Source organism: Haliotis rufescens, unplaced genomic scaffold, assembly GCF_023055435.1.
Source record: "Haliotis rufescens isolate VD_foot unplaced genomic scaffold, xgHalRufe1.0.p SCAF_11, whole genome shotgun sequence".
Taxonomy (NCBI): Eukaryota; Metazoa; Mollusca; class Gastropoda; order Lepetellida; family Haliotidae; genus Haliotis; species Haliotis rufescens.
This window is the reverse complement of record NW_025963791.1, coordinates 7,983,354-8,125,784: the sequence shown is the minus strand read 5'-3', so window position 1 is coordinate 8,125,784 and position 142,431 is coordinate 7,983,354. Positions and strand designations below refer to the sequence as shown.

Here is a 142,431-nt window from a genome sequence, read left to right as displayed (position 1 = left end):
GAATATAATAAATAGAGGATATTTCATTTGTCGAGTGTTCAGTGAAGCTCCGGGGTAGAATAGGTCTTCATCAACCCATACTTGTTGTAAAAAGCAACTATGCTTGTCGTGAGAGGCGACTAACGGGATCGGTTGGTCAGACTCGCTGACTTGTTGATGGATGTTGTCGTATCCCAATTGTGTCGATCGATGCTCATGATGTCAATCACTGGATTATCTGGTCCAGACTCGATTATTTACAAACCGCCGTCATAGAGCTGGAATATTGCTGAATGGAGCCTTAAACAACAAACAATACAAACCAAAGAAATCATGTGTCGAGTGAAATATCGCGACAACCAAAAACAAAAGGGTTACAAGCAAACAAACCGACAAACAACACATGCCTTTAGTAAAAGGATAATTAGTGTACCACCAAACAATGACACGCAGTATGTCCAGATAATAACATCTAATCTATGATCATAATACCTCAGGGGGCAGCTGAGCAGAAAGTGTTCAGTTGAAGAGTTGCCCATTTGTGTGATTGAAGACTGGGTTTAGCAGGCCGTTACGCTCCTCCGGTGGGTTAGCGCAACAATGAACGGCTGTACAGTACACGGGACTGGATCAGTCGAATGCTTTCTAGAATTACTCCTTAACTCTGATAGGACTGGGATCCATTGTGTGAATACCGTGAGCGACGAGCCAAATACACTGGATCCGAGTATTGTGCGGGACCGGATTAACATCGCATTTTCAGTAATCATTCGCCGCAGTCCAAGATAGTGGGAGCGATTATACGTTTTCACTGATTCCGGGTCTATTTGATATAATGGCGACACGAGAAGGCAGAGACTCTCGGTGTGACCACCTTTGTATATAGTGCGGGCACCCCTATAGCACACAATGACTACTGTACTTGACCATTACCATTATTTGTACAACATGTTATTATGGACTTAACCACGCCTGATCTTATGGACTTAGTATTCAATTTGGACCTATAAACGTTTCGGATTTCTCCGAATTGGTGGTTCTTCTCGTTCATGCTGAGTTAATATTGTATTAAATATTGTGATGAAAATATTTCGGAAGTATGCGTTATTAATATTAGAACTTCCATTTTTTAGAAATAAATATAGAAGAATATTATAAATGTTGACCTGGTATTATTATTTGGTAATTCCATTTTTTAAAATTTATTTATTTATATATATATATATATATATATATATATATATATATATATATATATATATATATATATATACACACACACACACATATATACATATATATATATATATACAAAAATGAGGTAAATGTTCACTCGGTGTACATGTAATATATAATAAAATAATAAAGTCCACGTTAGTCCATCATCTTCTTTATATCAGTTTCATACATAGTACTTTCGCTGTCTCATGACAGCTCTTCAGTGTAAATATATATATTGGGGGATGGGGGGTGGGGATCTTGAGGACTCCATCAACACGAGAGAATTACTGTTACAATAACAATGATCCCCCGAGTCGATTATTTATTCATGACGTGTTTTGTGTAGTCATAAACCGCTGCACGTGCTTTTAACATTACCGTTACAACAAATATGTAACAACATCGAAATAAAATCTACAATTCGATGAATATTCTGCATGTTTTAAAAGGACAAACTGGTTAACCCCTTGTTTCATTGGCGTAACTTTGCTTAACATAACCTCTGAATTTGATATGTTGTTTACGCTGATTTTTATTGAACTGATTTTCTTGTACGATGCCATCATTTAGAATGAAATGGGCTTGGATAATTAATACAGTGACTGAGTGTTGTTTGAAGCCACCTTTGGCAATATTTCATATCACGAGATCGACGAGAAGCACTAATGGATAATTAATACAAATAACATTAGTATAGTGTGTGTAGGAGTGTTTCAAGTAGCATGCGGCAGTTCAATGTAAACGTTCACATGTTAACCAATGATTTGAATTTTTTAAAAATCAGCTTTGAAAAATTCAATTTGATAATGTTCAATAAACCGTTTTACGTTTTTTTAAGAATCGGTATTTTGTTACAACCATTTAGCCGCTGTCATGCGCAGACAGCAAGTGGACATAATGTTTGCTCGTCGCTATGACGTGTAGAGGATTTCGAGACGGGGGGGTTGTCATATCGATATTAACACTCGGCCAGGGTGCAGAGTCGACGGTAATATCCCCAAGTTAGATGGGAGAGCATGTAACGAAGCTCTACGCGTCAACGAAACGCCATTCTTCTAACACCAGCACATCACGATTGCAAGTCGTACGCGACGTGCGATGACTATTGCGCTTCATCGTTCAACGACGGCTGAACATTATCAATGTCAATTTTGAAATTTTCTCTGCTATCGGAATCAGAATTCTCGAATTAGCGGATTTATTTCTCGGTATCGGTGAAATATCCTCTTCGCGGACATTTTGTAAATGTTAGATTGATCGCAACTGCTTAGGCTTCGCATGCGCTCGCCGGGTCTTTTTCTTTGAATTAGAGAGTAAAATGCCCACGGGGAACGAAATTTTAATTTGCAGCAAGTCATGCATTGGCATTATCTTGAATATCCTCACGTCGGGCTCATAATAGGCAGGAAAAAATGGCGGGGGAAGAAAAACCCGCAGTGAAATCCTGACAGTCATCGCCATTCGCTGAAAAACAATCTTATGGATAGTTCCATTTTATACTAGCAAAATTCTTCAACTTGTTAAAGCGGAACTCTCAGCTTTAGCTCCGATTGATTAGCGCCCTTCGTCTCCTGGTCAGCATTGTGTTCGGACAAACTCGGAAATATTCTCCGATGTCGCTCCGAATGCTATAAAACCTCGGAAGACGATAATGATTCGAATGAATCTACTTTGTTCCCGGGATAGTATTGGTGGCGAGCGCGTTACCCTATAGGCAGGGGTTGCAGTGTGAAGAAATGGTACGCAAGTGAAAGCTATGGAAATTTAGACACATTTATGAGTTTCTATTTAGCACTTCTTACGGGTTCTAAATTAACTCAAGTTTTTCATATAATTAATCGGGAAATTCGTTGGGGGCATTAATATCACGTATGTTTTTGTAACAAAATAAGCTATGGCTTGATCAACCATGAGAACAATATTTTTTCCTCTTCTGATTTCAACAAAGGGGTTTTCTGTGCTTTCTCTGCATCTCTGCAATCTTTGAAAACATGGAATTATAACCAATGTTATGTAGTATTGCTCGTGTCTGAACGTTTTACTGAAAATAATTCCGTGCGCTCGTTGAATGATATTCCGTCATTGCTTAACAGTTAAAGTTGAAATATTGAGGATCACAATAATATTCATTTTACGATTTCTGGTATATATTCGTACAAATTACAATAAAATAATACAGAAACGGGTAAGACTGTGAAATAAAATGTTTAATTGTCTAATAATTAAGACTTTTGTAAGTAGTTGTATGACATCCGTATAAACGGATGTAGTGAAAGATTAAGAGTTCTCTATCAATGAATTAACTTAATACGGATACGTATGTGTACACATGTCTGACAAACGGAGATATACATACGTCTAAAGCACCGTGACCTAAATCCTTTGTTAGCGCAAACGAATATACCCAGAACTTGAATATGCAGATATGGTTGTACCAAATTAATCGGGGTAGCACATTGACATTGACATAATTTCTTAACCAAATTTCGTGCAAAAAATCTATTAAAATCTGAATTTAGGCTATCGCTTCAAAAGATACGGAATTAATGATCAATGATTTGAAAATGATGGAGACCAGTCCGCAGCCATCTTTCAATAATAATGAAGGGGTGACTGGTAATTCCAGGGCGGGAACGACAGCGCTCGCGGGTAATAGGCGGACAAAGCGGCTCCGACCTCGGAACCCGGAGTAAGCGACCGGACCAGACCAGTCGGGAGGCGACCATGTTCAATCATACTCCACTTAAATTTATTTAAACGGCTGTATTGATTTCGCTTACTTCTTACGAGATGAAAATCAACTCAAAACTCACTTTGGCAAATTGTGCATGCGTGTCTTCTCGAAATTATATTTCATGCATGTGCTCGCAATGAGACAGAAAGTGGTGCTGCTTTAATTTATTGAGTAAAAAGAGCGATATGATGGCAGAATTGCTCATTAATGACGCAGTAGATGCATGTGAAAAAACGGCGCCACTAGTGACAAAAACAATATTATTGTTTATTTAGAATGTCCTTACACTTTCACCACTATACTTTTTTCATGGAGCCCAACGTTGAGCGATATAATGTGATGGCGAGACTCGCGCCTGTCATACTGGATGAACACCTCACGAATATGCTGTGTTTTTAATTATAAAAGACAAATTACTATACTTATTTTATCTTCAGAGGCGGAAACACACGATTTACAAAGACTATTAATTTGTGTTGCCCTTCACATTGTATGGTATCTATAACACAGAATGGAGCGTCTGTACAAGACAATAACTTAGTCTTGTATAACGATGCACGGCCGTAGCCTGTGTGTCAGTATCGACCAACTGCCTGCTGGAGGCGACTATGAATGACAGGCTCGAATTATTCCCGCCGTCAATGTACGAAGCTACACCATTATCGTAGAGTTGTAGAGCTTTCGATATTCTAGATTTGTTTCTAATTACTTATTTCATATATGTATTGGAACCTTACCATATATATACTTAGCCCCAACCCAACCCCGAATGTAATCGCCTTGATCGTCTTGAAAGATTACATTGAATCAGCTGACACGATATACATGGTTTAAGATTGAAATGATGAGGTTTTAAGTTTTCCTCAAAGACTGTAACCATATTACCACAAGGACATAGTACGTAGCTCAATAATCAAATACCTTGGTTCAGAGTGGTTAGCCAACTTCACCCCAAGACTGAAACACGGACCACCACCCCTGCCTGGCCAACAATACCCTATCCATATTCATAAGTAATATCTGCCAAAAGCAGAGTCTATTGTACAATTCCGACCATATCATGTGCCCGCACCCACGAATAAGCATCAAATAGTGATGATACCGGGTGTTCGTGAAAATGTGAACGCATCCTGCCCAACCGGCGGCACCCGTCACAAACACATGCAAAAACAAGTCAACTGTTCCCCTGAAAAAATACTGAAACATTTGGTTCAAGTTAAAATAGGGAATTGCATCGGACATCATGTTGGTCACTGGTGCGTCTAGTTTGGAAATGCCATTGAAAACCATTAAAACTAGCACATAGCCTAAAACCATGATACTTCCAAGACGAGAACAACGGAACCAAACGGTTTCCACCCAACACTTGCAGCCGTGGAACAATGGCATATATCTCCATTTACAGTAAACTACGGTTATAACGAACTCAAATTGACCACTAATTTTAGTTCGTTATAACCGTAGTTCGTTATAAGCATATATACAACATCTATACAGCAAATGTCAAGGACCAAAAATTAAGTTCGTAATATCCGTCAGTTCGTTATAAGCGTGTTCGTTATAAACGTATTTTACCTTCCAAGGTCGGAAGCTTTTGATCTGACTTCATGTCATGATCATCAACCCAATGTCACCGTAACATATATATGCTGCTACACTACCACGTGATCTATTTATCGGTCATGGCGACATTGATGATGAAGTAATAATTTCCGCTTGATGTTCTGAGCGCACTGCAAAGAAACCAACCGTAAACCTGAATTCTGTCAAACTTAATAGCCGATCAATCAAACGCTTATATTTATTGTGATAAGAAAAAATATGTATTAATTTCTGCGTGCTTTGACAGCTAGTCATAATGAGAATCGTCTATACCTTTGTCTTGTTTGTGGGCCCGCCTTTAGTAGGAAAACAGGTACATGTCTGTTCCATCCTTTTACTGGACACCCCACACACATATCAAACAATACAAACGCAAATTCAGTACAAGCTTTCTGTATATAATATTATTGCAGGAACCACAAAATATGTTTATATGTGTAGAAATCACGCCATCGGGTACGTTTGATAAATTGCACTTCAATGGCTTCAGATTAATTCCAGCTTACATCTGTATTTATTGGTTCCGACCCAGAACAGGTGCTCTGGCTGGGTGGGGAATTCTCGTCCCGAGGGTGCGGCGTGCGAACACATCTCGACTTATCTGAGAGTAGCCCGGGGCGTGTAGTTCATACTCATAGCCGTCGTTTGATGTTGCCAGACAGTTTTTCAACATTTGATTCTTTTCTTAAAAGTGTTTGATGTTCGGAATGCGCTGCCTGTAAACTTTTGGATTTAGGAGATAAATGGGTTATGACAATCATAACATACTTTATTGGTGATTTATCAAGCATTGGCTGATTTACATGAAGGATCAAAGTTGTTACGTCAATCCACGTTCTACGTTAATTACGCACAATAAGAATTGATATCTTGATGGGCCTCGGTTCGCAAGCAGCAGCCATTTTGTGCCGTGCCGCTTGGGTAAATGCACATGCGTGTTAATTGCAGCGAGAAATATTTTGTACGGTGACTGCCAAAGGGGACTATTATGTGAAGTTATTATGTAGGCATGTATGAAGTAGTACAATATAAATATTTTCCAGAAATAGCACTTAACAAGCTTCCAGTCTGTTACGCATTGTTAATTATACCCTCGGTGTCTGTCAGGGTTGGGACCGACGTTTGTCGAATGAACGATCGTCGCTTGGCGTGTTTTAATCGCTAGAAGAAATCCGTCACTAAATTAAATTTTGAAATAATTAAACAGAGATGTTGTAAAAATCAATAATTTTACCATGTTATTGCTTTGGTTTCAGGACCATGAACTAATTCAGTTAAGAAAATCGGTAATTATGTTTTTTAGCTCACAATGAATTCGTACTTCAGTATATTCACATCATTTACCTCGCCAAAATATGCCATATGGCTACATTAGTTGATGAGAAATTATGTTCGATTTCATACGGTACTTATAATATTCATTAACTAGATTTAACAATGAACATTTCATGGACTTGGGTAGTTGTAGAATTGATCACATTTCTAGGGCTCAACTCTACCGCGACTTTCACTTTATTACGACAGGTTTCAGGAACACCTGGTGTCTTTGTAAAATTCCAATTATTCGTGAGTGTAATATTTTTTTGTGAACTTGTCGCTTCCAGTTTGATTTGTTTAGACAAAAAGTAGTAATGTGTACTCACAAGTAACACGTTCAAAGTTAGCGAAGATGGGAGCTTTCAGGAAAACAGATGACTGGGGATTAGATGTTGGAGTACAAACGCACAGAAACACACCTGGGCCCGCTTGCACAAAGCGATCTTAGTGCCAAGATGATATTAACTCCCATACTTTAACATAGGCTTACAATAGTCTTAGCGCTAAGATTGGTGTCTGAGGCTACGATCCATATCGCAATACACATGAACATTTTGTTATGTGTGTATCTCTTCCTCCTTGTCCACTCTGAGCGCGCGAGCACGCACGCACGCACGCAAACACGCACGCACGCACTCACAATATAGTCAATTTACAAATTGCTTGATTCGCACGACCACAATAGAAATTGTCCAGAACAGTCATTTAATTATTTGACATATTGACTGATGCTGCTAGTAAGAAAAACCCCACCTGAATGTGATTAAACAGTTTTTCATCGCCTCAGTTGACACAAACGTCACGTAAATAAATTACATAAGACAAGTAGAATACATGGTAACACCAGACAGTAGAATGCATGCTAACACTAGCCAGTAGCACACTGTATGATATCCTGCTTCGTGATCGCGTTTACAACCAGTAGAATCAGTCATTATGTCAAATATATAAAATAACACATCAGGAAAATGAGCTGCACGGCTCTTTCTGTGTCACACGAAACTCTCGGGTAGTTTTTACAATACACATTCACTTATTCAACAAAATAAAGACAGTGTGATGTTTTATGTCACACGAAACTCTCGGGTAGTTTTTACAATACACATTCACCTAATTCAACAAAATACAGACAGTGTGATGTTTTATGTCACACGAAACTCTCGGGTAGTTTTTACAATACACATTCACCTAATTCAACAAAATACAGACAGTGTGATGTTTTATGTCATACGAAACTCTCGGGTAGTTTTTACAATACACATTCACCTAATTCAACAAAATAAGGACAGTTTGATGGTTTATGTCACACGAAACTCTCGGGTAGTGTTTACAATACACATTCACCTAATTCAACAAAATAAGGACAGTGTGATGTTTTATGTCACACGAAACTCTCGGGTAGTTTTTACAATACACATTCACCTAATTCAACAAAATACAGACAGTGTGATGTTTTATGTCACTCGAAACTCTCGGGTAGTTTTTACAATACAAATTCACCTAATTCAACAAAATAAGGACAGTGTGATGTTTTATGTCACACGAAACTCTCGGGTAGTTTTTACAATACACATTCACCTAATTCAACGAAATAAGGACAGTGTGTTCTTTTATGCATCAGGACATATGTGAAACGCAGTGCATTAGGACATATGCGAACGCGATGCATCAGGACATATGTGAAACTCAATGCATTAGGACATATGCGAAACTCAATGCATTAGGACATATGCGTAAAGCGATGCATCAGGACATGTGCGAAAAGCGATGCATCAGGACATATGCGAAAACGATGCATCATGACATATGCGCAACGCAATGCATTAGGACATATTTAAAAAAACGTTGCATCAGGACGAAATTCGGACGCTTTCTATGTGTTTTTTTAGTGTTAATGGGGATATGGAGGTGTGTGTGTGTGTGTGTGGGGGGGGGGGGGGGGGGGGGGGGGGCGTCTTTAAAAGAATTACATTACGGGAATGATGTGCTTGAATATAATCTGCCAAAACCATACTTCAGTACTATCAACTTTTAACTTGACGCTTAAACATGAAGACATATCCCTTTTGTATTGGATTCCTAAGCTCCATAAAATAAGGGCAAATATACCAGCAAATCCATGTCTCAAAGATTACAGGACATTAATACATTCAAGAAAGGTCTTTCTCTTATTCTCAGAATGTATTTGATACAGGCGGAATTAGTACCATATGGATTCTCAAAAGCTCAAAGGATTTGTTTGACTTTTTGTAGTCTCAGAAAAGAACCAAGTGCAATTCGGGCAAAACATTTGATTTCTTAACTTTGTACACCACTATCCCACATGACAAACTTAAGTGAAAACATCATTCCTTGATCCATGTTTTTTTGTGTATTTGGTTACAAAACGTATTGACCATAGATATCTATCTTCAGAGGTTCAGGATAATTTGTAAAAATGAATGCAAATGCCATCTGAAGTTACCTGAGACAACAATATGTGAAATGCTAAATTACATGTTAAAATCATTGATAACATAACATGTAAAATTAGGGGGTAAAGCATTTTGGCAAGCAGTGGGCGTCACAATGGGCACCAATTTTGCTTCCTTTCTGTTTCTTTATGCATATGAATCGGAATTTCTGCCCGGACAGGCAAAGTCAAAAGAAGATTATTTGGTCAAGAAGTTTAACTTAAGCTTCAGGTATATCGGTGATCTGGTATCTTTTAATAACCATCAAATAGTCAATTCCCTTCTACTGATTTACCAACCTGAGCTCGAAATTTAGGAGACCAGTGAGACCGCTTCATAATGTTTCATATTTTGATCTATACATAAAGACAGTATGACAATGGGAATGACTTCTACTTTCCAAAAGCCAAGTTTCGCTTTATGTCGAGCATTATTCCAGCCGCTCCAGCCTTTGGTGTTTACATTTCACAACTTTTGAGGCACAATCGAGCATACTCCTTCTACAAAGATTTCAAAGAGCGTCATACGGCTCAGAAGTTGTTTGATCAAGGTCACAACATTCAGGGCCATAGTAAAGCTTTCAAAAAGTTTTATGGTAGACATATGGAGGACTTTCCACATTTGACGTGTCAGTGACAGAGATGATGTCCGATGCAATTCCTCATTTTGACTTGTACGATATCTTTCCGCGTTTTTCAGGTGAACAATTGACTTGCCTTTTCATGTATTTGTGATGGGTGCCGCCGGTGGACAGGATACGCTCACCTTTTCGCGAACATCTGGCATCGTCACTATGGTGATTCATAAAGACATGCACGTGAGTCGGAATCGTACAATCAACTCCACTTTTAGCACAGATTTCTTATGAATATCGAAAGGCTTTGTCGCTTTTACTTTGGTGATGTTTGGGCTGTGGGACGATAGCTCAGAACACACCAAGTGTGTATTCCGTGAAGGATTTAAACACGTTGTTAAACTTGTTTAGATCTAAACATCTTTTTTATGTGTTCACATTCTGAACACATTTTTACAGTGTAGAAAACCGAAAGCTACCTTTAGACACAAGATGTACACGACGCATTAAGAAACGGAACATCACCGTTCATTAGACAACGGAAACAGGAAATATGAGAAACATTATGCCTTTGGAAACAGAAACACATTGTCTCGGGAAATAAGAGAATCATTATGCCTTGGAAACAGAAAAATATTGTCTCGGGGTATAAGAGAAACATTATGCCTCCGGAAACAGAAGAATTGTGCCTCGGGACACAAGAGAAACACGGCGATGAGGCAATACAGTGCACCGAGTCCTCACTACCAGGCACTGGTCGTACCGACACCATGCTGGCATACGGTGGGCATTAGACAACAATAAAACTACAACGAATCAGACAGCGAAATAAATACTGTGCATTCATTTTCAATTAGTGAAAGACAACTCATCGGACAGCAGAATGGTCAAACTGTATATGTAACAAGAGGAAAGACTTTAATAGGGAATCTCAAAAAAGATAAACACGACACACTCTGGCAAATGGGAAACACAATGCTTTGGAGATGCGAGAAACATTATACAATTGGAAAAAAGAGAAGCGTTTTGCGTTTGGAAACAGAAACATATTGTCTCGGGATATAAGAGAATCATTATGCCTTTGGAAACAGAAACATATTGCCTCGGGATATAAGAGAAACATTATGCCTCCGAAAACAGAAACACGTTGTCTCGGGAAATAAGAGAATCATTATGCCTTGGAAACAGAAAAATATTGTCTCGGGGTATAAGAGAAACATTATGCCTCCGGAAACAGAAGAATTGTGCCTCGGGACACAAGAGAAACACGGCGATGAGGCAATACAGTGCACCGAGTCCTCACTACCAGGCACTGGTCGTACCGACACCATGCTGGCATACGGTGGGCATTAGACAACAATAAAACTACAACGAATCAGACAGCGAAATAAATACTGTGCATTCATTTTCAATTAGTGAAAGACAACTCATCGGACAGCAGAATGGTCAAACTGTATATGTAACAAGAGGAAAGACTTTAATAGGGAATCTCAAAAAAGATAAACACGACACACTCTGGCAAATGGGAAACACAATGCTTTGGAGATGCGAGAAACATTATACAATTGGAAAAAAGAGAAGCGTTTTGCGTTTGGAAACAGAAACATATTGTCTCGGGATATAAGAGAATCATTATGCCTTTGGAATCAGAAACATATTGTCTCGGGATATAAGAGAAACATTATGCCTTGGAAACAGAAACACATTGTCTCGGGAAATAAGAGAAACATTATGCCTCCGGAAACAGAAGCATTGTGCCTCGGGACACAAGAGAAACACGGCGATGAGGCAAAACAGTGCACCGAGTCCTCACTACCAGGCACTGGTCGTACCGACACCATGCTCGTACACGGTGGTCAAGGGCCTGTTGAACTGTTCAAGGCAACACGCTGTGGCCATTCACCATTGTCCGAAAATAGTATATAAACACAATTACGTACATCAAGCCGTGTAATCGCTCTCTATTGTTACGTACATTCACTGTGTTATTACACTCGGAAGACATCCTCATGAACGACCAACACGCCACCACTGTGAAGTCGTTACGACATAAAGTTTAAGCGGCTCCAGATTGAAGGATGTGTCGACCGCTAATCTCTCCCTCTATTTTCCATCTCCACTTCTCGACAAAATTCTTGGCCGAAGTATGACAGAAATTCACACGCGGTAATTTAAATATTTATCACGAGTCTCTCATTTCATTAGATCGCGCGTGTTTGCCGTGCAATAAATTACTCGTTTGAAGTGTCGGTCTTCAAAGAGCGATTTATCAACAATATTGGGACCAGACTGAAACGGGTGTCCCGTGGCTTTGAAGTTCCTTCCTAATAGTGCTATGATCAAAGCTTACACTCAACACCATAAATTTTACTTTCTAATATTTATTTATGCTTTTCACCGAATGACGTTTGACTAACCTTGTAATATAATCTAATTTATCCACTAAACGATCGTTTAGTTTTTTGCCACACAGAGTTGCATAATTTAAGTGAAATCCCTTCAGGGCTACGAAGGTTTGACTAATGAGATTTCCTAGACATTCCGACGACTTATTTGTTTGTGATCATAATATATTTTATAGTAAATGGAAAGAATACATTCCTATCAATGTCAGATATGTATAAAGCAAGCCCCCATGACATGCATGGCTATCACTAAAGAACAAAGCCTTTGAAATGGAAAAAAATCGAAAGGATCACTTATTTCATGTTTTACCCGTCGGCGTTTAATAAACGTATTGATGTTATTTATTCTATTTATGTAATCGTTACTTGAACAACTTTAGGATTAGGATTCAAAAATAATTCAATGCGTGATACAGTTATTTCCCTTTTGGTTGATGATGTCTATCAGACAGTATAAACCAGTGTTGTTCTGGTTCCGCTTTCCTGACGTCCTCTGTTGGAGTTCTTGTAGAATGGGTATGTCCGTTAGGTTTTAGCTTTACAACTTCCGAAACAGGACAGCAAACCATTCTTTTGTTTGTTTGTTTGTTTTTATTTGTTGTTTAACGCCGTATACTCCAGCTATATGACGGAGGCCTGTGAATAACCAGGGCTGGATAAGACAACCCAGTGATTGACATTATTATTAACGTGCCACGCCGTCGAGGTACGATGACACCAATCAACCAAGTCACCGAGCCTGATCCATTTAGTCGCCTCTTCAAGCATAGGTTATTGGGAACAATCCTAACCCGGAATCCCAACATTTGAATTATTTTTTATTTTTTTATAAAATTTTAATATTTAATAAAACCAAAAGACCTCGAGGATCAGAAGCTTTGAAGACAATGACATTTTCATATGACGACTGACAGTCAAAAACTCTATATGGATGACTGTCTACCAATTTAAAGCCTATATGTAAAACTTATATCACATTTGAAATTGTTTTACTTCTTACAATGGAATCCTATAAAAGACAAATGCGACCGATGTAAATAAATATCAGCAGGTTATGTCTATGTTTGTAGATGTCAAACAATCAGGAGTCTGTAAAGTCGAAAGGTGTAAGTTTACAAGCATCAAATTTAAATATTCACTTTAGACACACAATGTAATAACAACTATAAAACCTGGAGAGAAAAACTATTACTAAAAAAGATAATGACCATTAGCAAGTAACATTTTCATCTTCTCTGATCTACTACTGATCAATATTCAACAAGCCTTTACCATCAAAATGGAGTTCGTCCTTTAATGGGGTCCAGATGGTGCATGTCGAAACGTCAGTCTTATCTTATAGTTCAAAAAAATAAAATGAAATATTTACCTTTGACTTTAGTATATTCAATTTATGTCATTTTTCTATCCCGTCTGTACAATATTTAAGTTTTAATCAATACAAGCTACAACCTATAAAGAATGGATCAGATCTAACATTTGTTTATTGTGAAGTTAATGTTCGCTTCATCTGGCGCAACATTTTCCATTTGGCTCCGTATAATGGCTTTGCTTATTATATATATCACATTTACATATATTATGTAAAATCGATATTCTTATCTTTTGCAAGTAACCCAAATTATCCCATTTCTCTTTAAATGCAATAAACGTGACAGGGTGGCTCGTGTATTCTCTGTCTCTTTAGAGTAAAATAAAATACATATGATTTCAGGTTCTTGTTAGAAACAAAACATTATTTATTTTTTAATTATAGATGACTTACATAATACAGTTTGTGAAAATACCGTTTCCTAGTCTGCCTCACAGTCCCTAGAGTATATTATATTCCCTTCCACCCAGCCCTTTCTGTAATGCAAAAGCCCCAAATGAAGCAAGTCTAGATTTTCCTTAGGTTCTGCCATCTCAGTTATTTGTTTCTGTCAAAATTATGTTTTCAGAGACTATACATTAGTCTACCTGTTTTCCTTACATCCGTCAATATCCTGTGCTCTTCTTATGTTATTTTTCTTATATGTTTCACACACCGTATATTCAACATAATAAATAAGGGTTTATTGCTCACTGTAAGATTAATGTTGCGTTTATGATTGTCATAAAATAAAATATGCACTTTATGATATGGCATATTTGATGCATTAAATGCATGTACTTGGGCGCCAGCACGTGCCGTGTTTATAACCAAATATCAAGTATTCATGTTATGATAATTTACTATTGACATTTGACGACACTCATTTACGACACATGTTGAATGAAACGTAATGTTGTCGTCTCCATCGACGAAAACCGTTTCACCGCATCACAGTACCATCCCCTTCAACGACAATCTTACTTCCGCATCACAGTACCATCCCCTTCAACGACAACATTACTACCGCATCACAGTACCATCCGCTTCGACGACAACCTCACTACCGCATCACAGTACCATCCCCTTCAACGACAACCTTACTACCGCATCACAGTACCATCCCCTTCAACGACAACCTTACTACCGCATCACAGTACCATCCGCTTCAACGACAACCTTACCATCACATCACAGTACCACCCGCTTCAACGACAACCTTACCATCGCAACACAGTACCATCCCCTTCAACGACAACCTTACTACCGCATCACAGTACCATCCCCTTCAACGACAACCTTACCATCGCAACACAGTACCATCCCCTTCAACGACAACCTTACTACCGCATCACAGTACCATCCCCTTCAACGACAACCTTACTACCGCATCACAGTACCATCCTCTTCAACGAAAACCTTACTATCGCATCACAGTACCAACCGCTTCAACGACAACCTTACCATCGCAACACAGTACCATCCCCTTCAACGACAACTTAGCTACCGCATCACCTGTTTCACGGAGACGACGACGTTTCTATCGTATCGCTGTACCATCTTCTTCAACGACAACAGTACAACCACATCACCGTCCCATCCGCCTTAATGCCTACCTTACTACCGCATCGCCATACCACCCGCTTCAAGGACAGCCTTACTACCGCATTGCCATACCACTCGCTTCAAGGACAGCCTTACTACCGCATCGCCATACCACCCGCTTCACGGACAGCCTTACTACCGCATCGCCATACCACCCGCTTCACGGGCAGCCCTACTCCCGCATCGCCATACCACCCGCTTCAAGGACAGCCTTACTACCGCATCGCCATACCACCCGCTTCAAGGACAGCCTTATTACCGCATCGCCATACCACCCGCTTCACGGACAGCCTTACTACCGCATCGCCATACCACCCGCTTCAAGGACAGCCTTACTACCGCATCGCCATACCACCCGCTTCAAGGTCAGCCGTTTCACCCATCACCGCCCCATCCGCTTCATCGACAACCTAACTACCGCATCGCCATACCACAGCTTCAACAACAACCGACCCACCCCATCACCATCCCATCCGCTTCACGGACAACCTTACTACCCAACGCGATACCGCAACAAATCTGGGCTTTCTCTTAATTTAGATAAATCCCAGATTGTAGTATTTCGGAACGGAGGATACCTACGCAACTACGAAAAGTGGTTTTACAAAGGAACACAGGTTAAAGTTGTGCCATTCTATAAGTACCTGGGACTCGTCTTCACGCCTAAGGCAGAATGGACTCGAGCAACAACGACATTAGCACAGCAAGCCGAAAACGCATGCCAGCTTATCTATAAAATCCATTTTAAGTGTGGTGGACTGCCAATAAATGTTGCTGCAAACCTATTTGACAGAATGATATTACCAATCCTTACCTACGGCGCTGTAATTTGGGGGTTTCAACGGATTCAATGTATCGAAACAGTTCAGCTAAAATATTTCAAGAAGAGTATCTATGTTCCGCAATGCTGCTGTTCCTGGTGATTGTGGAAGAAAGACAGTCTTCGTGACGCAAGTAATGCAATTGATATCTTTTTAGACTAAACTTATCTCAATGGACAACAATCGACTTCCAAAGCAAACGTACATAATGTTACATGGACTGGGCAGTGTAAACCGTACATCGTTGGTGTCATATGTTAAAGGAACTTTATTTCATGCAGGACTCTGGAAATAAATCAGTATTCTTATCAGAAATAAAACAACGTATCATCGACGTAGATATTCAACAATGGCAAGCAGACATTACAGGCAACTCTAAACTATCATCCTACTCTACTTATAAATCTGTTTTAAATGTCGAACTTTATCTTACACATATCAATTTACGGACTTACAGACAAGCACTATCAAGATTTAGATGCGAATGCCACAATTTAATGATTAAACTTGGACGAAGAATGGGATTGGATGAAGAAATCAGATTATGTTCATACTGTAGCCGTTATGGAATAGATGTAATTGAAAACGAATATCATTTTTTACTTGTCTGCAAAGCCTTCTCTCAACTCCGGGAATCTTATATTCAACCTATTTATTATAAACATCCTTCTGTTACACCATTTGTAAAGCTAATTAATTCCAAATACCCTCAAACACTGTTAAATTTAAGTAAATACATATTCTTCGCTTTTAAACTGTATCCTACACTTCTTCAATAATTGCTTGTTGTTATGTATATATATTGTTTTAATCCTCTCGTGTATATTGTAAATATCTATTTTGTTTTAATATTGACAATGTATGTCCTGTGGGCCAGTGGCCTTTTTGACTTGAATAAACACACGTTGATACCGCAACTTCAACAACAACCGGCCCACCCCATCACCATCCCATCCGCTTCATCGACAACCTTACTACCCAACGCCATACCGCAACTTCAACAACAACCGGCCCACCCCATCACCATCCCATCCGCTTCATCGACAACCTTACTACCCAACGCCATACCGCAACTTCAACAACAACCGGCCCACCCCATCACCATCCCATCCGCTTCATCGACAACCTTACTACCCAACGCCATACCGCAACTTCAACAACAACCGGCCCACCCCATCACCATCCCATCCGCTTCATCGACAACCTTACAACCACATCGCCGTACCACTTGCTTGAACGACTCGGTGTCCTCATTGTATTTTTCCATTTAATTGATGATGTTAACAAATTTCAAACAGTGTTTGCTCTGTTTTATCAGCCAGTAACTGAATAGGATAGGATGAAAAGAAAACACAAGTCAGTGCATATTGTATTCATTTTTGGCTTCTAATCCCAGCTTTATTAGTCTATTGTGATTTCTTAGGCCTTCTTAATAACTTAAGTCAATCTGAAAAATAATTGTAAAATGATATAAATATTTAGTTGTATTATACATTGCCAAAGTGAAAACTATACACATTACTGATTTTACACATTGACTGTATATATATAAGCAGATGACAATAAAACCGATCGCCCAAACGCATCACGGCAACGGCCATGGTAACCAGATGAACGTGAGTTCAGTGCAAATTGAAATGCACATGCGTTCCCCCATTTTTGCCCTATAGAAATCCACCCAGATCGGATAACATTCATTCGTTATTGAATTGCTACCACATGCCAAGATTGACAAGAAATCAGCAACACCAAGCCCTTGGACGATTGCAAGCTGGACAAACCACCCGGCAAGTAGCCTATGCATTTCAAGTCCACGTAAGGACCATATACAGGCTCCAGCAACGGTACCAGACCACCAAGACAACAGGTGACCGACCATGTAGTGGAAGACCAAGGGTCACCACCCGACGTTAGGATCGTCAGATTGTGCGACAGCATCTTCAAGATTGCTTTGTTACTGCTGCGGAAACTGCTCGACAGACCATGGGGACACACCAGCGGCACATTAGTGCGGACACCGTGCGTCGACGATTGACGAGCAGACACCTCCACTGTCACAGGCCACACCGAGGACTCATTCTGCCACCACGTCATCGCCGGGACCGTCTTCAGTGGGCCACACAGCACCAGCATTGGCGCCACCAGCAGTGGAGAAGAGACCTCTTCTCAGACGAGAGACGTTACTGTATCTCAACGGCAGAGAGAGAGTCTGGCGACGTCGTGGGGAATGTTATTTGGATGCTTGTGTTGTTGAGAGAGATTCGTGAGGTGGTCATGCACAGAGGGTCGGCCCTGTGGTCGCCGCAACCACGAGTTTCAGCATGATAACGCCCGTGTCCACACTGCGAGAGCAACAAGAGACTTTCTCCAGCAGACTGGCATCAGAACCATGCAGTGGCCTGTCCTCAGTCCCAATTTAAATCCCATTGAGCTCCTGTGGGACGAGATTCAAAGATGGCCGAATGACGTCCGACCAAGGCCGACAACCGCAGCAGAGTGTGGGCTCGAGTGCCTATGGCCTTCATCAACCGCCTCATCCATTCAATGTTTCGACGTTGCACGGCAATCATCAATGCACATGGCGGACACACGAGATACTGACTTGTGATGCCATTTTCTCAGAGACTAGTGTTGTGTTTCACTTTAAGAACATTTGACACTTTAATTTCAACCTTGATGATCAGTTTTACCAAATTTCATCTTTTTATTATGCCTCAAAGTATGTTTACAGTGTTTGGACAAATAAGGCTTCTCATATATCTATCCATGGTGACGTTTCTTTTGCGGTTCAGTATATATGTGTTATCTAGGATTAAGGGACAGATAAGATTGTGACCCAAGAAACTGTTACCTAAACTGCATGTGCTTTAAGGGATTTAAAGAATGGAACGTATCTTTATAAGACAGCTTCACAACAAACAAAATTGTTTCATCCACGTGTTCAATTTAACAACCATATCTGCATCATCGCCTGTTTCGTGCCAAGTTCGAATTAGCTTTTGTAAAATATCATCCATTTGCATAATGTATGTCAAATCAATAACGTATATTCATCTCTTTAAGGGATAATCAAGATGGCTGAATTTCTCGACTTTTCAGACAGGTAAGTGGTATAGGTTGAGTCAATAGATGCTAATTCACAAGCTCTTTTTAGATTTCAAATGTTTCATATATGCAATATGCTTACGATAGGTTAAATAACGACCCTACTTCCACAACTCTTCACTTTCGATTTTCGTTGTCATTAAATTATATTAAAACTAGACACAACAAAAAAATCAAATATACTGAACAACAAAAGTTCCTGTGACATCGAATTAGATTTAATGCAAAGTGATGGTTTTGTTTACCAAATCTGAAACAATTTCGGTTTGCAACTGATAAAAGACTCCTCTAAGTGTTCAAATGGTTTAATTCGCCATACTGACTCCAGAAAATGCGTGATTTCATAAAAAAAACATGAACATGCAAAAATGTCAATTTACAAATCAATAGCGTGTGTGTCCACCTCTGGTTGCGATGCAAGCAACACATCTTCGTCTCATGGAATGGACCAGGCGTCGCACAAAGTCCTGTGGGATATCTGTCCATATCTACTGAAGCATGTTTCGAAGTTCCTGGAGTGTCTGTGGAACACGTGGTTGACGTCGAAGGCGCCGATCCATCTCATCCCACTTGTGCTCGATTGGTGAGAGATCAGGGGAGCGAGCCGGCCAGGGGATGACATTCACGTTGTTTTGTTGAAGAGAATCCTGAACAAGTCGAGCAGTACGAGGCCAGGCGTTGTCATGTTGAAAGGTAATGCCTGGGGCATGACGACGCATACGGTAGAACAACAGGGCCGATGATCTCGTCGCGGTAGCGCTGTCCATTGAGATTTCCCTCTACCACTATCAAACGGGTCCTCTGTCTTGCTGTAATCCCACCCCACACTATAACGCTGCCGTCCCCGAACCGAACTTCTTCCACGACACAATGAGTGACGTAACGTTCGCCTCGACGTCGGTACACTGTGGCTGTGTCCATCGCTGTGGCTGGGGTGAAAATGAGAATCGTCAGTGAATAGAACTTTTCCCACTGCATGGCCGTCCAGCGTAGACGCTGTCTACACCACTGTAGACGTGCTTGACGGTGGTTTCCTGTCAAAATGGGACGTCTGGCTGGTCTTCTGGAGACCATCCCTGCACATCTGAGGCGACGACGTACGGTTTGTGAAAATATTCTTCGAAGGCCTGGGATGCTTCTTGCAGTCACTGTTGCTGGCTGGAATCGATTTCGTAGGTGTGTTGTTCGAATCCAGTTGTCTTGTCGATTATTGGTTACGCGTGGCCTGCCACTCCGAGGATAGTCTCTGACTGCATTCGTCTGTTGCCAACGCTGCCATAAACACCAAATAGTGTTTCTGTGGACGTTAAATTGTCTTGCAACATCACGTTGACTCGATCCTGCTCCAAGCATACCAATGGCTCGCAGACGCTCATTTACGGACAGGCGTGGCATTTCGTAATGTTGAATAATTGCGTAATTTTGTTGTTTTTCTGAGTGGTTGTTGTCAGCACGAAGCTAAACAATGCATATGGAATCCCGTTAACGCACATGTTTTTATACCCTTCTTGGGTAGTGAAATGCATGGGGCATGCATAAAAGTCAACTTTAGCATGGAATGCATGCTTTTCTGTAGCAGTTGCGTTTTTGTGACTTGATTCCATACATGTACTACAATATTGAAAACCAAACTTTACTTGTTTAAAAAATACACTAAAATATTGGTGTCACAGGAACTTTTGATGTTGAGTATAATATATAATGTTTTCGTATTTTAAAAACAATAAAAAAGAGCGACAAAACCATAATCCATAATCATAAGAAATACCTTGGCTTCACGCACTGTATTCACCTTGAAGTAGAAACCGGCCCTCTCTAAAATCGGGCCAGTATTCCAGCCTTGACGGCGGCCTCTCTAAGATCGGGCCAGTATTCCACCCTTGACGGCGGCCTCTCTAAAGCCCCCATTACACAGGGCTGCGACCTTTGTGCCACCTTCGAGCGATCAAAAACTGGCCAGGACGTTCAATGGTCACCTAAATGTTCAACGTCTGCAACCACAATGAAACACTGCAGGTACAAGCCCTATATTTATAAGCAGGCTGAGGAGGCAGTACAGGTAGCTCAAAGGAGGCAGAAAAGAGGCAGAAAAGAGGCAGAAGCATTGCCATGGTGTTTCAAGTGTTGCCGTGGTCGCCGAATGGAGGCACGGCGGTCGCCATACTCATCGTTCAATGCACGCTGTTGGTCGCCCAAAGAAGGCACAAGGGAGGCAGAAGCATCGCCAAGATTTACGGGACAGTATTCAACAGAACGCATCCATTACCTGGCGACCATTGGGCGACCACTGTGCCTTCATTCTGCAACAGTGGCAATGCTTGTGCCTCCCTTCTGCCTCCTTTGAGACACCTTTGAGCAACCAACCTCCTCGGCGACCTTTGTGCGACTGTTTTGAACATGTTCAAAAATTCACGGCGACAATGGCGTCCATGGCGATGTCTGAACCTCCTGTGTACCACCTTGGAACGACCTAGGCAACCCTCTCTAAAATCGGGCCAGTATTCCAGCCTTGACGGCGGCCTCTCTACTATCGGGCCCGTATGCCAGCCTTGACGGCGGTCTCTCTACAATCAGGCAAAAAAATAATTTTATGTTCCAGTTTTGTCGTTAAGGAAACATGATGTTTCTATTTAACTTTTTGTGTTATTACAACAAAAGCAGCTGAAATATATTATGAACTGTATTACATGAAAATGAGGGCCCATTGGCGCCTGTTTGAAGACTTCTATCGGAGAATCCCGAACATTGCTTTTGAACTTTTCAACTGTTTAGACTATCAATACATTGCTGGTGTGATTCATTATGTCGGCAGTGGGTTTGCACTGCTTGATGTATGAAACGTGCATACATTATGTCAAATCAATAATCTTCTTGTTTGGTTGCAAGTCAGCCTAACTCTTTCTCTTTAAAGTAAGATGAAATGAACTTGGTATTTACAGAACATCTTGCCAGATCATCGACCTCGCTGCCAGCTAGGTTGGAAAAGCAAAACACATTTTCTTCCTGTATTAATAACACTTACATAGTATTCCATGGTTAACGAATATCGTTTGAAAATATAATTTTCCTCTGTAAAACACATCTAATCATAGGAACAGTTGATATGATTATATTATTATATTGGACGTTAACCGCTAAAGTATCAGGGAATAGATTTAAAATGTGTTCTCTACTCCTCAACAAAATGAATCGTATTGAGACGAATCCATGGCCCGCGGGATCTGGCAGCAAAGGGACGTAACTCTGCGTAATGGAGAAATGGAGTTGTGTTCCCTTAGATCATTTGGTTACCTGAGTCCCCGCCTTCACTTTTAGAAAAATAACAAATAAATGTGTTTAAATTATATAAAAATTTGCATTATCTAACGCATTGTGTTTTTCTGATTTTCCATTCCATGCCAAATGTTGGGTCTGTGGGGTAGCCTTGTGGTTAACGCATTCTCTCAAGGCGCCCTCGGTCCAGGTTCAAGTCCCCCCATGATTACTTTGTGTATAGCTCATTTCTGGTTTCTCCGCCGTGATATTGCTTGGGTATTACTAAAAGCTGCGCAAATGAATACTCGCCCATGCCAAATTGTGAATGGCATATATTTCATTTTCAATCTCAAATTACGTTGCATCAATGATGTTCCTATTTGGTCGGGATTTAGCTTATCTGCTAGATCCTAAAAGCACAATGAAATAGACAAGCTATGTGTTTGGTTGATACACTGATGACCTTTCTCTTATAGTATAGATGTAGTAGAGAAGTCAAGGATTATCGACTTGTCATTCGGGAAATAAGTTTTAATCCATCTATTTTACTTTTAAGTTCAGCATACTCTTTGTGGGTTTATTTTGTTTGCTATCTAAAGTATGCATATCGATAATATTCTTAGTACTTTGCAAGTTTCCATTAAAGTAAGATAAAATAGACACTATCTGTCAGAACAACATGTTGGTTTATCGACAGCCTGCAGGGTCGGTTGGGTGAGTCATATGGCCTTTCATCGACTTCTAAGTATATTTTATATTGTTCATTGAACAGGCTGAATTGAATTATCAGAAACGTGTGTATCATTTGCACATGCATGATAACTTAAAGGCTCAAGTTATGTTCCTGAATTTAAATTATGCATAGATGATGATGAAAATGTTGATTAGGAAGGTGTTAATAATGTTGATGATGATGATGATGATGGTGGTGATTATGATGATGATGATGATGATGATGATGATGGTGGTGGTGATGGTGATGATAATGTTAATGACTTTGGTGTTGGCGGTGATGATAATGATTGTTGAATGAAATTTTGCCATAATAATCGGATTTCATTAACAAAATGTAATATTTTTATACAATCTGATATATTTCAGATGACACTAAAGGCCATTTATATCGAGGTCAAACCGGAAAGTGTATAACACCTATTGTCTTTCTGTTTTAGAAAGCTCACAAAAAAGGATATATTGTATTAGTGTACGAATACTTTGACACCCTTGTCACATAACGGGACAATTTATCATAAAACAATGTCCGTATTTGACTACATGACATTTTTTATGGATAACAACTTCTTTTATTCTTTGTTGTTATCAATGAAAGTGTCATGTATTCATGTTCTTCCAACTTCTAAATGGCTATCAAAGACTTCAGTGTCCACAGTGCTCTGGCGTCTCATTCTTAGTATTACGTACCCAAGACGTACCTGAAATATATGGCACACACTGATACAATATTCAAATAGAATTTTATATGATGGTTTATTTCACATAGGGAAGAACAGAGAAAAACAGTGAAAACTCTTTAGTCCGATCCCCGTTTATCCGGACACCAGGCATTCCGGTCGAGTAATACTGTAACATGTACACAAAGTGACACTGCACCGTAGCCATTATTCATTAATCCGGACATTCTTTAATCCGGACAATATCACATGGCACGTTACCTTCCGGATTACAGGTTTCGTTACACGGGACTTAATGCTTTATTTAATCGTTATACTGACACTACAGAGGCTGTGTGAATGGTGGGAATCGTTGTATTATGTAGTGCCACCATCGTCCTCCAAGAGACTACAGTAAACTACGGTTATAACGAGCTCAAATAGACCACTAATTTTAGTTCGTTATAACCGGAGTTCGTTATAAGCATTTATACAACATCTATACGGCAAATGTCAAGGACCAAAAATTAAGCTCGTAATATCCGTCAGTTCGTTATAAGCGTGTTCGTTATAAACGTATTTTACTACATTATACTTTTTACTTCATGTAACGCGATGAAAATGCTTAAGCTGCCACGCTGTAAGCTGCTGGTGTGTTTTTACTGCGTCTATTGTGATTTTTTCTTTTTTTTAACTATGCAACATTTGCATACCTTATTCAAATCAATCATCTTCTCGTTTGCGTACAATCCGGCTTATCTTCTGTCTCTTCAAATTACAATAAAATAGACACGATATATCGACCCTCAGTGAAGGGGGGACGTCTCGCCGGCCTCGGGCCATCTGCCGTGTTCTGACATTTGTACTCAACACCTGAGTAAAACCAATACACTGTCTCGGTTTAATGTCGGTAACCATCTCTTGCAAAATACGTAATATATGTCGAACTAACAGGCCGACAAAATGGTGTTTGAGTGAATCTAAATCGCTGTGGCTGCCAGTCTCCCTTTAAGTAGGAAAGATAAAAGTGACAAAATCCTTTTCGTAATCATAAGTCCGACTATAGCATATATCAAATAGTCATAATACCAGGTTTTCGCGAAAAGGGGAGTGCATCCGGCCCCACTGGTGGCACCCTCACAAACACATGAAAAGCCAAGTCAAGTCTAGTGTTCGCATGAACTCGGGAACATAAGGTAAACGTCAGAAATACAGTAAAATACGTTTATAACGAACACGCTTATAACGAACCAGTCAAGGGCGCTGCATTTCGCCGTGCGTCCCTCAGTCGTGCCAGAAACTCATGATCGTTGGTTCTAACCCAGGTTCGCCTTGATCATGTTTCTAGGCTTGCCAGCACCACATCCGAGCTCGAGGTTTTCACCAAAATGGTTAACGTCGAAGACCTGCATCACTTAGGGCTATCCTCCACATCAAGCTGACACGCAAAATCCGATTCATAGCGGCATCAAACCAAACTCCTTTCATGCCAGAAAACTAATACATCTCAGTCGTCCGAGGCGCCGCTATGAAGAGTTGCGTCCCTTAGGCGTCCCAAAGACCTTTGATCGTGGGTTCGAATCCTAGATTCGCCGTAATATCCACCAGTTTTTGTTTGTCAACATCCCACCTGTTAGATAATTGAACCAGGTTTACCCAAGATCCACCACGTTATGAATCATAGTGTGAAGATCCGGGGTAGAATTGGTCTTCAGGAACCCATGCTTTTCTGACGAAAAGAGGCGACTAACGGGATCGGGTGATCAGGCTCGTTGATTCGGTTGATGCATGTCATTACTCTGCCTAACTCTGAGCGTGTTGGTTCGAATCCCGGCTCGGACATCTCCCCCCAATAGAACTAGAATTTGTACTTCACGAAGAAACTGTAATCCCAAATATAAAATGTGTTACATCTTATCCAGTTGCGTAGGTCGATGTTCATAATGTCTATCACTGGATTGTCTGGATCAGATTCGATTATATATAGGCTGCCGTCATATAGCTGGAATTCTGCTAAGTGCGGCGTTAATCAACAAACATACAAACAAATAATGATTCAATGCAACAACCAACTCCCCCTTATAGATCAAAGTGATTTAGCCACAATCATGTTAAAGCGAGCGATTACAAGGCTACCCCCACCCTTCACCCCCAACCACCACCACCACACCCACCCATACCCAACACACACGCCTACACCCCACCCCACCCGCCCCTTATAAATCATACTGGTTTATCATTAATCCTGTCAAAGCGAACGCTTATGTTTGAAAGCAAAGGTTCTGATGAATAAAGTTCTGATTAACCTAAGTCCAGATTATCTGTTTATTAAGTCAAATTGTTGTTTGGACCATCACAACACGCACGCGCACACGCACGCACGCGCACACGCACACTCACAACCGTTACTGCCACGCGAGCTGACGCTTTTAAAAAACAGTTCATCAAGAGCAGTCATATCTTTGAAGTATCTGTGAAGGTCTCTTTCCTTCCTTTGAAACCGTCTGACACCTGACATTTGAAAAAACAACACTGAGCGAACTGAGCGGCGGAAATGACCGTCACGTGTTTACGGTGCTATAACCACGATTGATTGTTTGGGGGGTCTTTGTTTACCCAGCGATAATCTGTATAACGACTTGCCCAATAGTGGTAACACAATCACTCAGACAATTTTAAATCGATTATATCATTTCATACCCCCGGCAGAATGTCCTCGTTTCCTCGATAGATAATACCCATGTTAAACGTCAAAGTCATCGTGGAAGGTTGCATCGAACATCTGGCATATGGAAATTAAGAGTACAACAATAAAAACGATGATAATGATAACAATGATATTACTACTACTGCTTTAAATAATAATAATAATAATAATAATAATAATAATAATAATAATAATAATGATGATGATGATGACACTGGTAGGGATGATAATATTGATGCTGGTGGTGACGGTGATAATGTTAATGATGGTGGTGATGATGTTGCTGCTGCTGCTGCTGATGATGATGATGATGACACTGGTAGTGATGATAATGTTGATGCTGGTGGTGACGGTGATGATGTAAATGATGGTGGTGATAATGTTGATGATGGTAATGATGATGATGATGTTGATGATGATGATAATGGTGGTGATGATGATGATGATCTGGTGGTCACAATGGTCACGTTTATGACTTGTATCTTAAAACAAACATACACTTAACCATTATTTCAGAATTTTGATCCAATTTCGTTTCAGATCCTTAGCATCCTAATCTATTTTTGTCCGGGAAAAAAATTCTAATTCCTCGTAAAAAACTAAATTAATCACAAGCTCTGTGGACAATGTTTTGCCCTGTGGATTATTGAGAAATACGAAGCGCGTTTCAATAGTAACTTTAATGAACGCACCTTAATTTAATTACTTTGGGTAATAACATTCTCGTCATAAATATATTACAGTGCATGTACACTCCTTCATTATACACAGTTTCAAAGTGTATAGAAAAACAAACAAATAAAACAGAAACGAGTTTAGGGGTGTTCAACCAAAAGTGCTACTAAACACTCTGAAACATAATTAGAATGCTAATTTGAATAAGGACACGACTGTCGGTGTCCTTACCGAGCTGTTTTCGTCACTGCTTCAAAACACAATTGTTTTCACATCAAGCTTATCCGGTAACAGTTTAGTTGTATACTCTGAGGCAAAAGTATTTTTGAATATTTCCTGGAAGTAATTATTTCAAAAATAATCCGAGGCACTACCCGCCAGAATATCAAATGGTCGGTGCAGTAGGCGAGTGGTTAATGCTTCCGCTTGTCACGCCTAACACCCTAAATCGACTCCCCACATGGGTGGAATGTTTTAAACTCATACGTGGTGTTCATTTTTGTGGGGTAAAACCTCACTCACTCACTCACTCACTCACGTACTTACGTTTGATTGCCATGCCATTTACACGAAGGATCTGTAAAGATACACGCAACTACATCGACACACCTCTGTGGAGGTAATCGCGCCTCGGAAACTTGAATATGATATAACAGATTTACAGAAACATCAATTTTGACTTATTTTGAACAAAACCTTTCCCAAGCTGGGGCCGATCCTGAAGTATCTGCAGAGTTTAATTATAACATCAATACTATTTGAGAAAGGTTTATCACTAACATTGAAGTGAGACTTTTCTATTTCGTGGCCTTGACAAGCTCATGTCATGTGCAAAAACAATTCCCAAGGTCGATGAGGAAGGAATAAGTTCATTGTAAGATTCTCAAGTCAATAACCTCTGCCCGACATACAAGAGAAAGTATGCTACAACATTTCACAATTACCTCAAAGGTAACTTGAATGCAATTGAAATGTGATGTGGTGAGATTTGTTACGAAACACATCAGCATGCCTCAGAAAGTAAAAACGATTTAACCATGTTTTACCAAAACCTAAATGCTCACCTTGACCTTTGACTAATCTTAAACCCAAACCTTTTCCAAACATGGCCCCGTCCTAGGGAAGATGCACCAAAGCCTTTTCCTGTAACCACAACGGTTTTTGTGAGTTTTCCATCTCGTAACCTTGACCTTTGACCTTTACATGATCAATGCCAATATTTCCCCAGGTCCAAGAAAAATCTCTGTCAAATTCCAACAAAAACGTTAAGAAGTTGTGTTTCACGGGAGTACTAATGAACCTAAGAAGGGTAGCTTTACGTATCAGTTACAACAAGTTACTTTGGCGTAAACCCAACTTTCGAGTCGGGGAATGGTCTAATGGTTAAAGCGTTCGTCCGTTCGACAATTGGTACGATTCCTCATATGGGTATGCATGAGTCATGGCCCCGATTTTTCGTATCCATCGTCTTGACATTGCGGACATATTCCAAAAGGTGACGCAAAAGCATACATCCTAAACAAAACTGCGGTTGTGACCTTCACCCCACACAGCTGGTGTGTGGGATCCATTCATTACCTCACAGAGTGCCGTAGGGCGACACCTTTTTTTCTCTCTTACTCCCAACGATGGTTGAGTGAATGAAAGCGCAAGTGCCTAAGGGGAATTCATATTCGTGTCACAAGTAAACAAACAAACTGCAAGCCGTAATTCAAAATTATAAGTTTAAGTTTTGACACATGGTGTTCGAAAAAAGTGAATGTGCCATATCCTGCCGCCAGCACCCTCGTGCGTGAAGGTCAAGGTCAGCTGACACTTAAAGAGCCGTCACGAATACCATTAGGAAATGATTATTATTCAGTTTATTTTTTTTATTACGATTTTCTTCGATGTGAGACATATCCCATCTTCATAACGGTCAGATGAAACCTTGGGCCATCACTTTGTCCTTAAATAGATGTTTGGAAACTACATTGGTTTACTTCTGCATGTCTAGTGGCATTCGTGACCAACTCGTGTTATTCCGGGACAAGCCGAATAGCGACTCGTGCCCCTCTCATGGCCATTTTTGCGACCGTGTTCCGTCTTAGCGCAAACGGGCATACCTAAAACAATTGTCAACTCGTTGCGTAATGGTGCACATATTATATATATATTTCAGATGCAATTTAAAGCACATCGGGACATGCGGAATTATACAGTATGATTGAACACATTTAACTGTGTCTTGGTAATATTTTTAGATTCAAGACATATGTTAAATCCAAAATTATTTGTGAGGGATTCTTTGACGAAGAACTTGAAATCATGCGCGCATTCTGATTGGTTTGTCGTATTTTCGCACATAACATTCATCGACAGGGGGACGAGTCTTCTTGCAGGTTACGGAAAGGGGCGAGTGATGACGAATGGTCTAGTGGATAAAACAACTGCCCGGAGAACGGAAGTTCGACATCTTCCCGATGCAAGGGAGTTGACTGTAAAAGTCGAGTTTCTACCCTTGAATTTCTGGGGTCGATCATAGCGCCACCAGTGGATATTGCGACTTAGGTCCTTTCTATGACCCTCCTATTGACCAATGAGATTCCACCTCTAACATCACTTGCATCTGCTTCAAACAAAATGGCAGCGCCCAGTCAAGACGATCTGATAGATGATCAAGATCTTTATTGTAATAAAACGGGTCTTACTTCGCGAAGTGCATCAAATCACGTGACCACCTTGGTTAAAGCCATGAAAAGAATGAGAAAACATCTGGCGACGCCCAGTTGACGATCCACACCCTTTGCAAATCCTGCAGTTGACCGAAATCTGCACGTTTAAATCCATGTTGTTTATGAACCGGATGTCGATTTCGTTTAGCGATTTTGATTGGACAATGCCCAGACTCGTTAGTCCAGCAAAAACTCCATTGTACAAGCCTAATACGGCAAGGGTGGAAAATGGACATTTATAGCCAGTTAATTCCCATGTCTCGGGAAGATGCTTTGAACAGTTTTCCAGTCATATCATGCACGGCGTGTCAGCTTAATGTGGAAGGAAAGCCCGAAGTGATGCAGGTTTCTGACATTTACCACTTTGGTGAAAGCCACGTGCACGTGTATGGTGCTGACACGGGTGGCCCAGTCGTCTAAGGCGCCGCCATTCGCTGTGCAGAGTTGCGTCCCGCGGGCCCGCCAGAAACCTATGATTGTTGGTTCGAACCCCGGTTCGCTCCGATTATGTTTCTAGGTTTATATACCATACCCGTGCTCGTGGGTTTCACCGAAGTGGTAAACGTCTGAGACCTGCATCACTTCGGGCTTTCCTCCCACATTAAGCTGACACGCCGTGATATAACTGGAATACTGTTAAAAGCGGCGTTAAACCCAACCCACTCACTCACTCATACCAAAAGGAGTTAACAGTTGGTACCTGTTGTTACCCTATCTGACGCTCAGCAATAAGGGGCTAAAACAAGAACTGGTCGGCTCGAGTCAGTATACCGTTTCTGAAACGGGTATCCATGTTAAACTGCGGAATGGTATCTCCTAGGGCTAGCCCTATAAAACTGGCAATAATTCAAACTAGTACAAGCAGACACACACACATACACGCTTTGTAAGTGAAATAATCTTTAAAGCGACGATAATCCCATTCAACATCACTTCACCTATACACATTAAACATACTTCTTCATAAATAACCATATGCGTGTTGTGGTAAAGGGAACGCTACTGTAAAACATGTACTTCCCATTCCCTCTGGGGCACGTCAATATGTCTGCAATATTGCTGATGCGACGTTCCACATTGACTCACTCACTCTGGGGTACTGGGGACAACTCTTTGTGCAGGGTCATGTTTCTTAGCCACACGAGGATCCCCTGGTCGCACCTCCTACTTTCCCTCTGCATATGAACCTTAATTCATGATTGTAGCTTTCACCAAAAGGGAACCGTTTATCATCGACATCAGGTTGATCCCCGAATAGGCCGGAGGATGGACTGACCCTGACATCTGGTCACATGACATCAACTAGATGTCTTTGTTTTATGAGATTTCCAGAAAGCTGCCAAATAAATTTTGACAATATAACCACATTAATAGGTTCTTTGAAAATCTGTTGTCCGTTAAGAATCTGACACGTCGGAATGTGTACAATTGCTGTGCAAAAACACCGCCACTTTAAGCTGGTGCTAATTCTTCCCAGCCAACCCCACCATAACAAGGTGTCAGATAATCTCATCAGCATTCGATGGCTTGCATTTCACTATCGAATCTCACACCAGTCACATAAGTCTACAAGTCAAGACTCCAATTTCAAACCTGGTTTAACAAGATAAAAAAATTCAACTGTTTATTTAACATTATTGACGGTGAAAATTAAACGATAAAACTGGAAGCCGTTGCCACGTCTTAAACTAGTCCTCGTCGTCTACAAGTGCGGCATCAATCTCAGTAACTGCCACACCGGTGAGGCCGGGTCGCGTACATTATTGCAGCTCAATGGCAAACCTCATTAGGCTTTTATGCCTACATAAAAGTGTCAGAGGCATATGCGCCATATCTGTTGGCTGCTGTCGGCGGTTTACAACGCCTTGTAACCTTCAATAGTCGGACTAACAATAGACTAACTGACATTCATGGTTGCGATGTCACTACAAATTTATCATCCATATGAAGAAAGTGTATTCTTTTGAGATAAAAATTATATCGTTGAGTTTTATTTGTATTTCATCAACTGGCTTCAGACATTCAATATTACTACATTCTTGTGCTAGTTTCTGTCACGCGTAAGGGACTGAACTCTGCACGGCGAATTGTGACGCCTGGGACATCCATGCTCCCGGGTGCTTACTAGACGCTGGTAAATTAACCGTAAATTATTCACATTTAGAAACAATAATGAATTATCCCTAATTCACGGTAAATAGATAGAGATCGCATCTCCCCAAAACTGTCAAAATAATGTCCTGAGAAATAAACGAAGGCAGCGTGTATTGGAAAAACTACGGTATAATCTAATCTTAAGTGGGTTTTGAAAAAGTACGTACCATATGTTTGTGACTTTATACCACAACACACCTGTGAGATCATTTCCTCTGAATACAATGGAAGCATGTCCTCGCGATAGTATTCAATTATCGTGATATGGAGTATCGTGATTAATCGTTCTACAAGGAAACATCCTCTCGCATTGAAAAAAAAATCACGGCAAAAAATCAGAAACAGAGTCTGTATGACTAATTTGTTGTCGTGTTACATAAGTTTCATAAATTTCTGTTCTTTTGCGCATCAGGGACCTGTAGTAAAGTTAAGATTTCGTATATCTCAACCAGCGGAGGCCATGGAGTGAGTGAGTGAGTTGGGTTTAACACCGCTTTGAACACATCTTCCCGAGGTGAAGGAATTAAGTGACTGTAAAAGTCCAGTTGCCGAACTAGGCTGCAGTTTCGTGGTTCCATAGTAGCGCCAGCGGTGGCGATTACGGGTTATGTCCCTTTTATGTCCCTCCTATTGACCAATGAGATTCCAATTCTCATATTACTTGCATTTGATTCAAACAAAATGGCGGCGCCCAGTGAAGACAATCTGACCGATAATCAAGATCTTTTTGTGTAATAAAATGGGTCTTACCTCGCGAAATCACTTGAGCACCTAGATTAAAAACATGAAATGGAAATCATCTGTCGACGCGCGGGTGACGGTACACATGCACTGCAAATCCTGCAGTCGCTTGTGTTATCAGTCCGATAACTTGGTATCACGACCCGATAAATATGCAAATGAGGTCGCTTAGCTGGAGCTACTTTCAAGATCCATAATTCAGTACCATGTCTTCTTTCTCAATAACGGATTGACTAACATTTTCAAAATGATAAAGGTTTCCCAAAGTGTCGCCGAAACGTGGCTGCAAGTCATTTGGTACTATATAATAAATTGGGCGGTTCACTCAAAATTTAATTCATACGCGGTTTCTAAAGCTACATGTACTTCATTAAGCGAAATAACATCTTACACATTCCATAATTTAAGAATGACATTATATGACAAAGACATTATTACCCTTGTGTGTTTCCGTATTGTAAATATCGTATATAGGGAATAAAAACTATGTACCCTAATGTTTGATATTTACGGTACGGGAACAATCGAGGGTAATAATCTGTACTTTTCAAAACACATTGTTTTCAGGACATTCAGTATTTCCAGCAAACAAATATTATTTGGTGTGAAAACAAAATTATACTCTTCCAAGTATTTTCTTGAAAAAATAATTAAAAAGAAAATTCAAGTGAACACGAAACCTGGTTCTTCGTGTTTTCGGTCGCGTTCGTTTGTTTTTTAACGCCACACTCTCCGATACTCCAGCTACATGACGGCGGTCTGTAAATAATCAAGTCTGGACCAGGCAAGCCAGTGATTGATATCATGAACAACATCCCATGTGGTCGGGGTACCACGACACGCAATCAACCAAATCACCGAGCCTGAGCACCCCATTATTTTAGTCGCCTCATTCTCATTCAAACTACCCTTGGGGCTAAAGAGGTTTCGGGGTGGTTTATGGTGCCCCTAGTCGTGGAAAGATCTGTTGGTTGCAGGATCGGATTCCAGATTCAACCCAGATCATCGGATCACCTCAAGCTTCTTCTGATGACCCAGACTGTCTCTGTGGTCTAGTGGATACAGAGTTAGTCCGGGAAGTTAATGGTCGGTAGTTCCAGTATGGTACTTCCTCTGCCTGAAGTTAGCATAAGGGGGTAAAACAAGAACTGACCGACATGGAGTCAGTATAATGTGTCTGAGTGTGGTATCCATGTTAAATTGTGGCATGGTATCAGAGTGGGTTAGCACTATAAAACCGCCATAAACCATACACACATGTGTATGCACATCGCCTTACTGCAATAATCATGAACGCTAGGCGACGTTAAGCTCCATTTCACCTCCTCTCAAAACCAAACGTAAACATTTCTGTATCTCGCGACTTCTATATACGACAAATGTGGTTTGGGAACAATTTTAATCGCAAGCGCCAACGGAAACTAACCCATGCAATAAGAGTATGATATTTTAACCCTCCTGTCGTCATCGAACTCGACTCGTGCTTGTTGTTTAACGCATAACAGAGCAATATTCCACTTATGTGAAGGCGGTCTCTAAATACTCGAGTCTGGGCAAAACCAGTGAATGATATTATGAGCAACGTCCCACGTCGTCGGGACCTGTGAAGATCCGGATTAGAATTTGTCTTCAGCAACCCATGCTTGCCGCAAAAGGCGACTATGCTTGTCGTAGGAGGCGACTAACGGGATCGGGTGGTCTTGCTCGCTGACTTGGTTGATGCATGTCATCGGTCCCAATTGCGTGGATCGATGGTCATGAAGTCAATCACTGGATTGTCTGGTCCAGACTCGATTATTTAGACCGCCGTCATATAGCTGGAATATTGCTGAGTGCGGCTTTAAACAACAAACCAACCAACCAATCAACAACGTCGTCGGGGTAGGTCGATATGCAAACAACCGATTCATTTAGTCGCCTAAATGTATAGGTTAATGGAGACCTCTACCAATTCGGAATAACCAACTGAAGGAAAGGGACATTATGTCTCCGGGGTTACTCAAAGAAAACTGACCAGGTCTATTTTCTCAAACATTTCGAGCGATCCCATGTTTTTCTTAGCAGCTTCTAGAGATATATTTGTGACCCTGAGAATCGACCCACGCATTTGGGGTACGTTGACATGCATCGACTTCAAGAGGTACTACGCAGAACTATCTTCATGCATTACAGTCTGTATGTTCTTGTACTCCACAGTAAACACTGCTACAATAAACACTTCGGCAGGAGTTATAAAAATGGATATAAACCTGAGAACACCGGAATCTCGAAAACACATACTTATTTTCAAATATGTCTGTTTTTTCACAGCAAATTTAGTAGGGTGTTCTCGGCAGCACAGACGCATTTAAACCGAGAACCGTACATAAAAATGGTTGACGCTCTTAGGTTTGTCCGTTCTCTTCAATCATCCCCAAACATACATTAATAAACGCCATTTGGTATCATCTTCCGGTTTCTTTGTTCATAGATTTCTCATGTTTATTTATTTAAGTCATGTAATTTGTCGTAATCATATCGGAATCTTTTCATGGCATATGAACATAACACTTGTATATCAATACACCCTATGGCGCATCTGTTGTTTTTTCCTGACTCCACGGCTCAAGGCACGTTAATATCCGTTATATGGTAAATGATATTCTAATATGACATAGGAAGCTAATCACGGAAAACAGCACACACAAGACTTGTCTCACGTACTTTCCCAGCTGCGTCTCTGCACTGACAACAAAAGAAATGATGTTTCAACTGGATGTTTATTACAGAAATGACGTGATAACATATAAATACACGAATGGATAATAAAATGAGTGATGATTGTGAGATGAATACACCTGGAGCCAGTGTTTACAGTCACACACGAGGGTCAACAGTGAGGAGGAGGATATGCACCATCCCTGTAAGCATCATCAGTACAGAAACATCCATTCTGGGGGGGGTTAGAAGCAGTGTGCTCCTACCGCCAAGGTAGGGACTGCTGTCGGTATCAGGGGCTGGGACATGCTATACTGGAGACCCCTGGGAACTAATACAGGGACATACTCTGATCAGATAGAATACTACAACCTACAGGTAAATGCCAAAACCTTCAGGTCATGCCAAAACTTCCAGGACATGCCAGAATCTTCAGGACATGCCCAAACTTCCAGGACATGCCAGAACCTTCAGGTCATGCCAAAAATTCCAGGACATGCCAGAACCTTCAGGTCATGACAAAACTTCCAGGACATGTCAGAACCTTCAGGTCATGCCCAAACTTCCAGGACATGCCAGAACTTTCAGGTCATGCCCAAACGTCCGGACATGCCAGAATCTTCAGGCCATGTCAAAACTACCAGGACATGCCAGAATCTTCAGGTCATGCCTAAACTTCAAGGACATGCCAGAACAATCAGATTATGCTTGAACCCTCAGGACCTGTCAGTATGTTCAGGACACACATCCTTCAGGACATGCCATATCATATCATATCATCTTTGAACTAACCGTAAATTAGGAAATACCATAGAAGTTCTGACTAGTATCAAGATCTTAAACTTCTCTATATTAGGCTTTCACAGTACCATTGGTGTAGGATTGGTAAGCTCAAAGTGTATGCCATCTTGAAACAGGCTGATCTGTTGCCAACTTCCCTGGGAAAGTGCTATTAAAAACTGGATATCCCTGACCTGTACTAACTGAGGTCATGTCATCGGACAGAACCAATAACAGCTCTCTTCCAAATGAATGCCTCATTAGAAATGTGTAAAAAGTTTGAATTTCACATACTAGTGGAGATGAAATAATGCAATAACAAGCTAATAACAATCGACTAAAACAAGAATGTTTAATAAAATAATAATAATAATACCGATGGTAAAATCCTGTGTGTTAAGTTTGTTATTTGAAATTAGTTTTGACAACTCAGTTATTTCCAGGTGTTCAATAGCACTATCCCGGGACACCAAGGAAACACACACCTCTGGTTCTAGTATCCACACAGATTAGAATATCAATCTGCATGGTCTCTGGAACGGCAATGTGTTTATCAGATATAATATGGTCATAGTAGAAGTTGACCTAACAGTTCAAGAAGTGTGTCCCAAAAAAATGACCATGTCTGTATGTAGCATTTACAATTAGTACCTTGAGTAGACTCCAGTAAAGTATGGCAGGTCAAATTAGGCCATGGGGATCAAGTGTGGCACACCATTGGGCCAGAAATGAGATTCAAGTAGGGTAAGACAGACCAAGGTGTTACAGGCAACTGATGCCATGAATCCAAGACAAAATGGCAGAGTTTAATAAAGTATTTCAGACCTTTAGGCCCATAAGATTTCAGTAAAGTATAGCAGACTATCAGGGCCATGAGACTCCAGTAAAGTATGGCAGTACATTTTGTTCATGTGACAGGATTAAGACAATTACATTTACTGGGGAATTGAGAACTTACCGAAGCGTTTACACATCATACTTTTATCTCTGCTACTGAGTCAGTGCAGGTAACAAACATAATCTAACAAACAAAAGCATTTTAAAGTATTTGTACTACTTTAAAACTACCATTATTTAAATCATGATTTGGAATAAATGTCATAATAATCTCTTTCTGGGTAAGAAAAAAATGCTCGTAATAACATGTCAGTCCATTACCACTTGGTGGCCAAATTGTGTATAAAATCTTCAGACAATAGCAAAAGGTCCATGCCTTGTAAGCACAAAACATGACAAACAATTTGTAAACTGTAGTCCATCTATGCTCAAAGTAAACCTTGGTCAACTGAGGCGTGTCACTATACAGCCTAGAGTAACAAGTAGACAGTAGAATATAGTTCATACAGTACAAACAGAACAGATCACCAATGACTAAAATATTTCATTGCTCCTTCTCTGTGATAAAGTCTGAAGAGATGACATTAATCCTTCTTTAAAAGCTAATCATTTCATGAATAGGTGACGGATTACATCCAAATCAGTTTAGAACCTTTTTACCCAATGTAATTTGCAGTGAAACGTGTATGTCTGAACACAATAGGACGCTTTCAATAAAGTTTAAAATGGCACCTAAAAATTGAATAACATTTTCGATCACAACACAAGTCTTTTTTGTAATACCACTCAGAATAAGGCACAGAAATATTCTAATGCAGCACACAAATATGCCAATGTTGCTAGAAAAAATAAAATGCCGGTATAGTTCTACACCATATGTTCATATATTTCACATAGTATAAGGGTCAACGTTTTGATAGTGTACAATTGTGTTATTCTGCCTTCTGATGTGGTACATTTCACCTATTTTAACTCACTTAAAACATTTGTTTAGTGTCAGCAAGGACAATCGAAATATCAAAACTATATTCTTATCAGGTCTGCAAGCATCATGGCACATAAGAGTTACTGAATGACTGCAGAGAAGGACCAGTCGAGCGTGTACACTCTGACAACAGTAACAGCAGACACTCCACCACACAGTCGTGATTCCTACCACAGGACTGGCTTCAGGGACATGATAGTAATGGTAGAGACATTTTGGCCGTTTCTTCGTAAACCTTTGGCATTATACGAAATCTACAAATCGGTAAAATCTAAAACAACCGACTAGGAACATTCTAAAAATCATAACACAATTGGTCAAATGTTCAATAAAACTGTGATAGACGAAGAGACAAAAGTGATGAGATAGCTAGGTCTCTAGGAGTGTGCGCGAGACCCGACCTGGTCTCATGAGGACAACAACAGATAGACAGACAACTGCTGTAAACAATGGCTCACTCTCTGTGACACAGGGCACATGCTGGAATTACGTTCTTCCTGAAGAATGGGAAATGTTTGAATGTTGTGTATACATACATACACCTATGATACACATATATGGTATCTACAGTTGAACAGATCAACATTGTCAAAGACTGCAGGAGAAGAGATCCCTGTCACTGTACATGCAAACTGCCCTCCCTCCCTCCCTCCCCCCCACTCCCAATACCGGCCACACCAAAGAGTGTGTTGGTCCAGTATCCCATATCAAACAACCATCTATGAGGTAACTGTAAACTAATGGTTTTCACATGTTTTGGAATTAATTCAAGTTAATCTTGTGACTCAAAATACAAAAATAAATACCTGCAAATTTGCAGGTACCGCGGGCACACACTGCTGTGCATGATGTTGTTGCAACACACTGCAACACTAACCAGAGACTTGCACACACGGTCACACACTCTTGTGACAGCAAGGCCAGAAAACACAATTTCGATGGCTGATTTTGATACATGACAACTTTTAGCATATTATGCAAATGTTATGCAAATCTAGACCAAGACAGTCTGTATACACTTGCTGGCAGAGACGACATCTGTATATACTAGATGGCAGATATGAAATCTGTAGACACTGGCTGTCATATCTGCAAGCTGTATACACTGGCTGGAAGATATGATCAGTATACACATCCGGCAGATATGACAGCAGTAGACACAGCTGGCAGATATGACAACAGTATACACACCTGGCAGATATGACAACAGTATACACAGCTGGCAGATATGACAACAATATACACAGCTGGCAGATATGACAACAGTATACACAACTAGCAGATATGACAACAGTATACACAGCTGGCAGATATGACAACAGTGTACACAGCTGGCAGATATGACAACAGTATACACAGCTGGCAGATATGACAACAGTGTACACAGCTGGCAGATATGACAACAGTATACACAGCTGGCAGATATGTCAACAGTGTACACAGCTGGCAGATATGTCAACAGTGTACACAGCTGGCAGATATGAGAGCTGTATCCAACATGGCAGTGTGTCATTTCAAAGTTCAATTTCATTTTCTATGTACCAGTGTGCTACCCAAAAAAGGACAATCTTGTGACAAGGTTACTATGCATAAGGCTGAGGTCAGTAGTTGAAAAGTGAAGGTAGGGGTTAAATGAGACCACTTGCAGAGACCATTGTTGACATGTTGTTGGCAACACTAGTGGAGACTTGTGGTTGAGGCCAGTGGGGACCGATAGGAGACTTGTGCAGGGGAAGGCAGGTAACTGATGATACTTGTAGCAAGGGCCAGCGGGACCAATGGAAGAGACTTGTGGTAGGGGTCCGTGGGGGCAGGTACTAGCCCTTATCATAAGGGTTAGTGGGGACCACTTGAGGAGACACATATTAGTTTTCAGTAATAACAAAATTTGAATGAATCACATTGGGCAGCTACGAGTCAGCAAGTGACCCTGACCTTCACTCTCCACACTACCGCCAACCAGCCTCAGCACACGATAAACAAAGACCTACTTCGTGCAACGGCAGCGCATGCCCCTCCCTCCACGTGGTACAAATGGACACTTAGAGTGTACTTGAAGTTACTATTTGTCAATACCTAGAAACAGAGATCACATAGAACATACGAGATACACAAGTCTGGTCAAACCAGTGGTGCTACCACCAATCTAGGTCCAGGCACATGGTGGCTGTCGCCTGCAGTAGGCCGCCCCGAGGGGAGCCAGCGACACTCGTAGTGGTACACATGTATTATGTAGTAATGCTAAGATGGTGTGAGCCTCTTGCTGCAGTCTCTCAGCACACACAACTCTGGCACATACAGATTGAGTGTCCATTTCACTCTCTTCTTCGTTCACAATGACTTGATCGATACTCAGATGAAGATGTTTGTTCTGGATCAAGTGCTCGGTCAGTGCCAGTAATGTCACAATCTGGTCTCAGTGATGTCCACGCTATACAAAAATAATCACTTTCCGAGCATCACAAGTAGCAGCTACTGTCTCTGCTGGACTCAGCCTTCACACAGCCAGTCTAAATAGCACGGTCACCCAGTCAGGTGCAGACAGTCACACATCAGGCAACGAGTCAGTCAATCAGGTGCATTCTTGCAAGGTCCACAAGCTCACGGAGACTGTATTATGCTACACACACCCAGTTGCTGCTGCTGCTGCTGCTGCCCTGTTGTGGTGGGATCAAGGAAACACCTGTCCCGCTTCCAGGTGGGCCCGTCCATCCCTTCATCTGTCCGTCAGTCCAGGCGTCAGGATGTGGGCACAGAGGGTGGTGTCTGTGGGAGATCCATACACAGCTTGGACTCCGCGTGAAAGTCAAGAGCTTTCTCGGCTTCCTCCAGGTCTACATCCAGGGCATCACCACTACCTGGGCCAAAGGGTGAGGACAGGTGCCGAGAGTTATGGCATTTCTCCGAGGGTTTCAAATGAAAGCTGTCACTTTGTGGGCCTGGCAGTGGACTTTCCACATTACAGTCACTGTCCACGCCAGATCTCCCCGACTCAGCATAACTGTCATTGCACAAGTCGTCATCCAATTCTTCATCCGAGGTTCCCCCGTCTTCCCCCTCCCCACGCAGGAAACGAACACATCTCTTCTTCCTCCTGAAATAAACACATCAATGTTAAGTCACCAATGTTGACATAAAAATAGGAGAAACATCCACTGACGTCAATTACGGAATCTTTTTAAATGAAAAAAATTACTGTTACAAATTGTCCACTTATAGTTTTATGAAGATGGATATTGAAGCTGTTATGGCTCTACCAATGTTATGAAAAGCAGTAACAAGCAAGATGTGTATTATAGTTACCACAGGATTACTATACAGAACACTATATACTAACTAGTACATTATATCAAAGAAGCTCTACAACCTCAAACCTCACACAAACATCTACGAACTCATACCTCACAGACAATTTAAAAATTTCCTATTGTGAGAATTCCAATAAATTACAATATTTAAAAAAAGGAAATCTTTCCAATAGTCAAGTCTCAAGAGGCTTGGTACAGTAAAGCCAAAACATTGTTGCAACATGCTGAGAAGGACCAAGCAAAAGACACATGCCTAGACGAAGGACGATGGTTGAGACAGTCCGACAACCAAAGAAAATGCCAACCACAGAATATGAAAAAATATGTATCGGTAATGGACTTCTGCAGCACATGCTTGTCTCGAAGTGCAATGAATTTAATCTCAGTGCATGCTCCGCAACCCCATCCCCCAAAAACGTTTGGTACACAAGACACAGATACATCGACATGATATACAAATATATATATTGTAATATGGGCAAGACAGCAAGCAATATATGTGGTTAATGGTTACTGCAAGCAAGCATAGTGTCAGTCACGCCACAGGCCGTTCATCCTGCAAGAGAAGAAACCTGATTGGTCAGGCAGATCAGTAGGTGGTCATGCAGGGGCACCATGCATTGGTTGGACTGTGGGGGTCATGGCTGCTACCCATAGTGCACTGTAATAAGCTTAGGAAGGTAGCAGAACGTAGCCATTTTTTAATTCATTTTTTAGCAATTACAGAAAGTCATTTGGTAGCCACGTTTGTCAAGAATTTGGAAATTGTGTTTGTAGAATTGCCTGTGCCAAAAAATGAAGGCCTACCATTTCCTGCTCTATCCTTGACAAATCATAGGGAGAAGTGAAAGAATATAAGAAGGAGCTAAGGTGCTCAAGACACATTTACAGCAAGATTGTAAAGAATCGATCGTAAATTCAATGTGAAGGACTACAACGAAGAAAGGGACAAGAAAAGAAACATGGTTGACAGGTGGAAGTGTTTGAAAGGGGGCATCGGTGCCCCCACTGACAGGGCGCACACAAACCAGGTTACTGGGATTACATGAGTAGCAGCAGCTACAACAGATGGTACAGAAGTGAGACAAGCTCAAGCAACAAAAGTGAGTATGTATATATATATACACTCCATACAAGCAAGTGGTCAGTGTAGTGGTCAGTCCGTCCCTCGGTCTGTCCGCGGTCCAGTCAGGACAGGCCTGCCCTTCACCAAACAGCCTCATGCAAAGCTACTGCAAGCTGCTCACAACACTCAACAAGCAGCCACTGAGCATGCTCCATCGAGATTTTCAAGAATACCTTACTATTATACGTCGGTGGACTTTTTCGTTTCTAATTCAGAGGAACTGTCATGTTCACACTTTGTGTCATGCATCGATCTGAAACGAGACAACATGGCCATTGCAGAAAAGTTCAGCAGAAAAGTTAACAAAAAAAATAATAGAAACAAAAAAAAATCCTGAAAATATGGTTATTTTTGCTGACAGTTTGAATGAACCAACTTCTGCTGAATCTTCCTGTATAGGTCTACACAACCATCCTCATGGAACACACTCATCGAAGACAGAAGAGTGTCTCGTCCAGTAGAGACAGCTCGGGGCATCCTTGACAAGATCACTTGGGCATGAACAGTCTGACCAAACGTTACTCTTCCGAATCAAGTGTCTGCTGTAGTTTCACCTCCTACAAGCCTACAGCCTGTCCGCCGGGAGAAAGTTAGGTGGCTAACAACGGCAGTCGCAGCCTGCCTGTGAGGTTGAGGCAACAACTGATGGTGGCGATGGGCGGCTAACTACAACTTTTCTGCATTAGCCACTAGTGCCTGAGGAAGCTAGGCAGATGCACTCACCTGCAGGGCTTGCACCACTGAGTCTGCTGCTCCATCCCAAACCGTGCGCGGCACTTCTTTGCGTGTGTACATTCTGAAACATAAACTGCAGTGCCTCAGATAACATGTCAATTCAAACAGTGGCCGAACCTGCCCTTTGCAACTTTTTCTCAAATAGATAATGACTTGAAATCATCTAATTGCCTTTTTTCGTCGTTCATCTTGTTATTATCATTTCACTAAATTACGTTAAACCTACACAATCCACTTCCCAGGTGTCACCGTGGCAAAAGCGACGACCAAATAATCAGATAGGCAGAAGAGACCACACAGCACTGAGCACAGCTCTTGCTAACTAGTTCTCACTGCTTCAAACCAGGGGACATGTTCAAATATTGATTTCCAACTTTTTTCCCAAATTAACAGAAAAAAAAAGAGTAGCCAGAGAGAGAGATCTAAGTTTGAAGACACCTTCTCTGAGAGCCAAGACACGCATGAGATTGTACGAGGGGAACAGTGGACAGGATAGGTGAGCCAGGACGAGAGAAGTACTTGTGCCAAGGGCAGATTTAGGGTTTCATCATGCACATAACCCACCTAAACACACTACCCCATCACACATGCAGTTTCCACCAAATTATCAGTCTCAGTCCAGAATCCAGCAATTTCACAAGTTAGGGTAATGATTTCCCATACTGGAAACTGTGAGAGTGTAATTGTATTTTTTCGGTATTTTAATCCGCATTAACCCCCATGCTAATCAATATCAGCAGCAAGTTGGACTTCCACTGGTGTTTCCACACGCTCAGCCCTCTCGCTGCAGGAGTACAGCAGCCCCCACTCACATCACTGCCACTATTGTTCATCAGCACGACTTACGGAACAAATCTATAGCAGGGTTTCCATTACTCTCTTTAATTTAACTTTCTACATGATGAAACATAGCCAATAACTTGACTTGCCAATCGTAAGAAATCCACTAACATGTTCATTTGCTCAAAAATATAGAACACTCACTGGGCCATGGGAGTTCATTTCTCTCACTGCCCAAATGGCCATTTTCCTGCCCTCACTCTACCACCTCTGACTGCCCGACCAGTAAGCATACACCCTAACACATGGTACACCCACTCCTTGTCAGAATTATATAACATTGAACTAGCAGGACAGAACAAGCCCTATTACACCTGGGTATGTCCATCTAGGTAATGCTAGTTTTCAGGGGTGGGTATTGGATGTTTAAAGTGTATCACAATATTTTACTATGCACAAGGCCGTATTGCGACACATATCACAATATATTGAAAAATTCGCGAACTTGCATTTTGGAATTACGGAAACATTACGAAATGACATGTATTTTGCAAGTGTATAACACTAAATACATGATAAAAATCGCTATTTGAAATCACCCGATATAGCGAGTATTAAAACACGATATTCTGATATGTACATGATGTATCATGGAAAGAATGAACCTAAATTTACTGATATACCGGTAATACCTCGCTGCCTTACCAGTTCTACAAGGACGTTGGGTTCTAGGTCACCTAGGCCTATGTTTCACATACTCCCATTATTTCAAGTGGCAAAATTTTAAACCTTAACATCGCACCCGGGCAATTTCGAGACGAAGTTTCAAACATTCAGAGTTCAAAACAAAATCAGCTTATATAGTGCACAACTATTGAAAATACAACATTGTCTTCAGAAACAAATTTGTTATGATTACAACACAAATATTCAGGAAGAAGTATTACCTTTGTATTACAGTCAAATAATAGGCTCTACATGCAATTAGAAACTGCACACTACATACTGGAAAGAGTTAAAAACAACTTCACCAAGAGCATCATTCAAGCATGGGCAATTGGAGTGTGAGTGAGTTGGGTTCTACACAGCTTTCAGCAATATTCCAGCAATCTCATTACAGTAACACCAGAGACAGGCTTAACACATGGCACCCATGTGGGGAATCTAATCCAGGCCTGTAGTACTGAGCCACTGCCTTAACCACTGGGCTATCCCAACACCCAGAATCTGACTAGAACAACTGGATGCAGGTAACTGCAAGGTTACAAGCAATCAACATCAATCCGAGTGAGTTTTACCTTTATTTTCACCAGGGCCATCTTTTTTCCGTTTCTTTTTCTTTGCATGTGACGCGTAGTTATCTCGGGCTGACCAGCCAGGGTACAGCTGTAGGTGGAGCTCCTTCTCTTTCCGTGCCATGTCGTAATATTTGGACTGTTCACCCCGGTCTAACGCATGCCACTGGAAAACACCATGGTTCACATTCAAATACCCATCGATGTAAAGCACAACTTTAAACTAAACATGTTTAGGTATTCCTTAACTCCAATCTCATTACCTCATAAGACTCTTGACAATACACTTTGACAGCTACAGGTATCAAATGCATCTCATCAATCACAATTAGAAAGATTACTAACAGTCAAAAAAATGTCTTGAACATGATCGGTTCTGAATGTCAGATGTGTGTTTTACTGAATATATGAATATACAGATTTTAGTGTTAAAGGACAAAATGGATCGATAATTCTTGAATGTCAAATTCAATAAAACAAGCTCTTTCAACGAATTGCATGAATGTTAAAAAAACAACATGAACTGATGTTAGTATCAAAGATGTTTAAACATATATATATCAATATGCACTATGAATTGCCAAACTGAACACACTGGATAAGCCTCCTTAAGCCTGAGAGGTATTCTACCAAAGGCCGATTCGTCAAAGCAGGAGAGAGAGAGAGAAACACTATGTCTTGTCTGGTATACAGGTCTGAAGAAGTCAGCTCAGAGCTCAACTCACCTTCTTCCCTAATATCTGATTAATAGCTGCCGATTCTTTCAGCGTACAGTCTGCGATAACCTTTGCTCGCATTTCTTTCATAAACAACATGAACGCATTTAGAGGTTTCTTAACATAGGGCTTTTTCTTCTGGGTATTTTCCCCACTTCGGCTATTACTGGCAGAACTCTCTTCACCAGGGTTCGAACTTAACTCGGGCCTGAAAAATGACAAGAAAACCATGGACTTAACACTCGGATCCCTGGTGGCAGGTCTGAATCAGTAAAGAGTTAGTTACATGTGGCTTATCTAGTCAGGCTGGGAGTCAAGGCTTTCATGTTCAATTTGCCAAAACATAGCAGTGATGGGAACCAACATGGACCTACCCTTCGGCCTAATATCTGGTTAATAGCTGCCGATTCTCTAAGTGTGCACTCAGCTATAACTTTGGGTCTCATTTCTTTCATAAATAACATAAATGCATTTAATGGTTTCTTTATATGTGGCTTTTTCTTCTCTGGTTCCGGATTGGGGTTGTTCTGGCAACTATTGGCCGAATCTGGAATATTGCCATGCCTGAAAAGAGACGCAAGCTACATGTAAAACTCTCACAGGTGCCCAGGACCGAGCTCCCCTAACACCTTGACATCGGTTACAGGGTGGGTGCGTGGAACAGCGGTCAGCAGGATCAGCTATGTTGCGGCAGTCTGCTTAGGTTCTGATCCTGGTGCAGACAAACCAGTTGAAGATTGCAAGCATCACTCATGGGTGCGGTGAAACAATAAGACATTCGCAGCTGTTGTTGGACATCCAAACCCCAATTAGAATTTGTGACAACAAGCACTGCTTATTGTGGATGTCTTTGGACCTTTGGTACTGGCACTGGCACTTGACACAATGTCAACAGCGATGTAATACTCACCAGAAACTGGCTCGGCTAAAACTAAAGAAATTAAACCCAATTTTATAAATCTCATATTTAAGCATCTGTCATTTAACAATACCAATCTGTTTGAAATTTGTAACAAATATGGACAACCCACTTCATAAATTTCAGATTCTTTACATTTCCTTAAAGCATAAAACTGTCATGAATGTTTTGATGTTTATAAACAATTTAATATTGCCCCCCCCCCCCCCCCCTCCCCCATCACAATCTTATCAAGAAGACAATCTGAGGAATGTGTGGCAGTCAGCTCAGTTGGTTCTGTTCGGTGGTAAGCTGAGAGTTTGTCGGTCTGGGGAAAGCATTAACGATGATGATGCAATAAAGAATGTTTAACGAGGTGTTAAACGCAGCACTTAATACAGTACTTGCTGCTCCCTACAGATGTATCAGATACTCTCGCTTCAGATGCTGCTCTCATATTTCTGCATCTTCTTGAATTATTATTGAATCTTAGTTACTGAATGTTTCTTACAAAAATGTTTTTTAAATCATGAGACACAGATTTGGTGCATTCTAATCCCAATTTTAAAGATGTTTTCCCCTTATCTTCTTTGGAACTGTTACTGATACCATGAGGGTTCACTTGCACAAAGCAATGTTAGCTTTATGACTACAGTAACAATCGCTTAACATACACTACACTAGTCATAGAATTAGTCACTTTTTGCCAGTGGGCCTTGGTGAAAATGCATCTACTTTACATAAAACTAGGCACAAACAAAATATATTTCTTCCCCCAGATGCTTCGACAGAATATACGATAGCAACTAAATTTGCTTGTTATTTTACATAAATTGATTTATTTTAAAAACAATACCATTTCTTCATTTGAAAATAATAATAAAGATAATAGATTTTTTTCTTCTTCAAATATTCAAATAATCCCAAATTCATTTTGCTTCATTTCCCCCACCAACCTGTGATTGTCGACGCCCATTGTTTGCGCCCCCATCATCTCTTGTTTTGGTCCCGGACTCATGATAGGGTGGGGTGGCATGCCGGGGTGAGGCAGACCAGGGTGCGGCAGGATCCCTGGGGGGCCCAGCCGTGATATTGAGTTGATTAATGGTGGATAGGAGCCTGAGAATCCGCCTGAAGAGATTGGGTACCCTGCTGGCCGATGCCTGAATAATAAAAGCAATATTGTTAGTTTGAATAATTTCTAGTTCTTAACAAAGCCCGAAGAGATTTGATATCCTGCTGGCTCCTGCCAAAATGATGGAGGAAGCATTGTCAGCTTGCTCGTAATGTCGCCTGAAGAATACCTTGCTTGTCACAGAATATTGGAAAAATTGTTAGTTTGAATAATTTTGCGTTCTTAACATTGCAATGGACAATAATCACCTTATGCCAAAAATAATGTTGCAGATTTGTTTCATTAGAAATCAGACGACTGTAAGACAACAGAAGCCTCCTCCACAGTCAAAAGGGCTATCTCATGACAAGATTTAAAAAAAAATTAATCCTCCTAGACAGGGTTTATGAAATACAAAGCCTCTTATATTGCCTAAATCCACTGGCATATGTTTCCAATTAATTCAATCTTTCAAATTTTGAGAAACAAATTTCAACATCTGATTCACGAAGGTGTTGCAGGGGAACACAGTGGTTTGAATATCACAAGTTTTGTAGGAACCAGTTGTAGCATAGGACACATCTCACGGCAAACTGATGCACCCTTACATATAATGATCCACATGAGATGCATCAAATTTTCATAAAACAATATACAGCCAAAAATAGTTCAACGCAGTAATCCACTGCAAGAATATCTATCTAGTGTGCGAACAATGAATGTGATATATTTTTACTCGGTCATCCAGACACAATCAAAATTTATTTTAATCATAATAAAAAAAATACACATGAACTCATCATTCAGATAGTTGTAACCAGTTGATTAAATAAACCAATAAAATGTTTTATGAAACGATGCAGTAACAAAACTCAATACAATTTATAGTTTTGGGGGAATGACAAGCAGAGAAAAAAGAGTCCTTCAACAAAATCCAAAAGCAAGGACAGTGATTCTGTTTCACGATACCATTAATCACTACTGCCACATTGTCTAATTTCAAATTAATTCAGCTGTTATTTGACAATGGATAAAAGAAAACAACAATGATTCCCTTTTAATAATAAGCTTCGATTCATTTCATTTAATCACAGCATAAAACCAGTAAGTTGTTCAGAGTGCAATTTCTCATTAATAATAGCCGTATGGCAATACACCTCTAGGACATTCCAGACCTTTACAGTACGATGCAACACATGGGTGTGTAACCAAATTCACAGAAAACAACACTACAACATTTAAACCAAGCTTAATAAATATTTTAGCATCTTGGTCTCTACCTCCAATACAGTTAAAACAAGAACATCGGGAAACACCATATTCATTTCTCAGATATTAACAAATGTTCTCTCTCACACAACTTAAACATGAGCTATGCCACAATAAAACTGTCAAATAAACTTCGTAGAAATGAAAACACTAGCATGTCTGACTGCGTGGCCTGGCTTGCTTGACTATGAGTCAACGGGCTGGATTCACGAGAGACCTCTTAAGATTCACATGACACGGGCTTTCTGTCGATGTAAATATTCTACTTTAACCCCCACTCTTAACACATAACGACAAACTATTTTATGCCATTTGATTTTTTCCGTCTCTCACAAAATGTTGACATACAAATTAGACAAAACTTCAATTCCCTGTACATTATTATAAAAGGACAGATTTAAGACGAAACATCAATAAATTGACATGTGAATAATCTCAACAGGACTCAGATGTAATGAATCTGGTTAAATATAATACAATGCTATCTGATTAACTGATTGAGAATAAAGCAGTTATTTTCATATTAAATAATCCCTAATTAACAAGTTTTCACAATCAGATTTTCTAGGTTTAATGTTTAAGAAATTAGATATTCTGTGTTAGTTTTTTATACTTTTTTTTTCATTTGAAGAAAGCTCTTTTCTGTAAGGGAGATAATTTTGTAGCTGTTAACACCATGTAGTACCTTCCCCTTACCACAAATCTCCCGCCACCCCTAAAAGAATTACTGAAAAAAAACCAGATACCACCACACAAATATATAATTAAAGGCTTCTAATTCTAATCATATTCATATTCTAATAAATTTCCACTTTCTATTACCTGTTGGACAACATCACAGATAAAATGGAATTATATTTTCATCAAAACCAAACATCTAGCATGACAAGTGAAATATTTTTGTTCAAGAAAACCAAAAACTGGGCGACACCAAAACTTGCCAGGCTGATCAATAACCACAGTTTCATAAAACCCTTACCTAACACATGATATTTGTTAGTATTCATAACGGATTAATTTCTTTACAGTGTAATGTGTTGGAGAGATAATATCAAGGGCTGTTGAGGATGTTCCTCTAACACTGATACGAGGGTGACACTGACTGACAGAAAGCATGATAAGCAAGATGTCCCTGGTCCTGTACACAAGTCCTCACATCACATCCCTTAACATGACACCATGGCAATCCGCATTCCCATGTTACAGCATGTGGGCATTACACCCCTTGCTTGTTCACACTATCATGTACAGATCATACTTGTCAAAAGCCCTGGTCACAATCAACTTAACATTGTAAAGAAAACCCCGAAGGGCATGCTCTAGCATTATCATTGGATGAAGTATGTCAGGTGTTGCCAAACAGTTTTTTTAAAGGCAGGGATGAAGCCATTTGGCGTGTGTTTATGTGTACCAGACTCGGAGGGCCAACACCGTTACCAGCCCGCCGCCCCGGACAGTGGGCTCCGACTCAACAGATGACACAAGTCCCACAATTTTACATTCTATTTATCTTTTCATTTGCTGCGATCCATGCCGGGGTTGTATGGGTACGCAAAGCCATGACCCGCACTTACGCTAACTTCATAATTGACACTGAATGGAGCCCATATGTTGGACATACTATTCTTATTGCAAAATGGTTGTCCCTGCCATTAATGCTGACCGGCCAGCCATGCTTTTTCCTTTGGCAGCTTGATAAGACAGCAAAAAGCACACTTCCAATTTGGAATGCGACAAAACCAAATGGGTACCAATTTGTCTGAGAGCTGTCTGCGATTTACAATAAGCCTTAAATTGAAAATAATAAGCAACTTCTAGTTGTCAATCCCAATTTTATTCAAGCAATGTGGCAGAAAAGAACACAAGACAATAAAACGTGGCAAATCTTTGACAATCTGTACAGCAGGCGGAGCAGTTTTCGGGCTACATCTAGAATTACCAGACGAAAGCTCTCTTTTAATAGCTCTGCTTAACAACACTTCATTCTCGCATTTCGCCTTATTATGTCCATATTTAAATGCTCAGAATAAAAACAGGTGGAGGCTGTTAATTTTGTTACTAATAAATTGTAGCTTCCCCTGCGATTAGCGTCAGTGCCGACCGAGGCGGCCAATGTTGTGAGTCGGGCTACAGCAAGGGTGACACAAAGATAGGTGGCTGTCACCTCGCGTCACTGTACACGGCGTACTTCCATACCAGTAATAGCCCCGGCTCAGTGACGACCTGACTCGGACCTTTCCCAAACGCTGTCGGGGTGTCACCACTATCGTATCAATGTTGCCCGATAATTTCATAACAACATCAAATTTGTGAGGCCCAATTTGCCTTTCAGTTTGGCGTGACACTTATACGACAGTGAAAATTGTACAATAAATGTGATCAAGTGCTGTGTGTTATGTCTGTGTGTGCCACAGTCTCTGGGCCCGACCAGTTTATGGTCACTTTCCGTGACATTAATGTTCCTCCCCACCTGTCCGCCTATCCTACAATCCTGTTTCTGTCAATATTATCATCCAACAATTATTACAAGTAGGATGTTCAATGGTGCTTCAGTTGCTATATAACTTGCTTCACTGGATCTCAATACATTTTTTGTTTAAAAATTTAACTAAGTCATCCTGCTATATGAACGGATCAAGCGGATTCTGCTAAAAGATCAGAAATCTTAAAAAAACACTAAACTGTTTTACAAAACATTCTATTTCCCCATTATTAGAAATTGACTCGTTTATAGATACTTAATTCATATATCATTCTTAGGTTCCTAATACAGACAATCTCAGGAAAAGTATGTTAGCAAATCGACCCAAGATTCACAGTATATATGTTCCCGGGGAATGTAGTTAATGGTTCTATAATTCACAGCAATACAATGTTCTAATGATAACAGAACTAGACTCCTTCATCTGTACAAGAACATTCCTCACGGAAAAATTCTTTTAAAGCCAGTAACATTTACACCTATATATATCAAATCCTATTTCAATAGTTGTCACTACTGCCTAAAACTGATGACAGCAACAACATATCTGCTGACTCATAATCAGCTGGTAGAACTTAATGACAACCCGGCCATGCCAAAAGCAAATCCCCAAATACAATTCTTCTTGAAGAACATAAAGAAAATCTCAAGGATCACTGATGAAGGAGCAGTAAGAAGCCCTGAAACGTGACTAACGAATAGATATTGTATTTTGCATCTCTATGGCCTACCAATATGCCTATTACAGCGTTAGAAATTGGCACTAGTCCTATAGCCCTTACCAAACTGTCCAATAGTAAAGGTATCCTAAGGACTAGTAGAAATTGGTCAATTTTAAAGGTTTTGCTATATGTTATCATTATAAGGACTAGTGGACAAAAACTGTTAGTTTCTAACCCTGTATTAAAGACATTAACCCTACTTGTAAATCTGTACTTACAGAGATCCGATAATACTAAGTTACACCCATCACGCAAAGAAACTTGTGTAAAGATACGTCTATCGTACATGAACATATCTTAAAAATGAACAGATATATAAAAACGCTATCAGTTTGTGAAGCTGTAGGTAAAATCTGCAGTTTAAAAATATTTTATGTTAATCACGCAGTCAACTTACCATTGCACTTGCGAGAACTCCGGGTAGAGGTGATGGGGAAACTGCCCCGGAGGTGCGGGATATGTCGCATACATTGGTGGTCTTGGCAACCCTGAAAGGTGAAGAGGAACCTAATGACGAGATATGTTTTCAACAGAATGATATAAATTTCAACAATGCCCTTGGGTATTGAAAGATGGTGCTTTTCTATCCCAGATAAAACCCTTGATATATGCCCCCAGGACGACTGTCAGAAAGACGGCCAGGAAGGGTATCAGCCAATCACATTGTAGATCACGGACTTCAGGTACATCACTATTGGTCGATAAGAGCATACTACAACATAGTCTTTGAAGACGAATCAAATTTAATCACAAAGCTAAGTTAAATATCCATAGAACTTTCATTTCCAGCAAACCAGCATCAAATAACATCACATGAAAGTTTGAAAGATAATTATCTCACAACAGGAGAATGATGAAAATACGTTAATTCATTTGAAGACTCCTGCAAAACAAATTACCTAACCTCTATGAACAACAATGTCTACAAATATTTCCACAGAGGGGAAAAAAAATGCATATTCCTACTGTGATGTGATGGTACGAGGACTTAGAGGTTACCTGTTTTGGGATCCGTGTGGACAGGCGGTATGCCCATGTGTGCGGGTGGTGGCGAGCCGAAGTCATTGTACATGACCAGCCCTGGGTACGGCGGCTGCACCATCCCCAGTTTGCTACTGCCCTGCAAAATACAACATCAACACCACAAATTAGCCAACATCAAACGCAAAACTTAAATACCATCGTGATGAATACAATGTACATGAAAGCCTTTTTGTGCACACTAAATGGCCTAAGTTGAAATAATACTGTCTAATTAATTTGTAGAAGAGAGCAATTTTTCTTTCATTTGGAAGCTGTCTGCATGCAAACTATATGGGTAATTTGTGTATGACATCACAGAGACATTGCACGGCTATCTCAAGCGAGATCAAAAGCAGAAGCCAGAAAGAGGGAAGCTAGCATTGAATCGTGCTCTTTTCCGTTAGGGTTATAATCCCTAATTGACGTTGTAACTTGATTACGAGATGACTCTACAAAATTACCGTTCCAATTAAGGCGAACTAGGGTTATGGCTTGAAATCAAAAGGTTACCTGATCACCTGGGCCTCGGCCTACATCAAAGGCATCACCCAGCTAGTGGGTCTCCGAGCATTTAATAATCTCATTTCAAACAAAATACACATCAAGCAATCCTTCTACCACTAGCAACACGGACAGGAACCAACAATGGTATGCTGGTGGCTGTCCGTGGCCTATCCTGTTGGCTGACCAACAGATTGGTGAGGGCGCTTTCACCTTATACAATTAATTTCTCAATAAATAGGGGTAGAATTAATATAATCCAAATAGTAATAACATAAGAAAACATCAAAATAATTAGCTTTCAAACAATTTTCCATATCAGACAAACTGGCTTGGGCAGTTCTGACTCCCAGAACTGATTAAGTGTTAATATTATTCCAAAGTCAAGACGAAATATAAGACCTAAACTTGACAAAATAATGTCTATTAATTATCAGTTCTGAAGAGTGTATCTAAGTTATGGAAAGAAAACACTACTTCCTCATGAACTAGACTGACAAGCATATCATACGATTTTCGAATAATAGGTTCTTTGAAAAACAGACATCAAAGTTCAATGAATTATTTCATGTTATTGACTTCCGACACTCTAATTGGGTTTACATAGCAATAAATTTCTCTACCCTTATTTCTTGATCAATCAGCCCCAGTAGTTTCAATGACATTCTTTCCCAATAATCGTAAATATTTTGTTCCAACATTTGTAATGTATGAAATTGTCGTATCTGCTTCCAATTATACAAATCCTAAATAGGGACATAATTCTATTGGGTCTATACTATTTACATCATTTGGATAAATAAAATCCTAGATGTAAATTCCAGTCGATAACAGTATCAGTCCACCTGCCCCACTGTGAAGTGGAAGAGGATAGATACTCAACATGTACTCTACGCTGCAACCTGTGGCATTAGATGAGGTTTACACAGTTCAAACCAGAGATAAGAAGCTTCCAGACTGGTCCAGAACATCCATTAATAAATCATGACTTTAAAAATCTGCAAAACATTTGTCAGACTGATATCAATTTCAAATCTGTTATCCCATAATGTTTTTTTATTTATTATTTACATAGTTTGGGTCTTTTTTTGCCGAACGGCTCACTCTGCAATAATCCAGCTATATGACCATGGCCTGTAATTAATTGTTCCTGGACGACACACCAGTGGTTGATATAATGAACAAAAACCCATGTTGGGGTACAATGACACGCTCAACCAAAATTCACCTAGCCTGACTACCTTTGTATGACAAGCATAGGTTGCTGAGAACCTATTCTAACCCAGAAACCTCATGGGAGAATCTAGGGGTGTGACAGGAGGGCAAACATCAGCAATATAATGGACCTCTTCAAGGTACGTTATTCTAACTGTTTGGCAATTCGTAAAGTCCAGTGTTTCTCCAAGTTCAATTATCACTGGGCTTGCTGAGTCAACATGCAGCTGAGCACTCCACTGGTAACAAATAAAACCTGTGCCCCTAATGACAGCTAACTTATCATGAACTTATGTGTACGTCACTGAATGTAGCCAATAATACCAAGGTCAGTGAATAATTTCCAGAACAAACACTGGTCCAGTGACCATTGGCTCCACAGCAAACATTCATCGAACTGGGAGGCACATATTGGCACATTCGACTCCGACTCCGTGCTGTGTGCATCAAGCAGGCTGGCTCAATGTGTAGAAGCACAAGCAGAATGATCATTTTAAGGCCTGTGTTGTTCACAACACAAGGGGAGTTCACCTTGGAATGTGTCACACACCATTGACTCCTATACAAGTGTAATTATGGCAAACATATTGCCCATCTACAGCATCTAAATGTGATTTGTGATGTAAGTCAAGCATGAGCTCTGAAGAGATGTGCAGAGAAATCAATGGCTGGCTCGATGCTAGGCTTACTTCTACCAGAGATTATGCCACACTCACAACTCGTACTGTAATAACAGTTCTAAATGCTCCCCTGTCGACATGCCAAAAAACTTGGGATGATGCAAATTGGTGTCGGGCCCGCCTTGGTCACATAGATGTGTATAGACTCTGGAGCATGTGCATTACCATGCTGACATGAACAAAGAATGAGAATAATATTCTTGCTACTTAAAGCTGGTGGGGCCTCTTCCCCCGACAAAAACCCTACCCCTTGGGACAGATCATGAAATCTGTTTTAGTGGAGAGAGCTAATATTTACAAAGCCAGCCTCCCAGGAGATATGAAAAGAGTCTTCCTAATCAATTGTATTTACACATTGCAGTCAGTGGGATTCAACTGCTCCTCTGAAACAGCCCACAGCTCTGACGCAATCCCACCCCTCCACCATGGGAGATTTAGAATCAGACCCCGGGCAGCCTCACAATAAAACACCAAGCAAAATTGAGCCTTCCAACAACCAGTTTGTGCATACTGTGGGATACACCGTGGCCAAGCTTGTGGGGTATTTGTGTAGAAAACACTGGTATTGAATGGTAGCTAAATCCGTGCAAGAGCATCAGTATTTAATAATAGCTGTGGGTCTATTCCACAAACATGCTGATGATGTTGGTTTCATTGGACACCTCCTCCAGCAGCAGTGTGCGACAGACAGACCGGTCCACGTGAAAGGAACTGGGACCAACGGTGCCACACACACATCTACTGTCAATACAAACGTGCCAGTCAGTCTGTCACCGTCTTAACACATAATGGTGTCAATCAACAAAGATCTGCCTTGTTCTCCCGATACCACATGGATCGTACAAGGACCATCGTCATCAGTTACCTTGCTCATCAGCAAAGCCCCAACCACATGGATTCAGTTCCAACACATCCAATATCTCGATCAGTCTGATAGTGGACACATAGCCTACACTGATACAGTTCCAGAACATTGTCCAATGCCTTGTTGATCTACTGACGAACCCCTATCAAACTTGGATTTTGTTCCTATTATAAGTTTGTCAGCTGAATCTATTGGACATAAGATTTGGTTCCAACCATTCTCTGGTATCATGCTGAAAAGGCCAAACCCCAGGACTTCCAACCATTACGTTTCCTGTCAAAATGGAAGCCTACACACCTGGACATAGCACAATCCTTACCTTGCCAGTAGGTTGATAGTGACACCCATGTTTGAGGTGTCTCACCAGGTGAACCAGCTGGGAGGATCTCTATGAGATACAGCATGTTTGAGGTATGTCTCACCAGGTGAACTACCTTGGAGGATCCCTATCAGATACAGCATGTTTAAGGTGTCTCACCTGGTGAACTACCTTGGAGGATCCCTATGAGATACAGCATGTTTGAGGTATGTCTCACCAGGTGAACTACCTTGGAGGATCCCTATGAGATACAGCATGTTTGAGGTATGTCTCACCAGGTGAACTACCTTGGAGGATCCCTATGAGATACAGCATGTTTAAGGTGTCTCACCGGGTGAACTACCTTGGAGGATCCCTATGAGATACAGCATGTTTGAGGTATGTCTCACCAGGTGAACTACCTTGGAGGATCCCTATGAGATACAGCATGTGTAAGGTGTCTCACCTGGTGAACCACCTCGGAGGATCTCTATGAGATACAGCATGTTTGAGGTATGTCTCACCAGGTGAACTACCTTGGAGGATCCCTATGAGATACAGCATGTTTAAGGTGTCTCACCAGGTGAACTACCTTGGAGGATCCCTATGAGATACAGCATGTTTGAGGTATGTCTCACCAGGTGAACTACCTTGGAGGATCCCTATGAGATACAGCATGTTTAAGGTGTCTCACCGGGTGAACTACCTTGGAGGATCCCTATGAGATACAGCATGTTTGAGGTATGTCTCACCAGGTGAACTACCTTGGAGGATCCCTATGAGATACAGCATGTGTGAGGTATGTCTCACCAGGTGAACTACCTCGGAGGATCCCTATGAGATACAACATGTTTGAGGTATGTCTCGCCAGGTGAACTCCTTCGGAGGATCCCTATGAGATACAGCATGTGTGAGGTATGTCTCACCAGGTGAACTACCTTGGAGGATCCCTATGAGATACAGCATGTTTGAGGTATGTCTCGCCAGGTGAACTCCTTCGGAGGATCCCTATGAGATACAGCATGTGTGAGGTATGTCTCACCAGGTGAACTACCTTGGAGGATCCCTATGAGATACAACATGTTTGAGGTATGTCTCGCCAGGTGAACTCCTTCGGAGGATCCCTATGAGATACAGCATGTGTGAGGTATGTCTCACCTGGTGAACTCCTCGGAGGATCCCTATGAGATACAGCATGTGTGAGGTGTGTCTCGCCAGGTGAACTCCCTCGGAGGATCCCTATGAGATACAGCATGTTTGAGGTATGTCTCACCAGGTGAACTACCTTGGAGGATCCCTATGAGATACAGCATGTTTGAGGTATGTCTCACCAGGTGAACTACCTTGGAGGATCCCTATGAGATACAGCATGTGTAAGGTGTCTCACCTGGTGAACCACCTCGGAGGATCTCTATGAGATACAGCATGTTTGAGGTATGTCTCACCAGGTGAACTACCTTGGAGGATCCCTATGAGATACAGCATGTTTAAGGTGTCTCACCAGGTGAACTACCTTGGAGGATCCCTATGAGATACAGCATGTTTGAGGTATGTCTCACCAGGTGAACTACCTTGGAGGATCCCTATGAGATACAGCATGTTTAAGGTGTCTCACCGGGTGAACTACCTTGGAGGATCCCTATGAGATACAGCATGTTTGAGGTATGTCTCACCAGGTGAACTACCTTGGAGGATCCCTATGAGATACAGCATGTGTGAGGTATGTCTCACCAGGTGAACTACCTCGGAGGATCCCTATGAGATACAACATGTTTGAGGTATGTCTCGCCAGGTGAACTCCTTCGGAGGATCCCTATGAGATACAGCATGTGTGAGGTATGTCTCACCAGGTGAACTACCTTGGAGGATCCCTATGAGATACAGCATGTTTGAGGTATGTCTCGCCAGGTGAACTCCTTCGGAGGATCCCTATGAGATACAGCATGTGTGAGGTATGTCTCACCAGGTGAACTACCTTGGAGGATCCCTATGAGATACAACATGTTTGAGGTATGTCTCGCCAGGTGAACTCCCTCGGAGGATCCCTATGAGATACAGCATGTGTGAGGTATGTCTCACCAGGTGAACTCCCTCGGAGGATCCCTATGAGATACAGCATGTGTGAGGTATGTCTCACCAGGTGAACTCCCTCGGAGGATCCCTATGAGATACAGCATGTGAGAGGTATGTCTCACCAGGTGAACTACCTCGGAGGATCCCTATGAGATACAGCATGTGTGAGGTATGTCTCACCAGGTGAACTACCTCGGAGGATCCCTATGAGATACAGCATGTGTGAGGTATGTCTCACCAGGTGAACTACCTCGGAGGGCCTGTCAGCTGAGAAGATATTACTCCCTAGCTACCAACCTACAGCACAATTTGTGTTTCTTATCCAGAAATGAATTGATACTGACTCTACACTGGAAAGAGAGGATGCAAAAAAAAGAAAGCAGTTGATGAAAAATTGCCCCAATGGATTTTAGGAAAAGGAATTAAGTGAAAATATATGTTTCCCAACATGAAGAGTAAAACTGATGGTGTAACATTCAACTGATGGATTTTTCGCTCTGTGGTCCTTTAGTTGAAAATGAAAGAATAGAAATTTCCAATGACAAGATTATTTGTTGGAATCTCTTTTCACATCACCAAAACAGTGTCTCAAAATTTTTTTATTTTTTCAAACAGATGCTAAAGTGAAAAAGGGTTCATCATCATTCTGATTTCTTACTTTCATTTTAATGTCAAGATTACAAATTTCACTTCAAATTAAAAATAACAGCAAACATATTTTTTAACATTGATGTGCCGAACAATAAGAGATTCCTCATTAAAACCAATGTCCTCATATCCTTAATATTCCCAACAGTTGTTTACACTGTTTGAAATTCAGACAGCATTCACAAGTTAAACCTTCACACGACAATGGAGTGTGATCATTGTGATTTGGTCGTTGACTTTTTCATCTGATTGATTAGAACAGGTCGTTCCATATTATTTTTTACTATTTTCATATTATGAAGATGTACAGATTATGAAATTATTTGAATCATACCAACCTACCACAATAACTAATTCTTTCCTTCCACTGAATCCATTTTACTTGAACATGCAGCACACTACACCCCAAACCCCTTGGAAACATCACACAGACATAGAAATCCTTTTATCTTCAAACTGATTATTCATCGGCTAAACTATTTTAAATACTGCAGGATGCCTAACTGAAATTATATCAATAGTTGGCAGAACATTAGCAACAGAAATACAGTGTGGAAGTTTTCACTTTGCAGCCTTGTGCTCTTTCTTCATTAATAATTTCACTAAGTTTTGCATCCCTACTAACATCTGTGAGACAGACTCCACTTCAAAACTACATCAATCAAAAGAATAGAATTCCCCCTCGCTGCCAGACTAAGATCGAAGACGAAGAAAAACTTCAAAATATTTTTAAGACAACAGACCTAAAACTGGAATAACATTTTTGAACGTTTGAAGCAAGTGAGTGACTAAGGTCCACTTTGAAACACATTCTGTGCATGATACTTGGCGGTTTTCATACTATCAGGTATTTAGTACCATTCAAATGAATTCAAACTACAATGGGGTTATGGAGGTGCTGGCTCCTCAAGCTATCATGCACTCTTTTTTCTGTACGCCTAATTGGAAGTTGTTAGGGGAGTGTGCATTTATTTAGGAGGCTGTTAATACCTCTAAATTTCAATGTGAACTATGCTTAAGTATCATTCGCCTGATGAAGGAATAAGCATATACTCCGAAACGTTGTACTCCTCATGATTAAGACGTTGACATCCATAAATTCTCTTCCTTATGTTTATCACTTCCAAATGCCTTTCAAAGACTTCATTCCTAAGTAATCATAATTGTGTGGAAAAGATAACATGTCAGAAGGAGCATCTATGTCACAATTTTTAACAATTTCAACAACTGTTACCATGAATAGATAACATTTAACCACTGTCATGAAAAACTGCTATGCTGCAAAACAGATCTCAGATTGCAATATAAAATCCATCCAAACAATCTGCAACAAGGTTCTTATATCTGAACATAAAATAACCACCATCCACAAATGATATCATCTCAGAAATGTTTTCTATACGGTAATGTTTCAATGATTATTAAGTGGATGTTTCAAATTGCAATGAATTAATGAAATAATCTGGATATATACATAATTAAAACAAAACTCACAAAGCATATCAATTTGGTAACTGAATAAATAATTCAAATTCACTTGAATAGATTTCAAATTTTTTAAGCAGAAAAATTAACATGAGGTATGTAAGGAATTTTATTATATGCTGAACACCCTATTCACATAGGTTCGACTGCAATGCCTTCCCAAGCATTTTATAAGGCTTTTGATTTTCTGTATATCAATGTTGAAAAAACATCTACAACTTTATGGAAGATAAGGTGATATTTCTCATGAACTTCATAAAAAACAAGCATCAATTTTTGATTGTAAAATTTATCTCATAATTTCACTCAAAAAGTTATCATGAATAACTTATCACAAAACAGGATAGCATCAAATTGTTGTCATAAATGGATTCATATCTCACTAAATGTAAAAGTTTCAACTCAACAAAACAGTCGGTATCATTTCAGCTACAATTTTGAAATAATTCAAATTTTGAATTACAATGTCAATTAAGTAAATTTTGAAGAAACATAAGGCATTTAATTGCACAAGGAAGAGCTTTTATTTGATTTACTATTTGTTCTAACCCCACCAATCTAAACAGTCATGATTTATGTACACTGTTCCAACTTTGCCCAGTAGGAAGCACCTGACAATGTTTGTGGTCTTGATATAAGATATAAGCATATACCACTTACACATGGCATACATGGACCTAGAGGCACCTGTTCCAAGTTTAGGTGAAACAGCTAGATTACTGTAACTTTCAGATTTATCAACTTTCTCTAATGATTAAAAACATCTATTAGAATTTGTACTTAAGAAAGTGTAATCCCAAATATACATAATAGTTATTGCATATTCCAAAAAGACTATTTAAACTGTTTTCACAATTTCAAGACATTCTATTTGAATTTTGTTTTAATTCTAACATTTATATACACTATTCCTGAAGTTTTAAGTTTCAAGAATTCCAGCATCCTAACTGCATACTGACATCTTTTACTGAATGAGACTGATTAAATTATAGTCATTTTTACAAAGAATTCCAAATATTTTTTAATGCTCTTTCAAATAAGTTCATTGAAGATTTGTTTTATCTAACAGCCACAACCGTGCCGTTCTGCTGCTTCTGACAAAAACTGCTTGACTTCTTGCCCTTACACACTGCATTATACGTTTTCACACATGATCTGTATTCCAACAAACAGTTTCAATTTTGTTTATTTGAAGAAAATATGTTTCCCCACACTTCTGTTTGAGGAACATTACAGATGTTTTGCAGGGATATTTGAGAATGCAGGCGGTCTCCGAGGCAGGATCTGCCTGAATCACCACTTTCAAGTATCTTTAACCGTGGTACGTATAACAAATAAACTTTCAACATCTACTACAAGCGATGATTATTTAGGTGTCAGTGTTATGGTGGTGTGTGGGGCCATCCCTCAATCGGCTGCTCCCTCTCTCCCTATGTCCAGGTGCCACAAGCACATACTATCACCCCACTCCCGCCAATTTATACTTGCCTACAATGGCCATTTGACTGCCACGAATTAATATCACAAAGATTTACTGAAAACAGCCGCCTCAAATTGTAGAGTTTTTGTTTGGTTACACGATCATTAATCACTCCCGCAATGGATATTGATGTTTCGTGTCAAGTTTACAGAGCATGACAAAAATGAAAATTTCGCTGGCACTTGGGTCAGCCTGGAGTGGGGAGAGCAGGCTCCATTCCTCAGCTTGGCTCGGCCTTCAGAGTAATTATCTTACGCCGACAATCATGCCAAACAATAACTAGGCTCTTGTTTTATCATCCCCAAGTGGTATTAGTGTTCAGGAATGTTACTTGTTCTGTTAAACATTCACAGGAAGCAAGGAAGGAATGCCAACCTCCCCTTCAAAACAGCCCAACTTGGACTGGTCCATTGTGACACACGTCCATCAAAGCAAATGACTGCAGGGGTACATCAGGGATGTGTCTCTAAATATGAACTGCACTTGAATTTGGGGGGCCAAATCTGTGTGTTTTAGTCAAATTGGACTGTGGAATATGCAATATTATGTATGGCAACTGTGATGAGAGGCTTAAGAGTCCTTCAGAGACACAAAGAGGAGAATAATATCAAGAAAATAACCCAACAGTGCCCCAGCCTACATGTAACCATGGGTGGCCTCAATGCTAATTCACTTCCTGAGGCCCTGTTAGGGAGAAGCAGTTTCTTAAATTGGAATTTCTCATTAGAAAACTCATTAAGTAGTAATCAGTCAATAAATTAAACTTCGAAGTTGTCATTTAATGAACACTAAATAGGAACTTGACATCCAAAATTAAAATTTACGAGGTACCTTCACTCCCACCCCTCTTCACCCTCACCTGTCACCTCTGTATCTTGCTATCTACATCTCACTCTCATGTGGAAAAATTCCGATACTAAATTTTCCTATTTTTAAAAAACCTTGCAAACCTTTTTCGCCTTAACTAACAGAAAATATTCCAGTCAAAAGAAGTATTTTTTCAATAATATTTCATAGAAGAAACATCATGCAACAAACACACGAAACATGTGACCAATATTTGTATGAATGTTTGCCACCAGGAATATTATTCATCTAACACAAAGGGTTCCTTAACAGGCAATATTAAAAAGCATTATTATCAAAATGAAATTGATCCTGAACTCTCTGTATCTCATATTGAGTATAAATCCCCAATAATGTGATGAGATTTCCAATTAGCTTATTCCACACGAACATGGCCAAGTGGGTAGAATGAGGTGAATTAGGGGTGGCTATACTTCATGACATTAACCATTACAAAATCTCAACGTTCAGTAAAACACATCCAAGACAACTGACAAGTCACAGGCATGTTAACATCCGTGGTCACAGTGTCAAGGTAGGTAACAATTTTTTACCACTCATTTTCGTAAAATATATCTTCAACATTCACTGTCATTCAACAATAAATTTTTAAAAACAACATTATCGCACTGACGATTCATTCATCCAAACGACAACCGGCCATTTTCCTCGGAAACACGAAGATGTACACCAACAAGATACGAATTCATTGATGTACATCCAGAAATTATGAAAAATCAACATTGTTTAAACTTCTTACCAGGTCGAGAATACATCCGAGGGTACAAGTTTCCGGTAAGAGACAACATACGGGTGGCATCTTGTCCGCAAAAGGCATGAGGGATGCCGCGGTGGCGGCGGCAGTGGCGGCGGCTGCTGCTGCACTACAGGTAGAACACATGCTTTGATTGAAGTCGGCTCCCACATCCCTCTCCGTCACTCCATTAGTGTTTTGACTGCCAGTGTCTAGTGGAGGAGAGCCGAGTGGGCCCCCTGACCCCGACCCCCAGTGACGGTGGAGGTAATATATCATGTCAGTTGCTAGGCTATGACACTTGACAGATTGCCAGCCCGCTCAGAGAGAGAGAGGGGAGTAGAGAACAGTGTAGCAGAGTGAAGGAGAGAGAGGTGGAGGAGGAGGTGGCACAGGTCCTCCTAGCTGGCCAGATAGACAGATAGAGGAGGGATGAATGAGCTGCTGTCCGCGGACTGGTGTACTGTTACTCAGCACTGGGGGTGAAGACGGAGACTGGAGGGGCTACCTCTTCCTTACAACAACGGTGGACAGACAGCAAGCTGCTCGGGGTTACATACACAGATGATGAGCTCTCTCTCTCTCTCTCTCACCCTTGTATAAGCTACTGGTATTGGTGTTAGCAGGCAACTTCACCAAATCAATGGCCTACGTTTTCCCCCAATTGTTGGCCGTTGTGTTACCTTGAGGTGTTTCACATGGTAGGGCATGCAGGTAACGTGGGCTGAGAGAGAGCGGCTCAGAGTGAGTGGAGAGGGTTTAGCTGCACCTCAGCTGCCCACTTGAACACTGTGGGACTGCGCGATGAGCTGCCAAGGAAAGCCTGTCACCCCTGACAGTAATACTGGTCCTCCAATACTCACTACTACTACTACCACAGGCCATTCAACTATTTCGGCATCAAACTGTCACTGAAGGCACGGCTATAAAATCACACTAAAGGTCTTTTTTCGCTTGAATCAATTCACTAAATGATAGAAATATCCTGACTGACAAAAAAGACTTTTAACTAGTCCTTAACACATCAGCAATAGAGAGCATCAGCGATTCACGTCAAACATTATTTGTTTCTTGTCATTTATCAGCACATACACATACACAACACACATATATATTTGCTGAGCAAAACAAATATGATTAGATTGAACAATTATGCCAAAGCTTCAGGTTGAACATCAAATAGCTTTCTTCCCTGATTAAATATGTAAATATTTAGTCAATTCCAGTTCTGTTTGAATGCCTGTTTCAGTAATGATTAGTGCAAATTCCTTTTTACAACTGTTGTCTGTTATGTTTATTTTTCTTTCTTCCTGCAGAAGCTCACAATTGTTTCCAAAACCATTAGCATTTATTTCTTTATATCCCTTAGTATTAAAAGAAAATTTCATAAGAAGATTACGCTAATGTATGGTAACTTAATAGTCCAATCTTGTCCAGTGTCAGATAATGTCAGACAGGCTGAAGTACTGCCTAATCTATAATCCGCAATCAGCATTCACAGGCTCACAAGTGTAACAGATAAACCATATTACAAGCTCTTAAAACAACTGTTGCCACCAAATAAACTGTACAAAATAACTTGGTTCATTTCCATGGTTACTTACTTTTTTTTATAGAGAAAATAGATAGGCAATGTTAATTGTTTTAAAGTCTTGAATTACATTTTCTGTAACAATTTTCTTTTTCTGTGGACGTGAACAGCTATGGGCTACCATGGGTTAAAGTGTGGAGAAACAGGGTCAGTCAAGTCAAGAATGTTTTATTTATGTGACACAATGAAATGGGTAGGGACTTGAGCAAAAACTAGGTAGGGTCAGGTGGCCGGAACTAAACAGTTATTTCTCGGGGCTCCTAGGCACGTGATAACAATCAGATGAATATTGTTCCCTTAGATTATTCATTTCCCCCCCTCCTGAAATATCAAATTTTACAGTTATATGTACTTGAACAGGTATTCCAACCTGAATAATAGGTCCCCTCTTAGATTTGAAAAGAAACTTGCTATTTTCTATAGAAATCTGCTTGAAATATTGACAGAATGAATAAATCAAGGCAATAAGTCTCCCTGTTCTTGTCAAGTCAAAATTCTAATTTTTCTCTCCACTTTTTGAAATCTCAAACTTCACAGATGAAACGAACCTATTATAACTGCAAGGTGAAACATCATTTTTGAAGCTTATAATTTTCTTTCACGCAAATTCTTCAAGAGTGTCTATAAAAGGTGTTTCATCTTCAGTTTGCAGAGATAGGAAAGTTGAGACAGGCCAATTCCACGAGGCAGAACAAATTCCGATCATCGGCAGTCACAAGGTGTTAGTATACACAACCTTTATTACACTGTAATTCACCTACAGGGAACAGTAGACGCTAGTTTTTGTTGAGAGTCTACTGACTGAAATTCAATAACGTCTGACATGTGGTGATGGTGACACGTGGAGACGAAAACTTGCTCCGACGTCTAAGTACGCTTGGGACTTGTGATCGAGGGTCACACTCGATCCATAATCAAATCTTACAAAATACAATATTTAATATTTTGCTCATATAATTCCATCTAAAAAAGACTATTTCTGTGTAAAAAGTGACATATGCTAGACACGTCAAGGTTGGTTTCGCAAATTTGCATCTTTGAGCAATTTCTTAGGGTGTTACATTCTTCTCAGACTTGATTCACATGGCAAATAATAACAATCAAAGAGAAAAAATGAAAACGTCTCACATTGATCAACCTTCAGATTTAAACTTCACAGATAGAAATCAGACTTTCTGACTATTAAAACTTTCTGAACCCCAGAAAATTGAGGATTGAGATGACGCCATGACCGTATCTCTAATCCAATATAGAACTTCTAGGAACCCCTCCAAGATTTCACCACATTTAAATGTCATTAGGTTTACGAAACGAAGACAGATGATCAGGAGGATTGTAAGACAGACAGTGTTGTGGTGAAAGTTGCACTGCTTGTCATAGCATCCTGATCAACTGCCTTTGGTACCTGTCTTCTTATCAACTCCTGATAGTGTTAACCTGGAAAAGGATATCGGAAACTTATGCTTACTGCTTTGAGGTATTTCTTCCAGATAATTTAAAGATATTCGGCCCTAAAAACTTACAGAAGCCCCCCAAAATGATGAAATTATGTCATTCCTCAGGGTGAGAAGTTAAAAACAAGGGATTGGCTAAAAGGTTAAACCAGATAATCTCACCAGCTCAAGGTACAATATCTAAGTAAGTTGGCAAATAGACTTTTATGCAGGTCATCAGTTATACAGCAGTATCAAGGTAGATTGGTATGTTACAAGGCCTTGAGTGGGCAAGATAGTGTTAAGATCATTCCACATCATTGGGGTATGATGATGAAAGGCCATTAGTCTAGTCCTGGCACTCCGTTCTATGGCCTTAACGATCATCACATTCCCATGCAGTCAGTCCATGCGGATATTAATGCTTAGGCAAGTATTCATTTTTTTAAATGAGTTTTTGGTAAACTGAAGTGCCCTTGCTAATTTGTGGCCCAAATGTTTTTATCACTGCTGGAAAAGGTCGTCAAGGAGATTCAGTGAGATTTGTATTTGGGCCCGTGATCAGAGGATCCTGTTATTGCTAAGGGATGTAACTCTGCACTAAATAGTGAGGAAGTAGCAATGTACTTTCACATCATGATGGGCTTTTATTTTGAAAGGATAAGACAGTATATTGCTGATGTAACTGTGAATACAATGGGTTATGCCAAGTAGAGTCAGTGGTGGAACAATCATGGTTTCAGTGTCATTTTTTGAAACATCCGACACATATTTAGGATCATTACTAAACAGGTAAGTCCTGATAGTGTACCATACACTTGGCATCAACCCAATAATCAAGGTATTACATTTACAATGAATCAAGGAAAAAATGTTTCTTATAACAGTTGCTTTATTCATGCATCACTTGCAGAGTGATTTCAATACCAAAACACACCATTAGCACAAACTCACACCATTAGCACAAAGTCACACCATTAGCACAAAGTCACACATAACGAATCATCTGTTTAGAAGTGATGAGAGAATGTATCTAACCACCTAACAGTGAGTCTTGTACTGCAGGAAACTTGTGCTCTAACCACCTAACAGTGAGTCTTGTACTGCAGGAAACTTGTGCTCTAACCACCTAACAGTGAGTCTTGTACTGCAGGAAACTTGTGCTCTAACCACCTAACAGTGAGTCTTGTACTGCAGGAAACTTGTGCTCTAACCACCTAACAGTGAGTCTTGTACTACTGGAAACTTACGTAACTGCCTAGATTTGAGGCTTCTACTACTGGAAACTTACGTAACTGCCTAGATTTGAGGCTTCTACTACTGGAAACTTCAACTCGAGCCTCCTAACAGCAAGCCTTATAGTACTGGAAAATGTAACCATTTAAACTGAATTAAGTCCACAGAGATAGCAGGATAATTTATTTTTTTAAATGGTAAAAAAAAACGCAAGTAGGATCTCAACATCTTGACTTTTCCTCACAAAAAATGTTAATCCCCAAATAGCTTTAGAAGACCTATAATTTCTGTCAAATCCATTTTTTTGCATGTAGCCCATAGGCAGAGCGAGTGTCCTGGTGTTGTAGTGTATGAAGATAGGGAGCTGGGGAGAGGCAGGGAAGACCCACATCCACAGTGAGCATTGTCACACAGCGAAGGACAGGTTCAACACACTGGAATTAGCTAAGGAAACCTAACCAACCTTTGTCATCTCTACACTGTCATTAACTTGTTTTCCTATTTCACACCCCAAAAAAAATCAAGCCATATTTCTCTTAGAAGACCTTCTCTCCTCATTTGCCAAAGATTTATTGTTTGTTTTTATTCCCCTGCCGAAAGTACAAGGCAGAAAAAAATGACCCAGATTTTTATGCTTATTCAATCTGCTATACTTTTATTACTCTATCCTTGTCCATAACATGCAAAAACAGCTCTGACATTGCATTAAACAGGAGCACAAGTACTGCTCGTCATATAACAACATGTTCAAGAATATTAATCCCAGCTTCACAACTTCTCGGGATATCATCCAACGAATAATCGTCAGAGTCAATAATAGTATACCAAAACAACAGGCCCACTAGGATACAAACAATTTAATTTTAGACTGCAAGTGTGTTAACTGCCCATACAGCCCAATAACTGGCTTACGTGTTAATACCTCGGCGAAGATTGTATGGTCATCACCAGTATTGAAGGCAGTTGGAAGGAAGGTTCAATGAACGTGCACCAGAAGAACAAACAAAGCATGCCCAGTGAATGACTCCGGCTATTGAGCTTGTCCGGATCAATAGCCAATAGGCTGACCAGGTCCACGGACTAGACTGGGACCCTGATTCCAGATGTCAGGCCTACAATAAACACAAACACTAAATAGCTGCACTTGCAGTGTCGCTGTGTGTGTCAGCCCCTACGCGGGATTTAACCTTACAGTTTTATTGAATGATGGGTGTCAGGTTCCTGATATCAATCATCTGCTTCAGACAATATTGGATTTGTGTCAATAGAAACAATCAAATATATTTAATGAATTTGTTATGCATCATTGTTTAAAAAGATTTCGTAATTGTGCTGTGTTCTATGTGGCTGCAAGTGCTTGCACAAAATAACTCTCTATGAAATACATCACTTTTAAGATATTCTGGAGAGCACACACACATCTAATGGCATAAATGTGCCTGGAGTATCAGCTGGCAAAAATGATCACATTATCATTTTGAAAAACAATGTTTTTAGAGAAAGTGTTCTGTTTTGTAACGACCACCTGAGCTGGACAGCAGTTACCTCCCCTTATACAGCTTTCCAAGTTGAGTGAAACCAAGGAAGAAGACAAGTTAAAAAAGTCCCAGTACTCGTAGCTGTAATCTTCCAGAAAACCACATTTGATTTAAAAAATAAGAACACTGAAATCAGTAAAATTGCCATAATTCTCCACACACAAAATCATATTAAGGAATCCAAATGCTGTTATCATAAAATCATGTTGCAAGTGAAATATGGCACCAGATATCAGAACAGGGAATGGATTGGGTTTTCTGATGGCAATATAATGATAATGATGTCCCCTTGGATGGATGGATGGGTGGGGGATGGAATGATGCCCTATGATTTGGTAGGGGATGGAAAGATGTCCCTTGGATGGTTAGGGGATGGAAAGATGTCCCTTAGATGGGTGGAGGGTGGAATGATGTCCCTGAGATGGGTGGGGGGTGGAATGATGTCCCTGGGATGGGTGGGGGATGGAATGATGCCCTATGATTTGGTAGGGGATGGAAAGAAATCCTTGGGATGGGTGGGGTGTGGAATGATGTCCCTGGGATGGGTGGGGGGTGGAATGATGTCCCTGGGATGGGTGGAGGGTGAAATGATGTCCCTGGGATGGGTGGGGGGTGGAATGATGTCCCTGGGATGGGTGGGGGTGGAATGATGTCCTTGGGATGGGTGGGGTGTGGAATGATGTCCCTGGGATGGGTGGGGGGTGGAATGATGTCCCTGGGATGGGTGGAGGGTGGAATGATGTCCCTGGGATGGGTGGGGGGTGGAATGATGTCCCTGGGATGGGTGGGGGGGGGTGGAATGATGTCCCTGGGATGGGTGGAGGGTGGAATGATGTCCCTGGGATGGGTGGGGGTGGTGGAATGATGCCTGTGGGATGGGTGGGGGGTGGAATGATGTCCCTGGGATGGGTGGGGGTGGAATGATGTCCTTGGGATGGGTGGGGGTGGTGGAATGATGCCTGTGGGATGGGTGGGGGGTGGAATGATGTCCCTGGGATGGGTGGAGGGTGGAATGATGTCCCTGGGATGGGTGGGGGGGTGGAATGATGTCCCTGGGATGGGTGGACGGTGGAATGATGTCCTTGGGATGGGTGGGGTATGGAATGATGCCCCTAGGATGGGTGGGGGGGTGGAATGATGTCCCTGGGATGGGTGCGGGATGGAATGATGCCCCTGGGATGGGTGGGGGGTTGGAATAATATCCCTGGGATGGGTGCGGGATGGAATGATGCCCCAAGGATAAGTGGGGGGTGGAATGATGCCCCTGGGATAAGTTGGGGGTGGAATGATGTCCCTGGGATGGGTGGAGGGTGGAAAGATGTCCTTGGGATGGATGGGGGGTGGAATGATGTCCTTGGGATGGGTGGAGGGTGGAATGATGCCCCTGGGATGGGTGGGGGGTGGAATGATGTCCCTGGGATGGGTTGGGGGTGGAATGATGTCCTTGGGATGGGTGGGGGGTGGAATGATGTCCCTGGGATGGGTGGGATGGAATGTTGCCCCAAGGATAAGTGGGGGGTGGAATGATGTCCCTGGGATGGGTGGGGGGTGGAATGATGTCCCAAGGATAAGTGGGGGGTTGAATGATGTCCCTGGGATGGGTGGGGGGTGGAATGATGCCCCTGGGATGGGTGGGGGGTGGAATGATGCCCCAAGGATAAGTGGGGGGTGGAATGATGTCCCTGGGACGGGTGCAGGATTGAATGATGCCCCAAGGATTGGTGGGGGGTGGAATGATGCCCCTGGGATAAGTGTGGGGTGGAATGATGTCCCTGGGATGGGTTGAGGGTGGAATGGTGTCCCTGGGATGGGTGGAGGGTGGAATGGTGTCCCTGGGATGGGTGGAGGGTGGAATGATGTCCCTGGGATAAGTGTGGGGTGGAATGATGTCCCTGGGATGGGTGGGGGGTGGAATGATGTCCCTGGGATGGGTGGGGTGTGGATAGATGTCCCTGGGATGGGTGGAGGGTGGAATGATGTCCCTGGGATGGGTGCAGGGTGGAATGATGTCCCTGGGATGGGTGCAGGATGGAATGATGCCTCAAGGATTGGTGGGGGGTGGAATGATGCCCCTGGGATAAGTGTGGGGTGGAATGATGTCCCTGGGATGGGTGGGGGGTGGAATGATGTCCCTGGGATGGGTGGGGTGTGGATAGATGTCCCTGGGATGGGTGGAGGGTGGAATGATGTCCCTGGGATGGGTGCAGGGTGGAATGATGTCCCTGGGATGGGTGCAGGATGGAATGATGCCTCAAGGATTGGTGGGGGGTGGAATGATGCCCCTGGGATAAGTGTGGGGTGGAATGATGTCCCTGGGATGGGTGGGGGGTGGAATGATGTCCCTGGGATGGGTGGGGTGTGGATAGATGTCCCTGGGATGGGTGGAGGGTGGAATGATGTCCCTGGGATGGGTGCAGGGTGGAATGATGCCCCTGGGATAAGTGGGGGTTGGAAGGCATCCTTCAGGTAAGTAGGAATCTCCAAGTTTTGAAAGTTTGCCCATGTTATTATTTGGGCTATTGCTTAAATAAACCCATTTATTTTCCTGTATTTATACTTATCTGTTAATTTTGAATCTAATAACAATTTTGTACCTCCTAGACTACAACACCTACAAGTGCCTCTCTCCTAGGCAAGCATTGGTGACAGACTAAACACTGCATAAAGGAACATGGCGCCACAGTGCCTCCACATCTTTGCCTCCTAGCTACTTGCAGCATTTGGCACTGGACATATTCACAATATTTGTGGGTGGGTAGAGTTGGCCTCAGGGGAGACACAAGAACATGGACAAGAATACTCCACGAGGAAAACACGCCATGAGGCTGGACAAGTACTGTGTGATCACGGTGTTGGGGGTCGTGATAAATCTGATGGTGTCAGGGTGGTGTACGACTGTACCCCACAAAACAATACATCCCCCGTCATGCAGGGCTACTGATAACATGACCAGTTGCCTTGGTATAATGCCATGGCGCGAGGGTGACCTACAATGCAATGGTGTCAGGGTGGTGTATGACTGTACCCATAAGACAATACATCCACAGTCATGCAGGACTACTGATAACATGGAGGAACGGCCAGTTGTCTTCCTCTTCTTCAGATCTTGTCCCTCAAAACACTAGCCGAGTGATATTGATTTCTGTTCTCAAGACTTCAGGCCACTTGCACAAAAGATGTGGTTTTCTTCAAATGATTAACCAAGTCTCCATTTGGGTCAGCATTTCTTTCCTAAATTTTAGTTATTGATTATTTTCAGTGAGATGAGAGCCTCTTTTGCCCATTGTTGGAGAGCTCTTAAGCCATGGGACATGCTGTGTAACATTACTGGAGCTGCTAGCATGTGAAAAATACACGCATGCTCCACGACACATAGTTTCTAGAATTTCATACAGCGCGAAACTCAATAAACTCAAGTGGGTACAATTGTCCCGTGTCACTTAAAACTCTGAAAGTCTATATCAATTTTAGCGGGAAAGATTTAGCTGGGTATCCACGCTAAAAACGTTTACCTGATATCTTCTTATCAGAACAGATTCCCATGGTATAAAGGGTAGCTTGGAAGGATTAGTTGTCGGAACAGTGGTATTTTCTCTAATTCTTAACAAAACATAGAAAGCACTGATGATCTGTGTACGGTCTTCATTAACATCTAAACATCACTTACCGTAAACAATGCAGCTCCTAAAGGTGTCATGACAACTGATAATGCATCATATGCTGCACAGAGCCAAGTCACATACAACACGTTCACATGAATTCTTCACGCTTACAAGAATCATTAATTCTACTTACTACACATCTCTTTTCCAGCACTAGATGACTAATTGATGTTATGTTGTAAGTTCAGCAAGAATTTAATGCCATACAGAAAGTTGCGTAAAATTTTAATGTCATATAGAATGTTGAGTAACACTTTACTGGTTCCTGTGACATTTTAAACCTTTTTTTTTCAGCAATGGTATGTGAAAAACATACATAATCACATCAGATACAGCAGTGGAATTTCTTACAGTCCCCAAAAATAAAGTGTTCTAAAATGTGATTTTATTTGAAAAAATATGGTACGAGTTAGAAATGAATTTTGTTGTATGTGACATGAATCTATGGAGAAAGGCAAATATTTGGTAAACTTACCATTGAAGCACCGTTGGCATAGTAGGGAGGCATAATGAACCCAAGGGAACCCTGCCCTTGACCTGGGGGCTGTGCAGCTGACTTATCTGAAACAGCAAACAAGAACAATTAAAGATCCCTGAATCTCAGCAAGGCACAAATTGTGTTTTTATGAATTAGAAAATCAGAAACCACATGTGGTCTGGGGGCATTCAAAATGATTTCACAATATCATTTCATCATATGAAAATAATTAATCACGACAAATTCGGGAGAAAAACTATTAAAGTATTTGGATACACAAATGGTAGCACTGTTCCACGACTCTAATATGGGTTATTATACCACCGTAGTGCAGACTCGCCACCTGGTGATCACTTAACCAACTCGAGTTTTCGGCACCACACGTCTGCGACATGGTTGCTGGTCTACGCATTCCGACAATGTTTTATGACAATGTTTTATGACAATGTTTTATTTCTCATGTGCGACTACTGGCTGGTTGAACTTGAGTCTACTCTTCAAACATTGGATCAATCTAGAAATCTACCTCCGTTAAAACTCATTACCCCAGCATTACATGGAAAATAGGAGATGAAACGAAAAAACAAACATGACAAAAGCAATTAGATTTTTTGTGACTGAATGAAAACAGATAATTACAGTGTAGCATATTAGCAGTGAACGAGCAGTAGGTAATCATTTGCTTTGTACTGCAACTGCAGCCAGTATCTTCTATATCTTTCAAGTTGAAACAAGCGTGTTTGAATTTCATTTAAAAACTGCTTGCCATAAGATCATATTTCTGCTGAAATGAAGCAATAGGAAGCAGGACGGAATCCAATAAATGATGCTTATTAAAAGATACTCGAGTCTAACGTATCAATTTTGGTATTAGCCTTTGAAAGATGGACTCCTGAGAACATGAAAGCTTCGCCCCAAGGCCACAACATTGTCAGTCTTTTGTGCCTCCTACTTTCATCAAGTTTCTCTTCAAAAAAGCTTTAACCAGGTAAAAATAATAGAACTACTATAATGCCATGGCATTCTGTCAGAGACACTGACTGAAACAGTGGTAGGTCACAGGGGTCCAGAAACATGCCCTTTCCTAACCGTGCGACAAACAGTTGCCTTGTTCAGCCAGGAGGAATAAGGGAAGTAACTCTGCCTTTCCCAGTTGCCACACAACTCACTGCCTGATCATAATCGGGCCGTCTGCTCACATCACCTAATGGGGTAATCATATTGCTTTATTGTATTTGCTCAAGGAGATCAACTTGAACAAATATTAAATAAACCTTTCATTTTCTTTCGCCCCAGCATCTTTCGAGATCCATGTTTATTTATGAATGCGTATACTGCTTCACCACTGTGCTAATTGTGTCTGCTATGTTAACATATATATCATTGCATTTTCGTGCCCATTACGTTGCAGGTAATTGCAATACACTGCATACCCTTTATTATTGCGCCTTGCCTGCCGATAATAGACCTATCAATAGCCAATGAGGTCACAAGACCATTATTACAGACAATTATCCCCCACATGCACTTTGAACCGCCATCGCAGTGACACAGTCAGCGCCCTCGCAATGAGAGATGGGTGATGGCAACATGTGTGTCAAACAACAGAACTGTCACTGGGCACAATGGCTGCAGTCGGGGGAATACCAAAGGTGATTTTGTTTTTTGTACGACAAGGTCACCAAACAAACAGTATTCCGAAGTCATCGGGAGAAAAAGGACGAGGAGAGAATGGCGAGAGGGGAAGGGGAAGGAGCCAGCGATGGCCGCAAGCATGTCAGGGTGATAGAGTTACACAACACACTCGATGTACAGCTCACATGCACGATCAATATTACCGATCAGTTGGCCGAGAAGAGCCGGCGAGCGAGTGAGCGGGCGGCATTGGGCAAGCCACCAGGCAGTGGTGTAACCAGTCGTCGGTATCAAGATGACCAATTACGCCATAGCCGACTCTCACCCAAGTGCTTCTCACACACAGCCTCTACCGCCAATTATCAGCACATCAATTTTTTAATGCAAAACTAAAAGCAGATCCTCCATATTTTATTCTCATAACCAAGACCTTTGTTAAATAATTCAACCCAAAAAATAATCTCATTTCTTTATTAAACTATGAAACAAAACATGACTCAACCTTTCTTTCAGCAATTGTATAATAAGCCCTATGTTAAGTGTGGCAAAATATTTGCTTTCTACAGCATTACGAAAAAATTGGTACAAAATGTCGCCATTAATAGGATATTTTTTACGTTAATGTCCTGATTAGTCGCAGTTTCTCTAGACTCCCTGGACCCATGTTGTCCCTACCAAGCTCAACTGAGCCTCAATTAAACAACAGTAATTATGCCAGGGGCTGTCGGCCTGCCTGATTGTTATGCAGAAGGGTGTCCAGCAAATGTTACCCGTGCACTAAACCGCCATTACTGACCATCCCAGCCTGGCTGGTAATCCCTACGGTGGCCCCACCCAGCCCCAGTCCTACTGTCAGTGTACGAGGGGACATGATCAATCATCTACCGCTCTCGTTACAGTAACAGCTGTGTCATACACTCAACCAGGTCCGAGATTATTTTTAACTTCATGTTTGATTTTGTTTTTATTGGAGTTTGGGTTTTTCTAAATCTTGGATTTCCTTAAATTGTTGCCCTTTCTATGTCCTGATCACGTTAATTTATCTATAAAAAAAACTGCCATAAACTAGATTGTCGAAACTCTACATTAAAAACATTTACAATATGTCCCAATGTAATTAATGTTCCATAAACGCTAAACTGAATTATTTTGGAACTATATTTTTACCTTTACATTATTTTTACAGAAACCAAGCCATATCATAAATAATTGGAGTTATACAAGTCATATTATTGTCATATTTCTGATAATAACAATTTCATTCTTACAATAGGTACCACATATATGTTAGTTAGGGCAATGGGCTCATATGCACAAAGCACTCCTAGGGCAGGGACCATTGTAACTCCCATCCCTTAACACAGACTTACAATAGTCATTTAGTCCTGCACAATGACTTTGGATCATATGCATTTTATGAACACAAACCAATCTAGATTTACATTAAAACAAGTCTAGACAGCTCCATTCCACACGAAATCAGCATCAGTGAAATCTAATAGTCGTAGTGCTAAGGTTGCATTGTGAAACTGGGCCCACTATATTTCTTTCAAAAAACAACTTTATTTCTTCTAAGAAACCGGCCATCAACAAAACCACGTTTCCACCAGAGATATTTACTTTCACTTGTAAATTACAACTCCATGTGTTTACTTCTCAAATACAGACAACTATTTTTATCCATGAACACACCAATCTATATTCATCTTGAGGATCATACATATTTAGGCCTCAGGAAATTATTTATTTGTTTGTTTTTAAATCATATTTATTTATCTTTTATTGATGTTGCATAGATGTAATCCACATGAAGCACGAAGAATGTGTATTTTAACCGTCAAACACAAAAATTCAATTATTATTCAACTATGTATAGGGTTGTTTATATTTTTGCTTTTATTTATTTATTTGTTTGTTTGTTTAGGGGTGAGGAGATTGCACTTTATAAATTATGTAAACATTAATAGCCAGACATTATGCAATAGTTACAACTTCATTATGCTACTGCTTACATATACCAGGAAAAGCGACAGTCATGTTCGTGCATTTAACAATTTCATGATACGCTGTGAAGACATTTCTGACACTGATAAACCTAATCTGATGTACTTTACAAAAACACCCAAAAGTAAATGATACTAAAACAGATGGCCTAGCGGCCTGCTGGACCCAAGATATTAGCTCTCTTAATGGAAGTTGCAGTCAAGTTTTATCCAATGGGAAATAGTGGGAAATGTTTATCATTTCCCTCAGGAAGGACCATGTAATCGGACCTTGACTCCCAAGCTGATAGGCCGCACAAGGAAATATCAATTGAGTTTCATTAAAACAGGAGCAGTACAAGATCAACAGAGTGCAAGGTTGTTTTCCAAGATGGCAAATGACTCTTTGAAGTTGGTGACCCAAATTCTTAAGTGCTCAATTGAGTTTCACTTGAATCGAGACGAAGATGTGGCCGCTTTAGGTATGGTTTTGGAAGATGGATGTCCACCGAATGAGTAAAGTAACCAGGAGAAAAGTTGGAAATGCTGACCATTAAAATACGATAGGATACATTCTTCTTAGGTGAAGAAATAGCCCTGTTTCAGGGATGCAAATACGTTCATCATCCATAAATGGATATAATGAACAGAGTAAACTTGTACTAAACTGCTTCTAAATGGAATGTATTTTTATCAAATTCTTAACTGTTAATACTCATCTTACTTGAAAAATTATTTCTTTTCAAAACATATTCCATGTCTGCCTGTTCACTACTTATTCCACGTCTTCATGTTCACTTATTCCATATCTGCATATTCACTTATTCCACATCTACAGGTTCACTTATTCCATGTCTGCCTGTTCACTACTTATTCCATGCCTACATGCTCTTTTATTCCATATCTGCATGTTCACTTATTCCAGATCTACACGTTCACTTATTCCATGTCTGCCTGTTCACTACTTATTCCGTGTCTACATGCTCACTTATTCCACATCTACACGTTCACTTATTCCATGTCTGCCTGTTCACTACTTATTCTACATCTGCATGTTCACTTATTCCACATCTACACGTTCACTTATACCATGTCCACATGTCCACATATTCACTTAATCTACATAATCCCTACATGTTCACTTATTCAAACGCAACATGTTCATGTATTCCATCTTAACAATAACATGTTCAGTTATTCATCCCATATTTGCATTTGGTCAAATTGTTCATCTACTGTGCAGAGTTAGATCCCTTAGCAAAGCCAGGATCTGCTGGTCATGGATTCGGATGCCAGATGTGTGCTAATGGCCCTAGGCCTGTCAGCATGCAAATTACCCATACTTTTAGCTACTTGTTTTCCCTTGGAGCTTTCTTCCAATAGGCTGAAATACTGCTGTTCGAAATACTGTAAGAACTCACTCAATATGTTCCTTCAGTGTGTTCTATCATATTCCCTTAAACCACATCTACATATTTCCTTATTGCATGACACCTTACACTTATTCCACATCTACATATTCCAGTTGCAGATCCTGCATTTTTAATAGGAGGGAATTCAAAACTTCAAGTATCTGGAAGGTGGTGTGAAGGGAGGTGAAATGTACATGTTTTGTTTGTTTGTTGTTTAACACGCACTCAGCAATATTCCAGCTTTATGACGGCTCTCTGTAAAATAATCGAGTCTCGAACAGACTATCCAGTGATTGACATCATGAGCATCAATCCACAGGGTCGAGGCCATGTATCAACCAAATCAGCAAGCCTGACCACCTGATCCCATTAGTCGCCTTTTATGACAAGCATAGTCGCCATTTACGGCAAGTATTGTCCTCTGCCCCCCTCCAAGTGCCCTGTCCCCTTGGTAGCACTGACACTAATCTGTGTGGTGCAGTTATCTGGGGGGACATCCTGCCATCCTGTTGGTGATCAGATCATCTGTCACCGTGCGACTACAACGACTTGAGCAATCACTCCGTCTCGTGATAATGCTGCCAAATACAGACCTTCAACTGTTATTGGCCCTATTCTCCTGCTTGTCATTCAGCCCAATCACTCTATTATCACCTCTCAAGGAACAAAACATGGCTGAGCTCTGGGACATCCTTTCAAATATTGATATTACCCATTACAAATAACGTAAAAACATTACACACTGAAACTGACAGCCCAGAATGAGAGTGAGTGAGTGAGTGAGGGATTTTACCATAAAACTACCTCACTGACATCCTTAAATATTGAAACAATTCCCTTGCGGCTAACTTTTAAAACACTTTATTGCAAATAATGTTGAAACACACAAAGAACAAACAATATGTTTTTTACATCATGCTTTTTTCATACGTAATCTGAAAAAACATACATCCAAATCCTCATTTGCTGGAAGTAATATCAAATTTCAATAATAATATGCTAGCCATCTTTCACCTACAACTAAATAAACTACTGAAAGCATGGTATAAATACCACAGGGTAAAAAACATGTTATATCAAACGCATGCAACATTAAGGCACATTTTGTTGTTGTGATAAAATCATTTTCTTCATCCTGGTATTTCAAAGCGTGCGCAATATGATGGTGAATATCAGATTTTGCCTTTATGACAGATCACCAAGTACAAGTAGTAGTAAGTCTTATCAAACCATTAGATGGGTCATCATCTTCCGCCTGAATGATGCGATACTGCCAATGTTATCTATCCTGATAGTTGCACTGACAAATTTTGATATTAAATGTCACCCGGCTGATACGAAGCTGTCAACAACAGGAGCCAGACGGGGCACAGAGGGTCAGATTCGTTCTGACGTCTGCTGCTGCGTCTACCACTGCCCCCCACAGCAAGTGGAAGTTTCTTGGCCACAGATACACCTATACATACACGTTCAGCAACATACTCACAAACATGCTTGCACACATTCAGATACACTCTCGAAATACCATCTCGAGTGACAGTCGGATCAATCTTGACGAACATCAACACACATAAAACTGTTTACTGCACCCAGCACCGATTCATTTCACTCCTGATAAATTTGCACTCAAATCAAATGAATGAACAATTCTTAAACAGATTCTTTCCACAAGATTTGATATTTTTGCAATCCATTTGATACAATCTCTACCTCATTCAATCTGTTTTGTCACTGAAGTGTGCAGCGCAGCCAGGATTCATCATGTTCATGTGCGGAGGCAATATGTGAGCCAGAAAGCAGCTCCTAGACATGACGGGAGCCGGCCCTGGTCAGGGGAAAGGAGACCCTAGGGGCCACATGCTCATTTCCTCATTTACGGAGTTGAGCAGCAAGGAGGAGGGCTCGCTGCTGACCTAATCCCCTACTCAGCGGCACAATAGCATGGACTAGCGGGGACAATGGCTCCCAAAGACACGGACATTGTCGGGCAGATTCCTTCCTGACGGCAACATGCTCATAGCGACAGTCGGACAGCTCCCAAACATACTCTGGTTCTTGTATGCACATGAACTTGATCTCAGGCATCTTTGAATGAAAACATGCAACTGACACCCAAAACAGCGCAACATGCACAAGAGCTGTCAACTTGCATATGTCTGATACAAGTTCATTGAAAACATACTTTTGTCAGTGATAAGGTTTGCAAGCAGATGTGTGTCTGCTAATCCAACTGTCAAAGGCATTATACTTTTTTTGGGGTGGGATTTGAGTTCTATGAAAACACGCTTGTGAATGTTTAAAGGTTTCTGAGCAGACTTGGTCTGACTCAAACTCTCCAATTAAACATAAATCATTCAAGTTGTGGGCATATAAATGACTTTTTCTTTGTCAATGTTGATATCTTGGATTGGAGGCAAACAGAATCTGGCCCTACCATGCATAACTTCAAAAATACATCTTTGCGCATGCACGAACCTGCCTCAACCATGCCTTGTAGATTTCTCTGTGCCTAGAATCAGATATACAGACACCATATGGGAAAGAATCAAACGTACGACTACAGACACATTTAATGTGTATCAGGGCATAAAAGGAAGACTTTGGCAGGAGCTGACCTGTGAACCATTTATTTCATTTCTCTGCAGAATTGTGCCCAAGAGAAACATTCCATCTGCCAATCGTCCACGGAAAGCCATGAATATATACTTGTGCATTTTCAGGCAAGCTTGTAGGGCTGCTTCAATGAACACTGGACGATACAGCAATCCATTTCGGTCGTTGTTCTTGTAGGCCACTGTGCAAAACACCATCACCCTTTTCTTTTACACCTTGAGTAATTTTTTTAATAACGACCATTACCAATCTGACACTTCTTTCTAATCTTAGTCTCCAAGGTGAACTATACCTGCTAGCAATGCCAGGATAACACCCACAAGGGTAAAGTTCTGTCTACAAGAGGCAAATAACATTCTCAGGAAACGTAATTGTGATGTAGTACCATCATGTAGAAAGTAGTGGAAGGTGTTTGATTACAGTCAACTCTTCACAATCTGACATACAGTAATATGTGTGCTGGATTGGCCAATCAATGGATACGCTGTCTAATTTGACAAGGATGTGATGCATTACGAAACAATGACAGTTGCCGCTGGCTTTTCCATCTTCAATGCCAGATGATTTGGCTGGGATTTGTGATGGACTGTGATCACCCATTTTACTGGGGCTGAAAGAGTGTCCAGAAAATCTGTAATCATGGCTAGCGCTGACCATACAATGGCAGCATCAGACACGTCCACTGACAGACAGACTGACATTAGATAAGGTAATCATAGAAGGAACGGAGAAAAATACAGCCTCAATGACTTGTATAGTGGAAAAGCAACCTTGATCCAATTTTGATAAAGACTAAGCCTTTATTAATATCACATACAGAAACTCCTTCTTTGAAACGCGTCTGTCATGAGGCAAAAAGGTTCATTATCATAACTGTATTAAACTGGTGGCTAAGGTGACACAGGCATAACTGAGATTTTACAAATAATACATCTCATGGCCGTCCATGCCAATCCCAAAGTCATTATCATATCTGCTTTGTCCAAACAATATTACAAAGATTCTGAGCATTGTCAAAAGAAAATGGAGATTTGAACAGCTCAACAATTCCTCAACAATGGCATTATACGCTTCAGCTTAAATCAGAAATAGCCTGAGAAAATGCAGCTGCTATAGATCTTTATTTCAGGATTATCACAAAAAAGAAATTCACAAAAAAACAATTTCCTTCTAGTAACAGTATGGTCAGCCAACAAATTAACAAGAAACCTGAATAAGATCTGATGTCATCAATAAAGCCAATGCCAGTTGAGATCATGTACTGTTTGAAACTAAGCACAGGCCAAGGGGCATGCCTAATATTAAAAGTTACATTGGTCCCTAGATTCAAATAACATGGCAGCTAACCTCAAGGACCCCAGGACCCACATTATTTCAATGCCAGTCTCTGCCAAAACCCTTCGTGTGTACTGGTACAAATTTGTATTTTGACATCATTTTCAGTAGCTATTAGTCTTTGAATATGAACTATGAACTGGTACAAGCTCATTTTACTGGACCGTAAGAGATTTTTCCGAAAGACACATGCGTCGTTGCTATGGTCACAAGGCGGGACCTTATAGACACATTAGGAAGCTGTTTGCGACTAGTTTCACTTTTCCGATCACTTGAATCAGAGGTTATTTCATAATTTCAAACAGACTTGTCTCTTTTGTAAAGTTTGCCAAATAGAAAAACACAATAGACTGGTATTGTGATACATAAGCATTAGTGTTTATATCGTGCTAATTATACCGGTCAACACTGTGCATTAGTAATTGGTACTGGCCTGACTTTAGTATTGCAATTTAGTGCAATAATGGTCCATGTATTGTGGTACATACCACAATATATTGCATGTGTTCTTCCATCTGTAATTCCTTAAGAACCAGAATGAACATACGCACGCACGCACATACGCACGCACGCACGCAGGCACCATTTTTGACAACTTCATCATGTTCATACTCATCCTCCACTTTGTTAGATGTTGCCATGTTCACAAGTATGCGTGATAGACAAATAATGTACAGGAAGACGGTCGTGAATAGTTTTGCTTTTCGATCACAGGAAACAATTGCATTTTCTGAATATCATAATTTCAATTTGACTTGTCACTTTTTTAAACTTTGCCAACAAGATGAAAATAGGCATGATTTTGAGAAACATAATATACCGGTATTTTCCAAACATATTGTGATACATATTTATCAGTATTTCATATCGTGGTATACCGGTAATACCACGCACCTCTATACTCATGATTTACAGACAATCTTAAATACTGTCCTTTTTTGCACAAAATGCTCCTACTTAACCAGCGGTACTGAAAGTAACTCAGACACTGCTGCGGCCCATGGAGCCAGTCTCTAGTGGGTTATTGGTGTCATCGGTGATTAAGGGTGTGACTGGCAGGTATCAGTGGAGGGTGTGAGTTCCAGCTAGGCACACGCTCTCGCTTACCATATCAAAGGTCCAAAGAGAGGAAATCACTCAAATCATATATCTGCATCCCAATTCATTTTGCACTTCCTTCCTGGGACGGAAACATACACTTGTGGGTATTTCTGTTTCAGCTTGTAATCAGTTTAGATTTTCCACTCCCACGCAGGGTCCAGATCCCGTGAGCTGAAGTGTCATGATGATGATGTATTGCAACAGTCACACTTCTCCACTACTACACCATGGGAGGTCAACCAACCAATGTCACACATCTCTTGTAAAACATGACCTAATATTGAAATCAACGATCTATCAACACATCTCTAGTACATGTTATAGGGCCTAATGTCGACATTAACCAACAATCACACATCCCTACTTACTACAGGTTACATAGAGCCATATGTCCTTCTAGACAACAAACATTAAAGACCTTGTATCGACAACCCCCATCCACTGTCACACTTATTCACCGTGACACAGGACCTTGTATCGTTACCAACCATCCACTGTCACACATGTCCAGAACTATACACGATCTTGTATCGACACCAACAATCTACCGTCACATATTCAACACTACACACAACCTTGTATCTCCATCAACCATCTACTGTCACACACATCCAACACTACACACGATCTTGTATCTCCATCAACCATCCACTGTCACACACATCCAACACTACACACGATCTTGTATTGACACCAACCATCCACTGTCACATATGTCAAAAACTACACACAACCTTGTATCTCCATCAACCATCCACTGTCACACATCCAACACTACACACAACCTTGTATTGCCATCAACCATCCATTGTCAGACATGTCCAAAACTATACACGACCTCACATCAATATCAAACATCCTCTGCCACACATGTCCACCACTATACACGACCTCACATCAATATCAAACATCCACTGCCACACATGTCCACCACTATACACGACCTCACATCAATATCAACCTTCCACTGCCACACATGTCCACCACTATACATGATCTCACATCAATATCAAACATCCTCTGCCACACATGTCCACCACTATACACGACCTCACATCAATATCAAACATCCACTGCCACACATGTCCACCACTATACAGGACCTCACATCAATATCAACCATCCACTGCCACACATGTCCACCACTATACACGACCTCACATCAATATCAAACATCCACTGCCACACATGTCCAACACTATACATGACCTCACATCAATATCAAACATCCACTGCCACACATGTCCACCACTATACACGACCTCACATCAATATCAAACATCCACTGCCACACATTTCCACCACTATACACGACCTCACATCAATATCAAACATCCACTGCCACACATTTCCACCACTATACACGACCTCACATCAATATCAACCATCCACTGCCACACATGTCCACCACTATACACGACCTCACATCAATATCAAACATCCACTGCCACACATGTCCACCACTATACACGACCTTGTCCCTTTATCAACCATCAAGCACATTTAGAAGTCATACAAGGCTCCATCCCCGTGAAGCATCTGTCACCCAACACTAAGTATTATCGTATGGAGCTATGTAATTTACCACAGTACATGACTGTTACTATCACCAGCACGAACCACTGTTACAGTGCAATCACCTCACATCAACATGATCAATCCAATTATTGATAAACAAATGTGAGTTTGAGCCACAATCTGATTGGTGGAAGACCAGGGCTAAATGGATTTGAAACATGGCAATCTTGGGGAATCTTGGTGTATAAATACTTTGCTTTCATAATCTCAATTTATATTCCCATTCCCAAATGAAAATGATGGAACTAGGCAGGCTGACATGAATACTGGATTAATCATATATTCAATCAGATATTGGTATAAACTTTTTTTCAGATCTGTTGATGTTTGCAGATCATACGCTCACACACAGACCAACAACAATATCTCGACATTCACAACTTCACTATCACACTACATTCACAAACTCACTGTCATACATGACATTCACAACCTCATTCAGTCTCACATGACATTCACAACCTCATTCAGTCTCACACGACATTCACAACCTCATTCAGTCTCACACGACATTCACAACCTCATTCAGTCTCACACGACATTCACAACCTCCCTGTTACACTACATTCACAACCTCACTGTCACACAACATTCACAACCTCGTAACAAACTACATCCACAACCTCGCTGTCACACACAACATCCACAACCTCGCTGTCACACACAACATCCACAACCCAGCACCTGTGCATCAACATCCCTAGCCACAAACTCCACCTGTTCCAGCAAACACAACCTGGCCCGTTGACACAGAGCAATCAGTTGGTCAAAGCATTAATCATCATAAGCTTCCATTCTTTATTACACTACCATGGTGGGAGCAACCTGGGTAAGTTTCAAGTATGGAGTCCTCTGTATTGATCCAGTGTGATTAACTAATGGACATATGAAGGCCTGTTATTACTGTGACACAGGTGCTATCTGCCTATGTGGAAGAACACAGGCAGTGATTAAGTCACTTATGGTAATGGCCATCTACACGATAGATCCGCACCATACCAGGATTCCTTTTTTATTGAAATGTGTCTCATGTCACTTTGAAAATTCTAAAATATTTCCACAAGCCCACAATAGGGGACTGTTATACAAAGAGGTCCTTAATTGGGCCCATCTAACATATACAACACGACTTGTTGAAACCAGATGCTTATGACAAAAAAAATTTCAAAATCATTAATGTTTTACATACAGTTTACAAGTTATACACATAAGATATGATTACAGGAGTGAAAGATATTTGGATAACAAATATTGGAACTAGAAACCTCTGAATTTCTGGTTAGCAGGGTTAGATCCCATTGGTCATTTCCCACTTTGGTCATATACCCCAATGCTCATATCCTCCAATGCTCACATCCCCCAGTGGTCACACATCACCCATTGGTCACATCTTCAACTGGTCATATCCCCCAGTGGAAACATCCCCTAGTGGTCACATCTCCAACTGGTCATATCCCCCCAGTGGTCACATCACCCAGTGGTCACATCTCCCACTGGTCATATCCCCTAGTGGTCACATCTCTAACTGGTCATATTCCCCAGTGGTCACATCCCCTAGTGATCACATCTCTAACTGGTCATATTCCCCAGTGGTCATATTCCCCAGTGGTCACATCTCTAACTGGTCATATCCCCCAGTGGTCACATCCCCCAGTGGTCACATCCCCTAGTTGTCACATCTCTAACTGGTCATATCCCCTAGTGGTCACATCTCTAACTGGTCACATCCCCCAGTGGTCACATCCCCTAGTTGTCACATCTCTAACTGGTCATATCCCCTAGTGGTCACATCTCTAACTGGCCATATTCCCCAGTGGTCACATCTCTAACTGGTCATATCCCCCAGTGGTCACATCTCCCACTCATCATATCCCCTAGTGGTCACATCTCCCAATGGTCATATGCCCCAGTGGTCACATCCCCTAGTGGTCACATATTTAACTGGTCACATCCTCCAGTGGTCACATCTCTAACTGGTCATATCCCCCAGTGGTCACATCTCCCACTGGTCACATCCCCTAGTGGTCACATATTTAACTGGTCACATCCCCTAGTGGTCACATCTCTAACTGGTCTTATCCCCCAGTGGTCTCATCCTCCAGTGGTCATATTCCAGCTATATGGCGGCAGTCTGTAAATAATTTAGTCTGGACCTGACAATCCAGTGATTGACATCATGAGCATCAATCCACGCAATTGGGATGGATGGCATGCATCAACCAAGTCAGCGAGCCTGACCACCCAATCCCGTTAGTCGCCTCATACAGCAAGTATGGGTTGACCTATTCTACCCCGGATCTTCATGGGTCAGCAGCTTATGTGAAAGTATAAGAGTTTAGTATAAAGCAACTATTCCTGTATATATTTGCTTGTCTCTAACAAATTAGTGGCCACATAACCTTGGTTAAGTTCATGAAGATAGTAGCTCTTAAAACTCTACTGACACCAGTATCACTCCCAAAATGTTCTTTGGAATATTCCCCTCTAAAATCTCTTCCTTTATACAGTATGACCTGCTTGTCCTGCCCCCCATCCCCCACCCCTGCCCTACGTCTCCCTGAACAAGACACAGGGCTAAGTCAGGCACATCCACCATATCTCCCAGCTACACAAGTTGCTAGAATGGGCTGATTTGTCTCCTTAGTGGGAATATTGTGTCAGGATTGACAGTCAATGTGCTCACTTGTCCACCAATCCCCACTAGAAATTGGATCGGGGCAGTGAGTCGGAGGAAGCCTGCGCATCAGTGATGCAGGGCAGCCCTGGTAATCAAAGTCTAGCTATACTGCTGTATTTGTAGTCATGCACCAAATCTGCATTATCTAGCAGCCACCTGCCGCACAAACCTCACACACAACACCAAACACGTAATGTTCCAACTTTCCTCTCCATTTACATAGATAATTATAACACCAAGCTTTGATTATATCTAAATAATGCTTGCTTTATCAACCTACAACTGGTGCGATACATGTCACGGACTTATAAGTAAGATATAGACAATCCTTCCAGAGGAAATAACATTCATGATCGCACAATAAAATGCATGCGGTACATTTTCCGAATAATATACATGTTAAACGTGCTTAATTGTTTGGTTTCCAGGCAGTCTGACTGACAATCTGACCTTACAATCTAACATTCGCCCATTGCTGTGTCAGCTATGACAGCGCCGTGACACAAGATGCTTAACACATCGAGGTCTATTTCAATGCGTAACTACAGAGACGGCAACCACCATGGCGCTTTTAATCTGGCAATTTAGCTCATCTAACGCATCTGTCACCAGCACACTGTACTTTCCCCATCCAATCCTCAAAACAGCTTCTTGGCAAGTGATGTTTGATTGAACCTTGTGGGGTAACCAAGATGTGCTTCACGTGCCACTGCCTGCAGTTGTGACGAGCAATGGACTGACGACCCGAATCTCCCAAGGGGCAGAAATCAAAAAGTATTTCAGGAACAGCCTTCAGAGTTTCCACCATGTTTGTTAGAAAGGCATAAAATAATTTTCAAAGGAAGGAGAGTCCAGAAGGCGAAGTAAAGCACTGCTGCCTCTGTAACAACAAGACAAGCACTGCCGACCGGAGGGAGGTACATATCTGTATTACAACACAAAAAAAACAGGAAAACTTTAAAATGTATTATCTCAAATATCAAATTTACATTGTATTCCGTTTAACCCCTGATTATTTAAAGATTCAATATCAATAATGAAATTGGTAAAGCATATTACATAATCATGGCATCGTCACACTTATCGAGACAAAAAGTGTTTTGAAAATTTTTAATTTTTCAATTGAGTACACAAATGCAAGATGAGTCCTTTGGGGCAGCGGTTGAAAGCTGTGGAGACAATGAGCGCCAGTGGCCCAACAAACAGTTACCACCTTCTTCAGGAGGACCAGGATGCATATTACATCTCAGCATGGAATTATTCATGAGGGCTTTTCATACATGGCTGCTCACCATCCACAAGCTAATTAATCTGATCCTAGCATAGAACAGGGCCACTCTTGCATAGCCGTGCTTCCAGGAAGCAAGCAGGTACACAAAACCAGTGCACATCTTCAGCCAATTTTCCCAAGGCGCATTTAGATTTGACAAACTAAAGCCACAGCTTGTTGCTGTCTTAATTTTCCACTTGGCTGGTTGGCAATATGGCCGACTGCCATCATGTGCAGTAAATGCTCTTGTATCAGTCAACAGCCCTTGTAATCAGACAGATTTCATCTCCATTAAGGGGCGGACAAGTGGCACTCCAGCAAGCCGCGGTTATCATCCGCTGGGAGACCGCTGGTCAGCCAAGGACAACCACAAGACCAAGATGGGCTGGACATCAAGCCCGCTTTGTCACTCGATGCCTCACATTGAGGGACTCCGAGAGACAACCGCTAGTGGATAACATTGTACTTGTGTTAATATCCAAGTGTGTGGTCAGCTCCAGGCGGTCATTACACGGACAATGCTATTACAGATGATAGCCATCGACGATCTGGACAACATGAAGCTGATAAATCGCGTAGCCGCTTCACCACGTACAGAGCTTAGAATTGATGTACTCCACAATGGATGATGATCAACTTAGGTTTGAAAGAAAATAATCATACCAATTTGCACCAATAAACTGCTTTTATTATTTAACTGTTACTAGATAATGTATTTACCCAAGACTAAATTAGAGCACTCAAAAGGAGAAAAGAATAGAAGTCAATCGAGTTACACTGGCTACAAGTCATACAATGTTCCAAGGAGGAACAAATTCATTGCCAGATCTTTTAGTTATCGGCAAACTAATCCGGAAAAATTCTGGATATTTATTTGACATTCTACTCTTTGTGTTAGGACAATTTAATCTGCGACTTAAGCTACAGTGAGCTGAAGGTGGGTAGGTAGATAGGTAGGGCGGCAGGGCAGCTGTAATAGGTGGACAATTAGCACTGACAGAAGCCTCACATCAAACGACTACTGGATGGAGGTCAGGTGGTCCGTGGAGCAAATTACAGACATCAAAGACGATGAGGCTAGCGACTGACTGCCCGGGTTTTCCTCCAAGCAGGCCTGCCTCCTCCCTGCTCCAGCCACAACTCAAGCAGGCCTATGTATCCCTGCTCGCAGGAAACCAGACTAGGACATTGTCACATTACAGCCTGGACATTGTCTATCTTTGGGTTTTCCTCGGTTTCCTGTTGCCTATAGTGTTCAAAACAAGATCATCTTTGTTGGTGCTTTGATTTGGATGTTTATTATCGAAAGTAAGATTCATGTTTTATTTAATTCTAGGGAATTTTTACCACAAAGAGGATGTGTATCCCTCGGTATTGTGTCTATGTATTTGTTAATTACAAACTAAAATGAGATCTTGGAAATGGAGCTCACAAAAATATTTTGTAGGAACTTTGTTATAATACTTATATTTTTTCAAGTATTTAAAAACAAAACCATATGTATATTTAAAATGTTCAACAAATTTGTTATGCATAGTTCCTTGAAATTTGATTCAGAGTCTACAAATAAACATTACTAATGCTGTTGGGATTATTCCCGCAAAGTTTCAGCTTCATAGGTCTTGGCATTTCAGAATGTTAAAAAAGTGCAAGCTTATGACAGGCAACAGACATGACATTTTCTCATGTCAATCTTCAGTTTAGGTGAGCTTTAAGCTAATTATTGACAATATGGACAAATGTAAAAATTCAAACCAATTTAAATCTCACCAGCAACTTTGTGTTGCTTTCTCCAAATATTTGTAGAAATGTTGTTATAGAAACATTATTTGAAACCTCTTAACAAAAGCAATTGTGAAGTCTGAAGAGCACTGTTTGATGAAAGCAAACACACATTTCAGCACCACATGGCCACGGAGGGTCTGCTACAGCTTAACCTCTGATTTTCCACACCATTAAACTGTAGCATTCTCTGTAGAAATTAACAGCCTGTTAAATTGTTAGTTTTAACAAATCATCTTTCATTCCATATTACCAATTATCTTTCTTGATCCTGAAAATTACATCACATTTACTATTTCAAATGCTTCGTTTTATTTTAAAATTTGGTTGGATTGCCGAATATAGGATCATATTGAAATGTATACCGGAAATTGGACAAATAGTAAACCTTACACATCTTGACCAAGAAAATGAGCGAGGTTCTAATACAAGAAATGAAATTTAACAGGGTTCATTAGCACTGACCCTTTCCACGGGAGATTTTACGTCTATTAGATCCTGTTCACACAGCAATCGATGGGTCAACATTTCATTTGGTAGTCATAGCACCTGGGGTAGATGCCATTGGTTATAGGTACATGCATCTAGTCCACAGCTTATTTCGGACAAGTGGTTTATGTAAAATAACTTTACTTCTTAGAAACCTTGTTCCCTAAATTTTTACTACCTCTTACTAACAGACTATTAGACATGTCTATCCCTGTGTACCCTGCCTCATGGACATGTCTATCCCTGTGGACTCGGCCTCATGGACATGTCTATCCCTGTGTACTCGGCCTCATGGACATGTCTATCCCTGTGTACCCGGCCTCATGGACATGTCTATCCCTGTGTACCCGACCTCATGGACATGTCTATTCTTGTGTACCCGGCCTCATGGACATGTCTATCCCTGTGTACTCGGCCTCATGGACATGTCTATCCCTGTGTACTCGGCCTCATGGACATGTCTATCCCTGTGTACCCTGCCTCATGGACATGTCTATCCCTGTGTACCCGGCCTCATGGACATGTCTATCCCTGTGTACCCGGCCTCATGGACATGTCTATCCCTGTGTACTCGGCCTCATGGACATGTCTATCCCTGTGTACCCTGCCTCATGGACATGTCTATCCCTGTGTACCCGGCCTCATGGACATGTCTATCCCTGTGTACCCGGCCTCATGGACATGTCTATCCCTGTGTACCCTGCCTCATGGACATGTCTATCCCTGTGTACCTTGCCTCATGGACATTAGCATGTTCATATGGTCATCATTTCTGAAGGGCAATGTGATGGTACTTTCACCAGGGACTCATTTTAATGGCATCATGTTGATTTGAACCATGCCATTGGCACTATAATACAAGGAATTCTGAACCCTGGTTTACAATTTTTTAAAGTAATGCCTTAACTCAAAGGTGTCTCCTCACTTGGTACTTGTACTGATGTAACAAGCCCATACAGAGAAGTCAGCCTGCTCTGAAAGCATAGCCATGTCATGAATCATGTCTACTGATGTGCATAATACAGTGTAATAGTAGGTACTTTATGAATGCATATTGCCAAACCGGACACTTGATACAGATGCAATAAATGCTGCTGGAATGTTGAAAGTTTATGTACTGCAAATATCCATATTAAGTCAACTCATCTATATGACAACATGTCACACTAAAAACATCTACTTGTCCTTCGAATACCTATGCCATAATTTTTCAACAAGCTGGTACGAGCTTTATTGCTAATGCCCATTCCTTTCCTTACCTGTACATCTAACCTTATCAGTATATCACTGAATGAGTTGAATGCAAGTAGTAACTTCACATGCTTTGGGAGAAAGGATCTACACTTGGTCCCGTGGACACAATCACTACAAGAAGTTGGTTGAACAGTGATTTGGCTCATCGAAAGAACGGAATCTAATTCAAGTTTTTCACACACTCCCTTGTTGGAGTGCCAACTCAAATTTATGATGTATAAAACTCCAGCAGTCAGCTTACTCTACTTACATAATATTAGAATAAGTATCAACTTGACTGACACAAAATAACACGATCAGAACAGGGCTGTGGAGCTTCGTCTCCCAGGCAGCAGAACCATGGGTAGAAACAGGTAACAACCACAACCAGTACACATAATATTTATGTCGTTAGTAAAATTTCAAACCACCAGAGCGTTCTTATATACCATTATTGTTTAGGGCTCATGGGACTGCCATGTAACTTTGACTGGAACCAAGGCCATCACTGCTGACTACACGGTATGTGGTTGTAGGCATGCATTAAAGCTCCCCCTCCCCTCCTGCCTGTCTGCCCGGCTACCCATCCTGCTGACCCTGACATGGACCCTAGTTTACTAGTTATTAGTGGCATTTCAAGAGGAGACCTTGGACACAGGGTCCAGCCAAGCATGACCTATAGGGCAACAATAAACCTTCTCCTGCTTGCCAGCACAAAGGTTGTCCCGTTCTTTTTAACACCTCACTAGCTCTCACAAACAGAAAATGACAGGCAATTCCGGGAAATCTACCATGAACCAATTTAAGGTTGAAGCTATAGTCTGACATCAAGAATCATTATAACAGACAGCCATCACCCTGACCATTGTGGGCGCGATCACACGATCATTCTTTGATGCAGCTAATACACTTTATTACATATTTACTCATACTGGTCAACCAAAGCTCCATAAACCAAAAGACAAGTAGTCGACACTAGTGAATGAGAATCGGCAGTCGTGTGACACAGGCAGACATGTTTCAAGATGCCCCTATCAGCGGCCCGTTGGTTTCTGGGCTGCTGTCATGCCCATGGTGCGGCCTACACATGTTGCACAGTCAATAGGCTCATCAGGGTCTTCCGCCATCAGTAAGCAAACTGACTGCAAAGAGCCATGGGGCCTATCAGGTCAAACAATAGTGCATTATAGTGCCAGATTGGCCATGACAATGTACATAAGATGCTGTGATAGCGGCGTGGAGAGGCCCGGTTTAATCTGGTGGCGGAGATGTGACTCGGCTATCACAGTGTTTGTTCAGGGACTTCATTTCCCTTGCTTTGTTCTGTATCAAGTCCAGGGAAGGAATGTGGATGGGTAAGGAACTCCTACAAGTCATCACCCCCTCTACACGGGGTGGGGATGCCATACATGTCACCCAGCCCTGGCTTCTCGTCTCAGGGTGGGGGACACACACAAAACAAACAGAATCCTTTAAAGTGCTACACTTGGTCATGTTTACATTTAGAATCCACACAATTCAAACACTTGATGGAGAAGAGCTTAATAAGTCCATGACAAAGAAGAAAAAGTATTCCTGTAACCTCCAAATAAGTTTCTCCCTCAAACAGACTTAACACATGCATCAAAATACACATGTATTATCAGTGTCCGAAATAGAGTCACCCAGTCAGATATTTGAGCGGTAACTTTCAAGTCTGGTAACATTTTGTCAAATTTTAGGTCCATTATATGACTGTTCACCTAGGGACTGTCTGCAGATTGCGACACCTTTCAAGCAATTTCTGTTTTCAGAAACATATATAGAACATAGAAATAACCCTGCAATCTATCTAAGTTACCAATACCACTTTCAGACGCTTACATTAAACATAACATGAGGCCAGAGACTAAAGCTAGCATGATAAACAGTCCAAGAAATTGGATCACAATACACTATTTCACGCAAAATTGCACAATTGGATGTTACAAAGGAAAGCAAAGCTGCTATTTATTCATATTTATATGTCAAACGCTCATGTTATGTTAAAACACCGATTCATGATCAGATTAATGATGGATCATAAGATATTGACAAAACAATAACGTCGATAAATAGCATAAATCACCTGATGTGAAAATGATTAATAAACTTAGTGAAACGATATTAATACAGATTGCTGTGCATTGTGTATCCTGTTTTCAGTTTTAGCTTAATGTCTCGATGCACCCGTTGGTGCATTGTTTAAGCCTCAGCAGATATGAGGCGTTGGTAAAGCTCCCCCCCCTCCTCCGGCAACACAATTCTAAATCAACTGCTTGTTATATTGTGTGACATGTTACTTGCAGGAAACAGTTGGTGCTCACTGTCAGTGTTATCGCGGCACCTGTTGTATGCACCATACTCAACTCAAAATAAAAATATCATTTTTCACTTCATATGTTGCTGTAGTTTAAAATGTCAATTCCCAAACCTCATAAACGTTAAGGGCTTACATTGCATCTCAACAGATATGAGTAAAAAGTATTTGATACAATTAAAGAGCAGAGTAGCACTCCATATGACACTTACATTTTCAGATGTCAAACAAATAGAAAAAAAGAAAATCAAGTAAATTGCAGAACAAATCAACACAAATATATCTTCAGCTGATAAATACACTAAGGGAAGAGAATGGATATATTCCTTTTCAGCTGAACTTCTTTTGCAATGGTCCGTGGTCCATCATTTGGGGGTGTTTATGAGGAAAGCCATCAGATTTGAACAAATTTGTTGTCTTTAAAATTCAGGGATCCACTGAAGATTCTCCTCATCCCTTTAAATATCTTTTTTCACAGCAATACCATAAATGTATCAAATAAAATCAAACATAATAAGAACCAAATAAAATCATGATCTGTTAAACATTATAACCTTCTAAAAAATCTGTTATAGATACTACCTTCTATTCTATGACATACATCTGAACGGAAATTTGACATACATCTTCACAGAATTTTGTGATGAAATCTTTCTCCATAGTGCCACACAGGATTCCAAGTTCATGTCCACAAATAGCACAGAGTACATGATGTACACGGAAGAGGAAAGATGATATTAATAAATCAGCATGATGTCGGTGTGCGTAGGTACGAATGTGATGTGCAAGTCAGAAGGTGAACCAGTGTCTACCTGCGACGACAACATGCCTGCCGTAGAACCTGACATACATGTGTCACCGCCGATGGACATTTCCCTGCCCGACAGACACATCCCTCCACGTCAACCAAACTTCACACTGACAATATTTACTCACTCACCAACTGCACATATGCCTTTCTGTTAATCTATACATAGTTGTGTAAACATGGCAACACTTCTAACAGCGTATGCTTAAAAATTCAAAATTCAAATAAACATTCACACATGTTGCAGAAAATTATACAAGTGACTAATTTCATGCATTTATGTTACAATCCCAAAACGTGAAACCCAAACAGTTTGGGAAATTTACAACGTACAAAATAGTATCTGTGCTTATTTTCAATCAACCTCACAGGAAATCAAAATCAAAGAAATTCACCAAACAATTCTTTTCAATGCTATTTTGCATTTTTTAGCACTAAACAGTGCAATCAGTGGTAACTCATACCAAGAAATAATCTGTCAATTGTACAGTTAGAACTATGAAAAGATATGTTTACCCAAATTCAGGCAGTGATATATCGGTTCCATCATCCCCCCTGCCCCCCCTTTCCCAATATCCCCCTCCCCTGTGCACCCCCCCAATCTTCTGTATGGTATATGAGTCACCGCATGACGGCTTCCTTTGATGTCCTGGTCTCCCACCCCTGATTGGAGCAAGTAGAGCACACTGTTTTCATTGACAAAACGCCTGCCGCCTTTGAAGTAAGCGACTCACTTCATCGTACATATCACAACTGTTCGGCCTGCATCGGCCCCTTCATATACACCCATTTACATCCCAATAATTACATCAGTGGATTAATAACTCTTAAAATGATCCTTAATTAAATTAATCAGGCCCACAACTGTCTTTGATCTGCAACTTGGAAAATCCCAAACAAAATGTGTCCAAATTGCTATTCTCTGCAACATGTTTACCAGTCAATAAGTCATTTTCCTTATCAAACTTAGTTCTACTGAATTGCTGGTATATTCAGGTCTCGTGAGATGTTTACCCGGATTCATGGACAAGTTTCACAAGGGTTCCTTAGGAAATCATCTTCTATCACAGCAGGATGTTTATTCTCAAGTCCCCTACTTTGTGTGGAAATTACCCTTAGATCAGGAAATCGTCCCAATTCTTACTAAATGCTGCGTAATGGCACCTTTTGACATCCGTGTCTTCTCAGGACAAGAAATGACAGAACAGATTTTTTTAAGAAAGTTAGTTCAACATATCTTTGAAGGATTTGGTGGATACTCACAGAAGAAATCCATCTTCATATATTCAAAAGACCTTCAGTAACTTAATTCCAGTATCATACAGGGAGTTTGATTATCATTAAAGGTCACGCAGAGAGATCAGCAACAATCAGATAGACAGTGTAACTAACATATTACTGACAAATACAATTTGCGGAACTGATGCCCACACAATTATTTAATTTTGATTCAGTGTAGCGGTTATTCTATTCAACTGCCTATTGGATATGGTATTTTATTGTTGGCAAATATGGAATATGGTTTTCTTCTCATTTAGACAACTTGTAAATGCTCAAGATGACGATGTGTCATCAGAGAGCATCTTTCTTTCACAAACAGAAACGGTTTTAATCACATTCAGTTTTGCATGTAATAACATCTTTCTGAATCACCTAATGCTAAAACACTTCTGCAATATTACTTAAACCAAAGCTTGTTTTAACTTAAAGCCTGATTGACATGATGTCTTGCATGAACATATTTCATGTGAAGCGGAAAGATTCAGCATGCCTCAGTCATGCATATCATAACAACAAAAGTTACAATTCCAAAATTTAAAATATCAATCCTTCAGCTCCTCACAAAACACTCACAGAGGCAGCACCCTCCTCCCTCCTCACTCCCCTCCCTCAATGTACTCGACCAGTTGCCATCACAATTGTTCCAACAACTTGTCCCCAGTTACCAGTTGCCAAATAAACAGTTCCATTACCCTCTTCAATGTAACCCAGTATGAAATGAAGCCGGGTAAATAAACATATGCTGGCAACTTTTCCACAGGACTGGCGGCAATAGAAGTCGGTTTCCAGCATTTGTATACTATATGCTGCCGACAGAATTAACATTAAAAGGTCTTTCTCTCCAAACACCTGGTAGTATTTTTACTGTTTTTTGCCTTGCCAGACCCTGCTTTGGACCTACACATACTTACAATGCAATACATATTATGCAGGAATAACGACTGTGTCACTTGAAGGAGCAAACAGAAGGATTTTGTGAACTTCAGACAGGAGAGAGTCACAGTGAAACAATGTTAACAAGCCATAAAATTAAGGTTGAAAAAATAATTATAAAATTCTCACGTGGTTCTCAAAAAACGGACACAAATTTCAGCTGATACATGAAAGGAATTGGTTCTCTGGAAAATATGATACTGTTGAGAACTCAACTGTTCAGATATGAAGCAAGCTATCTCAAATAAGAAACATCTTATGTTTTACCCAAACTGAATTCACACTACTCTCATGCAGGTTTGGGGGTGGTTGTTAAATACCCAGAAAATATCTTATACAGTATGTTGGATTAATATAAAATCAAGTAGACATCAATTTGTAATGGTCAACACTAGACCCAAGGGTAGGTCAATGGGTAAATATTGACCTGGGGATTGAAAACTGAACCAGTGTCTGTATATAAACATGACTGGTTTAACAAGTGATTATTTCTTTGACTATTTCAGACAGGACAGAGCATAATTATCCAAACTTTGATATGCCAGCATTTTCTCTTTTAGATGAATATGGAATATCAAGGATTCAATGTTAATCTTATACTACTATACTCTTTTTACTGAATAACAGCAGCGTCTATTTTGTCCTTACATATTTTACAAGTCTTTGTTAATGGTAAAGAAGGAGCAAAAAATAAACATCTAAAAACATACTCTTGGAGCGAAAAAATGGTGATTCCAACAAGCAAATAAATATATATATCCAAACCGATCACATCTCCTGAAAATATATTTCAAGATATCATGCAATTTAATCACTGAATAATTTCTTTTCAAACATATACTGTATTTGATCATAAGATATATTTGTTGAAACAAGAATGCCAAATATAATGCAGATAGTAAGTCTGTGCCCAAAACTTTGTAGTTTTTAGTCCAGAATTGTCTCTTGGCATCAATTTCCAGAGTTTTAGTATCAAATAATGGACTTTCTTGGTTGACTGTACCAGACCAAACACAGATGAGGTGTTGCAAGCTGTTTGATTATTGACATCAATAATATTTGATTTTCTTCAAATAATACATGTGTATTTTTTGTTTTTCAAATCAATCGAATACATAATTGGTACGCATGTGATAACATAATTTAACAATGAGGGCACACAAACGTGGGACAGTGACAAGAACAAACACCCGCCCACCGAACCACCTATTTCGACCAAGGCTAACAGCCTCTCGGAATGTCTTGTCGATTTTAATATCTGGTTTGACATGAGTACAATATTGCTGGCCTTTAGGACATGTGATCGTGACAGCTTCATTCACCATAATTCTATCATTGCTGTCCAGTGTCAGCGGAACAATCTCCACTTGGCCTGGTCAGGTTGGTTCAAGTATGACCACTTGAGCCCATGTCCAGCCTGATCGGCAGCTGAATGTCTGCTAAACTGGACAGTGAGCCGAGATACAAACACCCTTTATACGCTACTAAATACAAGGCAGTTTGTTGCAATAGCCAGGGTTTCTTGGGGTCAGGGACAGGTTTTAGTTCCTGATTGTATAATTTATAGTGTTTAAATATCTTATAACCACATCAATACAAACATGGATATGTGGACATTCGATTTAAGATGGTTCTTTCCTGTAGCAAAAGTCCTACAATTTATTCATTAGAGTCTATGGACCTGTAATTTTTTCATCTATAACATTGGGGTTATGAGAAAAACCTGTCGACTTTTATACTGAATTGTATTGCATGAGACACTGAATTGAATAATTGTACATAACAGGTGTGGAATATCTCTTTGATTGACAAAAATCATCTATTTATAGCATATTCCAGTTGGCATCAATTGGTTAGTGTCAACATTCAGACAAATACCATGAGCCCCAAACTGCACATTGTATCCATGGGAACAGAACTCAAATCACCTTCATGACTAGCAAAAATACCATCCACAAGGATACATGCCTACTTATTTAGCAAGAGAACCATAGACTTTGCTTTATCATTGATCAGGTCCAACTATTAGACTTCCTCCAAGTCTCCACTAAACAAAGAAAATGACATCCATGTTTGAAAAGCATCCGATTGTTGACCACAGGACATCAACTAGACTGGCTGCTAGGAGTCTATATTCAAAGCTAGACAGACAAGAGAGCCCAAGGCAAAGGTCCCATCACCGACAAGTCCAGCAAGTGACCTTACGTCCACCGACACATAGACATTCTCCTCCCTGGTCCTCCCTGCAGGGCAAGCCAGTAAGGCCAGCAGGTCCCGAAGGCCCTTCCTACCACTGCTTATACCGATCAGCCAGGGGATTTGCCATGCTCTATTTCTTCAAAGCCCTCACACCAGCCACCAGGCAGTGGCTGCTAGCTATTTTTGTTTCATTTTCTAATCTGGTATGACCTGAAAGGGTTTTGTGAAGCTAAAGTGAAAGAACATGATGTACATTAATTGTCTGTAAGCCTGCCTTTGGGTTATTACAATATCCAGTTGACCAGACACCATGCAGGATGGAATATTGGGACAACTTTAGAAAGTGTACTTAGGAAATTTCTCCTTGACACCAATTTAATAATGAACACAAATAATACTGGTATAAGTAAAATAACAATGTAATATGATATCGTACTTCACTTGTTCCGAATTTTGAAATAGTGATGTTCATATTTCAAATTATATTATTAATTTTAATTTTGGTGATATTAATTCATACCTATATTGTGACATGTTTATTTTCACACCAGGATTCGTTTAAAGAAAGTTAATATCATTAAATGAAAATATTTTATTTTTTTACAAAGAAAGAAAAAAAATAATATTTACAACCCCATGTGCAATAATGAACGCTTATTACATGCACAATAATACCCGAGTGCTTTGATAATATAACAGTCCAGAGTACAAGTGTTTAGCATTACAGAGAAAATATGAGGCACTTGCCACATTTCAATCATCACAATGCTAAAGGTATCCTTCAGCGGAGTGGATATTTCTTATTGTGAATTGTTTGCCTATGTCATTATTCTGGCCATTACTGGTAAAAAGGAATTGTTTCTTGTTGTTACAAAACACATATGGATCAGCAATCATTACTACTATCACAATATGCTAAGCTGAAAAACATTAAAGTTTTTTTTTGTTTTTTAGCATTACACTGTTTTGGATGATAATGAAGAAGCTATTTACATATAAATATGAGCTGGGCTATACGATTACAAAACACACCACAGTGCAATCAAATATTAGCAATGCTCTTTCTCACTCAAAAGAAGATTCCCTTTCCATTATTTATACACTGCTCTACTTTCGATAGGGATATTTATATTTGTCCAGGGCACTAAAAACGTATTCTATGTCAAGTGTATATTAAATATATGACACTTCCCTATCCAATGTTGATAGTAACAGCAATGCATCCTCACAACTTATGCTAAAAAACTAAAAAGGTGTAAAAATGAGTATTTTTCTTTGCCACAAAACACAAAATGATCAAATCTCCAAAATGCTAAGTCTAGTCAGATTACAGGGGTGCTACATCAAAACGTCAACCTTACTGGGATCTGATGGTTCGCCAATGTCCTCCCCAGTCCAAAACACAAATAAACGTAGTCATAGCAACAAAAATCTTTTGCTTCTTAGTGTGTGCATAATCACCACTTATGGATAAGGATTATAATATATGAACTATGATTTTCTTTTTGTAGTGTACACACGTGATCACTTGCAATAGTTGAATTGGTACAAACATGAACTCTTTGCAATGGGCTGTGAAAAGACAAAAATATACTACCATTTCTACAGTTCATTATGAAGATTATGAAGACAATTAGGACATCTGAAATAAGTGTTTGTAATCGTGTAATAATTAACTGTCTGTGATTTTCTTACTGAGTCCAACATGTTTACAGTTCAGCATATTTATAACTTAACTCATGACCAATAGAAACTTCTTGAATTATTCACTGCTTTTTTCATACATTTCACCAACCTCTCCAGGTCCCTTCGTTTAAATGTCCTAAGTAACGACAAAACAAGATAAATAGGACAACTTAATGGCCGTGAAACAAGCTTACGTATTGATCTGTCAAGAGCAGGGTTTCGAAAAGCACTTAAAATATATCTCCCCTGTCATTTGTCATTAAGGTCACTTGTAGCATTTGTCCATCATAATTGCAATTAGCAGTCAACTGTGTCAAACAGCATCTATCACAATGAGTACCCTAAGGATCTAACATGTCTACTTTCTGCCAGCATATTCCAATTCAATGTGTTCATTGCAGTTCATCCTTTTTTTATATCACACATTTTGAAAAGTGCCTTTTCTTATCCACTGTTTGAAATTTCTTTTGAATAGTTTGAAATAAGATCACCAAGAACTTTGTCTCTTTGTTTTAAAAATTACATTATTTAACTATCCAAATATTACAAGTTCTGTTGGTTGCTGTGTCGCTCTTTCAAACTGCTTTACACTCCAATAACCAAATTTTTTGTCTTTTTGTTTAAAAAATTTCAAAATAATTTTTAAGTCACATATAATATGTTCTGATGTCTGCAGTATCTCATGCATGTAGGTACATAGTGACATTTGAAAGATATTATAAATCCCAGATATTGCTAATATAGATAACATGTTTAGCAATAACGATGTTACTAAGCCTGGTTCATTATCCACCACGTTGGGTATATGTAACAGGGTCTCAACACCAGATTACTAAGCTAAGTTGACATCAACCCAGTAATCTTCACAAATCCCACTAATGCAATCACCAATGTAACGCCATTATTCTAGCAAAGAAAACATCCTGTAAGTACTTCATATGCTTTTCTTTCCAACAGAAAAAATGATAATACTGTATATAGTATTTTCATAAGAAATAAAATTACTGTTTTGACGCGTGACAATTTATAAACTTGTGTGGTCATTATAGTAAAGTAATGAACATGCTATTTGACTTTCCGATGCATAACAAGTTGTATTTCCTATCTGCCATTACGTCTCCAGTGTATCCTGTCCAGTTAGACGTATGTATGTTTACCAGAGAAATATAAATTCTTATAGAAGTGAAAAGCAAATCACAGGGACTTGGGGCCTGGTCATTCTGGTAACAGTTTCCTGTAGTAAACCCTAGATATGTGTGTCTGGTTTCAACAAGGTATAGAGTTAACACTCCAACGTAGACAGATTTTTCACAGACAGAAATTTGATCCCTCTGATGTCATTGATTCACTGAAATCTTCAAATTATCACGAAAATCTTATTACACATTCGTTGCAGTATTTCGTTAATGATGTAATGTGATTTCACTTCCTTTTTTTACATAGTAGCTTTCCATGCGATTGTTGTGATAAGTATTCGTCACACGATGATCCAAAATTAATACCAATAGAAAAAATGTCTTCACTGCTAAAATATTGCACAGAAACGACCATTTTGTAAACAGTTACTATACACTGGCATTTTGATGGTTGAGAATGAACTGGATCGCTAATTTGCTAATATTTCCTGTTGACTGGGTTGCTTTGAAGTTCACTATGATACACGTTTGAATGTCCTATCGCAAACGCAACGCCACTATAATTAAACGGGGAAAAAACAACACATTTTATATATCAAAGCAAACTTGTTTCAGTCTGATTACTATCAAAAGATGTTGAAACATTAGGACAGCTATGTCCACTATTTTCTCAGGTCCTGATGAAACTGTACTGCGGATAGCTAGATGAGGAACCTATTTATTTATTTTATACATGACCCAACTGTCAAAAAATATTGATCACAATTAATTTTAAAAATCTCAAACCTTCACAAAAGAGGGTATTTGAAGACATATAAACAAGAAATTGAAAGCTTACATAATGACACATGGGGCTTTTTTAAATAAAAAGGTGATAATAATATAATCATCTTTTAACCTGATGATGTTTTCAATGACTGCTTTGATTCCCGAAATAGAAGTGAATACTGACAACAAACACCAGTTAACCCACCATTTATTTATGCCAAACACTGTTCTTGTTTTCAGTTCACAAAATATATTTTAGAGAATTAAAAGCTTTAGATTCTGGGGTGTTAAATCAAAATGGCCAAACATTATTTACTATCTTTGTTTAAACACACGAGTACAGAACCAATTTCAAAAGTATATAAACAATATTTGGATTACAAATAAGAAATATGTTCAACATTGAAATGTCACATGATAAATCGTCTTTGTTAAGATTATAATAATTCATTAAATTCCAATAATAGACGTAGAACCGAGTAATGTTCTTTTTTTAGCTTATTTTGATTACACCACTACAGATATCACTATTCATAGGAATGTTTTAAAGGTACTTGAAGGCACATGTTGACGGACCAAATAAGCAAATAATGAAAATGAGTGAGTATATTATTATGTTTGCTGAAATCATTCAAATTTGCTGTGTAATAGCCTAGCACTCTGTATTTCATAGCAGTGGAATACCCGAGTTGTATCTGCCCCTGGATGTTATTGTTTTCAATGCATACTGTGATTCAATGTGGCAAAATGTATATCGCCTATACCCTGCCTATATCTCATTGGCAACCTGTGCTTTAACAGAAAATCAGAATCAAGATATTCCCTCAACACACACAGGGCAATCCCTCCAACCCACGCAAGCCGAGCCTCATAACATCAAAGGGTTCGACTCACTGGATTTACTGACCCAGAACATCGTCAAAATAGGGGCCGATCGCATCAAAACAATCCGGAAATGCTTCATATATCCTCTCATTTTTTACAAAATAACCTTTAAAATGGGATATGTAAACGTCAGGGGTATATTGGAGCTTGTTTGCTACACTCTGCCCGTCGCAATGCTGGTATGTGCAGGGCCATTGTCATGCATATTGCGAACAATGGACGGCAGACAATAGGTGCATACTTTTACACATCAAAGGGAAGCCGTTGTGAACTGTATTTGCTGCAAATCGGGGCACATATACGCCATATTATCAACCTCAAATATACAGTAAAGCCTGTGACCTCTGGCTCGTTTCCTGATACAATCATAGTATCCATGTCGGTAATTGTGGTGGTAACTTTTGGCCTTTTCATGGCTGTTAGCAGAGCTGCCTGATTAGCACCTACCATCCTCTGGTCGTGTTGTCCCACTCTTCTCGCTGCCAGAGTAATTTCCCGGTAAACTGCCATTTTTTCCCTAAAACAAAGCAATATGAGAGATATGAGGGGAAATATTAAGCAGATAAGCAATGGGAAGGCGCGATCTCGTAATAGCTCCGTCCTAGCTGACCCCAACAACATCAAAGAGAGATGAAAGACTAGCACTCACCTCTTCGGATTCGGTGACTAAACCCAACTTTTCCTCCGAGAGGTTTTCCGATGATCTTTTTTCCTCTTCACCCTCATCTTTATATACTTTGACCTCATCTTTCGAGTAAAAATCCTCTGAGCCGCCTGAACTCATATGCGGCATGGTCAAAAGTTCTCCACTGCGATCTAATTTTCGCACAGGATATTAACGACTCTCAACACACGTTTTGAATCCGCCATGAATACTACGTAAAGGCTAGCAAATAGAGACCAATCAACGCCGCGCTCTCTGTATCGGCGACCAATGAAAAGCGCCGTTACGGCTGGGGTTAGTCATTCGTCATGTAGCAGTATAGCAACTAAACTGTGCTGTGTTATTCTCGTCTGAACGTAAAGTTTGCCTCCTCTTATTGCAAGATAAAAGTGAACTGGATCAATCAAAGACTAGGGATGCTCTAGGCTGTCTGCAGTCACATGCACGGCTAGTTGTGAGCGTCTGGTCTCTCGGTCAAGCACCATTCCTATGTATTATCCATGTTGGTTTCCTCGACGTTTTTTCTGTATATCCAATGCTAATGGCCACATTTGCACATATAAACATCAACAAGCGCCTATCAATAAGTTCTGAGGGCAGATTAAATTATGGCTGCTACACCGACATGCATTCGCTCTCTTTGCCAAGAACAAAGCTCGGGTCTGGCCCCTGCGCTGTCGCCCCTAACATTCTTGTTATGCGCTAGAATTAGATGTTTTCAGCGAGCTCCCTTTGATCTAGCCGCGTATCTACAATCTCAGCCATCTCTCGTGAGTTGCTCGCTCCGAAAGGTCAAGAGGCGTTCCGCTTGGAATTTCTCTTTCTTGATCGTGCCTAAACTTCTACGTCCACGCAAAATCATTTCATTAAAGTTTGAAAACGATATTCAAATAATATTAATTTATTTGTGCTCCGTGAATGAGGCCAACGCGGAGAAATTTAGTTGAGACCGAGCACTCGGCGGCTCCCTTTGAAGTGTCGGAACGCCTTTGTGATACCTTATATGGTAGTGGCGCCCGAGCAATGAGACAAGATTTGTTTACACTCCATTTCCTTTGTAGCTACCGCCACCTAGCGGATGTGCTCTGCGAAAATGCTTATCTGAAATTCATCACTCGAAATCGTTCCTTAACGAATTTTTAACATGTTTAATATAACTGCGTTTTCATGAATGACGAATTCAATTTGCATCGCGTGCGCCATATGCAGTTCTTACACTGGTGTAGATCGCTGCCACTTTTTACAGCATGACATCGCTCGAAACACTGGATTTTCTATTTCTTAAATTTAATTAATATGGATGTCAAGAAGTCGTGTTGAAATCGTGAGACGGGGCGGGTCGGTTGACGTGGAATTAGAAGCATGGACGTAAGTACTATCAAGCGTAGACGGGGTCTGTGGTCGAGCGCCTCAATCCCAGGGCTGATGGACTACGGGAAGATATAAGCCGTTGATGTATGTATAGCACTTACTTATTCCGTCACCTTAAATGACATTCGTCGACATGTCAAGTCGAGGTTATTAACAATAATTCTTTCACATTTTCATGCATGGGTAGGCTGGACCTATTGTAATTCGAGATATTTGCTCATTTTGTATGATGATCGGATAAGCGGTCGAAAATATTGGTGGCAATTTCATCGGATATTCGGCTACGAAGGAGAATTATGTCGCTATGAAACGATCGGAATTATTGAAATAGACAGTTGTTGATTTTCGTGCATTCCATGCAGCAGATATAGTTTGAAACCAAACTGCAATATATTTGAGTTTATTCAGTGCAAATAAAACATAAACTCACACATGCTTTGCAGAGTTCTCATTTCTCTTGTTTCTTATTATTTATATCAGATAGGTATCGGTTCAATTAGTTTATAATTACAAATGAATATATATATCATGTTCATCATATATAAGAAATATTATATCTTATTTGCGCATTTATATGATTTGAATCAAATAATATCTTCGTAATTTGATCGAGGAATTCAACATGACACTGGTTGGTTCACATGTACTGTTTGAATAATATTGTCTTTTTGCCTACAGAAACAAAATTGTATCTAGAAAGACCGAACTGCTTTATTCCTATACAGTAATCTAAGAGTATACGGACATTATCGTGCTGTGTTCGTCAAATGTCAATGATCTTTATAACCTGCAACGCGTTTGTATGTGTCGTTTGAACTTGCAATTTTGGGCTCCAAAGGCAACACAGTTTAGGCTATTGTAATGTTTATTTATAAAAGGCTAAGCCACATCATTTATGATGCTCCAATACTAAAAGCAAAGTAACAAATTTTCTTTAGAAAGTCGTTATTTTTATTATGTCGACTTCAAAAGAAAACGAAATGGTTTGAATTAATTATTCAACTTCTCAACACAATTAAATGACTGGAGGTCGTTTGATCGGAAATTAGATTCACTTGACGAAATATTTTTATTTATTCACCTAGTACGCACTTAAATAATAACGTAAGTGAATATATAGTTTAACATATAAAACACAAAAGGTATAGAAAAGGGACACAATCATGGCCCTATGCCCTTATTAATACTTTAAGTTAACAAAATCCGTTGTAGCCAGATCGCTGTCGGTTCTGAATGGGTGTACTCATTTTGAGTATTTTATTCTTCAGCTCGACACAACAATTTTCATTTCAACCAAAGCAGGTATATCAAAAGCGATGATGCGCAAACTGCAATATGACAAAAGGTAGGAATTATCTGAAACTTAATACCGTATGTTTTGGAAAGCATTGTTTTTCTTAGAAATAGTTTCACCAATGGCGACCTGGCCCGAGCGGAATAGCTTGTGTCTGTGTTGGTGGGGGACTCATGTGTGAAATCCACAACGACAGATCCATTGCAAGGTCCATCATTATTTATAATTAGTTTAAGAGTCCACATCGCTTCGCCCTTTGAAGATGGTGGATGGGTGGTTCGCTCAGAATGACTGTTAATTGTTTTACGAATTTCCTGCCGAAGATTCCACCTGACTCGCCTTGTCCAGTTAGCTAATGAGACCAACCTCCCCCTCTCTCCCCCTCCCCCGGCGCCAGCCCCCTCCCTGCCGATCATGTATTGTTGCATAGAGTTGCGTGCAATCGTGTGAAGCCCTGGGGGTACGTATCCCTTCACGGTTGGTTCGCGCCTGAATGGGTTCATGCTAGTTGAAACCATTCGCAGGGGTCCCACAAAACCCGTGGGTTATATATAACACTGGACATAGGTACACCAGAACACACCAAAGTTGTTGGGTAGTCGCACCCGTAATGATGGATAAATGCAGTGTTGTGGAGAACACATCCCGGCGTTCCCAGCGCCGCTCGGAGCGTCACCAGGGCAGGGTCCCGCTTGCTTTATATGTCCCTTTTATTACTTTGAAATTGAATAACCGTACGCTTTAATAAAGTGGGGAGAAAGGTCTTTATGAATCTGGGTTTTCCATGGTTGAATGCGGCATTAATAGACTCGGATGAAAATGGAGTACAACAGGCATTGCATATACGGGCTTAAAAGAAGAGCGTGTAGGCATCCTCTTGGTATTCCCTGTAAGACGATATGTAGTTTATAACAGCGGTTGAGCTTGATACATAACACTACCTAAGATGTTCTATCTTTTATATCGACATGCTTCAAATAGGTTCTATCCATAGAGAGGATAGACGTTGGAGGACTTTATTGCTATAGAAAATATGAGTCACAACAAAGACTCGCCAGAAGTTAGTTTTCTTTGTCCAATTTTGACACTTCGATATCAAATATAATTATGTCTAAGGTTTCTCTTAAGAGGACGGAAAATGTATATCCTGTTATATAAGTTTATATATTTTCACAACTTAATGAAGTATATATATATATGCATGTGTCTTGGATATAACGTACAGCATATCGCACAGGAACAACTCAATATATGCTAAGACTATGCTTTCAAGGGATTAATACGCGCGTATTTATCATTACACGTTAACTGTTTAGACGGCCGTGATATGAAGAGCTTGTCACATAACAATCGTCATTCCATTCAAAGATGTTAGCATTCTGCATTGTCGAAAGGTTTCAATGGCCCCATACATGTGTATGTTCAAAGAGCTATATAACAAACATGTACAGCATAAATCTACACGGATTATATATGAATTACATTACTTAAGAAAAAAATTTTAATTGTTTGCGCCAATGTTAAAAAGAATGTAGATAAGAAATGCATTGTTAAAATCTACAAAATCATTTATCATGCCATGGCTCAGTGATAATCCAGACACACTATATATGCACGCACGTGTGTGTGTGTGTGTGTGTGTGTGTGTGTGTGTGTGTGTTTTGTTTTTGTTCACTTCCGACACTATAACTTAAGTGTTTCATATCAGTATGTGAAACGAGTAATATAAACTTGTTGCAAAGTAAGTATATATTTATACATCACAGTAGATAATCTATTATGTATAAAACATCCGTCGAGCAGAGCACGGATAGAAAGAAGGAAGTCCGAGATTAAAGCACAAGTGCTAATTTCGTTACTAATAACACCACACTCACTCTGAACAGGTCGGCAATGTATTACACACTGGATTACATACACACGAGCAATAAAACAATAGAATACGCCCCATAGCCGAAGGGGGAACATTTCACCTGAATAATGCTATTACGTCATCAAGACTTTGGGATCGCCAAGCACTTGTCCACCTTGAGGTATACACAACCTGACTTGACAATTGAACGAGTTACTGCTAATGGCTGTTCTTACCTTTTGCTTACTTTGCACTTATCATCCAAGTGTTTGAATCGATTTGCATTGTTAAAAATATAAATTTACTTTTAGTAGAGATTGCAAATTGTTTTGTTAGTATTTCTATAATGTTCCTACACCCGTATATGTTATTTTGTACGGCATGATATAAACATTAAATACTATTTGTCAGACTTTTGTGACTATTTGTGTATGTTTGTTGAAAAAACACCAAAAACAGTAACATCCCCGAAGTACAGCAAGAATATTTAAAATGTCAAATTGCAGTTTTATTACATCACAAATTTTAAAGACCCGCTGGGCGTATTATGAGACGTTAATGCATTTACATTATAATGAAATCCGTACAATAGCGGCATAAACGTCTTCACGGTATATTTTATATATTAAGAGTAATACTGTATGTTATGACGCGGGTAGTGGTATGGGTTGTCACGGCTGAGGCACAGAACATTGTATTGATTTATAGCGTTTTAATTATATCTCGCGTGTAAGGTCGAGTTTCCTCTTATTTCATATTTCTGACGTACCTGAATGACTCAACCATGACCTAACATTTTCACCTGTCCAATATATATTGTTATTAGAAGGGGTTTGATAGAGAGACTATCATGCAAATATACCGCGAAAACTTTTAACGTCATATGGTCACACTCTGCATATGCATGTGTCATACATGTAAGTGTATGCAATATTATATTATTATTTGTATTACTGTGAATTAATCTATATGCTTGAAATTGCGTAAACAAACTATCTGATTTGTGAGCAACAAGTAATAATTGTACCAGCTTATATATAACAGAAGTAAATTAATATATAAAAAATATGAATAAAGTATATAAACCGCCGGGCAAAAGAAAGTTTATATATACTTAAAAATTGGATTTCACCAAAGAATAACGTTATCAAAGCGTTCCAAGGCTGATCTGCGTGAAATACTCATTGATTTGATGCATGTAAGATCTTCTATGATACCCGCATGAAATACATCACCATGGAATAACCATAGGTGTGAACTTTCCTTTGTCCGGCAGTGTATAATATTTTAATTAAATTCAACAGTGAATTTATTGAAAAGAATAATTAAAAAGGTACTGACAGTAATAATATATATATAACAACTTCTGTTTGTCTATCATACATAAAGTCATTGTAGTGCCACTGTGCCTTTCGATTATGTAGACGAGGTATGAGAAGAAGTAGTCTTGAAATGACGTTATCTGCAATGTACGTGCAACAATATTTTCACCTTGGAGGCACTTGGTTTTCCCTGAGTATACGATCAGTATACAATAACGTACATACTCATATTGATTGTTTGACGTTAATATTCTTCATTGTGCTATTATGGCTTCTAAATTGTCACTTATATTTACCTAACAGCACTCATTTTCGTATTTAAAGAAAACGTTTTGTATGATATTGTAGTAAGCCTAGTTTGTAAGTTTTTGTCTTCAACCAGTCAGTGTGAATGAGTTAAAGACATCGGATCTTTTCAGTCATATAGCGCCGAGAACACATTTTACATTCATAAAAACGTATACAGTGAAGCAGTAAAGTAAATGTTATCGATTCAATGAAAAAACCCAAGATAGATAAATAGAATGAAATAGCTATATGCACTACAACAATCCATTCATAAGGGTGTACAGAAGTTATCATGATAACTTTAAGTCATTAGCAATATATCTTAATTTTAATTGCCTGTTGTTAAATAATGTATATATCGCAATCTTTTGTGTCTTTTTTAATACCTAAATGGAAGCCAGAACACACAAAAAATCCATTTATCGGTCTTGTAGAGTTTTTATACCGTCTATCCCGTCATCAAAAGAAGACCAGTGCCACGAAATGTAGACACCGGATGTGACCATTATAGTAACCACGTGATTAAACGAACTGTTTTTTCTGTTGTTTCCATTGATACAATACAGACGAGCATATCCCTCCGAAATAAACTGATAATTTGCAAAAAAATGAAGCGTTGGTTTTGGACAAGACATTATTAGTATCCAGTTTCCGTGTAGGGAAATGTCGAACCCATATACGCCAATAGAAATCACGATATTGTTTAACATGTTAAATATTCTGTATTAAACTAAGGTCAGACATTACGTAAAAGTAGTTTGGGTGAATTATGGCGTAGTTGCACGGAGTGAGTGGAACTCTTGTCAAAACACCATGATGAATTGTACATATGCACCGTGTGCTTTAGACGATTTCTTCAGACCCCAATACATCATTAACATAATGTAATATATGTTATATAACAGGTCATTTGGTGCAGGGGAGTCGCCACCGTTCAAGATGCATAGTGTTAACTGGTGTACATAGCTAATACCATCCTTGCATGTTAGGTTAAACAGCTATTAACGTGGTTACATGTACGCGTTTTAAACGTAAGAAGTTAGGAAATATATATAATAAAAATTATTGTTTACTGCTATGCCCCGTGAATATGCTTCATATAAATAAAGTATGTTACCAAGTGACTGTAGTATAAGGTCTGTCACAACAAATTGTTGAATAATCTCTTTTCGTTATGGTACACTGAAATGTAATACAGAATCATTATAGTCAATATATCATACATTAAACACTGAATATAATATATCCTACATTCAACATTGTATATAATGTTCCGTTATTATTTGCCGTCAGTATATACATATGATCAATGTCATGTTATCTATTAGATGGAATCTCGTTAACTCGAAATCCATTAACTCGATTTGATGCTTAAAACGATTGAATTTCTCCATATCGATATTTTCATATCATATTGATACTTCTGTCCGATACTGGATATAGTAAAGAGTTAACGCTGGTTCATTTTACGGGTTGTCTATTACCAACACTGTTTAAACACAATTCGTTTCACTGTTCCGGTTTTCTAAAATGAATACTGGTTTTAGTCAGTTAGTGTCGCTGTACTGGTTGTCTTGATAACGTAAGTGTTTGTGAAACGTTTTACGTCGCATATGCCGATACTCATTGTACCCATGTTGGAACTGTCTTGGAGAAAGAGTACACGCCCGTTGTTGCAGATGTTGTACAACACAGAATGCTGCATGAAAAGTCACACATCAAACAATAGGAATACACGACATTAGGATATTTATGTACAAATTCGTTTGAACCTGCACCAAGCGAAACAAGCGCAATACAGCTGAAACCCGACACCAAGAAGGAAACAAATGGAGACCCGGTTGAAATAATGCCAGGTGCATAACATTCCCCGTAAATCAGAGAAACAAAGCTGTTGCGATATTTCGTATCCGGTTATTGCCGACTTATGATATGTCGTAGCCGAATATTGCCGACTTATGATACGTCGCAACCGGATATTGACGAATTGCGATATTTCGTAGACGGATATTGCCGAGTGGCGATATTGCGTATACGGATATTGCCGAGTTGCGATATGTCGTACCCGGACAACACAACATATTGCATATCTCACAGTAACCAACTAGAGACCAAGTATCCCAGCACAATATGTTTTTCTGTATGCCGAATGATTATCTTTGCATTTTCCTTTGCACATCCTGGGTCCAGAGGCAGAGGGAGGACGAATGTGACTTGAGGCAAACGATGTATGAAGTAATCGCAGTTGAACATGATCCCACTTTTAAACATCACTAATGGTACTTGTATGTGAACATATAGGATATACAGTAATAACTGTACTAGTATATACTAGTACTTACTAAACCATACCACTCCCAGTGTTGAATGTATGGTGTAAGGGGTATATAGTTTCGTGTGTAGGATATATTAAATGCAGTGTTCAATGTAGGATATATTGTATATAATGTTGAATGTAGGATATATGAACTATTATGTTTAAAGTAGGATATATTATATACAATGTTGAATGTAGGGTATACTAAATACAGTGTTGAATGTAATATATATTATATGCAATGTTGAATATAGGATATATTAAATACAGTGATCAATGTAAGATATATTATATACAATGTTGAATATAGGTTATATTAAATACAGTGCTCAATGTAAGATATATTATATACAATGTTGAATATAGGTTATATTAAATACAGTGATCAATGTAAGATATATTATATACAATGTTGAATATAGGTTATATTAAATACTAATGTTCAATGTAGGATATATTATATACAGTGTTGAATGTAGGATATATTTTATACAATGTGGAATGTAGGATATATTATATGCAATGTTGAATGTAAGATATATTATATACAATGTAGAATTATTAAATACAGTGCTCAATGTAGATATATTACATACATTGTTAATATAGGATATTATCTATAATGTTGAATGTAGGATATATTATGTACAATGTTGAATCTAGGATATATTAGATACAGTTTTGAATGTAGGATATAAGGTATACAATGTTGAATGTAGGATATAAGGTGTGCAGTGTTGAGTGTAGGATTCGAGGTATACAGTGCTGAGTGTAGGATATATTATATACAGTGTTGAATGTAGGATATATTTTATACAATGTGGAATGTAGGATATATTATATGCAATGTTGAATGTAAGATATATTATATACAATGTAGAATTATTAAATACAGTGCTCAATGTAGATATATTACATACAATGTTAATATAGGATATTATCTATAATGTTGAATGTAGGATATATTATGTACAATGTTGAATCTAGGATATATTAGATACAGTTTTGAATGTAGGATATAAGGTATACAATGTTGAATGTAGGATATAAGGTGTGCAGTGTTGAGTGTAGGATTCGAGGTATACAGTGCTGAGTGTAGGATATATTATATACAGTGTTGAATGTAGGATATAAGGTATACCATGTTGAATGTAGGACATAAGGTATATAGTGTATATATATTATATACAGTGTTGAATGTATGGTATTTCGTATATGGTGTTGAAAGTATGATAAAGTATATACAGTGTTGAATGTAGGATATATAAGACATATCCATCGTGGCATATTGATATTCGACTTTCTTTTAAAGAAAACATATTTTATGTATGTATTTTAAATTTTGAATTTACTTTTTTTTACACAATCATAATGACTCCCCGCGGAACTAGGTTATATGTATAAAACTATCAAATATGTACTTTTTTTTATCTAACCTTACCCGTGGGGAATCCGGATTAGAATATAGGTCCCCAGCAACCTATGTTTGTCGTAAGAGGCGACTAAATGGATCGGGTGGTCAGGCTCGGTGACTTTATTGATGGCATTTCACCGTATATGAATCACTATCAAATGGCGATGATGTCAGGGTAAAAGGTAAACGTAAGAAATAGTATGTTTTGTGCAACCGGAAAATAATTGAGCACCACCCTTCTTTCTTCTGTATTCTTTATAGCTTGTGTCCCGAATTTCTATATATCTTTTGGTAATATCCTCAGTTTGACCCATGTCTCTGATCTCACCTCCATCTGATAAGTTGGCAGGGAACACCGCGTGCTACGAAGGCAGTATGCTGTGCCATGTTGTATGATAGAAAGAACATGAAGAACAGATTAAAAGGTGGTCAAATATATATTGTCATGGAACAGCTACAAATAAAAAGCGACGATAAACATGTTCACGATCGTAAGAAATACAGTAAAGTACGGTTATAACGAACTCAAAGGGACTACTAATTTTAGTTCGTTATAACCGTAGTTTGTTATAAGCATATATATATAGCATAATTGCAGCAAATGGTCGGGACCAAAAAAGTAAGTTCGTTATATCCGTCAGTTCGTTATAAGCGTGTTCGTTATAACCGTAGTTTACTGTATCTACTAACAACGGAGTCCATTGTACGATTCAGACTGTTTCATAAGCAAGTGTTTATGAATCAGTATCAAATAGTGATGATATCAGGTGTTCGCAAAAAGGTGAACCACATCATCTGATAATCTATTTCTATATGTTTCGTCACTAGGGCAAATATTAGTAATATGGTGCGATTCTAAAGATGGATAGATAATATGAAAATGTAAAGTAAGCGGTAAACGTTTTTCCCAGTTTTATATGTCGATGGTATTAAAGTTCGTACACACGTGCTTTGTATACAGGCACACAATTGAATAATAATTGTCATTATGAAACATAATACAATATTATGCTGCATATAAAATATATTGATGTGTGTGGTCATTTTTTTATATTTTGTCTCTGTTAGCAATCCTGAAGTAATGTCCCTTGACATTTTGCTTGGATCCCATGAATAACACATGTTATATGATCTGATTACAGAGGAGAACTTCCATTTAAACACATGTTGACTGCATGGATCGCATCATGTGATATACGACCGCCTCCGTGGTCTAGTGGTAGAGCGTCCGCACGGAGAGTGGAAGGTCCGGGGTTCGATCCCCGACCGCGTCATACCAAAAGAAGTTAAAGATGGTACTTGTTGTTACCCTGTCTGGCGCTGGGCATTAAGGGGCTTAAACAAGGACTGGTCGGCTCGGAGTCAGTATACTGTGTCTGAGTGGGGTATACATGTTAAACTTCGGCATGGTATCTCAGTGAGCTAGCACTATAAATCGGCATCAATCCGGACTAATACAAGCAGCCACACTTATATAGCGACGTGCATGCAAGTGCAATAATCTTGGACGCGACATTAAACCACATTTCACCTCACCTCATGTGATATACAAGTCAAGACATGATAGGGATACGAGATTTTCAAACAATCCACATACAGTGGTACCCCATTAATCTGGACGGTAGTATTAACAATTTTCAGGATTAACGAATACTGTGAGCATTACCAGTAGTAATCGCCAAGAAGATGAAGTATCTGGATTAACCAGGTTTCACTTTACACAGGTGATCAGTTTGATGTATCATGGAATGAGTGAGTGAATGTTGTTTAACGCCGGTTCAGTATTACAGCTTTAGGCGACCTGTAAATAAGCGAGTCTAAGTCGTGCAACCGATGGTCGATAGCACGAACATCGATCCACGCGGAGTACGATGACACGCATAGCTACTCACATATTTTGTCCAGCCAATCCTCATTTCAGTCGGATGTGAAGCATGAAGATCTGGATGTGAAATAATCGTTACAGTCGTATCTAAGTCTGATAGAGATTGGAATTTGAAAGAATATGTCTTCAACACTCTGGACATGGAGAAGTATTTTTTTACACTTGAAATTTGGACTGGTGATCCTAAACATGATTTAAGTTTATTACAATCGGATGGACTATGCAAAGTCACTGTTCATAGTCCCGCGTTTAACGGACGTTGTTTCGTGGACATTTCCGACGTAGATGCTGCATTGCTGCCGATAGACACGTTCACGTCGTGACACCACTTCCGCGTGCTCAGTTATGTAGGATGATCGGATGTTTAAATTTCAGTTTTGAAACAATATTTCCGTACAAAGATCAAAATAACGTTGACATTACTAGCACTACGGTAGTTGATGCCGTGAGGGGATGCGTTCACGCTGGAAGCAGGTCAATATGAGGGGATGCTGTTGCATATGAATGTCCCATATATGATTATAACATTAACTGTATGGGCCTACTTGCACTAAGCGATCTTAGCGCTACGACTATTGTAAGCCTATGTTAAAGTATGGGAGATAAAATCATCTTAGCGCTAAGATCGCTTTGTGCAAGTGGGCCATGGTATTGTAACCTAAACTCTATATAATTACTTGTTCTTGAATAAATGTTATTTATACTAGTATAAAATGAAATAAAAAGCTATGTAAAATGCTATTTTGGGATTACGCTTTTTTATTAAAGTATAAATTCTCGTACTTTTTGGAGGGTGGAGTCCCGTCCGGGATTCGAACCTTCACTCTCAGAGTAGGGCACGTAATCGCCAGCACGCAAAGTCTGTGATCTACCCCAATCAGCCTACGAGGCTTCGACAAAATTGCAAGTCCGACAACTGGCAGTCTAGATCACGTATTTTGGACACCATTCTGACAAGTGTAAAATGGTACGGCTGCCATAGACGAAAGCTGCGAATAGACAATGCCTTTCAGAAATTGATCAAATGTAACATATGTTATATTCGGGATTACATTTCTTGGTAAAGTACAAATTCTAGTATTTGTGTTGGGTTGAGTCCTATCGAACCCCTACTCTCATTAAATAAACATGTTATTACGGTATTAACTGTGAAAAACCTACGATTATATTATGAACCATTTAATTTTAAAATGTAAACACATGTCCTTTCTACCAGTATAAAATGAACTAAATATATGCTGTTGCAGTATAAACTAAAATGTCCACCGTACATACAAGTTTAGCATGAACTTTATGCTCTGACAATATTAATTTGTCCTATTTTGTAGTTTACATGAATTATATGCTTTAATAACACGAACGCCATAAGGTATAACATGGGCTATATAATGTTATAACAATAATTAACAAACATGAAATATATACTTATTGAAGGCCCAAACTACTGTTCTATCATGAACTATGTTATTACTACCGAAGCTAAACTGTTGATGGATGCTCACAGAGCGCGAGTACCTCACGTATAGTTGTGTAAGGCCATGTGAGCGATACGCCTGTTGTTCGATCTTGCTTGTTGCAGACAGTGGGTCAATCATGGACGTCTTGTCATAGTCGTCATAGAAGAAGAATGTGTTTTATAACATTCGACACACAACATACACAACTTTCACAGATGATGATGAAGATGATGATGATGATCGACACCTTGTGCTGGACAAAGACGAACATTAAGTCTCTGATATGTGTTACAATGTATTTATATATATAAATAGGAAGGATTCCAACGAAACTGACGCGTAGCCATGAAAACCAAACAGATGACAAATCGTCCTTTCTTTGATGCTTGTTTAACGCCGCACTCAGCAATATTCCAGCTATATGACGGGGGTCACAAAATCGAATTCATTACCTATTATTCATAATCTTAGATCGATGTGTCTGTCTGTTATTGTTTGTCTTCTCTCTGTATTGTTTGTCTGTCTGATTGTCTGTCCCTACTGATTTTGTGTGGTTGTCCGCCCTGTCTGTGTGATTGTCTGTCTGCTAGCCTGCCTGTCTGTTCACTAACTCCATCAGAAGCCCCATCCATCAGACGTATTAGCGCAGGTTCACAATAAGCGTTAATTGAAGATTACAGTCATTGCTCGCGTTGGTAATATAAAACTATATTCCCAAATTATACAATAATTAACCATACCAACATACGTATCAGCGTGCAGAAACGCCATTAAGATTACAATCACCTCACGCAAATAACAGTCAGTGTTTATAGTAAATGGTTAGGAGGACTATTTTACACAGTAAAAATGTCATATTATGGCCCTCGTAACCTTGATCAAGTGATAACCACGTGTCTGCCACGTGTTACTGTGTGATGTCCGGCTCAGAGCTGACACTTCCGGGTAAGGTCGTATCACATATGTCCGTGTATAATTAACCATGCTTGATCTACTTTCAGGTTGTATCGGTGCTTTGTCAGCATTTACCTATAAACATGCGGATTAAAAAAACAAGCACAACGTGCAGTGCCACATCGCCGTGTTGGCATTCATTCATTCATTCATTCATTCATTCATTCATTCACTCATTCATTGAACTAGTACCCCATTAAGCGGGATCACGTCCCATATAAGTATAATCGTAACCTAAAAATCATATATTTAAAATGAAGGATCTGTTCATATACACACAGGGTCATTAAATGTTTGTCAATAAAAACATTACCTTTAATTAAATGTATGTGATTTTCTAGTCATACAGCCGCCATCATATAGCTGGAATAATGCGGCGTTGAACAACAAACATAAGTCATAACACAGCATAAAACCACAAATTGTAGCTCCCAATACAGCTGAATTATTTCCGTATACCTTGTTTGCGAACTTTGTTTGAAGAAGCATATACCATAGAGTCCCATATTCCATGACTATCTACAACTGACCGTATTCATATAGGGTATCTGAGTATATACACTTGTTTATTTGTTGTTTAACGCCGCACTCAGCAATATTCCAGCTATATGACGGCGGTCTGTAAATAATCGATTGACATCATGAGCTTCGATCTACACAATTGGGATACAATTACATGCATCAATCGAGTCAGCGAGCCTGACCACCCGATCCCGTTAGTCGCCTCTTACGACAAAAATGTTCAGAAATATGAAAAACAGTTTACAACTTTAATGCTAAACTGCGCCCGTTCTTTCCGAACCAAATTAAATGATTTCAACTTGCAGTAAAATAACTTTAATAAGTGGCTGTTTAATTTGTTCGTTATATCCATAGTTCGTTTTTGCGAAATCTGTCCGCCATTTTGAATGCTATACTTTTACATATTATTCATTGTCTAAAATGCAGAACTTGTTTTAATATATGTTCTAGACATCTGAAATGGTCGGTCAGGATACGGTCACCTTTTGGCTATCACCTGGCATTATCACAGTTGATAGTGATTCATAAACGTCGGAATTGTACAATGATTTCTTATGAATATGGAAAGGGTTTTCACGCTGTGTTATATATTTTTCATTTTATTCAAAATATTCAACCATGAATTATAATTAAAATGTTAGCTCTGTGATGTTTATTACTGTAATTATTTCTGTTTGCAAACACCATCTGCATGCCAAGCTACACTGTGGGCAGACAGATGAAATAACATTCCACGGAGTCGTCGGTCAACATTATTACATAACTTTTATAAAACGTCTTTTATGTGCAAAAATAAACTATGAAAACTAGAGCAATAGAATATGATGTCAATTCCAAAAGCAGGATCTTGTTTCAAAGGTTTTTCTATGTACGCCAAGATCGGCACCGGGCTTGAATTGGGTTTTTTCTCGTTTTCTTTCCCCGCGACATCAAAATGCTACTGATATATAGCAACTTTGATATGTGATAGCGTTCAAATATAATCCTAAACTCATGAAGCGGACACAGTAAGAGCAAGTTTTTATTTTCCATATATTTGGTTGTGTGTGTGTAAACCAATCACATAGCCCCGGGCATAATTCCATATGTCTGCTTTGAAGTGCGGGCGATCGCCGTTTTGGCAGGTAGCAGTGTTGGGAAACACCGGTTTATCAAGTACACTTTGATGCTAGTTCGGGGCTCGAGTTTCAAGCTTACGCACCTCGCGGCAGTGAAGACAGTTCATTTCCACTGCTCCAACACGCATGTTGTATTTAATTCCGTCTGTAAATTGATATTTAGTCCAGCACTAAAATGTTCTTGTGATTTAAGCGAAATAAACAGGCAATAAAAATATTAATATATCTGAACAATATCAAAACACTTCTGAGTCATCATGATCGGGAAACAGGAATATATTGTGTCTAGTGCCTGGTTTCTTGATCGGGGTCATATTTCACATGATACAATTACTGTTAATGAGAAGAGACATCAGGTAGCCAAAAGCCAATACCTTCAAAAAATCAACACCTCAGCCATGCCTTTGGCGGCAACGACTTCCACCAGTGTTTTCTGAACAAAACTTTTCATCCCTTTTGAAAAATATAGAAATTGTGCAAATAACTCATTGCAAATCACAATAGACACGAAACATACAGCTTGATTCAACGTTTATTATAATTACAAGCCCGTCGATCGATATAATCGTTTGAAAGTGGTTATGTTTGGAGGGCGGGTGTTCCATTCTAACCACGTACCGCTATGAACGCATGCAAAGGCAAGTAGCATGGTGCCGTTTCATGTATCGTAACGAAGGAATCCATTTTCACACAGAAAACAGAGTCAGCTGAAAATGTATAGAGTTTTAAAGTGATTGTAGCTAAAAAGGCTTGAATATACTACAGAAGGAATGTGGGAATAGTAGAAGTAGTACTAACGTTATACATAAAGAAGGCAATGTCCCTTTATTCACAATACACGCAGTGTCTACGCTAAATGCCCTAAAGAAATATATCCAATACAGCCCATGCAAGTCTAGATTACTGCAGTTTCTGAAAATAAAGAGGTCTCTAGGCTCCTTTTTATTATTTTGTATTAAGATATTTAAAAACTGCTTTTTTGTAAATATTTTCATTTTAGAGACTAGGTGCTAGTCTATGCCTACACATCACACTGCTTATGTTGTTGTTTTATCTAAAATATCAAACACCAATTGCATTTCAATAAGTCTTTGAATGACATTTAGTAGTGATACACATAAGGAAGAGAATTTATGGATGTCAACTTCTTTATCACGAGGAACACAACGTTTCAAAGTATACTCCTGAAGGAGCAAGCATATACTCGAAACTCATAATAACGAAGTTGACATCCATATACAGTAAAGTACGGTTATAACGAACTCAAAGGGACTACTAATTTTAGTTCGTTATAACCGTAGTTCGTTATAAGCATATATATAGCATAATTGCAGCAAATGGTCGGGACCAAAAAAGTAAGTTCGTTATATCCGTCAGTTCGTTATAAGCGTGTTCGTTATAACCGTAGTTTACTATATTCTCTCTCTTACATTTCAATACATGGCATAACATATACACCAGAGGGAACGTTCTGCGCGGCTTTCTGTATATTTCCATATAAAATAGTCAATTTTAAAATCGTATCTTGTATTAAATTCCTGACAATGTGACATTCGTGTACTCATTTTGAAACACAAAAACCGAAATCGATTATCCTATAGCATGTTTTGAAAAAGTACCATTAAAATGCAAATGAATAGTTAGAGACCCTTTCAATTGCTTGTCCGCTTCTTCGTATCATATACTGACTGAGTGAGTGAGTGAGTATGGGTTTACGCCGCTATTAGGAATATTCCAGCAATATCACGGCGGGGGACACCAGGAAGTATCATATACTGTGAACCAGTGGGTGTGTTCATCTAGGATAGCATACAGTGCTCCTTTACCACCGGTTCTAAATGTATTGATGGCATCTTCGACATTTATTCAAGTGAGATCAGTACCACATGCAAATGTCGCCATTTGTTCCATGGATGCATGAAAATAAGAAAGGAGCGGGGCTTAGTTTTCCAAGTTTATTTATTAAAAAATGTTATATAGTTATCATATATATTTTTGATCCAATAGATTAAGGTGTTATCAAAGTATCGTGTATGGTGAGGTGAGGTGAGGTGAGGTGAGGTGAGGTGAGGTGAAATGGGGTTTAACGTCGCGTCCAAGATTATTGCACTTATATAAGCGACGTGCATGCACTTATATAAGCGACGTGCATGCACGTGTGTGTGTGTGTGATGCTTGTACTAGTCAGGGCTAGGGCCGATTTATAGTCCTAGCCCACTGAGATACCACCCCGCAGTTGAACATAAATACTTCACTCAGACACAGTATACTGACTCCGAGCCGACCAGTCCTTGTTTTAGCACCTTAATGCCGAGCGCCAGGGTACAACGGGCATTGAACGTCTTTTTGTATGACACGGTCGGGGATCGAACCCCGGACCTTCCGCTCTCCGTGCGGACGCTCTACCACTAGACCACGGAGGCAGCGTATCGTGTATGGCATGTGCAGAATCCTATATAATATTTGGACTTATTTCCACGAAATTAAGTTTTATATATGCAATTACACATGAGTCAACGGGTAAGAATAGCCATTGTTTACGTCACACACAGGGCCAGTTTGGTTTTGGTAACCCGTATGGTTATGTGTCGCTCGGGGCAACGCTCCAGGTACACCGACAGGGGAAACAACCAGGAATAGGGTCACGTACTGTATTCAGGATGCCTGTACCATATTGGACTTAATTCCATGAAATTGGGTTCAGGTAAAAGTCTTTAAAATTCCATTGAACATTTCCATGAACACATAGACTAAGAATTCAATTCTACGCCAGAGAACAATCAGTCTGGCATATCTGCCGATACAAATTCCACAGGTCGTAAAATGCAATATAGTGATGGACATTATATGAATGGATCACTGAAAATCGTTGATGGCACCGGGAGTTCGCGAAAAGGGTGCGACTGTCCTGCTATACCGGTAGCACCGCCACTCACACAAATTTCATTACAAAAGTAAGTGCCAGTGAGTAAAGAGACATGAAATCTCAGCCTGAAGGTCAGTTCGTATAAGGAATAGAATCACGTAGACAAGCGACGTGTCATATTTCATAAGTTCCTCCTAATGTCTACCATAAAATGTCTGAAACGACTTTGAAATGAAACCAGTGCCCCGTTCCACAAAGCGATCTTAGCGCTAAGTTGATCGCAACTCCCATACATTAACATAGACTTACGACTGTTATAGCTCTTAGATCGCTTTGTGGAACACTGCCCAGTGCCCCGTTCCACAAAGCGGTTTTAGCGCCACGACTATCGTCAGTGTATGCTTAAGTAATGGAGTTACGATCATCTTAACGCTAAGATTGCTTTGTGGAACGGGTCCCAGGTCTTTAATGGTGAAACCTTGGTTGAAAAACTTAGCTGTAAGCAAATTGAGTCTTTACGTGAAAATTGAATTGTGTACATGCTCTAAAGTACCTGCGGAAGATTCGGGGTTCGAATCCCGGCCCGTCATACCAAATTACGTTAAAAGATGTTACTTGTTGCTATCTTGTCTGCCGTTCGCAAATAAGGGGCTAGAACAGGGACTAGTATGCTCAAATGTTGTTCCATAAATTATTTTTAGATATAGCATGCTCAAATATGTTCCATAAATTGTTTTTAAATATAACTTTGCATAAATAACTAAATTGTGAATATTCTAACTTGGTCTCGTCGCTATATGGCTAAAATAACGCCGATGCGACGTTAAATTTTCACTCACTCACTCACTCACTCACTCACTCACTCACTATAAAAGTTACTGTATAGTTAGATCTACCACAACATATTTTTAAGTGTTCGGAACAGTCAGTATTTCATTTCTAATTGTGCGGTTTCTTTTGAGCGAAAAGTCCGCCTGGGAATAAATTTTTAAATTCCTTTGCAGCTTCGTTACACTGTTAATGGTACTCGCATTAAATTCAAATTGCATGACACAAAAAGGGAGCGCAAGGATGACAGTTATGCATGACGTTCGTCACTATGATAGTCAGGAGGATTTATAACCTTTTGTCCTCCCCGGCGTCAACTCCAGGCTGCCTGTAGTGGGTGACACTGACATATTGCCAGATAATAGACTTTAATATGTATAGTGAGGAGAGCTGACACTAGCGCTGAATGTAAGTAAGTATAAGAATACTACATGGCTGTATTTTAGAACCGAAATGCTACTTTCGCTTGCGTTTTGACTATGATTAAAGTGGAATTAGACTAAGGTCTCAAGGTAGTTTACTACTTCAGCGGATTTTTTTCATTTTATTTCATGTCTTCTGTAGAAATCATATACTCATGCTTCTAATTATTGTCATATATGCATGTTAGTATAGGGGTGACTATTATTATGAGGTTTAGTATATTCATGTATATCTTTCAGGTATGTCTTAAAAAATCACGTTCCATGAATCAGTCAGTGTGGTTTTGCGTCGCTTTTAACAAGGCTTAATCGTTATATCACGGCGTTGGATACTAGAAATGAGCATTTGAGGAATCGAACCCGGACTTTAGCATGACGAGTGAACACTTTTAACCACTAGGCTACCTCATCGCCCCATTTTTCACAGGAAGAATAATCTGTGAGCGATTTTGTTTTTTGGATGTTTTTTTGGTGTGTTTTGTTGTATAACGCCGCTTTCCGCACGCACGCCGCAATATATTCCAGCTATGTGACGGCGGCCTGTAAATAATCGAGTCTGAACCAGACAATCCAGTGATTGACATAATGGAAATGGTCCACGCAGTTGGGATACGATGACATGCAATTAACCAAGTCTCCGAGCCTGAGGACTCCATTAAGTCAACACGACAAGCACAGGTTGCTGGGGACCCATACCTGGAATGCTACAGGGCCAATTACAAGATAAAGCTATATGTATGTCGAGTGGCTATCGTCGGAATCCCAACCAGGCACACGAGTAATACCATTAAGCATACAACTAATGGAAGATATAGTCGAGTGCTTACTACACCCATCTTCAATATATCCATCGTTATGAATGTCAAACAACCGGAAACAAAATACGGGATACATCAACCACGATTAAACCGAACTAAAACTATCTTAAAATTCAGTTCGTTACATCCGGAGTTTTCGCTTTTCACACGACCAACAGGGTTAATTATCACTAGAACTTCGAGATGTTGGGTTACTGAACCGAAGGTTTAATTAATCCCGTCGCCAGTTATATTTAGGAAGCAAGTCATGATTATTGTATTGTATCCCTTCTGTTTTCAGATGCAGTTGCTGCTCGATGATTTAATCCATTTAAACACAATTCGTAAGATATATTTTCACGTCAAAGTCAAACTAATATTGGCTAGTAGCCCTTACTGTAGGCTAGCAAAATTCAAAAGCAACTTGTACGTCAGGCGTATTAAAGTTATTGCTTCAGCTCGTGGTGAAATTTTAACTCGAAGTCCTAGAAAATAGTCGAGTTATCCGTAGTTCGAGACGACCGAAGTGTTTATTTTACACCATATTATCAATAAATACCACGCCCCCTTTCCACAAAGCGATCTTAACCCTCGACGATCGTAACTCCCATACTCTAACACAGACTTACTACAGTTGCATGGGCGAAGGTAGCTTAGTCAATAGTGGTACGAGGCCAGGGTCCACTTGCACAAAACGATCTTAGTGGTAAGACTATCGTCTATATTGGAGTGTAGGGGTTATGGTCGTCGTTGCGCTAAGATCGCTTTATGCATGTGTTCCCAGGACCATAAACGTACATCGCCTTTAACGATATGTCGAAATAACGGAGTTCGAGCTTACGACGCAGATGCGATACATGTAGAACGCTTCGGTTACACAAGTCACTGCGAATCACTGGTCGACTTTTAGAGGTTGTACATAACGAGAACTGAGTATTGACTTTCTATTCCTTCCATTTTACTGTACACTCAGAAGGCCGGGCGCTGTGTCGCGAGTAGCGAACTAAACTCATTCCCTTCAATTAATTTATACACAACCTCATAATGACTTTAAGATAATATGCTTATCGATCAAATCTGATGTTTCTATTACAGAAAATAAGACTGAGTGGCTTTAGTATGATGTAAAGAGGAAGCCATTCTGACGGTTCCCATGTGTCTACTTAGGACTAGTAGCGTGGTATTACCCGCAAGAGCGGGCGCACGCAACCCAGCGTCACTAGCGCGATGGCCACGTCACCGACACACTTGCCCGACCGCGGGGACGAGTTTGGAGGGACATGCTAAAGGATGACGTGCACGCATGTCATCTCCCGATATTCCATGTAATAATCATCAAGCTCGTGCCGGACTGATGGCGCTCAGTGGACTGATTCCGCAAGCCTGACATTGACGTGACGGCTTCTGACGTTGACGTGACGTAACATGGCAGGTACGTGGTTTGACGAGACTTGATTAGCGATTTGTTGTATCAGTAAGACAGCTGTCATGAGTGTCAGGGAAAGTGTTCATCACCCGTAGAGGTGGCGGACATCCCGTCAGCCTCGTTCCAGACTATCGTGTATTTATATTCCAGCACGACGATATTGTTTAACAGTCACGGTAGCTACCGTTTATATTCGCAACTGTCTTAATGGAATCTAAAAATACACTGCCCTGATTCTGGTGTGTGGCAAATTATAAAGGAATGACGTAAAGTCATTTTTGTTAACTCGACTCCAGTTAACTAGAGTGAGTGAGTGAGTGAGTGAGTGAGTGTCATAGTGATAAGTGATGCACGTTTACCACTTTAATGAAAACCTTCGAACACAGAAGAGGACAACCAAAAATAATTAAAATCAGATCGAATCTATACTCTGCAAAAAAAGAAAAGCAAAAGTACTAAAATCGTTAATATCTGACAGAGTGTTGCCGATGTATCTATACAAAATTTATATCAAAATGAATTCGTCATTTCTGCATGGATTTTGGGATTGATTTGTGTAGAAAAAATGAGGTACTGCAGAAATTTGGCAAGAGATGGAAAAATCACAAAAACACCACCACGTGAGAGCTTGGCGCCGAAACACACCAACATGACATGCACGTGCAACATCACTTGTTCTGGTTTAAAAAAGTTAGGTTTTCATTTGCATGCCGTTACAATCTTACAGCAAGTGAACAACGAAAACATGCCACGACTTACGGAAACCCAACGCAACAACGCCATCTGCAGACTGCATAGAAGCGAATCATTATTGCCCGTAGCCAGGTTTTTCCACGTAGCACGCAGCACCATCACAAGACTGTGAAACCGTTATTATACACACAGGACAACACGTGACGCGTACCACTACTACAGCCCAGGACAGATTCATACGGCTACGTCACTTACGTGAAAGAACCACCACGGCAACCCCTTCAACTACGGCAATACAAGGATTGCGTAGGATATCAGCCCAGACAGCGAGGAAACGTTTACGCGCTGAAGGTATTCGCACTAGACGACCAGTTCCAGGGGTAATTTTGGATGGACCTTCATCGTCGGATGCAACGTCAATGGTGTCAAGGTCACAGAGTATGTCCACAACTGCAATGGGGACAGGTTTGGTTTTGTGATGACGTGTTATACTTCGCCGTGTGGATGGGAGACGTGTTTACAGGTTTACAAATTTACAGTTTATGCCCAAAACTGCATACGCTGGTAGTGCGATGATGTGGGCAGCCATCTCCTACACTGGTAGCACAGACTTGGTGCAAGTTCAAAGGAAATTAACGGCACAACGTTACACGGATGAGATTCTTCGGCCACACGTTCTTCCCATTATGCAACAAATGAACGTCATTTTCCAACAAGACAATGCCGACAGTTGGCACAAACACTGCAGGCAGAGTGGGTGAACATTCCCCAGGCCACAATTGGGGATCTGACTGCTTCCGTGGGACGACGATACCAGTCAGTTTTGGACTCTAATGGTGGCCATACAAGATTTTGATATTGAAATCTACTGTCCCATGTGTGCCATATGGAACCTGGGTCAATGGGAATTATGTGTGCCTATTTTTAACAATCGATTACATCTGTTGATTATTTTAATGATATAAAAATATGCATCTAAAATCAATTTTTTGCGTTTTTTGTTATTATTTTTTTTGCAGAGTATATATCCGTACACACGGTCATAGGGTCCTGTCACCACTAAGGGACGTAAGCCTGCGAATAGCAGCGCCCGTGACGACCAGACCACCCGTGCCCCCGACTACTAATGAGGTCCAAACGTGTACATATGTAACAGTTTTATATAGAGCACTTTTCATGAAGCGCTTAGGCCCGCCGGCGTGTGATGGTTATATGACATAAATAAGATAGTTATCTTGTCTACAATGTAGCGAAGTAATTGCCGAAATAAAACATCTATATATAGCTTCGCTTGAGGGACAAATTATATCTTACATCCTGTCATTATTGTCAGGGGCGGTGGGTGGCTTGGTGGGTAGAGCGTTCGCTCGTCGTATATTTTTATCCGGGTTTGATTCCGCACATGGGTTGAGTGTGTGGCCCTTTTTGGTGTCCCCTGTCTTGATATTGCCCCAATGCTGCCAAATGTGGCGAAAAACCTTACTCTTTCACTTTGCATTGTAATGTTGATGCTTTTACGTCACCATATCCGACCTTCATTAATGGTCAAAATAAACGCGGGCTCTTCAAACAACGCAAGGATTTTATTTGCTTAATATAGATATTTACTATATCCGATATAGTTCAACTGCAGAGGATTGTGACTTGGTTCACGGTACATCAACGGCGCGGATCTTTGCTCATGATATCAATCACTGGATTGCCTGGCCATTTTTTTCCTACGCCGCCGTCATATAACTGGAGTAATTTGTGAGGCGTTAAACTATAAAAACACAAACAAATATTAATCCAAAAACCTATTAATCAATAACAAATTATATTAATGATCGTCGAACAAACGGTAAACACAGAAACATCACGTAGCTAGTATGTCCACCTATGGTTGGTCCTATACAAAGCATATCAAATGTATATATGTTATACAAGGCCGTCAACATACCCGTGACATTGCCCTTACATAAAAGAGTATTTTCTTAACCGAAAGCGACCATCTGACCAAAAATACGAAATGCTTTGATTTGATTTGTGAAATCGTGACTACCTACTCCATGTGTACTGTGACACGAGAGGCATAGATTCGTTTTCTCACGCACGCTTCTGAAGTCGACATGCAGTCGACATTGTTCGGAACTGTGTTTTGAAAGGAAATTCATTTTTCAATAACAAGGTCTCGAAAACTGGGCTCTATTCTCTTGAAGCATGTTGAACGTGACTAGATTGCCATTATGAGAAAATGCAGTTGAATTAACTAGAGTCGGGGAGAATATCTAACAATCGATGCAACTGCTGATGGACTAATTGCTACATTAAATGAAATGGACGTCTGTTATCGGACAATTTCTGGATCATTGATATGTTGTTATGTTCCAGATAATAATGTCCAGTGCTGCTGTTGTATGATGGCATGGTTGAGTTATCCCATAGGCCAAAGAGCAAACATGCGAAGGGCATTAGTGATTTGGATACATTCAAGTTTGTTTATTTGCTGTTTAACGCAGCACTCAGCAATATTCCAGTTATACGACGTCGGTCTGTAAATAATCGAGTCTGGACCAGACAACTCAGTGATTGACATCATGAGCATCGATCTACACAATTGGATACGATTACATGCATCAACCAAGCCTGACCTGCCGATCCCGTTAGTCGGCTCTTACGACAAATACGAGTTGCTGAAGATCAATATTAACCCAGATTTTCATGGGTCGATATGTTCAGGTGACAAAACGTAATTTATGTTACTAGTTTTATGTCTTTGTAGAATGAAATATTGTTAAAGCAGGCTATAGATCACAGGATGGCGCTACAATTCTCAGTGCAGAGTTGTGTCCCTTTACCGTACCAGGATCTGTTGATCGTGGGTTCGAATCTAGGATTCATCCTGAATATGATCCTTGGTCTGTCATTACCATACCCGTAGATTCACCAAACTAAGGCATCCTGTAACTTTTGTCGTTCTTGCCACATCCCGGGATGTCACTGAAACACTGTTCAAAGTGGCGTTACACCCGGTCCACTAACGGTTCCCACCACGGTAAAGCTGTGTATTAGTGAGGGGTCGCACATAGTAGTGACACACCCATCGAGGTATCCGTAGTTGGAGACAAGTGTCGATATTAGACCATTTAGTATCGATATTAGACCATTTAGTGTCGATAATAGATCACAGAATGTCGAATTTAGATCATAGAATGTCGAATTTAGATCATATAGTTCCCATGTTAGACCATATAGTGCCGATATTAGACCATGTAGTGTCGGTATAAGGCCATATAGTGGTGTCGATATTAGACCATTTAGTGTCAATACTGGACAATATAATGTCTATATTAGTCCATATAGTGCGAATATTAGATCATATATTGTGCCGATGTTAGAACATATAGTGACGATATTAGACCATTTAGTTTCCATATAAGATCATATAGTGTCAATATAAAACCATATAGTGTCAATATAGACCATGTAATGTCGATATAAGACCATATAATGTCGATCGATATTAGATCATTTAGTGTTGACATAAGACCATATGGTGTCGATACAAGACGATATAGGGTCCACATTATGCCATTTAGTGTCGGTTACAGACCATAATGTGTCGATTAAGATTTTAGAGACAACACAGTTTTTCTCCTTTAAACGTTATTTAGTATACACCCATGTTTGATGGTGGCTAAAAATGAAGCAAATACGACATGATTATTCGATGGTGATATATTTGATACGGGTATCATCATTGTATTTTGGACCTTAAGTTTGCAGTGTTGTGGCGACTGTCTAGCAACGTTTATATAACGTTTGTAACTTTTTGTTCAAGTACAATTTTCAAATGTATACTTTCTTTGCTCGGCAGTTTAGTTTGTTTGTTTTTTTGTTTAGCGTCGCACTCAGCAATATTCCAGCTATATGACGGCGGTTTGTAAATAATCGAGTCTGGATAAGGCAATCCAGCAATTGACATGTTGAGCATCGAAGGGCAGTCAAGTTATATGGCCACGAGGATTAGTTGGGTACAATGTGTGACCTTGAGTGATTGTCATCGTACAGGGGTGAGTGAGTGAGTTGTGTTTAACGCCGCTTTTAACAGTATTCCAGTTATATCACGGCGTGTCAGCTTAATGTGGGAGGAAAGCCCGAAGTGATGCAGGTCTCAGACGTTTACCACTTCAGAGAAACTCAGGAGCACGGTATGGTGCTGACAAACCTAGAAACTTAATCGGGGCGAACCGGGAATCGAACCCACAAACATAGGTTTCTGGCGTGGCCAAGGGACGCAATTCTGCACAGAGAACCCCCCCCCCCCCCCCCCCCCCCCCCCCCACACACACACACACACACACACACACACTCACACACTAATAAAGAAGCAATTACTGGTACATCGGGCATATCCAGTAGACAAAGTTAGAACACGTCTCCTCAAAAGATTATAACTTCAGTTCAAGTAAGCCATCATTGCCAATCCTCCAACAGTTAAGACTATCCTCTACATACTGATTCTTACAGATAGATTCTCAGCCATGCAGATAATTTGTCTGGAATAATGGCCCGGGTTACCATGGGCTTCCAATTCCTTAATCCCGTTCTGATACGTCCTACCCAGTAAGTCTATAGTGAACGATAGGAGGATTACCATACCACGTGGTCAGCGGAGGGTGAAGCGGTCAAGGCACGAGCTGAGTATTCCTAGATAATAAACAGGCCCACATCGTACATAAAGCCAGCGTTGTCTGTTTCGGAAATGAATATTTGTACCTGCTAACAAAAGAACCTCGATAATCCGGCCTTTTTGATAATGGATGTTATCAAACAAGACGATCGAGCATGAGCAATAACAGGAACGGAATCTCTCTATAACAGCGGCGTGGGATAGTCGAATAAGTGTAGCGTTGATTCGCCGCTCCTGAAACCCAGGTTTGATTCCCACATGGGTGTGAAGTCCATTCTCGGTGTCCCCCGCCTTGATAAGGCGGCGTAAAATCACACTCACTCACCCACTCCATTTCAACTTGCTCAGGGGCTCGGGACTCTAAGGCGCCACAATGCTCGCGGCGCAGAGTTGCGTCCCTTGGGCACGCCAGAAACCTATGATTGTGGGTTTCGCCCCAATCATGTTTCCAGGTTTGTAAGCACCATACCCGTGCTCGTGGGTTTCACCAAAGTTGTAAACGTCTGAGACCTGTATCACTTCGGGCTTTCCTCCCACATCAAGCTGACACGCCGTGACATAACTAAAATACCGTTCAAGGTGGAGTTAAACCAAGAACTCACTCTCTGCTTCACGAGAGTCCGTAATTTCGTTCCGTTTGTTTGCGACGAAGGAGGCTATGCTTTGCGGTTAAATGAGGTTTCAATGTAAATGAGGTTTGAAATAATTTCAGCTATATACCTGACAACCCCATTCGTGGAGTCTCTATTTGCATTGTTTTTAGCCTACACTTACAATATGAATATTTGCAACGTGGTTTTCTTTGAGATAAACACTATCACCTCTATATTCATAGTTACATACTGTACTCCGAACAATACATCATTCGTACTGTAGACTATAATTTTGCGTTATTTGACACATTAAAGAACATTAATGCTGTCTGAAAGATACTGCGAAATAGATGTATTTCCTTTACTGCCAGAGTGTCGTCATCTCAGTGTCGCCATGGTAACAGACACGATGACAGCTTCTGTGTCCGGTGTCTTGGGTATATCTGTCATTAACCCAAGGTTTAGGCTGTGAAGGGAAGAGACATTCAGACCAACACAACCACTGTTGCACATTTTGCAAATAATGAACTGTAAATCCTTCTGTTCAGGATCACTGTGCATTGTGTCGAGCACAACGGTTACTGAGAAACGTTGTCCAATGATCAGTATGTCATTGAATAATGACATATTCAACCTAAAACATTTAATATTAACAAATAATTGTACAATTCTACGGAAGCCTTTTAGGGCCAGTTTGGGTTGTTTTTGTGTGTGTTTTTCTTGAAATTTCAAGTTTGTTTGTTTGCTTGTTGTTTAACGCCGCACTCAGCAATATTCCAGCTATATGACGGCGGTCTGTAAATAATCGAGTCTGGACCAGACAATCCAGTGATTAATATCATGAGCATCGATCCAAGCAATTGGGATCGATGACATGCATCTACCAAGTCAGCGAGCTTGACCACCCGATCCCGTTATTCGCCTTTTACGACAAGCATAGTCGCCTTTGAAGGCAAGCATGGGTTGCTGGAGACCTATTCTACCCCGGATCTTCTGAAGCAGAAAAGGGTGGATCCCGGATCCCGGATCATTACGGGTCTGAAATTTCAAGATAGTAAGTTGAAATTTCAAGATACATACGTTGAAATTTCAAGTTAAAAATCAATTTATTATCTTGATACTTCAAGACCATTACCTTGAAATTTAAACCTTGTATATATCTTGAAATTTCAACTTAGTATAAATTTCAACATGGCATCTTCCTATATAAACATAGTATCTTGAAATTTCAAAAATTACAAAAACAAATGGCCTTAAAGGTTTCCGTACAATTCGACCACAAACCTAGTATTTTTCTTAGGAAGATGCCCTGGTCCGCTGCTTGTTGACATAATGATGTAGATGTTTCTAGATGTACATACCTTAAGGTTAGTTAATAGTAGGATGGTCATAACAGGGAAGGTGAGAAAGTGTTACTTTTTCAGTCAACAATTTTGGATTCAATACATTGAAATACGGCTCTCACACACTTCTGCTCAAAAATCCTAAATGAGGATTAACGCAGCGTTCAAGATTATTCACTTTCATAGTGACAAATTCATGTACGCGTGTGTGTGTGTGTGTCTGTTTGTTCTAGTCCGGACCAATACCGGTCGTACCGTTCCTCTGTCTGTCTGTCTGTCTGTCTGTCTGTCGCAGTTTAGCATGAATACCCAACTGTACAGTGACTCCGAGCCGATCAGTTCTTGTTTTATCCCCTTAACGCTCAGCGCCAGGGAAACAACAAGTACCATATTTTAACGTCTTTTGGTATGACGCGGCCAGGGATCGAAACACCCACCTTCCGCCGGGGCTCTATCCACTACACATTAAACCATATCTATGTTGTTCATAGGTTTTGATTTAACTCAAGTACGGTCTGAAGAATGACAATAGAAATTGTCCTTTAGGAACCTTATAACCATTAGTTGTCAGTTCGTTATATCCGTTCGTTTCATGCAATATTAAATGCAATAAAGCCTCCGATTAACCCCAACCAACACCTCTAAGTCCTTAATCGTCTCATTATCGCCGATGACAATGACGACGATGAAAGTGAGGTACACCGAATAAATCGCCAAAAAGACTCCGCTAGGGGGCAGTGTGACTATATCACTTACAGTAGAACGTTTTATTTGTATTTCCCCTGGTCTGCTTGATCTGGCTCGCGATAGGCTTATCTTACAACAATATCTTAAAGTATATTAATTGGAGTCTCATTCCTATAATACCGGTCAATGACCCCAGGCGGGGACTATGTATTAATGTGAATGTAGCAACTACTTAACGCCGTGGTGAGAGAGAGGGGTACCCGCTGCCCGTCACCCGGGGGGATTCACAAGACAGGGGTACATGTTGTAATTGTTTTATTGTGTGTTCCGAGTGTCATGCCCCCCGTTTGACAAGATATCCCCCCAGATTATGACCTGTGATCCCCCGAGAGGTGAGAAGAGGCCGAGAATGACCCCGGAGTGGACAATGCCCCTAACACCACGCGCCTGACATGACGCAATGTCAACACTTCGGACCATGTGATGTCCGGTGCGGCTGTCTTGTGCCTATGATTCTTATCACCGATTTGATTTATTTCGTCAATAATTACCAGCGATTCGGGGCTCTAGCAATATAGTTATAATGTATCGGGCCTTGGCGTAACGCACCACGTCAAACATGTAAAACGATGCATTAATTCTTGCGGTCACAGTTGTCCATATTGTATACACACCATATGGAACTGTTCTCTGTTAAATACATGTATATCACAATCTCAAGATGATGATGATAATAATAATAATAATAATAATCATAATGATGATGATGATGATGATGAAGAAGATGATGATGATGATGATGATAACGGCGATGATGACGACGACGATAGAATATGGAACCCAAACAAACGAACCATAAACAACTGGCGTCGTGTATGTGTTCAGAAGTGCAATGCGAGTGTTATAAATATGTAATAATCTATCACGAAATATCGACATATTACCGATGCGAGGTTAAATATTAGCTCACTCAATAATAAAGTCCGAACCACAATGCGAACAATAAGCGACACGTGTATGTATATGTGCACTCAAAGTTCACTGCGAGGTCTCAATGCAGGGATCTGTACCGGAATGGCACCGGCATGCGGGGCGGTATTAAATCAACCCTTTGAAGTGTTAGTTCTTGTTGTTGCAGGAATCCATATCAAAGACAGACGGTTAATTCAGAATAAAATTCAACTTTACTGTCGGCGACTGTTTTTTTTTAAAAAATAACATTGCCTCTGTATTCAACATTTCACCCAAATATGCAAATATATGCAAATGTACACATTTCCTGTGAAACAATATTAATTCGAACTCATTTGTCTCGATACTTCGAGTTAATGAGGTTTACACGTGTAGATATACTATAGATCCCATACTCATATAAAAAATAAGCGAATATAGTATCCAGGGTTCCACAAAGCTGTATTAGGGCTACGACTGTCTTAATTCGTTAAGACCGCTTTGTTCTTCCACCTTTCCGCGAACACCTGGCCTCATCCCTGTTTGAGAGTTATTCACAAATACTTATGGTGTCGTCGGAATCCTACAATGGACTTTTGGCTATTACCAGTGATTTCTTATGATAAGGGACAGGGTTTGTCGCTTCTATTTGTGGAACCGCTTTGGTCCAGCCATTTTACGACTGACAGAGGCACCTAAAATGGGTACCATACTTTCCCCATGCGAGGAATCAAACAGGGAAGATCAGGGTTACAATTGGTCCTTGATTTGAGCAACCAAAGCTTATCATAAGAGAGACTAACGGGATCGGATGGTCAGACTCGCTGACTTGGTTGATGCATGTCATCGTATCCCATTTGCTCTGATGTCAATTTTGGATTGTCTGGTCCAGATTCGATTACTTACAGATCGCCTTCATATAGCTGCAGTATTGCCGAGTGTGAGGTTAAACACCAACTAAAATCAACCAACCAACCAAACGAACGAACGAACGAACGAACGAACGAACGGACGAACGGACGAACGAGTCTTCTGATGGAAGATGCAGAACGTTCAGGATTGTTTCCACTGTATTAGACCCAATTTAAAGCATTTATTAGAGATACTGAAAGTTAAACTTTTTTATGTTAATCTCCAAATACCGATCAGACATAATTGCATTTGTTCCAAGTCTGGTGCACATATTTGAAACCTCTTCGTGGTTAATTTGGTGGGAGAAGCAGAGCAGTTGTGAGCCTCTGTTTGTGTACATTGTACCGATAAACCTTCACTGAAACCTCATCATCCACAGAAATATAATGTCGATGAAATTGTTTCTTGGCCCTGAAGGTTCCCACAAGTTGGTTTGTATTTCTTGTTATGAACAGATTATGTTCCTGGATTAAGACACGAAGCAGCATGCTTAAGTGGACCACAAATAACAGGTCACTTACAAGCATGGTCGACAAACCAGCATCGCTTATTTCTAAAGATTGAATTTTACCGAAACATTAATCTGGTCAGAAAAATGTTGGGAGAAAATAATTATGCTTAACTTTTTAATCAAATTATTCAAGCCCAGGCCGCACCCAAAAGGAAATAAACTGATTGGTCCCTGAAGCTGACTTATGATATGATTTGACTATTATTCATAATGATAAATCCATACTACGGGCCGTTTTTTAAAACTTAATTTACTCATTAATTTACAAAAGAAATACAAAATAGATTGTCCTGATTCTCCTTGGTTGCTTCAGTTTTGAAACACAACATTGGAACATGGACTGTAGTTGGGTTTTATTTGCACCTTTACTACTTAATCACCTCACATGGGGTCGGAAATTTTTTTTAAATTTTTTTTTTGTTCTTAAAAACTGTGGATATTAAAAGGTGTAAACAAAACACAACAGCTGTTTAATCCGTAATGGAAACTAAACAACAACATTTAAAACGATAACATGGTAACTGGTTAATACAGTCGAATCTCGTTGTATCGAACTCGTTGGGACCTGGAAAAAAGTTCGAATTATCCGGGATTCGGGACAACCGACAAAGTTCATTTCCGAAAAACAACCATCATGTCATGTATTTGCATTGTATAATTTCAACTAATGGACATACATCAATATATACTGGGTGTTTATCTTTTTAATTTAATATATTTATAATTAAAAAAATAAAAGTATTTTAAGTGGTAAGTATTTACGTCGTACAATTTCAAGTAATGGACGTAGATAAATTTAGATTGGTCAACGAAGCGAAGTGGCGGTCCGCACTGCCTCCCGCGTCGTGAGGTCATGAGGCAGGATTAGTTGGGTCTTGACACGGCGTTAATCTTGTTTCCCTCAGACACCGGGTCACAGCAGTCGTGCTTTTCACGCTCATTCCGGCGAGACTCAGCGGTAAGCACCACCTCCTACATCCTACAACAGTGGGGGCCGCCATGTTTCCTACTGCGCCCTGCGCATCACGTGACTTCATTCGCAGTCTTCCCAGCATGCATCGCAGCATGATTATGGCTTCTGATGGCGGGAGGCTGACAAAGTCACGACTGAGGTTAATTACCGCCGGAGAAAAAATATATTGATGTCACACGTGACAGATCAAACAAAAATAAACGAAGTAGGTCAATTTAGTAATTTATTACTACGTGAGAGATACAGGAAGAAATTGCTGACAAGGATACTCACATCTGGATGAATGGCCGGCTGTTTTATTGAGAAAACCAATAGCGGTGGTCACCTCAAAGCCCAATTAGCTGAAATCAAATCCTGGAAAGATACCATTATACACATTTCACCACATAATCATCTGGACATAAACATCTAATTTATCTCAATTTATTTTTTGATCGTGAAATGTGTTGGTTTCGGGTCAATTCAAATCAATTAATCGGATGGTAAAACTCGGTTACTTGGCTGATTGCAAATAATCGTAAATATAAAATGTGAACACCAGTGAACAACCAGCCTCGATCATCTGTTGAAAACCGACTGCACTGGCAAACGGAAAACGTACTGCGACGACGTGGATCGTTGCTCATAATATCAATCATTGGTTTGCAAGATCCAACTACACTTTTGGTGAGTGACCATGTGTCAGCCGAGTCACCGAGCCTGACCAGACCAGACAAACTCGTGACTCGCTATCCGCAGAGGCGATTTATAACGATCGCGTTATGAGGCTCTGTACCCAATTTGGCGCGTGTCATCGAACCTCGACGACATGGGAACATGCTCATAATATCAATCACTGGTTTGTCTAATCCAGATTCAATTATTAACAGGCCGTAGTGAGACTTTAAATATTGCTAAGTGCGGCGTTAACCAACATTCACTCACTCACTTTAAACTCGGGGCGCAACGAACAGAACTTTAAAGGGCAGATTACCTCTAAATCCCAACTTTAAACTTGTATTTGTTACATAAATAAACAGTTATAACACAAAACTCAATTATCATAAAAACAAATCTAAAATTTATATATAAATCTCTCTCAAGACAACAAACAGGCAACACCTGGCCTGACTACCGTATATCTGATTCGAGACGTCATCGTGGACGAAGTGGCCTATCTGTGTTTACATAAATTATCTCAACGAAATCTACAGGACTAGTTTCCCATGCTTCCGCCCTAGACCATGTCTCCTGTATGGCTGATGAAGTAGACGTGTCACCATAACGCCGTGTCCCCATCCCTCGCAAGCCTCGCTCTGACAGAACATAGGTGGCGCTGCTCACGTGGAAGTAGCTCCCAAGTTGCCGTGTAACGGGATAACGACCGGATTAGGTCTTAATAAATGGCAATACATTACAGCGGTTTTCTCATGGGTGCTGGTAAAAGGTTACAACTGAGATTAACTTGCATATAGCATATCCAGTGACACCTCGTTAGAACGAACCTCTTTAATCCTGAACCGCATCCGTGCTCTAGTGGATAGAACGTCTGCCAGGAGAGAGGAAGGTCCGGGGTTCAATCCCCGGACGCGTCATACCAAAAGATGTTAAAGGATGGTACTTGTTGTTACCCTGCCTGGCGCTCGGCATTAAGGGTATAAAACCAGGACTGGTCAGCTCAGAGTCGGTATACTGTGTCTGAGTGGGGTATCCATGTATGACTCCGGCATGGTATCTCAGGGGTTAGCTCTATAAAACCGGCATTTGTCCGGGCTAGTACAAGGACAAACACACACACACACACACACACACACGCACGCACGCACGCACGCACGCACGCACGCACGCACACACACACACACACACACGCACACACACACACACACACACACACACACACACACACGTATTGTTAAACCCCATTTCACCCACCTTTTACTATTGGTAACCTCTATTTGTAGGTGAGGGGCGTTACAACGTCCCATTAATCGTTGATCCGATGATTTAATCCAATCGTTTTCAAAGGGAACTGTGCATTAACATGGTGTGACTGTATTGGGAGAAAAGCAACATCGTCTCGTGATAAAAGCGTTACATCACTTTCACATTTATATTATATATGTAGCATTTAGAACCGCCCCAGAGTGGCTGTTAAAAATGAATAAATGTGTAATCTATTATCATTCAGTATATTTTTTACGGGTGAAGCGATCGAAAATGTAAACTTCTGTCACCAGCAGCCTGAAGAGAGAATCATACAAGAAGATGATATGTGCTAACATTAAACCGTTACTAATCAACTACATGTATGACCGTGAAGATCCGGGGTAGAATAGGTCTTCAGCAACCCATGCTTGTCGTAAGAGGCGACTCACGGGATCGGTGGTCAGGCTCGCTGACTTGGTAGATGCATGTCATCGATCCCAATTGCGTAGAACGATTCTCATGGTGTCAATCTCTGGATTGTCTGGTCCAGACTCGATTATTTACAGACCGCCGTCATATAGCAGAGTGCGGCGTTAAACAACAAACAAACATGCATAGGTGTACACACACCTTACATATATGCATGCTTTATATAAATCAGCTCATATTCACCCAAACTATGTTGACTTACTAAACAAGAAATTCTTGTTACACTGAAATTAGAACCTGCTTCTATGACGTATGGCATGATTGATTCAGGCGTGTTATTTCGCCATTCGATACTTACATCCTCGAGCAATGCGTAACACGTTGTGTGAAGTTTCAAATGAAATTGAACTACTCCTAATGACAATGTGACATTGATATAATGTCTACGGTATTCCTGTATCAATATTGTC

The 142,431-nt window shown here is 40.2% G+C and overlaps 1 protein-coding gene across 8 annotated transcripts; it reads right to left on the bottom strand.

Moving 5' to 3' along the window:
- Nucleotides 1–35,549: 35,549 nt before the first annotated feature.
- Nucleotides 35,550–106,922, bottom strand: LOC124151751 (protein pangolin, isoforms A/H/I/S-like). Of its 8 annotated transcripts, none has more exons than XM_046524375.2 (12): nucleotides 106,145–106,921; nucleotides 105,943–106,012; nucleotides 74,352–74,437; nucleotides 53,548–53,668; nucleotides 52,946–53,036; nucleotides 47,918–48,124; nucleotides 46,974–46,994; nucleotides 46,438–46,627; nucleotides 45,351–45,513; nucleotides 43,261–43,333; nucleotides 42,716–42,790; nucleotides 41,059–41,197 (listed from the first exon to the last, which is right to left on the bottom strand). In XM_046524375.2, exons 1-11 carry the CDS (start codon nucleotides 106,286–106,288, stop codon nucleotides 42,718–42,720), a joined length of 1,239 nt encoding a protein of 412 aa, XP_046380331.1. In that variant the 5' UTR covers nucleotides 106,289–106,921; the 3' UTR covers nucleotides 41,059–41,197; nucleotides 42,716–42,717. The 8 variants fall into 8 exon arrangements, with proteins under 8 accessions (XP_046380326.1, XP_046380324.1, XP_046380325.1 ...); XM_046524373.2 differs by having other exon boundaries at nucleotides 43,261–43,345; nucleotides 106,145–106,909; XM_046524374.2 differs by having other exon boundaries at nucleotides 41,062–41,197; nucleotides 42,711–42,790; nucleotides 43,261–43,345; nucleotides 106,145–106,912.
- Between the last annotated feature and the right edge of the window lie 35,509 nt (nucleotides 106,923–142,431).

Bases quoted from the DNA above. Each gene is read 5' to 3' on its own strand.
- LOC124151751 (XM_046524368.2), bottom strand. From the start codon at position 106,288: ATGCCGCATATGAGTTCAGGCGGCTCAGAGGATTTTTACTCGAAAGAT. The intron at 46,995-47,917 runs GTTGGTGGGGGA...TAATTTCTTTAG, and splicing joins ATGGGCGTCGACAATCACAG to TTTTAGCCGAGCCAGTTTCT. The intron at 45,514-46,437 runs GTAGGTCCATGT...GGTGTTTTCCAG, and splicing joins ACCAGATATTAGGCCGAAGG to TGGCATGCGTTAGACCGGGG.